Source organism: Magnolia sinica, chromosome 16 (assembly GCF_029962835.1).
Source record: "Magnolia sinica isolate HGM2019 chromosome 16, MsV1, whole genome shotgun sequence".
Lineage (NCBI taxonomy): Eukaryota > Viridiplantae > Streptophyta > Magnoliopsida > Magnoliales > Magnoliaceae > Magnolia > Magnolia sinica.
Genome location: NC_080588.1, coordinates 5,467,826 through 5,612,004, shown reverse-complemented (window position 1 = coordinate 5,612,004; position 144,179 = coordinate 5,467,826). Strand labels below are relative to the sequence as shown.

Genomic DNA, 144,179 nt, shown 5'->3' with positions numbered 1-144,179 from the left:
TGTATCGATTTGGTTGTGTATTCTCTCTGTTTTCTTATAAAAGTTTTTCATCACCATTCATTTAAAAAATGGACTATTTTGAGAAATATTGGAAGAAGTGGCAAACCAACACTTTTTTCTTGTTTTTCATCTCCTTTTGTTGTATTCAAAGTATTTGACTCAAATATTCCAAATCACACTTTTTGTGTTCCATTAGGGCCTATTCAGTTGGCTTGTAGCAGGTAAAGCTGACAAACTAGATTCTTATCAAAGAATAAGAATGATCTAATACACCACTGAAGAAGAAAAAAAGAAAAGAAAAATGAATGATCAACTACACCATTGAATGCATGCTAAGAAAAGGATAGATTCTGTTGTTACAGTTTTTCATATTTCCCAAATACTTTTCAGGATGTTTTGGGCCAAAATTTAAATTTAAAAAAAGAAAGAAAGAAGAAGACCAGTACAGGCCGATATCGTCAGATACAATCTGATGTTCCCCATATTGTATCATTTTTTCGCCAAACCATTATGGCTCCCGATACCATTATTCAAAATCTTGGCTGAGAGATGGTGGCTGAATACACATTTGATACTGTTTGTATGCATTAATGGAAAATGGATTAGTTATAGATTATACCAGTTCCGACCAATAGGGCAGGAGTAAGGATTGGATCCCCCTAAGTATTAGGGGTTCAGCGGGAGGGATCATCATAATATGGTATTCTTTCATTGTGAGCAAAATCTCTGTTAGGTTTTCATATGAGAAACAAGAAGTTCGATCGCCCCTTGAGTACTAGTATGGAAAATTTCTTAGGATAAATTAATAGAAATGAGTGGATTGACCTACTTTTGAATAGTTCTAACACACTTAGATGAATACCCAAGATGATCCTGTTATGAGCCATCTAGATTGTTTGCTCATTAACAAATTTTGGGAACATCATTCTATGAATGTGATTCAAGTGGTGATTCTTAGACCAACTTCTAATAACACGCCAATCCTTCTCAAGTCTAAAGTATTACTCATCGATCCGGGACATTCAAATATGAGAACACTATCCAAATTAGAAAACATGCATCTTGAGATCCCATCATTTGCTGAAAACATGAAAATGATGTTGGATTTTACCTCTTGTTTTTAGTTGCACTAAAATTGTAAGATTACAAAGTTTAGAAGATGTTGGATTTTACCCCATATAATTTTGGAGGATTAGGATTTTTTTTATATTATATTCTAGGGAACACTAGGCCAGTTGCATGGATTGGAAAGAAAAATGTACTTATGGGACTGCCGATCGGATACTTGGATAAAAGTAATTTTCACTTTCTCTTTCGTTATTTTATCTTTTTCAGCCCTAATTTCTTCGATATCTGTTTGTGATGATTTGAGGAGAGGATTTCATTCTGTTTTGGGAAATCTAACGTGTTTTGTTTATTTTAGTTGGAAAGGTATGTTTGAGATGTTCTTCTCATTGAAAAATATTAAATCTTTATGAACATTTGGTGCATAGGGGTCTTGATTCTCATGCAAAGCTGGTGCACTTTCTCTTTGGCAAATAGCTAAATAATTCCATCATGAATAAAGCACAACTGCCAGAATTTTATTGTCTGATTTTATTTGATAATTGCCAATATAATGCTGTAAAATGTATTTTATATATGCAGGCACCAACAATTGCAACAGCGGCATATTTGAAGATGGCTGGAAGGCCGCCAGTTCTTCCTTCGAGCAACCTTTCTTATTCAGAGAACTTTTTGTATATGCTGGACTCATTGTAAGTTTCACTCGGATAATTCTTCCTCTGACGATTATACTATAAAATTCCATGTTTCTTCTATTATGCAACTATAACACCAATTGGCTTTTCTGCGGTCACAATTCCATTTTCTAGACCTTGCTATGTTATATTTTTTCCTTCAAATCAGTAAATGATTTTTTCTCTCCATATTTTGTAACTCTTTTAGCAAAAAATCAGTAAAGTGATTCGGGTGATCTCTTGTTTTGGTTAATATCTGTTAGATTGGCATGTTGTTTGTATGGTAAAAAATAATTTTTTAAACTTAAAAAAAAAAAATTGAAAACAAAAAATAACGAAAGAAAAAACTTTCAAAAGAATTGCCATTGCCAATGGATTTTGGGCTGGTGTGGAGAGTCTAACTCAATTGCGAGATGTGTTGGCGAAGGAAGGTGTAGCTTGCCAAAATTGGTGCATCCAAAACCATTATAAACTGTCGATCATAGTGAAGTTACTCCAAGCAGTTCACAATGGGTGTCAATTCCACTTCTGCATTGTTTAAGATTGTTCTGCACTTTCTTTTAGGAAATCAATATTATGCTTACATTTTAAAACTTGGATTGGATTTTGACCTGTTTCCATTGTTAAATTGGTACCAAATGGTTCAATTGCACATTAAAAAAAAAAAACTTCTGATGTCTAGTTAAATATACAAATAAAATACAACTTATCATGCAACAAAAGTGCATGTAGTAGAGTGATTGGGATACTAACCTATCATTAACAAGTACTTATGTTTGGGAGATTTGCTTTGCGGTTCTCATTTCCATCTGTGGCTTGGTTTTATTTTCACTTCTCATTGGTAATATGCAGGTTAGAAGTAATTCTCATTTCCATCCGTGGCTTGGTTTTATTTTCAATTCTCCTTGGCAATATGCAAGTAATTCCTCAACCATCTCATGGCCAACATCAATTTGAGTCAGCATAAACCTTTGGATCCTCTTTTTGAAAGGTATATTGGCTCTAATCCAACTCCCAAGCCCGCAAATAAATTCAGCCCACAAATGTATTTCTTGCAATATTTCAGAATCTGAATGATATTTGTTACATTGCTGACAGTAACATTGTTTTCTAATATGTGCCACCAAAAAATTGGATATGGGCTGCCTTGCAGTTCTATTTGTCATTGAATTGTTTTTACTCCATGTTTTATATTTACTTGATATGGATTTATTGATAGTTTTCAGCAATGATTATTGTATTTTTCAAAACAACGGTAGTAATTCCCTACTTGAACTATTAGGATTACCTTCACTCCAACCATCCAGCATTATAGCATGGCAACAGGGATCAAGGCATTATATTGATTTAGCTGAGTTAACTTCAATTGTTTCTTATATTTCAGGAAGCATTAAGGCACATACTGATTGTGTTTGCAAAGCTAAATCCTGGTATAAGATACGTAGAAGGAATGAATGAAGTTTTGGCTCCACTGTTCTCTGTCTTCCGGAATGATCCAGATGAGGAAACTGTTGTAAGTATTTCTTTTTCTTTTTTACTTTTGATTCACTTATAACATGCTTCACTTTCTTGCTTTTTATGTGGAAGCACTTTGCATCTGGCACGGAACTTGGCTGCCTCCTGTCAAGAAACTTTTTGCATATAGATTATTTGCCAAGTTTGGTGAAAACATCCAGGAAAGTGCATCTTTCTTGTAGTAATATTGGCATTGGCTATGGTTTCTCTTATCCGTGTTTTTTTATTGCTGTATTTATGAGTGGATAGATACGGAGATGTGGTGCTATAGGTTCTTATACACTTCGAACATCAGGTACCTTAACTCAGAAATTGGTGCATATGTGCAAGCACTTAGAAATTGTACATGGGGCATATGTTAACTCAAATTAAACCAAGTTTTGGAACTCATTGTCTCTTAGTCGCAGTCCGAAATCAGATTGGTTGAGCACTCCTAACTTGCAACTTGTGGACACTTGTTTGTTAGGACTGTTGGATACTCATCATGAATAAGCCTAATTTTTGGTTCATAATACATCTAAACTAGGATGCATTTTGAAAAAAAAAAAAAAAATTTCCCTTCTTGTAGTGTGGATGCATTTTCATCAGGACTACTTGGCAGTAAGAGTGAGGTGGATGTAAGTTCTTGAAACCTTAAATTAATCTTGAATCATTTATCTCTTTATCACTTCATTTATATGCTATCGTCAAGGTCAACTTGTAATTCCTCAAAACCTGCTTTACCGTAAGACATTACGATGCATGATGGTTCCCAATAGGTTAAGCTGCATATTATTATTAAGAGTTGGTTGGATATCTTTTATTTTTTGTATATATTGTTAATAGTTGGATGGATGATGAATGTATTTGTGAATGTAAATGAAAATAAAGAACTTATAACACACACACACACACACACACAAACATATGTTATCAATGGAGGATACGTTGTTTAGGGGGGACATGAAATTTTGTAGCTTATGGTATGGTGCCCCAATATTTGTTGTATGTTACTAGTATGTAGTAGTTGGCACACTTTTTGCTGAGTGGTGGAATATCTGGCGGAAGCGCCGCAAAAATGGAAAAGCGCTGCAAAAGGCTATACAAGCGCCGGTGCTAACAAGATCTATACAAGCGCCGCTAAAAATCTTTATACAATTTTAAGAGGGCCCAATAATTTTTTTATATTATTATATATAATTCTATTGAAACCTGCATTTTTTTTTAATATTTGAAACAAAAAATGTTGCAATATAATTAAAACTGAGTATTACACAAAATTTATATTACTATATAATAAAAAAATTTATAATATTTATTACAATAAATTAAAAATGGTCTTGAATTATTAATAAATAAATAAATAAACAAATCCTCTATATGAGTGGTGTCAAAAGGCTGAAGTGCTTGTAAGCCTAAATTTAGGCACAATTGATTAAAATCCTGCACACATTGCAAAAAAATAAAAATAAAAAGGAAGTCAAAAAGTAGCATTCAACAAATTGATGCATGGAAAACAATCAATCCCTTGATCCTCTGTCCTTAAAATGTCAAAAACTATCAAGGCAACAAATGATGTAAGGATGACCAATAGTTCGTTTGCTAAACAATGGCACATTTCATTCCACAAGCCAAGTCATAGACCCATCTGTCATTCCCCATTGATCCTAGCAATGGCTAGGGCCCTCTGGTGCCTATTGTAAAGACCCATGATCCTCGAATGAACTGTTTAAGGACTCTTATTAGTGGCTAACAAACAAACATGTAGTTTAAAGATGTTTAAACAAGAATACAAAAATCATTTCCATTAATCTTGGGTCCATCATAATCAACCAACATGTTCAGTAGACACCTAAAAATTAGTTCATCTCATTTTAGTCAACAGTAATTATAGATATCTAATATATAATTACTTCTAACATGAACTCTTATGTATCTAATACAGAATATTGTTGACTAAAATGAGATGGAACTCATTTTTAGGCATATTCCAAATAGGGCCTAGGCTTGTTCACAAATCCAGACTCTTTCAATCAAGCAAAAGCATTTGATGGCATATGCACAACATAGTAGGGAGCACCTGATGAAATGGGTTTGAATTTGAAACAGTTGAGAGATGGGAACTCCCTCCATTAAAATCCTCCAAATTGTATGTGGATCCATGGGATAGTGCCAACGCCATGTGCCAAATCTAAGATGATGGAAGAAACAAGCAATGATGTCCTCTTGAAATGCCCTGTGGGAAAAGAAGCCTGGGGGAGAATATCTAACTTTAGGAATTGGTCCTCAACCCCCTGAATTCAAGTGATAGAAGTGTAGTTGAACTTAATTGCAAAATGTCAACCAGATGATACACACAAGCTAAAGTTTGTTGCATACATATGAAGGAATGAGTGTGCACACTATTGGATTAGTGCTCTCATTCCTCTCTATGACAAAGAAAACATCTACAACATACCATGTCAAAAACATAACAGAAACTTCGGGTTTGTGTTCCTGGAGCTTGGACCGTCAAGGATTCACCCCTGCATAAAGTCTGAGCCAAATGATAAATTAAATTAGATGTGTGTGCAAATGAATACCAAATGGCTCCTCCATTCCAAGAGACTACGAATAATGCATTAAAGCAATAACATAATGGAAAGACATGAAAAGACAAATTAGGAATTAAAGGCATGGGTTCTTTGAGAAGGTTTAAGGATTTATTCTAGAAATTTATTGGGGCCAGTAACTGTTGAAGGGGCCTCTACAAATATTGTTTCTTGAGTGACCAATAGCCATTCAGAGCCACCTCTAGAAACAAAGTTATCTTTTTTGTATGATGAAATCTAACAGACAGCCTCTAAGGTAATGATTTCATTTGTCCATGCACAGAGGTAGTAATGGCTTGGTGGATGCATTGAATGATGTATCTCAAGGAAAAAAGAAAGAATTAGGAATACCGAAGTGCTTGAGCTATGAAATTGCTGACAACTCGCCCATCATCAATATTCATGCGTGGCCCATAAGTATTGAAAATCCTAGCAATGCGGATTTCTGTTACAGAACAAACCCAAACATCAAGGGCATACATGAGGATTAAAGTCACGTTCTTCACATAACCAATACATTTGTTTATATATCAACAGAGAAATATCATTTCACAAACAACTTAACAGAAGCATCAGAGCTTTTTTTGCAGAAACACAAGGAACAGTGATATCTTTTACCTATGCCATGTTGCCTGTGATAATCAAACATCAGAGTCTCTGCTACACGCTTCCCTTCATCATAGCAACTCCTAACTCCTGCAATACATGCAACATCATTCAACACGAGAGTGTTACATCCCAAATTCTAATAATTAATCATTAAAGAATCAACAAGGAAAGGCATCCACACGAAAAAAAAAACCAGAAAATTGATTGCTAGAAAGAAGAGTAAACATACCAATTGGGTTAACATTTCCCCAATACTCCTCCTTTTGGGGATGTTCAAGAGGATCGCCATACACCTCTGAAGTAGATGTCAGTAAAATCCTATTGAAATTAAAAGTTTTTTCATAAGAAACAAGCATACTTAAAAATCACAAATGAAATTAAAAGACAAATGCCTCTTTCTCCCAGTTAGTATGCCACGTGATTACTACAAGGATGAGGGTCTGCAGAGCAATCCCAGTAATCATTCCACTCCAAATTCCCTTAATACCAAAGACAAGTAAATAAAATTTCACATACAGAAATATAGATTTGTAACAGAGAATCAAGCCCACCATAAATGACAACTATAATACCACTTACTACAAAATTACAGGAAAGCCCCTAATTATCCAAATCAATTTTCCAATATCTATGTGATTGCTAAGAAAGATAAGTGTGCAAATCAAGAACCTAAACATCATTATAGTAATGCTTATCTCCAACACTGCCAATGACATTAACCTGCAATGCAGAGGGGAAACAGGTAATCATTTTATTCATAAATCCATTCTCACAAATCATCACTACCAAAGTTTCAATAGAAGTGTCTTGCCTTTGTCCCGATATCTATAGTTGCGTGACCCACTCTAACCCCTGGTGAAGATTCACCAAGGTTTTTATATAGCAGCCATCTTCCCTAGCCTTATCTATCAATGTACTAAGAGCTTCTGCAACAACCACAAACAAGAATGAGGATCACAGATTCCTTGCCTCAAGCCACAAGAAGGCTCAAAAAATCCTTTAGGAGAACCATTAATAGGGTATTGAGATCCATGCTAAAGGTACATCGCCTTTATCCAAGGTCATGATTTACACACACACACACACACACACACACACACACCACAAGTAAGAATCATTAAATAATTCAATAAGAAAGCACAAGCACAAAATGGATCAGTATGCTTCAGAGTTCATGTTCTAAATAAAATGCATAATGCAACAAAAGAAATTACAAACCTGTATACATTCATTCAATGAATCCAACATGCTCGCACAAATCTCGGTCTCGGGCTCCTGCATGCCAGTTGCAGTCCATGGAATATATACTTCAGTAAGCATGAAAGATTGGATATCAATATATATTAGACAGTGAACACAAAATACAGAACTAAAGATGTTGAGTAGCTGTAAATGTGAGGATTACCTTGTGTAAAGCTTCAACTAGAGCAAGAATTATGTAATCCGATAGCTGCTTGACATAGGACTCATCACGACCTTGTGCTTGCCCCTTCTCTACAGCTAACTTCACTGAGCGTAATAGCTCCGGCATGGCTGGGTATAAATATATGGACCATATCAGAAACGTAAGGAAATCTAAAACAAACAATAACAACAAATGCTTAAAACTATGATTGGAAGATCCGCATCATAACCACATATGATCAATGTAATTCATGTTAGGAAGTCCACTAAGATATGGTCCAAGCTCCTGGGTCAAAAACTATGATTGGAAGATCCGCATCATAACCAACCTGATCAATCCATGGGTAGAACCCCTCCTTCAGCTCATTAGCATAACAACAGAGCATGTTGCAAGCTGTAGCTTTCTCCTCCAAAACACTAGTTTTGATACCTATCTATTTATCCCCAAGAGCAACAACATAACTGGCAGTTAATAAGTTACTAGCTCTCAGATGTAACTGCCAATTGAGGACTACTTCCTCATTATGAATAGTAAGGAAGGTTGCAGTTGTAATTGCTAATCAAGCCCTTCTCTCTCCTCCTTTACCCGGGCTTGGGACCGACAATGCAAGTAGTTGCAATGGCGGAGTTAAAAAAGGGCTTAAGATCCATTTGGTTTGATAAAAATTTATATTCATCAAGATTGATGTGATGACCAAATGGAGCTTAAGACTTACAATACTATAATTATGTACTAAGAATAACAATAGCAAAACTTGCATAAATGTAGTTGTTCTCCTTCGCTTGGCTTCCATCATCTAACACTGCCTCAAAAAACAAGCTAAAAAAGGTAAATGCCCTCCTATTAATGTAGTAAAGAAACATAGAAAGAACAAGAGTTGCATTGAGTTATAAAGAAAATTGATAAGAATAAGAGTAAATCATTTTGGCTAACTTGTTGATTTAGTACTTCCTCATTATGAATATTTTGGCTGGCTGAAATTTTTCTCTTTTTGGCAGTCGGAGAAGTCACCTCGTCATCTAATTAATGTTCAAATGTTTTCCAACTGGAAGCATCACATATACCACATGATTGTTCATCAACAGTCTCCTTCCAATATAACATACAATCATTGGGACAAGCATCAATTTTATTATATTTTAGGCCCAAGTCCCCAATAATCTTCTTGATTTCATAGAAAGACCTTGGTAAGATTTCACCTTTGGGAAGTGCATCATTTAGCAATTCAAGTAACATTGTGAATGACTTGTCGCTCCATCCACCAAGGCACTTTATGTGATATAGTCGAATAATGAAAGAGAGCTTACTAAACTTCTTGCAGCTTGGGTACAATTCCTTATCGGTGTCTTCTACTAATTTGAAAATTTGTTGTGCTTCGGTATTAAGCCCCTATGTAGGTCTATATGTTGCATCACTCTCTTGATCATCCGAGCCCGAAAAATCAAATGCATCATGCAACAATTCGCTTATATTATCATTTGGATCCAGATTAGGCATAGAAGAAGACGCGGCTTCCCTATGAAAATGCCAATAAGTATAACTCGTATTAAATTCGTCACGCACAATATGATCGTATGCTTTTTGTCGAGATACCCAGAAGTTATTATTACAGTTCTTACATGGACATAGGATCTCCCCTCTATCACTTGTATTTGTAAATGCAAAGTTTAGGAATTTCGTAGCTCCACTTAAGTATGCATTACTTACCCTAAATCATTCAATGCAATTAAAGGACATCAAACTATGCATCTTAACCATTGGGCAACAACAACTGGAGGGAGATGTTACTAAGATACCTTAATAAATGAATCCAACTCTTACCCATCACTATGTTCCTCAGCTACTTCAACAAGTTAGTTGAAATACAACGTGAGCTCGAGAAAGCTTCCTGGGAGAGAAACTAGAATGGGTATAAGAGAAATTTAAGGAAGAGTACTAAAGAGAAATTATAATGAAACAAGCACAATTATTGCTCACCCCATAAGCGATAACGATTTAGGTATCTAATAGAATCCCTAATGGTATCTTTAACTAACTAAATCAGTCACCCATCCAAGACTGGATAGATTGTACTACTTTCATGTTCCTATTTAAATGCCCACACCGAAATTCCGGCAGCATCTCCCCCATGTCTCTCTGGATATGTTGATCTTGCATTTGATTTCCATATCAAGTATCCACATAATGTGAGGATATTTCACTTCGCCATAATCACGGATTTGTGATGGACCAAATCCGTCGTAAAACCAAATAAACGACAGCTTTCGTCCGTCGCTCGGTCCGTCGCTGTTTACTGGGTAGTTTTTTTTCGACGAATAAAATCTGTCATTTAATCTGCGACGGATAATGTCCGTCGCCTCATAGTGATGGATAAGATCCATCGTAAAAAATAAAAAATCCGTTGGTAAAATTCAAAAAATTAGTCGTCACTAAAAACATTAGCGACGGATAAGGTCCGTCGCTAATAGGAGTAGGCGACGGACCTAAAAATTGTCGTTGATTTTCAACGGTCAATAATTAGTGACAGACCTCAAATCCGTCGTTGATTTTCAATGTTCAGAAAGTAGCGACGGATTTGGTTCGTTGCTAAAATATCTGTAAATAAAAATAAATATCGATAAATTATTATTATTATTTTTAATCTTACACCTGATAGTCATTCAAAAAATAATTCACACTATTATTTGATAAGAATCCTATTCACAAAATTGGTAACAACTCAATTCAATAAAAGAGGAAATGACCCAAGTGGCCCACTCCAAAAAAAATTCACTTTAACCCTCCTAACTAAACACTTCCCCCTCCTAAACTAGAAAGCATACAAAAGAAATTACCCGGAACTTCAACTGTTGGCTATGCCTTGCCTTGTATTGGCTACTTAGTATCTACTCTTGTTCAACCTTCTTTTGAGCCCTTCCTACATATATTACAAACAAGATTCAATCCAAGAAAAGACTAGTTTAGTCAACCCTTCATATATTTCAAATAACCAGCTCAAATCCATGGAAAGTGAATAGTTTAATCAATTGAAACCAATTAACAAAATAAAAGATTAGAATTCATCCTACCCATTAGAGGTTCAGGTAAGAGCATTTCTTAACTTCATAGCATTCACTGGGAGAGCACAATACAGTTTGAAAAGATCTTTAAATGTTGAAATCAATACACAATAGCACAATGCAATCTGCATTTAATGCACTAATGTCTAACGACATGACCAAATGAAAGTATAGGAACTGGGAAATTCCTATTTTCCAACAATCCGAACTCTTTTACGAGCAGGGATAATGCATCAAGTTCAGCTAAGTTGGATTGTAGGTTATTGTCTAGCCAGTGGACAACTTCTAACCTATTGTGCATGCAACATCCAACTTGTCCAAAAGGTGGGCCTACCATGAGGAGCACCTTGTGCAAAAATCAGCACCATCCATGCATCAAATGAATCCTATATGTATAGATGTCCTGGCCCATAATTCAGGTTGGTATGCTCATCAGGCTGGTCCCACATGCATGTTGACCATTTGGGACCACATGAAGAAACTTGATTTATATACGAAAACATCATGTGTTTGGTCAAGCATAGATTGTCTATTTGAAAGAAAAAAAAAGGAGAAAATGTACCCATTTAAATAGATATCCATGGTTTAGATTCCATGTATATGAGAGATTCACACCAAAGATCCCAACAACCAATGAATAAATAGAGAGGCAAATAGTTCCAGAGCTAAGGAAGAGCTCTGGGTGCAATGGAATAGAAGAAAAGATAAATAGATCCCCAAACATGCATTGCAACCAAAAAAAATACTGTCAGTAGTAAAATGCAAGAATTTGGAGATCAAATTGAAGAAAAGAATCCAATGCATATGCATTTCATTACCAATGTCCTTGTAAAATCTCACCTAAATTAGTTGATTTCAATGACTGTCAAGTTGTGGTAGAGGGAAAAAAAAAAAACCATGATTGTCAGTTGCATTAACATCTTTAGTTTTGCTATAACCATCACCATTGGAGTCAGCCATGTATGTTATAAAAGATACAAAACTTAAAAATGCCCACAAAAGTGCTTAATGCAAGTGCAAGGGATGGTATTTGACTAAAAAAAAAAACCCCCCAGATAACTTTGGAACTAAAAAATAAGGAAAAAAAATAGCAAATTCAATCACATAAACCAAACACGTGCAACCATCCATCACACAAATCGCATTAAAAGAAAAAAAAAAACATTAAACTATCTATTCATTTCCTACTAAAACATGCCAGGTTGGTATGTGTGCAACAAATTATCTCTTTGGTTTATTATCACCACAATCATATCAAAACTTCATACGTGGCTAGTTACATTTGGCTGGAATTCCCCTAATTGCTGGAATTCTCATCCAGAAAAACTAACATGACCCTATTTGGGCAAAAGTTTGCCTAAACTGTATTCTATTAGTAGTAACCATCTTAATTATTTCACTATTTTACTTTTTACCATGCATTTCATAGCCCATTTGTTAGATGTTTAGGGGTGTTGGTCAGTGTGCTTTTGAAGATATGTTCCTACAATGGGACCCATAATTTAGATGCCCTGGATAGCTGTGAATCAATGCCATAGTTTAAAAGCCAATAAAGTTGGATAATGTGATAAAGTTGGTGGGCTCCTCTCTACTAGTGTCTACTAGCAACTCATGGACTAATAAAATAACTCCACGTTACAATTTGAGGGACTCAAGTTTTCAGGACCGACTGAATCGGCTCCCATATCATATTGTTATATATAACACGACATGGAAGTTAAAATACCTAGGCAATCATTATAATAATAAAGAAATGATACAAAGACACAAGAAAGAACTTTAAAAAAAAAGAAAAAAAGAAAAAAAAAAGTACACAATATACAGCTAGATAAAGACCAGTAGCTATATATATATATATATATATATATATATATATAAGAGTGAGAGACTTGAATGAAGTCATCGAGGTTTCAAACAATGAAATGTTAAATGCTTTTTCAAGTAACTCAAGGATTTTTAATGATTCTTGAATAAAATAAAGTGGCCCACTCCCGTAGGCCACGAACTACTGAAGTAAATTCGTTTATTATGCGTATTGATGATGGAAGCTGTTCACTAGGTACAGGTCCCACCATAATTTCACAACTCCAAGAAAAGCACCACTTACCTCTCCTGAGGCGACTCGACTTTACATGCCTGAGTCAACTTGACTCAATCAGATTTCACAACTGTGATAAAAATTAAGAAAAGTTCTTATTTTTTAAGACTTGATTACAAAAGCCTATCTACTTTTTGGTCTATTTTTTAATACAACTTTATTTAGAAATACTTATGAATACATGTATTCCATTTAAAAATACAATGAAAAAGTAGTTTGTTTTACTTTGACTAATGTTTCATTTTTTTTTGTTTTTGTTTTTGTTTTTCCTTAAACACGCACACACACCCCACACACTCATGCTGTAGTGGGATTTCACCACCTATGGATACTCGAACCCTTGATTGGGTGTTGAAACTCCTGAGAGTCTATTGCCCGAGCAAGAGTAAGAGTAAGATCCAAAACTGACTAATGTTTCCTTACGAAAAGGTGTTGTTAAGGTCTTTGAACAACCATCTTGCCACCGCTACCGATCATATTCACAATTGGATCCTAATTTTTTGTGCTCACTTATGTAAGTGTGTTTGGGGCTCAACTTTAGCATACAAAATGATCTATGCAGTCCATTTGTTTTGTAAGGTTATTTCACAGATACTAATCACCTGTGTCTTAGGAAGGTTTCAACTGGCAAGGTTCCAAAAGGTATCCAGTTTGAAGCTAAAAGGCATAAAAAGTGCCTCTTCCAATCTGTTTTACTCGGTCTTCCACTCAAAACAAAATGTTTACTATTGAACCTAGTACTATCTACTACATACTAGTAACATACAACCAATATTGGGGCACCATACCATAAGCTACAAAATTTCATGTCTCCCTAAACAAGTCACCCTACATTGATAACACACACACACACACACACACACATATATATATTCTATATTTTCATTTACATTCACAAATACATTCATCATCCATCCAACTATTAACAACATTTACAAAAAATAAAATATATCCAACCAACTCTTAATAATTATTTGCAACTTAACCTACTGGGAACTGTCATGCACCGTAATGTCTTACGACAGAGCGGGTTCTAAGGAGTTAAAAGTTGACCCTGACGACAACATATAAATGAAGTGATAAAGATATAAATGATTCAAGATTAATTAAAGGTTTCGAGAACTTACATCCACCTCATTCTTATTGCTAAGTAGTCCTGACGAAAATGCATCCACACTACGAGAAGGGAAAAAAATTTGTGCCTGCACTGATACGATCTAGTATGAACGGCTGCCTACGTACCCAATGTTAGAAGATTGAGATCAAGCCACTATGTAGTTCTTAATATTTAAATTAGAACATTTTATGCATTAGCAAAGAAAAAATCAGAACAAATCATAATAGGAATATGTGTACCTTCTGTCATGCATAAGAAGATGAAAAGCTGAAAGAAATCACCAGATTAGTCAAGTAAAACTACTAAATAATTCAAGATAAAGATTTAGTCAAATAATATCCAAAATAACCTCAAACACAATCCACATGTCCTGACCAAATTATAAAAATATATTCTTGACTTTGGAAAATTTTTAAGTAAACTCCTTTAATATCTATGTTTTCGTCAGCACTCTAGGCCAAACGAGAACATCACCCACGTTGCAATCGGCTAGTGTCTTCTCAATGTCACCAACCACATGCGCACTGGGAACTTCAACAACATCCAATATGACTTTGATGCAATCTGGAGGGATGCCTGCATTATCTCTAATCAGATACCCACATGCAACAACTCGACTACAAATATCTGTCAAATGACAGATTTGTTCCACCCGTAGAAGTGGAGGTGGAGGTGGAGCTGATTGAAAAAATGCCTACAATAAATAATTTTTATTATTTTCATAGATAAAATAGTAACTATACATTATTCTTTAATTATTAAAATACCTGAGAACTAGCAGTGCCAGGAGAGCATTGCATTGGTTGAACTAGAGTATTTATTTGATTCTGAACTTCAACCAAACGTTCTCCAATGTTCAATATCATGTTCTTGCACAAGTCAAATTTCTCGTTGATCTTGTTTTCCAAGTACTCTTTTAATACAATCATCGATGCTTTAACCTCAGCAATTTCACCCTTTCTTTCTGTAATTTCATTAATGTAAGGGGTTGAAGCAATAGTGGTAGTTTTTGAAATATGACCCAACCCCCTTACACGTCCTCTATTATCAAGACCACAAACCTAAATGATAATTAGCCATTATTAGTAATGCATGTATATTAGTAACAAAAAATGTTCAGAAAGATAAGTATGTCAAAGTGAAGAGAATGAATGAAAAACCTGTGTAATCAGGTCGTGATTTAAATCATTATGTATACAAGCCAGGTCATTGGAAATTATTTCTTTTATTTTTTCCGTTGTGATGCTCAGCTCCTGTGAAGGGAGAGACCCATCGGATCTAGTATGAGTTGCCAGAAACAATTCAGTTCTCGTGATTTGAGTATCTGGATTTTTTTGTTGCTGTAATTTACAATGAGAAATCATGTTAATTATTCTGTATTCTTAAATTGGATTAAAAGAAATTAAAGTTATGTTAACAACTTACAATCATCTCTGCCATCCTAGCAGATCCCTGTCGACCAGTCGTGTGAGGGAACTTCATCTTTCTTCTGGATTCCTTTCCCTTTCCACGACGAGACTTCGCCTCTTCTGTAGATTCGTAATCAACGAATTTGACCCAATCTTCTAGCTTTAATCTAGTAGGGCAATTTTTTTCCCTATCTCCATCATTATTATACATATCCAAGACAGTTCCTCGTAATCAGTTCTTCCAGTCCTTCCACAAATCATTAGCACGCTTAATTATAAATGTTTTACACTTGTCATTGTTGTCAACATCATATTTGGCCTATATATTTCATTACATAGGGCATTTAGTCAACAACAATTATATTATAAAAATTAGAAAGTAAAACTCATGTATTTAAATGCTTACCAAAATAGTTGACCAAACATTATCCTTGATGGTATCTGGCACAAGCCGCCAGTCTTTGTATGCAATTGGATAATGAGTCCTGATCACATTTCCTAGAAATGAGGTGAATTGATTTTTGTTATCTCTAGTAATTTCTCCAATTGGATTGATTGAAACTTTTATCTTTGTGGTGCTTCCTAGGGCAGAACTAGAAGGCCCTACATACGACATAATTCCTACGAAAAAAAATTAAGATTATTAGTCATTTAACATGTTGTTATACATTATAAAGAGATGACGCTATACACATGCACATGTTTTTGTTGAATTCGAAAAAAAATAAAAAGGAAAATAATCTAATATAGTAAATGTAATTAAATTTACTTCAACCTGATATGAAACTTGATTAGTTTCTTTTCCTCTTCTGAATATGTGGGTTACTTGATTCAATTTCTATATATGACCCTTCTTGTATATCTTCACTAGTTGGGTCATACAGATCATCTATTAAGGAAGGGCTCGAGGAACCTGTAGTCAACCTGGCCTCAAACACTAGCGGATCCTCCCAGCAACGGCGCCAAAAACTTGTTCACTCCCCAAGTATAGGGTTGTGATGTAGTAATAAACTCGGTAAGACCGAGGTCGAATCCACAGGGACTGATACCTGTACGTTATCTGAAACCAAGTAGAACTAGAACTAGACTAAGATGTGATTTAAACCAAATAGAGTTTAAGGAATAATTGTGGAATAATTATCTAAAACTTTAAGGAATTTAAAGGAAAGAAACTAGGAATTCAGAGGATCCACTTGTAGGGATCAGGGAGATCTTTTGCCTGCATCAAGAATCATGGAAATCAAACTGAACTTACTTGATCTAGTCTTCACAAGATGAAAGGTATATGAATTAGAATGGATTTCATCATCTAACCATGCCCAGGAGACAAAGCAAACAACAGGATTAAACTAATTACCAACCAGTCAATAATGTATGAAAATTAGGAAGGGTATCGCCATCCGACCATGCCCATGAGACGATAGTGAACAACAGGGCTTCCTGACGTCATAAACATTAAAAGGGGAAAAGAAATATTCAAAGCCATCGCAGACCCATTGTAATTTCAGTCACAACAGACCATTAAAGACTAAGAAAAATATTCCTTTAATAATCAACTAAAATCAACATCAGTTCAGTCTAAACAAAAGGCACAAGCAAAAAGGCCCCCCATCACGCTGCAAGCTTCACCTCTTAGCCCTAGTTAAGAGGTTCAGCCCAACATAAATGGGCTAGATCCAAAACAAATACAATAGAAAGAAAAGAATAGAAAAAAGAAAAAAACAAAAATTACTTTCCTAGCTCCCTGTCGAACATCCCACGTTGAAGCCTTCCAAAACGAGCCCTCCTGTTGCCTCTCTCTCTATCTGACGTCCCCTATTCAAGCATGCCCCCTTCTCCACGTTTGGAACTCTTTTGATATCTTTTGGAGTGGTGAAAATCGGATTTGGGAAGTTATCGCACGCGCAGCGAAAGCCTTTTCGCAGCCAAGTTCGGGGCTTCATAACTCTCGCGTTTCTTGCATTATTTCTGTAAAATCAGCGTCTCTTGGAAGTGTTTTGGCTGGCCTACACGATGGACGGTTCAGATCTACCATATGATCAAAGATGGTGGGCCACAACTGCCTGGAAAGTCCGATTTCGCGGACGTGCGTAGCCTTTCGCACGTCCGGCGCTGACGTGATCGGTGGGCCCCACAGAGGTATTTTTTGGAAAATCCACCCCGTCCATTGGATTCAGGACGAAATTTCGGTCAAGAATGGGTGGTTTTGAAAGTCCATTGACGCGGCCCAGAGAAGAAATCACCTCAAAAATCGTTTTAAACGTCGCAGGACCGCCTGTTTGTGGCCTCTGTATCGCGCACGTGTGCTTGCATGGGTCCAAAAGTTCAACAAGGTTTTGTAGTAGTCGAGGCCCTCTACACGATGGACGGTTTGGATTGTCCACTGGGACAATGTGTGGGGCCCACTGGCGTCCGAAAAAACGGACAGCGTCCGTCCGTTACACGGCTTAAAACGGTAACTTCCGTGTTTGGGAAGAAGACGCGTCCTGTGAAAAAGTTGTGAGCTTTTGTTAATTCAGTGCAGCTCGCGTCCGTAAACATGTTGTGCACATACGCTGTACATATGGGGCCCGTTATGATCTTCAATCAAAATCCAATCCATTCATTCAATTAGTCCCCCTATTTAAGGCGTTGAGACCAGATTTTAGGCAGCTCCAGATATCAGGCGGGCCCAGAATCAATGGTTTATGGGCTGACCTGTCAGTTGGGGCACTTCCATAGTGATCCGAGGGCTGAAATTTGATATGTACGGTTTATTTATGGCCCTCAGGCCATGTATGAAGTTTCGAACTGATCAGATGGCGAGAACTATGTGATCTTGCATTTTTCACCAATTTCGGGCCTCTTTAACGTGAATAACTTGATTTCTTCGGATCCCTGGTGTGTAATTCCATCGATCTTGGTCCCCTGGAGTCCGTCCCTTGCCTTGGGTGTCATCAGAGCGTCAAATCCATGGTTTAAGCACCCTTTTTCAGTTCATGCTTGTAAATACACTCTGCATCACAAATACAATTAAATCAAGCTATTAAACGGTATCATGCTTGTAAATCCATGCAATAAATGGGTCTGATATGAAATATTTGACCCTCTAGTCGCTTCGAAACATCTAATACAACATGTCAATCATCTCTTGTCGGATCCTTACAATAGAAGACCAGAGCCGCCTGAGATGCATGGATAAATGGCTCATCCTCTTCCTTGACATTCCTTTTAAACCTTCCTAGGTTAACAAATATCAGATTTGTTTCAGGATCTACATAACATCCATTTGAAGTATCTTCGATATGCACCCAATCACAGTAGAACAATATTATCTTGAAGGTGAAGTAGTTTAATTTAAGAATTTGTCTAATGATGCCATAGTAGGTGGCTTCCTATTTTACCAAGTTCTTATCCCTGGCATTCGCCCTGAACATAGTTAAGGCTTTCATAGAGACCCCGCTGTTTTGTATTGTCAAGTTTTTTTCAGAGTCTGATATGCAAAAAACATATCCATTTACTGAGTATGTACTGTATGATGTGGCATCATAGGTAAGACCAGTAGCGATTCTCTTAAATTGTGACATTTCTTCATTTTCTAATTGTTCCCTTAACCAAGCATTGTAGTCTACTTTTTTTTGTACCGATGGATTGCCCCTCCTATTTTGTCCCTTACGTGTTTGGCCACGAATGTATTCATTGTACTTCCTACAATTCACATATAATATAATATATGAATTAAATTTTTACTTTGCATGGTACAATTTAAAAACATTAAGGATAGAAACATAGACTTTTGTCAACATACCCCAGCCATTGAGCATTTTCAGCGTGATGTTGTAATACCCATTTGCGTGCTTGTTGATATTGCACATTAGTAAGAAGATTACTTTTCCCTTTTTTATCGATTTGGAAATTATCGGCATTATCATCACCCTCATCATAGAATATCATTTTCACTCTCTTATGGCTTCTTAACATCTTATTAGGCATGTAGTCCATGCTACATCATGGATTCTTCCAGTATGTAGCATTCAGCAATACAACCCTTTGGATAAGTTTGATTCGTCACATACTTTTTGTATGTTCTCATCATCCTGTACACATTAAAATCAGATATAGATATAAATTTAAAAAAAATCAAAAAAAGAAAATTGATAAATTTTGATAATTAATGTTACCTCTCAAAAGGATACATCCACCGATATCTGACAGGTCCACAAAGTTGTACTTCCTCTGCTAGGTGCACCACTAGGTGTGTCATAGGAACAAAAAAAGATGGGGGAAAATTTTCGAATACACATAATGCTTCCACTATTTTTTTTATATTTTGAAGCTCTTCACAATTAATAACTTTTTAACATATGACGTTGAAGAATCATGATATTTCACAAATGGCGGTGCGCAATGTCTTTTTCTTTCCTAAAAATGAGTGGATCAACAAAACTAGTAGCAATTGCTGCATCACAATGTGATAATCATGCGACTTGAGGGCCTTTAGCTGACAATCCTCTAAATTACACAATGTGTCCAGTTTGCACAATATCTTCTTGGGACTTTCAAATTGCTAGTGTCAGACAAAATATGTTTTTTTTCAGATGTGGACAATGTGAAAGGAGCTTTGGGTAAGAATAACTTGCTGTTTCTTTCTTCAGGCCACATAAACTTTCTTATCTTCATAGCCTGAAGATCCTGACCGGCTTGTAAATCATCCTTAGTCTTATCTTTTGTGTCCATGATTGTTGCAATGAGGTTATCGGTGACATTTTTCTCAACATGCATCACATCCAGATTGTGACGAATGGGCAAATGCTCCCAGTATGGCACGTCAAAAAGGATTGATCTCTTCGTCCAGGTAGTAATGTTGTTCAGGTCATTCTTAGACATTTTCTTAATCTTTCCCACTTGCTTTCCGAAAACGGTTTCAATATTATTCATTTTACGAAATACATCTGAACCTTTCATACGCTTCGAAGCCTTCCTTTTTTCCTCTTTCCCATTGAATCCGGTTCTGTTAGTCTTAAAGTCATGACCTGGTGGCAGGAATCTTCTATGTCCCATATATGCAAACTTCTTTCCATGTCCAAGCCAAACCGATTCCATCTCCTCACTACAAATAAGGCATGCATACTTTCCTCATGTCCTACATCCAGAAAGATGTCTATATGTTGAAAAATCCTGTATTGCCCATAGTAAAATTGCCCTCATTGTGAACATATTCTTACTGTGTGAGTCATATGTCACAAATCCTTCCCACAATGCAAGCAACTCTGCAATCAACATTTGCAAGTAAACATCAATGCCATGTCCTGGACCTTTTTTTTTCCAGGGATCAAAAGTGTTAACATGGTAAACTCCTTCCGCATGCATAAATGAGGTGAGGTATTATACATAACAATCATAACAGGCCAGCAACTATATGAATTGCTCATATTCCCAAAAGGATTGAATCCATCTGTTGCAAGTCCCAAACGAACGTTACGTGGCTCTACAGCAAAATCAGCATACTTTTTATCTACAATCTTCCACATAGACGAATCCACTAGATGATGCATGCAAATATCATCTTGAGTTGACTTTGAATGCCATATCATATTCTCTACAATCTCTGGTATAGTGTAGAGTCTTTTTAACCTCGGCGTTAATGGGAAGTACCTTAGCACCTTACAAGGTACATGGGGGGCAGTTGACCTTACAACACTATTAAATTTCCATCTGCTTGCTCCATATTTTGGACAACACTGCTTATCAACATGGTCCTTCTAGTACAAAATACAATCATTAAGGCATGCATGTATTGTCTCATAGTTCATACCCAATGAACTGATCAGCCTCTTTACATTATAAGTACTATCTGGCAAAGAGTTCTCATTTGGCAAAATTTTCTTGATCAAGTTTAACAACTCTATAAAGCTATTGTCTGACCAACGAAACCTAGCCTTCATACTTAGCAACTCCACTGTCACAGATAACTTTGTATGCTCCGGTTTACACGATGGATATAGGGGTTGTTTTACATCCTCCATTAACTTCCTATATCGATCCTCATCGCCTAAGTCATCATGAGGTTCAATATCATCTTCATTATTAATCTCATCCATACATGCATCTAACTCAATGGGTTGAAAATGACCGAAAGCATCATTCACCAAATCGACCATTCTGGGCAAGACATCTTCATTACGATTATCGACAGATGTCCTCGCACCTGTTTCAAGACGTTGTTCCCCATGGAGAAACCACGTCATGTACGTTTGATCTATGCCATTAAAAACCAAGTGCTCGGAAATGGTTTCTAATGTCATCTTCCCACGTATATTACAACACTTGGCACAAGGACAGCTATGCCAGTCTTCCCCATTTGAATTTTATTTCACGTACTTTAGAAATGTTGCAACACCTTTCATGTATTCAACAATTAACCTTCCTGCCCTCATCCAATTCTTTCATGGTGTCATGGAAGCCATCTCTGGTAACGTGTACATGATGTGTTTAAGTTAGATTACGAATGAGTATGTCTATCTAACTGACTAAATCAGTCACCCATCCAAGACCGGATAGATTGTAGCACTTTCATTTTCAAATTTAAATGCCTACACCGAAATTCTGGCAGCATCTCCCCATATCTCTCCAGATATATTGATCTTGTATTTGATTCCCACGTCAGGTATCAACACAAAGTGACGATATTTGACAATGGAAATAAATGCAAAAAACATATCCAGAGAGAAAAGGAGAGATGATGCATAGAAAAGGCAAGTGCATTTGAATTGCTAAAATAAAAGCATTACATTCTATCCGGTCTTGAACTGTCCAAACAGGGACAATTTAAGGATTTTTATGCACTAAAGAGCACACCATATCTATGCCTAGCCACATAAAAACCCTTAAATGGGTAATTGATTGTCTTAATATATATACAATCACATCAAAATATGTAATCTAAATGAACATAATTCAAAATACAACTCATTTCTAAATGTAGAATCAAAGCAAAAGAACTGGTAACCTGAGTTGTTTTCCTGCAACCAGTCTCACCAAATACTAGCACCACCTATTCTCCATACATAAATAGATAGTTGGAAAGTCTCATCTCCACAGGTGGTAAAATGAAAATTTCAGAATAGGGTTATTCTCTCATTTTTTTGAAGTGTAAAGAACATCTTATGCACTATTATCTTTTGAGGCATTCCAAATGGGTGATTCTTAAGTATCAGGGATGCAGAAATAGTGGACGATTTATTCATGCTCTTGTGAGGAGGTGATTGGCAAAGAACATGCCAATGTAGCATGGATGTGCTAGATCCAGGCCATTCATCAGGTGGGGCAACCTATGAACATCCCCTGGTGCAAAAAAAATAATGTGAGCCACCATCCATTCATCAGATTGGGCCACATCAGTATGAGAAAAATGGACTCCAAGAAAATGATCAACGGTCTATATTCAAGATACAAACATGATCCACTTGATGAGTGAACTAGCCTGATTTTTGGGCCAGGGCATGTTCTTGGTGGGCCCACCTGAGACATACACATGACATGATGGCACGAATCCCATTAAGATTTCTGTACATCTGATGTATGATGCATGCAACGGTCCATCCATTATTTACCTTTTTCTAATTCATCTTCGTCTACAGCTTTTGAGGAAAATACTTCACAAGAAGTGGGCCCAACTTTGATCTCTAAATAGGAAAAGAACACCAAAAACAGCAAAATAAAATAAAATAAAATAAAATAAAAATAAAAAAATAAAATAAAAAATAATCACCATTAAGCCTTATCCCAATTAATTGGGGATAGCTACATGGAACCTATTCTACCATTCCAATCTATCAAGGGCCAGACCTCTACTTAAGAATCACCCATTTGGAATCACCCATTTGGAATAACCATTGGTGCTGGGGTTCCAATCATGGGGGTTCCGAATCCAAGGGGCTCCGAATCATGGCGTTAGGAGAGAGAGATTGAGAGAAAACCACCACTATCAATCGATTGAGAGAACCACCACTATCAATCGACTGAGAGAGAGAGATTGAGAGAGAGAAAGAAAGCATTACCTGATGTTCATGAAGATATCGACAGGAAGAGAGAGGTGGGAGAGATCTCTAGGAAGGGAGAGAGGAGAGCGTATGAGAGAGGGGTTGAAACAGAGACTTGTTAGGGTGCCCTAACCAGTCCGCAAAGCTCAAACGTGGATTTCATGCTAAAGGAGGCATGCTCACGTGCGCACCTTTACACATGCGCACCTTTGCACACGTGTCATGGGTGTTGAATCCGAACAGTCCATAAGATTTATAATCCCATGAAATCCAAGAGCGTGAATTTTCACCCTGATCTAAGATTCCGGTGGGCCATAGAAAATAGAAATGCAAGTCAAGGGAAGAAACTGTTTGCATTTTTCATGGCCAACTGAAGTCTTGGTTCAAAGTAAAAATTGATACCAGGGGTTTTATGAGGTTCTGCTTCATATGGACCATTCAGATTTTAAAGACTCATCATGTGTCATGAGTTCTCAAAAAAGTTCGTATGTAGTCCGTGCGAACTGGTTCGCAGGTGAGCGTTCCGCGTGCTGAAGCCTTTCGCAGATAAGTTCCTGCGCAAGGATGCTAGGTGGGCCCCAATATGATGTGCGTGTTTCATCCACGCCGTCCATCTATTTTTTCAGATAATTTTATGGTATAAGACCAAAAATGAGGTATATCCGAATCTCAAATGGACCACATTACAGGAAACAATGTTGAATGAGCATGGACCATTAAAAACCTTTTGGGGGCCATAAAAGTTTTGGATCAAGCTAATCTTTGGTTTTTCCCTTCATATGGTCTTGTATGACCTAATCAACAGATTGGATGTCAAATAAACAGTACAGGGGACCTTAAGATGGATTTTAATGGTGGATATCCAATCGCCATTGTTTTTATGTGGTGTGGTCCACCTGAGATTTATGTCTCGCGAATTTTTGGTATAAACTGTAAAATAATTTGAAAAAATGGATGAACAGAATAGATGAAACACGTACATCATAGTGGGGCCCACAGAGCGCCGACCACCAGCCACGTGGCTAGTGGCAGGGGGAGTAGTCATTCTGTTTCCAACCAAATGAAGGAGATGAATAGTTGGCTTACGTCAGCAAGTTCTGTGGGTCCCATCGTGAGGTATGTATTATATCCAAACCGTCCATCCAACTGGCGAGCTCGTCGTAAGGCTTGAGACAAAAAATAAGACAAATTTAACCATCAAGTACACATTCTCACACGCACGTTTCGTACCTTCACTTAATCTTAACCGTCCAAAATATCAGATCCAGTAAGAATTAGGTACATCCCATAAATCGATTCGTAGCCATTTGATTAATGGTCATTTCCTATTGAAATGTGACTGTTGGATATCCAATCAATATTGTTTTCCTATGATGTGGTCCACCTTAGGTTTATATCCCTATTATTTTTTCGATCAAGCCCTAAAATGATCGGTAAAAATGGATAAACATAATGGATGAAATACATGCATCATGGTGGGGCCCACATAGCACCGAATACTAGCCAACGGGTGGGTGGCAGGGGAGTAGCCAATTCGTTCCCATCCATGCCGGTATTTGTGGTGCAGTCCATTTAATCTTTGGATATGATTCATTTTTTGAATAATTCTCTGATATGATCTCAAAAAATGGATGAACAGTGTGGGTTGAACCCAAATTTTCGGTAAATCCAAAACTCAAGTGGACCATGCCACACGAAACAATGTGGAATAATGATTTCCACCATTGATACCTTCTTTGGGCCCATAGTAACGTTTATTTGCCATCCAACCTATTCATAATATCAAATATATATGAATGAAGAGAAAACACAAACATCAGCTTGATCCAAAACTTCTATGGCCTCCAAGAATTTTTCAATGGTAGAGGTTCAATCACACTATTTCCTGCGGTGTGATCCACTTGAGCTTTGGATATGCTTCATTTTTGTTCTTTAGACCTCAAATTATCTGTTAACATGGATAAATGGAGTGGATAAAATAAATAAATAACAGTGGACCCCACAGTTTACCCTGGTAAGGGTAATGACTAACTCACCTAAATGTAGAAGGGTTTCCTTAAAACATTCAAAATCATATATTGGGCTTGCCTTAATGTGATTCATATATCCAACCCACTCATTATGTGTGTCCCACTTAGATGAGGGGTCATACCAAGTTTTAGCCGTATCCAAAACTCATGTGGGCCCCACCAAGTGCTTTTATATTTTTTAAGATGTCTTGACATGGTTTTAGATGGTATGGCCCACCTAAGTTTCGTTTACGGATGATTTTTGAGATATCTCATAACCTAAAGGGGACACATTAAATGCACGGTGTTGATGTTCGACACATAAAGATGGGGCCCACAAAACTTATTAACATCACTTCGTAGGTTCTCACGAGTTCAATAAGTTGGGTCACAATTTTGACAATAATATTTAGCCCATTTTATATGTATAGTCCATTCACTCTATTTTATTGATCAATACCTTTAATTTGACTAGTTACTCGCCCCAATCAGGCTAGCTACATGTGAGAAAGGTATTGGTAATACAAGATTGATTAACAATTTGAATGAAATTTGATTTAAACATATGAAGTTATTTACTCTTCAATCTGGACTAATTCGATTGTCCAAAAATGGTTAACTGTTCAATTAGTGGATGTGCCTAATAATTTATTAAAAAATATTTTTTTCACAAATAAATTTCAATTTCCATTTAAAAATTATATTTTTTTTCAAAACGTATATTTTTTTACTCTTAATTTTTCTTTGAAAACTTTTAACAAAATATCATTTTTATTATAAAATATTTCAAAAAATAATTTAAAATACAAATTCTGAATTTTTATTTTCAAAATATCTTAAATTTTCACAATTTTTAATTTTTTTTCCCAAAAATTCCAAAATGCCTATTTTTTTCTTCAAAAGCATCATGTTGTTTTCTACTTTTCAATTTTTTTTTAAAAAATTATATATATATTTTCAAAATCTTAGTGTTTTTATAAATAACTTTTTCTTTTAATTTCAAATTTTGAACATTTTCAATTATTTTTCAAAATCACAAATTTTTTCAACTTCTTTATTTTTCGTTTCAAAATGTTTGTTTTTTGATAAAGTATCGATTTTTTAATATCGTTTTATTTTAAAATTTTCAATTCTTTTTCACTTCTCCATTTTTTTAAAAGCATTTTATTCGAACTTGTCAATTTTTATTGAACTTCACAATTTTTTTTTTTAATTTTTAAAATTTCAAACTCTCATTTTCTTTTTTAAAATATTTTAATTTTTCAACATTGTGAAAATTTTCACATTTTTTAAAATATTTTTAATTTTCTTTTTCAGGATATTATTTTTTCTCAAAATCAAATGCTTTTTTTTTTTCAAATTTATCAACTTTATTAAATATTCTTTTTTGTTCCCACAAAATAGATTTTTATTAAATCACGATTTTTATTTTTTCAAAATCTAATTTTTTTTCTCAAACATTGTTAAATTTTTTAAACTTCTCAATATTTTTTTTTTCATGTGATATTACAAATCATTTAAATATTAGTTTTAAATTAAAAAATAAAAATAAAAATTCCACTCATTTGATATAAAAACAAAATAAATTTTCTTTTTGCATTCAATCAATTGTTAAAAAATAATCTTAGATACAAATATGTACAATTAAACCACTGAAATTCTATTAAAAAATAATTATTAGACTACAAAAGAAAAAAACTAAATTTTCCACCATATTCTAAAAAAAAATGAAAAAAAAAATAATGTTAAGGCAAAAGTCCTTTTATGATGGACCATGATCCATCGCAAAAGCAACTGAAAAGCGCGCCATTTGGTATTTTGGGCGGGAATTTGCAACTCTTCATTTTCCTTTGCCAAATCAAAATTTACGACGGATTTCGTCCGTCGCCTAGTTACGACGGACAAAAATCCGTCGTAAATCAGATTTTAGCGACAGATTTTGGTCCGTCGCTAAATTCCGCGATGTTCGGACTGGATATTCTAGAAAGACGAGCTTAGCGACGGACTTTTTCTGTTGGCAACGAATTAAATCCATCGTTAAACCATTCGTCCGTCGCAAAAATACGTCGCAAATTGGTCATTTTGGCGTAGTGTTTGACATTAGAAATAAATATAAGAAACGTAACCAGAGAGAAGGACAGATACAACACAGAACTAGCATGTGCATTTAAATTAGGGAATCGAAAGCATTCTAATCTATCCAACCTTGAATTGTCCAAACGTGGGACAATTTAAGAATTTTTATGCCTCCAAAAGCACACTATATCTATGCTTGGCCACATAAAAATTCTCAAATGGGCAACTGATTGTCCTATACTTAATTACATAATCAATCACAATTGGCATTCATCATCTAGCTAAATAATAACAGAATGAATTTAAACTAAAGAAACGAATTTTGTTTTGATAAATTAACTTAGTAATATCTACTACATACTAGTAACATACGAGCAATATTGGGGAACCATACCATAGGCAGCAAGAATATCATATCCCCTTAAAAAATAAATCCTCTAAGGATAACACACACACACACACACACACACACACACACACACACACACACACACATATATATAATAAGTTGTTTATTGTCATTTACAATCACAAGTATCATTCATCATCCAACTAACTATTAACACCATTTACAAAAATAGAAGATATCCAACCAACTCTATATAATAACTTGCAACTTAACCTACTGGGAACCGTCATACACCGTAATATCTTACGGCAGAGCGGGTTCTGAGGAGTTACAAGTTGGGCCTTTAGGAAAGCATATAAATGAAGCGACAAAAATATAAATTAAGCAAGATCAATTATTTATGGAAGAGATTGATGAATAATACCTAGCTATTTTCTTGATCTTCTTTAGGGAACAAACTTTGCACCAATCACTAACACAATTGGAGGGCCGAATATAAAGCCCCTAGCCTCAACTCCTATAAGCATACCAAATTCAATATCAAATCCATTAAATTAAGTGCCTTTACTAATAATTTTGTCAATGTTTCATATTGTTTGCACTTATTGAGAGGTCAATGCACTAGCTCACAACTTGGGCACTAGTCCAAATTCATATGGTGTGTGGGCAATACATGTACCCAAATCTCACGACAATCATCTAAAATCAATAGTTAACAAGAAATTGGGGGAGAGAGAGAGAGAGAGAGAGAAATAGAGAGAGAGAGAGAACCTGCATAAAGCTTTCATTTCATCTCTCCACCCACATTCAATAAGCCTTTCCCTCAAAAGCTCCTTCAACTTCTCTTTTTCACTGCGTTCAATTAGCTGAGGGGGAAAAAGCAGCAGAAAATGTATTCATAAAGCACCCCATTTAATCAATAAAGAAAATTTAAAAATAGGTTAACCATAACATCAATTCACAATCAATTTAACAATCTTGGTCTTCTAAAATTGGAATATCAAACATCAACCCTTAATTCTCGGACAATTCCAAAAAATATATATATACATATAAATTGAAAAAAAAATTTCAGAAAAAGAAGTGGAAAAATACAAACTCAATCGAATTGTTTCAATGCTTGACTGCTTGTATAATACTTGTTCCTTGATATTTAGGTGTCTATGCTCTTTGAATGACTTCTACTGGAATTGTCTTCCATCTATTTCAGGTTGAATGTCGCTTGTGCAGTAAATTTATCTACTCTGAGGAAGGAGTCTTTTGCTATTCTCGTTGTTGTCGAGCAACCTATCACATAAAATGTGCTAAGGAAAGACTTGGATTTTCTAGTTGTCGAAGTTTTAAGTGCCCTCAACATGTAACATGCTTCCGATCTTGGTTCTTGTTACTGCGTACCTTTTTGTATTTCTCAGAGTACTATCTCTTATAAGTATGAATTGGAGACTTGTCACTATATAGAAAGGCAACACTGCAATTAGTTGTAACTTGTAATCAGGGGGCAAAATGGATCTTAGGATTCATGAGTTTTAAAGGCAATATGGATGCTAAGACTGATGCTAAAATTGTTTCAAATTAAATTGATGCTAACACTAATTTTCCGTACACACGGTCAAATCAAATTGTATCACAGTCACTTCAACGTGAACCATCCTTCCATTTGCTTTGAATTGATCCAAGTGAATCTGATTCACTAGTAATTCAATGAATTATGAATTGCAAAACAATCTCAAATGGAATCTGACAATGGATGTGACAACTATGGGCAAAACTGTAGAACGAAGTGAAGGTGTACTTCTGTCAATACACTTAGCATGGAAGGCATGATTCTCTCACCACAAATGGATGTATTCAGCAAATTAATCATGAACCATCCACCACAAATGCTTACTTGCTCTACAGCTTGAGCAGGGTAAACTAACTAAATGCAACATACTAGTATTTATGGTCTTGAATCTCTTGATCGCTTGTCCTTCTTGTTTGTATGGATGTATATCTGATTTTATATTGATTTTCTTGAGTTTATTTGGAGAGTTGAGCCATGAGTTATGTAATACCAAGCATGGGCTAGGCAAAATCAATATTTTGAAATGACCCAGCTCGGGGTAGCACCAGTTCAAAATCCAGGCCCCACCCATCACCAGGACCATCTTTAATAATCTTTTGATCAGAAGGCAATTTAATTACAGAAAATATACTTTGGAATGTTTCTACAAATAACAATAGGGAAATGATTCTTTGGGATTCCAATCATGAGATACCTTCATAGATGTCTATAGTTGTTGGATTCAGCACAGCCCCAACACAATCTTGGCTGTCATCTTTTTAAATGGGTGTGCCTTTTCCTAAATGCGCCAATCAGGGGGCAACTGGAGTTTTATGTAATTGTTGTGTACCACTCAAATTGAAAGGAAATTTTTATAGGATAGTTATAAAACTAGCCATGCTTTATTAGACAGACTGTTGGGCAGTTAAGGAACAATATGTTCATCAGATGTGTAGCTGAAATGGCCAAATGGGGATGTTGAGATGGATGAGTGGCAAGACAAGGAAGTATAGAATAAAAAATAAATGCATTCAAGGGAACTTAGTAGCAGTGCCAATAGGTAATAAGATGAGTGAAAATAGACTTGGATGGTTTGGTCATGTGCAACAGAGACCAAGAACCGTGCTGATTAGGAGTGAGTTGGTACAAGTTGAAGGCTCCATAAGGCCAAGAGGAAGGCCCAAAAGGACATGGATGGAGGTAGTAAGAAAAGACTTGATGACCTATGATCTAACTGGAGGTCTGGCCCTTGATAAAGTGGAATCGTGGAATAGGATTCATGTAGTCAACCCCAATTTGTTGGGATAAGGCTTAGATGATGATGATGATGTGGCATCTAGAAAGGTATCCTGTACTATCATTGCTAGTACTTCTATTTGTTACATAATGTTGTATATAAAGGTTGCTTGGTCATTTGTTGTATACAAGGGTAGTTTAGTTATTGCTAATGTATTTTATATTTGTATAAATCCCATATTATTATTGCTTCTTTCAATGAATTTATAAAAGAATTTTTATTATTATTATTTTTTTGTCTCAACAATTTCTTTCAAGTTTCATTTTTCTTGTATTATGGTATTTGTTCCTTCCCTCTAGTTGTAGAACTTATGTTATATTTCCTAAATAGTTATGAAACTTGTGGTCCTTGGAATGAAATGGGCTTTATCTCCTAGTGAAATGTTCTTATCAGAGTATGTGTTTGCTTGGACTAGGTCTCGAGGGCTCATTTTTGCAACATGATTCTGCAAATAGGCTTACTTCATTTGCAATAAAAGGGGACATTGTCGTTGCATCAGATGTACGATAGCAATGGTCGAGTGAGTGCATGCATCTAAGGTTAGAGTCGTTCCATCAATCTAATTTTAGGAATTTAGTTAATGTATGCCACATGTACAATTTCTATGTTCCTGTGTATCAAGTATCCCACGCTGTCTGAGTATCATGTAACTACAAGAGCCTGCTAACAAACAATACCATGTTTGGCAAGCCACTTTGCAATTCACCAAGATCAGGAAAATAGAAGAGAACAAAATCCAGATCATCATAGTCGCAAACAACATTTGAATTTGAAATACTATGCCAACTCTAACATATAAATTGAAAACTGTTAGAATAGAGACATTTCATCAAGCACTAGTTGTGCACACCTTAAACATGCACAATAATAAACCATAAAAGTGATTTTTTAAGAAAGCCCTAATCCTTTTCCCATTACAGAGTTTATGAAATCCCTAATTCCAATATTATATCCTCTGATAATCTGCGGATTTACAGATCTAAAAATAAAAAACCTAAATATCTATTTGAGAGAAATGAGTACCTGGCCGGGGAAGAGATGAAGGGGAGGGGCTACTGGCGGCACCAGATCTGGAGATGATGCAAGTGAGGAAGAGAGAGAGGGAGAGAGAGAGAGGGAGAGAGATAGGCAGATGGAGAGAGAGGCGCGAGATCTGGAGATGATGCAAGTGAGGGAGAGAGAGAGGGAGGGAGGGAGGGAGGGAGAGAGAGGGAGAGGGATCGGGGGAGAGAGAGAGAGAGAGAGAGAGGTGCGAGATCTAGAGATGATGTAAGAGAGAGAGAGAGGCGCGGGATCTGGGAGCGGAATGAGTATGTAGGTTTATATATATATATATATATATATATATATATATATATATATATATATATATATATTTATACACGATAAAACATCCATGGGCCCTGGGCCCTGTTTTACACAGCGCCGGTGCAAGAGGCACCTAAAGTGCTGCTGTTGATCTTATTTGTTGTAGTGGTAGATGGTCATATGATTGGCTAAAAATAAAGCAATCAAAGGGTTAGAAATTTAATCATGTATATGAATTATTTTATGGTCAGTTTTGTGAAATGATAAGCACAAAGTGGACTTTGGAGTAATCCATAGGTAGAACATGTACACCGATAAATTTTACTGACTTGTCACATATGTAAGTTATTTAGATCATAATTTTGACAGTAGGTTAAGCACATTCATAGGTGACAAACAAGATGAATGGATTAAAATCTTAATTCGACATGTGTACGAGCGGATATGGAAATTTAGTAGTTAGTTTACTATGATCGGGTGGTCCAAAATCAAAGTGGACGGTCATATATCTTTATTTAGTGGTGAATAGTTTGTTGAACGGTTCGTTTTGATGAATATGTGAGAATGCAAGGGTATTTGATGGTCTGTCTTGAAAATCAACAATCGAATGGATTAATCTATGGATGAAGATTATTCCCAAATGCTAAATTTAAATTAGAGTATTCCTAGATACATGTATACTAAATTATATTTTTATGATAACACACAAGGACTTCCAATACCCATTGTTGAAAATTTCAGGGTGTTACATCCACCATCTCTTTACAAGTACCGGACATCCCATCATCATTCAATATCCTTCTTGGTTGACCCTGGATACATAAAGTCGGGGCCATTCCTTTAACCCATCATCAGAGAATCAAGTACATCTTCGGGAATAAAGTGCTCTATATTTTAACAGATCCCAAACAAGTATTTCTGATAGGGTCCGCCTATTCAGGAGAGCCCAATAGCACAGTAATCATTTTTTTAGAAGATGTGACGTGACCCTCTCTACTTAATTTAAGAAAATGCATTAACTTTTATGGAAAAGTAGCCATTACCATAATTAAGGCTTAATTATGATGGTTAAAGCTAGGTTAGGGGCATAATATGGCTCCATTAGGACTTTATTTGGGAGGTAATTAACAAATTCATTTAATTTATTGTGCTTATAATCCGTAAATTTCTATGTTTAGGACTTAAAGATTTCTAGTGCCTGATGGATGTGATTTGGTTGACACCGGTGCACTTCTTGTTGCATTCGGAACTTCACATGTAACACTTGTTCATAGAGCATGTTTGAGCTTTGGTCAAGTATGTTCTGTTTTCCATACTAGATGCTTTAACATTTACATTTATTGATAACTGAATTTAAAGAACATAATACAAAACATTCAAGAAAAAAAATGGAAAAACAAGAGCTTCATAAACTCACGAGCTATAAAGGCATATAAATGTTATTAAATTATAATTTTGTTCAACAAAAATAACATAGAAGCTTATTATGCGCAATGTCACAAGTCAGGCCGTATTGATGTAAGTCTGCAATGTCACTGCCTTCTTCACTTTTTTTTTTTTAAATGCAACTAAGGGTTTTAGCATGTTTCTCATCTCTTATCTCTTGATACGGACATGATCTATCACCTTTAAACTATGACCAAATCAGCTTATCTTCCATCAACTTAAAAACAATCAATGGTTTAAATTCAACAAGAAAGTATTCAATAATTTTTTTATTTGTTATATCCAAATTTTATGATAAAACTTTGGACGTTCTTTATATTATGAAGTAAAAACATTCTGATTCTATTGGTAGTGATTTTAAAAGTGATTTCTCATAACCATTAGGTGTGAATATGTGATTCTCACTATAATTAGTGAGAAAATAGTCAATTGCTCTTATTATTTTTCTATTTGCTACAAATTTTTGGTTCTCTCTTTTCTTTTTTTCACGATCCTAAATTCTTTCTTAAATAGAGTGGGCCTTCAAGTTTCGAATTTGGAAGTGAGATTTGAGGGCTTAACCATCACCACAGTGTTGCGCAGCACGCCAACAACGTAGTGAACCGAGATCCAATCTCCGGTCTCACCCACAAATGATAAACAAGAAGAAATATAAACAAGAAGAAGAATCAAAGCATTTTAAACAAACTACAAGACAAGATATACGTGGAAAAACCCCAAACAAGGGTAAAAAACCACAGGTGCAAACTTCCACTATGAAGAAAATGAGATTACAAGCAATATACTAACCTTTTCCCTTTAGATATATAGAGAAAACCCTTTGCCCATAATTTATAATAACTCCCATAATACTAGAAAAGCCCTAGGGACCCCTATTTATAGTTTACGCAACTTTCCTTTCGCATCCTTGCGAAACTGACTCAAATTTCCACAGTTCGTATCAAATCTGCAAAACGAATCTGCGTAACCTCAACTGGTCGAGCATAGGCCTCGACCGGTCAAGCACCTCGGAACCAAAAAACTGATGCTCACTGGACTTTGAGTCGAGCTAGCCCTCGACTGGTGGAGTGGGCTACTCGACCGGTCGAGTGGCCCTGTCTAGATGTGACTCCACATCCCAACAATCTCCTACTTGAAGACACATCACCATAAACCTACATCTTCTATATCTGAAATGTATCACCTCCCCATCTTCAAACATGAAGACTAATCAAAGCTGAACAGAGCTTCAGCTTCTCTCGTGTGACCACCTTGGTCAACATATCCGCAGGATTCTCACTCATATGAATCTTCTCTAGAGCAATTGATTAATCTTCTAGTAACGAACGTATAAAGTGATATCTGATATCAATATGCTTGGTCCTTGAATGAAAGGCTGAATTCTTAGCCAAGTGTATTGCACTCTGACTGTCACTGTACAGCTTGCAATCTGTTTGCTTCTTACCCAACTCTTCCATGAAACCTTGCATCTACACCATCTCCTTGCACTCTTCTATAGCTACAGCATATTCTGCTTCTATTGTACTGGTAGATACTATCTTCTATAACTGAGAGACCCAACTGACTGCAACATTACCCAAAGTAAAGACATAGCCTATAGTGCTTCTTCTACTGTCGATATCTCCTGCCAAATCTAAATCTATGTAGCCTTGTAGCTTAATTTTCGATCTGTCATAACACATCCCTATATCCACAGTACCTATCAGGTATCTAAGGATCCACTTCACAGCTTCTCAATGTTCCTTCCCGGAGTTGTTCATGAACCTGCTAACAACTCTCACTGCTTGAGCAATGTCTGGCCTCGTGCTCACCATATCATATATGAGAGTCCCAATAGCTGACGCGTATGAGACTTTAGCCATGTAGTCTCATTCCTCCTGGGTATTTGCACCTTGTTCCTTAGAAAGGTTGACGTGGTTGGTTAATGGAGTGTTAACCAGCTTAGCACCTCCCATACTGAATCAATCAAGTACCTTGGCTATATACTCTGCCTGTGACAAAACAAGTTTCCTATTTTCCCTGTCACGCTTTATCCTCATGCCTAGGATTTGTTTTGCAACTTCTAAATCTTTCATAGTAAATTCTCTAGACATTGTCATTTGAGATCTGAGATGTCCTTTATGCTTGATCTAGCCACAACCATACCATCATAGTACAGAAGAAGAATGATGTACGATGTATCAAACTTCTTCAAATAACAACAGTGGTCTGCATGACATCTTCTATAACCGTTTCCACACATGAAATTGTCGAACTTCTTATACTACTGCCTCAGGGCCTGCTTCAGGCCATATAGACTCTTCTTCAGTCTACACAACTTGTTGTCCTTTCCTGGTGCCACGTATCCTGTCGACTGATGCATGTATATCTCTTCTTCAAGGTCCCCATGAAGAAAGGTTATCTTAACATCTAGCTGCTCTAGATATAAGTCCTTTATAGCCATTATACTCAAGACCACACGAATCATAGACATTTTCACCACTGGTGAAAATATTTCAGTGAAGTTGATACCTACCTATCTTTTGTTGGAATCCTTTCACAACTAATCTTGCCTTGTACCGTTTCGAACCATCGTGCTCCTCCTTTAGTCTATAAACCCACTTGTTAGGAAGAGCTTTTTTACCCTTGGGTAGAGTGATTAGTTCCCATGTACGATTAGACTCAAGAGAGTCCATCTTATCATCCATGGCTTGCTTCCACTTAACCCGTGTATCTGACTATAATACCTCTTCAAAACACTGGTTCACCATTATCTGTCAGCAGTAGATAATGTAAGGAGGGTGAGTATCGGACCATGGGTTTCCTCTCCTGAGTAGATCTCCACACAACCGGTGTCTGCGAATCTACCTCATAATGTTCTTGTGCATGATCATCCTATGGCATTATAACACCCATATCTGGTAACTCTTCTAACTCTACGAATTCTTTCTTATCGTCCTTATTTTATTGCACACTGTCCTTATATATCACTTTTTCATTGAAGACTATATCTTTGCTTCTGATGATTTTCTTGTTTTCTGTATTCTTAAACCTATAGCCAAAATCATGATGCCCGTAGCTTATAAACGTACACATCTTAGACTTCGCATCCAACTTGTTTCTGTACTCTGCATCAATGTGAACATATGAAGTGCAACCGAACACTCTAAGATGTGCAAGGTTCACTTCTTTTTTAGTCCACGTTTCTTCTAGTAGCCCACCATCCAATGGTGCTGAGGGACTTCTATTGATGAGATATGCAGCAGTATTCACAGCATCTACCCAAAACATCTTGGGTTAACTTCATGCTCCTAGCGCGCTCAAGGATGGTCCTGTTAATATGCTCAGCCACGCCGTTCTGTTGTGGTATTCCTGGAATTGTTTTCTGATCTTTGATTCCATTTACTGTACAATACTCATCAAACCTCTTATCACAGTACTCTCCCCCATTATCTGATCTGAGACATTTTATTACTTTACCTGTCTTGTTTTCTACTATTACTTTTCACTTCTTAAATACATCAAATACATCAGATTTATGTTTTAAGAAATAGACCCACAGTTTTCTACTAGCATCATCAATTAAGAAAATAAAATAACATAAGCCACCAAGAGATGATACCTGTACCGGTCCCCACACATCAGTGTGTACAAGCTCCAACAGATGCGTCTTTGGAGTGCGTCCTGCTTTCTTAAAACTTACAATCTTCTACTTGCCATACATGCAGTCCTCACAGAATTCTAAGTCAATAAACTTCAGCCCTGGTAGCTTCCCTTTTGAAAATATCATTTTCATCCATTTCTCACTCATATGTCCTAACATCTAATGCCATAACTGCCCATTCACTCCAGTTGATGCAATAATGAGTGAACTATACGATCCTTAAGTCACGTACAAAGTACCTTCCTTCTTGCCTCGAGATATCACCAAGGTACCTTTTGTGGTCTTCTAGGAATCACTAGTGAATGTCGTTACATATCCGGTATCGGATAACTGCCCCATTGAAATCAAGTTCCATTTCAAACTTGGCACATGTCTGACATCCTTCAATTTTAAAATTGTTCTATCTTTCTGATTTATATGAACATCTCCCTTTCCAACAATACTGCATGACTCATCATCACCTAGGTAGACTCTCTCAAAGTCACCTGACACATAATCATGCAGAACTTCTTTACACGAAGTGGCATGAATGAAGCACCCGAGTCTATGACCCAAGACTAATTCCTAAAATCAAGAGACAAGATCAACGCCTTAGTGTCACTCTCCTCAGATAGATTCACTAAATGCTTCCCACCTTGAGTTCTTCCTTCTTGTTTCTTAAGCACCCTGCAATCACGTTTCATGTGCCCCTTCTTCCCCCAATGCCAACATCCATCTTTGTCTTTCGATCCCTTGGAGTTCTTCCTTAGAACGTCTGTGTTTATTGCCTCCTTTATTCAGCGATCTTCCTCTTCCTTCAACGTTTAGGGTATTCCCTGAATCCCCTGAAACTCCTGATGCTTTTCTTATAAATTCTTCACTGAGAATTAGACCAGCCACATCATCAAATTTCAGCTTTGTTGACCCTGAAGCTCACGGCAATTACCAAACCATCCCAACTGTCTGGCAAACTGGACAAGAGCAATAACGCCCTGACCTCATCCTCAAAAACAATGTCAACGGATTCCAACTAGCTCGTGATTGTATTGAACTCGTTTAGATGTTCAGCCACGCTCCCACCATCTGAAATCTTTATGTTGAATAGTTGTTCCATAAGATGAACCTTGTTGGGCGCTGAGGGTTTTTCATACATCGTAACTAGGGCTTCCATTAATTCTTTTGTGGTTTTTACCTTGGATATATTGAAGGCGACACTCTTAGACAAAAAGAGTTGGATTATGCCTAAAGTCTTTCGATCTAATAAGACCATTCATCATCTGTCATCTTTTCTGATTTCTTCTCTTTTCCTCTTAGAGGAATATAGAGGTCCTTCTGATATAGATAATCCTCCATCTGCATCTTCCAGAAGGTAAAGTTTGAACCATCAAACTTCTCAATTCTAGTCTTCCCTTCTTCCGTCATCGCTCCCACTTGAACTAAACCAATAGCTCTGATATCAGTTGTTGCGCAGCATGCCAACAACGCAGTGAACCGAGATCTAATCTCCGGTCTCACTCATAAACGATAAACAATAAGAAATATAAACTAGAAGAAGAATTAAAGCATTCCAAATAAACCACAAGACAAGATATACGTGAAAAAATTCCAAAAAATGGTAAAAAACCATGGGTACAAACTTCCACTATGAAGAAAATAAGATTACAAGCAATATACTAACCTTCTCCTTTTAGATGTATAGAGAAAATCCTTTGCCCACACTTTAGAATAACTCTTATAACACTAGAAAAACCCTAGGGACCCCTATTTATAGTTTAGGCAACTTCCCTTTTGCATCCTTGCGAAACCGACTCAAATTTCCGCAATCCGTATCAAATCCGCAAAACGAATTTACATAACTTCGACTGGTCAAGCAGACCCTCGACTAGTCGAGCACGGGCCTCAACCGGTCGAGTACCTCAGAACCAAAAAACTAATGCTCGCTGGACTTTAAGTCGAGCCAGCCCTCGACTGGTTGAGTGGGCTACTCAACCAGTCGAGCAGCCCTGTCCAGATGTGACTCTACATCCCAACACATAGATGTTTAGATTGGGAAAAGAGCTTTACCTAATATGTTGAATTTTGTCCGCAACTCCATTAAGGTCGATATTCTCTTTACAATACAATCCATTCTCCTAAATCTATTTTATTGACTATCGCCGCAGATGTTTAATCTTGTTTGACTTACTTCTTGACATATTTGTTCTCTTAAACTACGGATTAAAACCGTGGCTAAAACTGTCAAACCGTAGCTAAAAGCTACCTCCTCCACACGTTCATATAACCTTGGATAGCCCTATGAGAGACTCTATGAGGACCATTAAAATGTGTGTACTCCATCTAATACGTCTATCCGTTTTTAAAGAGCATGTTAGGGCAAGTGCCCAAAAAAGGAAGTAGATCAAAAGCTCAAGGGGACCACACTGTAGGAAACAGTGGAGATTAATACATACCATTGATCGATAGTGTGGTTCAAGTAGACATTCGATTTGCCTAGATGTTGGGGTCATTTCCTATAAAAAAATTAGAAAATTAATGGACGGAGTGGATATATCAATTGCATCACGATGGACCCCACAAAGCCCATGACAAGGCCATCCACTAGAACCCGTCAGATGTGCGTACACGAAGGGCCGGTGACGGATAGTAAAATAGCTACGGTCAACTTGACTTTTAGCTACGGTTTAAAGCCGTAGTGGAACCGTAGCAAATGAAAGTGCGGAAAATCGCGGGGCCTTTTTCTTTTCCCCCTCTCACGGGAAGTTTCATTTCCCACCTCTGTCCCTCTCTCACGAAACCTTCATACACCTGAAAAAACCCCATTCTCTCATGTCCGTCCCTCTCTCCCTCTCTCTCTCTCTCTCTCTCTCTCTCTCTCTCTCGATCTCCCGCGTCCCTTTTCTCTCTCTCGATCTCCCCTCTCACGACCTCCCACTACAAGAAATGTGGAAATTCCTGACCCATTTTTACTGGCAATCCGTCATGTGGGAAACCTTGGCCGGCAAAATAAACGCTCACGCCCTCTCTCTCTCTCTTATAATAAAAAGTTATTTTCCCCTTCTTTTTTTTTTGTTTACTTCTTACATCAAAAGCCCTCTTCTTTTACATACCCCTAATCGTTGCTATCTCCAAACCCTAACCCTCCTCTTCTCCAAACTTTCGCAGTCACCTGTCGCGCCTCCATCACAAGCAGAGTAACGTTGTTGTCCTACTTTCTATTCCAAACCCTAACCCATCAACTACTGACAATGTCCATAGTCTTCCCCATCTACGGTAGCAGCAGATCTCGCCCCAATGCATGGCCGCCCAACCTCCATCAACAACAGCTACCATCACAAGAGGTTGCTCGTCCCTCATTGTCAACAATAGCTACCATCAAATCGAAGGTACTCTCTCTCTCTCGATCTCGCTTCCTTCATCTCTGTCTATCTCACTTCCCCTTTCGATTATCAAAATTTGGGCAGCATCCATGGCAGCAGCAACCGTATCCGCTAGCTGTTGTCCATGGCCGCCGACACCTGCATGTTAGTTGTTTGAAGAAATGCTTCAACCAATAACATGTATTACATCTAATCTCTCTGTTTCTTAGTGAGCCCCACCATTTAAGCAAAAGAGACATGATACAATAAATGTCAGGGGTTAAGATCTTCCATCCTTGTTGAGCCCCACCAAATCAACAACACCCAAATCACAGGCTTCACTTTAAGTGCATGGTTCAGAAAATGGTGGATCTTCAGCCCAGGAATATGCAAAGTCTCCTCTAGTTTTCAGCTTGTAGGTTTTGCGCATCCAAACTGTTAATTTGATGGAACCCACCTGATGAACCATGCTCCAAAATTCTCCAAGATTCGAACATCCTTTGCCATTTTCAGTTGAATGTGGACAATTGCTCTGCTTCTTTCCCAAATCATCTGTCTGCAGATGCAAGCAGTGAAAGGGTTCAGATGGTCATATCTAGGAGAGTGTTGAGGCATTGCCCATCTATGGTGAGATTCATCTTATCAACAGTCAGGATCAGTAAGCCATGGCTCAATCTGTGCAAACTGAAAGTAGTCGTTAGTAAATGCAGTAAAGGAAAGATATGGGACAAGAACTTCCACATCTGTTATAGGAAGCCGAACCTACGTGTCAATATCCACTCCATCCATTAGTTATTTTTAGTTATTTTTAGGATGTGATCTTAAGATGAAGCACATTCGAAAATTCAAGTGGGCTACACAATAGGAAACAATGGGGATAGGAACTCCCACCATTGAAACCTTCTTTAGGCTCACTGTGATATTTATATGCCTACCTCCATATTTATATGACATTAAAATTTTCGTTCAATGTTGAGATCAAATCATAAATAGAATAGTGTTTTTCATAATAATGAAATGGTCTTCACTACATGTCAGCTTGAGTGTGTTTTGGGAATTCATGAATAAGACATTTTTTTTCCTTTTTCTTTTTTGTTTTGTAATGTTGAGGAATGGTAACTTTTCCATATCCATGCATTAATGTGCCATAATGGAGGATTACTATGAATACCTAGGTGGAGCTCTTTTATGGAATGTCATGTTCGGCCAATGATGAGATTGTGTACTTTAAAGACCTTATGAGCATTCTAAATGTGGTATATATGAAAGGTACTTCAAATAGTGCTTCTTTTCTAGGACATTCTGCATACCTTCGTTACTATGATATGAATAGCAAGAAACATCATTATTAATTCTTTTTCCATTTCCTTATGATTAGACTGCATGTTGGCTATTTAAATCAAACATTGCTCAAATTTGTTGAAGAAATGAATGGCTATTTAAATCAAATTTATTTTTGTTTAAGAACCATTGTTGCTCCTTATGTTCAAATTTTGTTTTCTCATGACACTTCTTTGCAGGTTTGTCAACATAAATTTTGCCTAAAATGTGTATATATGTTGTTGTAATTTTGAGATGCATGATGGAAGTGTCTTGCATTGATGGGATGTAGTACACGATGAAAGTACCAGATATTTTAAATCTACTAACATTGATGCCTCAATTGGTTGCAGATGTGCATTCTGTATGATGGCTAAGCAGGTAAAAGATAGAACCCAAGAATCTTTTACGTTACTCAAATATATTCAATGTAGGCACAAATGTAAGTAAATCTACTAATATTGATGCCTCAATTGGTTATCAGATCCTTTCAGCCTTAAAATTTCCCTGTGTCTAATTGATCACTTGTAATATTACCGCAAATCACAGGGAGTGTGCTTGGGGACATGATTTTCTCATGATGGACTCCGAATCTTTATATTTTTGTGGGAAATATTGCAATAAGGTAGTTCTTTGTTTGCTTAATGCTTGCTTTTCGAGGTGTAGGTGATCATGGGGGTACCTTTAACTCATCATCTTTAGGTCTAGATGCTTCCCCTCACCAGCATCATTCCAACACTCCCTCTGATGCCAATATGGGTTTTGCTGAATGCACTTTTTCCGCTGCCAGGGCTGCTGTCTTGTCAACAATTGTCGTTAATCTGCTAGACATTTTAAAGGTAGATGTTTCTGTTTTTTTTTTCTTTTTTGTAATTATGGTATTAGTGGAAAGACACATTTGTCATTATATATATATATATATATATATATATATATATATATATATATATATATATATATATATATATATATATATTGAATGTATGACAATAGGCATTCAGAGAAATGGAGGAATCACGCTAATCATGTCTTTAAAAAACATTCAAAATCTTAGTCTAAGATTGGTATCACATCAGTGAAAGCAAACACCCAATGTACATATCTATACCTACTTCAGAGACATCTGTAATCAAATAGAGAATGAAAAAAAAAGAAATGAGACTCCTCTTTGATCCATTGCTTGCTGCATCCCGAGTGATTCACTTTTGTTTGTGTTTGAATTTAGAAATTCATTGGCCAGAAGTAACTGCTGAACTTGTTTTCATCACTGTTGATGTAAATAACTTCAGAGTCCAATATTGTATCCTGACAATATTATTCTCATGTTTTGCTGTTTTTTTTTTTTTTTTTTGGGGGGGGGGGGTGGTGTATTTGTTCCCTTTCTTTAGGGACTTGCATTACCAGGTGAGATACTATTCCAAGTGTACATTTCATTAAGAAATTATATAATGTCTTTTGCCTTTTTGAAATCTAGCACATCATAGTTTTAAAATCATTAATCTTTCTGGAATTTCTTCAAAATGCCATGTGCATCTTTCATATCTGAAGAATTTGAATTGATATTGTACTCTATGATCATCCTACTTTTCCTCAAATTATGGAGGGTTTATACTGTATTGATTGCCCTCTTGATTATATTGGTGCAGTCGTTTCGGTAAATTTATCAAGATCCAATTTGATAAGCATGGAATGATATCAGGTGCAGCCATCAGATAAGGTTAGAGTGCATTTTCTTTTCTTTTCCTTCTGTTCTTTTAATTTTAATTTTAATTTTTTAAAACTTTGGCTCCCCATTCTACTGCCGTTCATATTTTTTCTGGTGATGTTTAACCTCATGGATCGTTGGCCTCCATTTCATGCTCTCTTGCCCCAAATCTTTAATGCATTAACTGATTTCTCTTTTTCAAAGTCTATTGAAGCTCTGTTTTTCTCACAACAATTTAGATATGAAGGTACTTAATTTAATGTTTATGAATTGGCAGTAGAAATATGAATCCAAGAATTATACATTTGACACAATATCTATCGAAGTCCTCTATACTTGACCCAAACCTCCCCGAATACATGTGATCATTCCCAAACCCGGCCCGAATTTCCTCAACCAGTGCCCAACCCGATTTCAAACCAGGTTGGTGTTTTCCACCCCAAACCAACCTGAGGACCGTGACAATCTGACCTGAACTCGAGTTGGGTCAATTGGGTTCAGGTTGACCTGAATCCAAGTTGCGGCTCTACCAACATTTGAGCTGTTTAGATGCCAAGTTCCATTCTGTAGATGACCTAACAAAAATCAGGCGGGTCAAGTCATCGGATGAGCCACATATATTAAAAAACACGCTACTGTTTAGAAAAGTTTCTGCCAGTCCACATTCAGTGTACATGTGTGGACCACTTGATGAGTTGACCAGCCTGATTTTTCGGTCAGGTTACCTACGAGCTGGATCCACTAGACACATGCTCAGCTGTTAACCACATTCCAGTTAACACTTGTGTGGCATATAGGGGTGTGTGCAGGCTTAGTAAAGCTTAGTATACAGTTTATGGGAGCTTCTAGGTATATATTGAATGACGAACTGTGATTTTGATTGCAGTGGTAACCATGAGCGAGATTGGCCTGGAACAGGATCCTTCTATGGGAATATGGATTCGGGAGGAGAATGTGGTGTGTTAGCTGAAACCATTTTCTACGTTCCAGCTGAGAATAGGGCCAAGTTCTGGTATGGAAACATGAGAATCACATCACATGAAATTGTTTCCGTTTTATGATTTGAAGAATAATCTAATCTTCTGTAATTGTCACATGTATCCTTCAAGCTTTCGTCTTTTATAAGGAAACTTAAGTATCTAAACGCACTGCTATGTCAGCACTTACATGATTGAACCCATGCTTGGAGATGTGCATCTGGCACACTTGTTTGATTATGCCCATGATTCCATGTCCTTTTTTTTTTGTTTTTCCCATCATTTTGTGGGGAGGAGCCCAATCTCCCAATGGCTAATTCTTTATTATTCATAACCTTATCCCAGATATTTGGGGTTCTTTACGAATCTTGTTTCACTCATGCCCTACCCACCTTTGCATAGTTTACACCACAACAGTGTTTAGAAATCATGGCATGTTGCTTTGAGGGAATGCTCTATCATATGATTAAGATTCGAAATATGAATTATCATGATTTGTAGCAGGGAGCTTGAATAAAATCCAAAGGTGTAATATAGTGGCTGGGTCCTCTATAATGTTTTTAGAATGAACTTATTCACAAATGTTGCAGGCGGGCCCACCATGGTGTAAGTTCCATAATGAATTAAAAAAGAAGAAGAAAAAGCAACTAATGCTCTGAGGCAATGAGAGTTGCAAGATTGCCTAAAAATCTTAGAACTTCCTCTCACAGTGATGGGATTAGTTCACTCTAACATGAAAAGTCTCATTTTGTTAAAAATTTGCTATTCATAAAAACAGTATAATGGGACAGTCACACTCTAAAATCCAAAAGCATTGTAATTTTCAAGTCGTAATTCTTTGGTAGAGTGAAGCTTTCCCACTGATACATATGGAACATCTTTCCCAGATTCCCCCCTTGGACTGGAATCCAAGTTTCATGTAGCAGTTGATGATTCTTGATGCAATATCCTACACCTCCCATTTGCAGGTGAAGCTTTCTGGATCTATCAGTAGCCAGTACCTGACTGCATTGCTCATGGCCGCTCCTTTGGCTCTGGGAGATGTGGAAATTGAGATAGTAGATAAATTAATTTCTGTTCCTTATGTTGAGATGACATTGAAACTGATGGAATGCTTTGGTGTCACTGTGGAGCACAGTGGTAGCTGGGACCAATTCCTGGTCAAGGGTAGTCAACAATACAAGTAAGTTTGATCTCAAACTTCAGACAGCCTTGCAAGTCTGGTGATGGACCAGGAAAGCTAACCATGGACAAACATACTCACAAGTAATGGCATGGTCAAACAGGTCCCCTGGAAATGCGTATGTTGAAGGCGATGCATCAAGTGCGAGTTATTTCCTAGCAGGCGCAGCAGTCACCGGTGGCACTGTCACAGTTGAAGGTTGCGGCACAAGCAGTTTACAGGTATTACAACTCTCTTCCATGTCTGCATTTGCTGCTTTTTGTACTCATGTACATGTCATCTCACAGATCTTACAATCAGACTATCAGTATTGGACATGACTCCATTTACATTCAGCATCAAACTGGCTGCAGTTGCTTCTCGTAAGGAACACATAAATCTGGAGCAATGGCTGAACGAAAATCTGAGCACATACAAGGATACTTTTTTTGAGGTGATTCACATGCTTTATTTCATTGCCATTGTATGAATGAACTTGTCCTCAATATATGCTGCATTTTTTTTCTCTTAAAGCTTCTTGAACATGAAAATGTTTAGAGTCCACTCATGGACATGTCTTTCTTTCTTTTTTCCAGGATTGCCTCAGGTTCTTAAAAGAAATACCTTTTGTAGCAACAAATGATGCATCTGCCAATCCTTTCCAACATTCCAGCTCTATCATAAATCTTTATCTAGAGACAAGTTCACTCTTTTGAAGGTTTTTGCTTCCAAAATTTCTTTTTCTATTACCTATACCCAGCGTCATAGAGAACTATTATGCATATTGTAGTTTACATGAATATTTCACAGGTCCTTCAAGCCCATTCTGGCCAGCTCATCTCCCACCAACTTTCTGAGGAATTGAGAAGGTTGCAGGCATCATCTGTGCATGCTAATCTAAGACTGCAAAATGGTGGAGCTACAAATTCATCAACACATGATGCATCATATCTGATTATTCATTGGCCTCTTTAGATCAACAGAAAATAATCTTTTTAGCATCTTTGTCCAAACACAGTTCAAAATGTATGATTATTCACTGGCCCTTCACTCACTGCTGAAGTGTATGTTTGTTAAGTCGCACTCTTGTCATGCAACACATTGCGAACCTTGCTGGGAACAAAACTCTAGTTTTGCCTGTGCCTGCATTTAACATCATCAATGGAGGATCACATGGTTTCACTATCAACCTAAATTTTGCGAACCTTGCTGTTAACAGAACTCGTTTTTATTCTTGTCTCTCTCTCTCTCTCTCTCTCTCTCTCTCTCTCTCTCAAAACCCAAAATGGTTTCACTATCAACCTGAATTTTGGTTAAGTTGGGTTGTGTTGCATATAGAGGAAGTGCAAAGACAGGGTTGTGTTCCACACAACAATGGTAGCAGATTTTCTATACATTAAATACCATTGAAAATCCTTTTGCAGATTTTCTAAGGAACAATGGAACAATGGAAGTTGTTGTTCCAAACTGACAGTTGTTGTTTAAATATATCTTAATGCTGTTGTTGTACAGAACAATGGTAGCAGAATTTTGAAGTGTGTGGAACAGTTGTTGGGGTATGAAGGGTTTAGTTGAACAGTTGCTGTTGTATAGAACAGTTGGTGAAGGGTTTTGCAGATTTTCAGAGAGAGATTTGAATTTAGCTTTGTTCTTTTGCTCTTTTTTCTTGAATTTGAGGTTGGGAGTTTAGAATTTCAGGTCCTCGGGGAGAGCGATAGATTTCGATGTGATCTTTAGTCTTTCTTCATGAACTGGAAGTGGGTATTTGGAATTATAGTTTTCTTTTTTTTCTTTTTTTTCTACAGAGATTTGAATTTTAGATGTGTTGCTCTTTCCATGTGAATTTGAAAATGGGTGTTTAGGATTACGTGCTTTTATGGAAATAGAGTCTAGTTTCAATATGCTGAATCTTCAAAACATACACAAACACATTTTTAGCCTCTTATGTATAATGTCTAAAAATTTCTTCCATTTTGTATGATGAAAATTTTCAGCCATGTGCAATAAGCTTCAGATCAAAATGAAGCCGAGAATAGGGTGTTAGTTGATGGCAAATTGATAACCAGTAGAGGCACATCCACGGAGTTTTTGCTTGCGATTGTTGAGAAGCTATTTGGCTGCGAGAAGGCATTGGATCTTGCTGTTAATAAGAACTTTAAATAGACATATAACTATTATGTTGGCATTGTACTTTTGTGAATGGAAATGAATGATTGTATTTGATTGAATGAATGATTGTGTTTGATTGAATGAATGAATGATTTAGCCATGAAGTATTTATTTATATTAGCTTACATGAGTCATCAGGGCATGTACTACAATGGTAAGAGATACCATTATTATTTAATTTGTTTTAAAAAAATAGGCACTAGCTATGGCTATTACCGTAGCTGTTTATCTGAAAACCGTAGCTCTTGCTAATTTCAGCCTATTGCTACGGTTATCTCTCTACTTTTAGCTACAGATATAATCCGTAGCTGTATATAATTTATAGCTACGGAAACTATTGCTACGGATTTAACCCATACCTATGATTTTAACAGCTACGGCTATTAACCATAGCCGTTTGCCTGGAAACCGTAGCTGTTGCTAATTTCAGCCTATTGCTACGGTTCTTGCTCTACTTTTAGCTACACGTAGAATCCGTAGCCGTAAATATCTTAACGCTACAGAAGCTACGGCTACGGATATAATCCATAGCCATTGTACATATGGCGACGGCTTAAAGCCGTAGCCATAGCTTTTAGACCTATGGCTACGGCACCAATGGCTACGGTCGTGCTTGAATTTTGTCCGCAACTCCATTAAGGTCGATATTCTCTTTACAATACAATTCATTCTCCTAAATCTATTTTATTGACTATCGCCGCAGATGTTTAATCTTGTTTGATTTACTTCTTGACATATTTGTTCTCTTAAACTTGCAGATGTAGACTTTGGTAGTGATCGTTGCAGATGGTTACTGATGTTGCTTGGTTGCAATGATGTGTAGACAAAGAGGCTGGAGATATTTAACTATATTGGCCAAGCAAGGAGTGGATGACATGGATGATTTTTTTTTTAATGTCTGTAGATGATTTTCAATTAATTGTTGTAAATATTATATATTTTTTAGTATAAAGGCATATAAATTTGTTTAATATTCATTCTTATTTATACTGCAACATTCTTTGGGTTTCAAATAATTTTTTTTAAAAAAAATACAGGTTTCAATTAGGAAAAAAATTATTAGCCTTTGCCACTAGTTGCATGGCTTTTACCGACGCTTCCCAAATAAGGGTTCAAAACTGTTTTGAAATTGCTATTTTCTAAATTTTATGACAATTTATTTTTTTTGTAAAATTTTCAACAGTTTTCAACCATTCCTATTCTAAAATTTGAGATAGTTTTCAACCGTTCATATTCTAAATTTTGTGACGATTTTCAACCGTTCCTATTTTTTTACGACGCCCCTGTTCCTAAATAAGGATGTTGGTGTAGTGGGACATAATATGGTACCATTAGGATTTTATTAAGGGACTAAGCTATCCCATGAATTTTCTAGAGAAAAGGTGGAAATTGGTACTATTCAAGGGTTTCAAGGCTCCTTGCGCCCATGAACATTAACCGTTCTTCTCGCGATAACTCGAGTTTAGGTTGTACGCCTCGATGTTCGAGGGGTACTGTTGGGTTTGTAGCGACGACGTAGTCGCATTGGCATAAGTTTCAGGTTCTCAGGGTTTCGTTCACTTAGATGCATATTTGCACGCTTGATTCGGATCCCGTCGGAAACGTTGGATGACCCACGGTTGATTTCGAAGGTGTATGGTTCAAGTACTATCAGATTGCGGGTATAGGACTATTATATTATGTGGGAATAAGTTTCTTCAATAACTTTTATTGTATTAAAATATGATATAACCATAGCTCCTCTCGTGCCACTCTTTAACTCCACACCACCATCATTCAGTACATTCCAAGGATTATGACATGAATGGTGCTAATGATTAAATCCTAATTAATAAGAGGAGCATATACATGACATTTCCATCAACTCAGATATTCTTAAGAGGCATCAATGCAGGCCTTTCATTATGTCTTAAGGCCTTTGTTCTTGGATATCTTGTAATGCAATTATGTGATTTATGCATCAAACCTCTCTAAAAATAAATGATGAAATTAAAGGACCATTGGGCTCAATCCCTAACATAAAATTTATCTTAGAGAGAAAGATCTAATAATCACCATCATCATACCATCTAGCATGAATTACTAATAAAATAAGTAGGATATAGAGGCATTGGCATGAAGTCACGTGGAGGAGTGAGGCTTTAATCCATGTCATGGTTAATTCAACTGGTTTAAGGCTGAATGTTGGGTTTTAGACTGTGGAATCACACAGAGATGGATCAAGGATAGCAATCCAAGAGCACTAGGCAAACACAAGAGAACACAAAGATTTAACGTGGAAAACCCTTTCAGGAAAAAACCACGGTATTGCGACAGATATTCACTATGAAAGCAGAAATTACAAAGAGAAAAGACTTACCCAATTCAAACAAGCTTGAATCTCACCCTTTCTACACCTTTTGCAAACCCTAGAACCCTTTTAGAAAGCCTTAGAATCCCTTAAAATAATACCTCTCAATCCTATTTACACCAATATATATAGTTTTAGAAAGAATCCCAAACAAAATCGGAAAGAATAATAAACGAAATTGGAAACAAATCCCGCGCTTTTAGAGTTACGTGAAAAATCTACGCAAAATCTGATTAGATTTAAGACATCAAATACGACAATCTCCATCATATCTTTAATCTTCAAATGTGTAGCCTTGTCCTCTTCTCTTATCTCTGCCTCGCATCATAGCTTCATAATGCTTCTCGTGCACACTCCGTCTTCCTTTTACGCCATCGCCAAGCCCAGAGAAGTTGTATAGAACTTGAACTTCTCTTTAGGAACAACCTTGGTGAGCATGTCTGCTGGATTCACGCTGGTGTGAATCTTCTTCAGAGTTACGCCTCCTTCCTCAAGCACCTATTAGATAAAATGGTGACGAACATCAATGTGCTTAGTACAAGAGTAATAAACAGATTTTTTAGCCAAATTGATAGCGCTCTCACTATCATAATTAACCAGCACGGGCTCCTGCTGAAGTCCCAATTGATTTATCATGCTTCTTAACCAAACACCTTTCTTAAACGCTTTCGTCACTGCCATATGTTCAGCTTTGGTTGTGGAAAGTGCCACCACGGACTGAAGCTTCAACATCCAACTAATTACTCCACTGGCTAGTACAAACGAGTATCCTGAAGTTGACTTTATGAAATCTACACTGCTTGCATAGTCCGAATCCACATACCCTACTAACTTTGCCCCTGTCTTCTCAAAAGTTAAGACACAGTCTCTTGTACCTCGAATGTATCAAAGTAGCAATTTCACCGCTTCCCAATGTTGTTTGTCGGGGTTTGACATATATCTGCTCATAATACCGACTGCCCGAGAAATATTTGGTCTCGTACAGATCATGACATACATTAAACTGTCAACCGCATTCGTATAAGGCACATGAGACATAACCTATTTTTTCTCATTTGACTTAGGACATTATTCTGAAAAAAGCTTGCAGTGAGCCGCATGGGGAACGCTTACTGGCTTTGTCTGGTCCATCCCATATTTGATCAACACCTTTTCAAGGTATTCTGCCTGTGATAACTGAAGCCCGCTACTCTTCCTGTCTCTATGAATATCTATGCCGAGAACCCTCTTTGCAGCCTCCAAATCTTTCATCTCGAATGTCCCTGATAGTCGAGTCTTCACTACGTTGATTTTAAACCTATCATGACTAGCGATCAACATATTATCAACATACAATACTAGGATGATGAATTTTTCATCACTTAGTGTCTTGTAATGGATACAATAATCTCACTCCGAGTAAATTTCTGACTCAACATGAAAGAATCAAATTTCCTATACCACTGCCTAGACGACTGTTTTAGGCCGTACAACAACCTCATTAACCTGCAAACCTTTTTCTCTACCCATCTAACTTCATAACCCTCTGGTTGCTTCATGTAGATCTGCTCTTCTAACTCCCCGTGCAGGAAAGCAGTCTTGACATCCATCTGTTCCAACTCGAGATTGTATTGGGAAACTAACACCAATACGAATCTGATGGATACTTGCTTGACCATTGGCGCGAATATCTCTGTGAAGTCAATTCATTTTTTCTGAGCATACCCCTTCGTTACCAATCTTGCTTTGTATCTATCCTGTTTCTTTTTTATTAACCACTTGCATCCGATCGCTTTTCGGCCCACTAGAAGCTCCACCAGCTCCCGTGTGTGATTTTTGTGCAACGAATCCATCTCATCATCCATAGTCACCTTCCACTTTTTTGCATCAGGCTCATCAAGAGCCTTCTGAATAGTTGACGGGTCTCCCTCATCTATAATGAGGGCATATGCAATATTAGGGTCGTCCCTGTATCTTGCTAGTAACCTACGATTACGCGGTCGATTCCTTCTCACAGGTGGCTGCTCCATCTTCTCATGTACCTCTGTCTCCACATCTGTTTCTGCTTGAGTATCATTTGTGTCAATTTGGACGTCTACGATCAACCTTTCTAGTTCCTCTTACTCCTTTTTACTATTCTTATGGAATATGGAGCTTTCATCAAATCTGACATCACAACTAGTGATAACCTTATGTGCGACCTTGTCGAATAACTTGTAACTTTTCATACCAATACTATAGCCAACAAAAATATACTTTTTGGCTCTATGGTCTAGCTTATCTCTCTCAACTAACTGTACATGAGAATAAGCCTCACAACCAAATATGCACAAATCTGAATTGCCCAGCTTATGATCACTCCATACTTCCTCTGGAATTTTATATTCAATTGTCGTAAAAGGAGACTGGTTCACCAAATAGCAAGTTGTGTTAACGGCCTCAGTCCATAAGTTCTCGCCTAATGCAGCATTACTTAACATACATCGGGCCCTCTCCAAGAGAGTCTGATTCATTCGCTCAGCCACACCGTTTTGTTTGAGCATGTGACGCACTGTGTTGTGTCTAATGATCCCTTCATCCTTGCAATATTCATTAAACTCAGTACAAGTGAATTCTCCACTATTGTCAGTCCTTAAAACCTTTATTTTTCACCTTAACTATTTTTCCACCATTGTCTTCCATTGTTTGAATATGGTGAAAACTTTGGATTTATGTTTCATGAAATAAATCCAAACTTTCCTGGAGTAGTCGTTAATGAATGAAACAAATCATGACGACCCCTCAATGGAAACCTCTAGCGATGGCCCCCATATATTAAAGTGCATATAATCAAGCACTCTCTTACATACATGTTTTCTAGTTTTCAAAGATAATTTAGATTGTTTACCATATATACAATGCTCGCATATATCTAAATCAGAATTCTTAAAAACTGGAATCAAACAACGATCAAATATTACATTCATGCCCCGCTCGCTCATGTGGCCCAAACGAGCTTCCAATAACCTGTAAAGGTTTCCGTACCTTTGCGCTCTCATAACCATGAGTGCCCCTTTTGAAACTTTAAGGACACCATCAATATCAGTGAACTTGCACCCTATAGCCTCGAGTGCATCGAGAGAAATCAAACTTTTCTTCATATCAGGAACATACTTGACATTAGTTAAGGTACACTTCATCCTATCAAATATCTTGATGCTCACATTACCAATAGCCATAACATTGCAGGCATTGTCATTGCCTATAAAAACTTGTCCGTCATCGCGTTCCTTGTAACTGGCGAACCAACGCCGATGATGAGTCATGTGATATGATGCTCCTGTGTCAAGGATCCACTCATCTCTAAGATTATCATGCAAGTGTCCGACCATAGACACAGACAGAACATCACCACCACTTATCTCTTCAACAGATGTGACAACATTGGACTCCTTATAAGAAGCCTTTGAGTTTTCTTTCTTTGCTTTAGGATTGGTACAATACCTTTTCATGTGTTTAGTCATCTCACAATTCCAGCACTTTAATTTTCTTTTGCCCTTGTCTTTGGATTTAGATCTAGGTCTTGAAGATCCTGTACCTCGTTCAGTATTTCTTTCCCTCATAAACAATGCGTCGAAAGATGTCCTCATACCCCCGTTTAGCTTTCTCATAGCCTTATCTTGAAGGACTGAGATAACGGTGTCGACACTCAGGGTTTTATTCGTTGTGCACATTGTATTCTTGAATGACTCATATGATGCTGGAAGAGAATTCGATAACATACATGCTTGTTCCTCATCTTTAATCACTTCCTCCATATCCAGTAGCTTGCAAACCAATTTGTTAAAGTTGCTGATGTGGGTCTTTAGATCTCCCTTCTCTGCCATCTTAAAGTTATACCACTGTAGCTTCAAGTGTAGGCAATTTTCAGAGAATTTTTTCGCATAGATATCCTCTAACTTCGCCCATAATCTAGCCGCAGTTTTCTCCCTCAAAACATTATAGAGAACCTCATCCGTGAGACATAAATGGATGGAGGCTAAAGCATTACTATCAAGAGTATCCCATCTTCATCTTTCATAATCGATCTTCGCTCCTCAAGAGCCTTAGCTCGCCTTGCTTGGTTAATAGACTAATCATCTTAATCTTCCATAACTCAAAATTATTTTTCCCTGAGTACTTCTCAATATCAAACTTGGCGTTTCCCATTGATATTAATCCTACAGATCCATATCTATGCCCCAACGATAGCTATGATACCACTTGTTGGGTTTTGGATTGCGGAATCACACAGAGATGGATCTAGGATAGCAATCCAAGAGTACAAAGCAAACACAAGAGAACACAAAGATTTAACGTAGAAAACCCTTTCGGGAAAAAGCCATGGCACAAAGCAACAACTTCACTATGAAAGTAGAAATTACAAAGAGAAAAGACTTACCTAATTCAAACAAACTTGAATCTCACCCTTGTTGCACCCTTTGCAAACCCTAGAACCCTTTTAGAAAGCCTTAGAATCCCTTAGAATAATACCTCCCAATCCTGTTTACACCCATATATATAGTTTTAAAAAGAATGTTAAACAAAATTGGAAAGAATCATAAACGAAATCGAAAACAAATCCCAGGCTTTCGTAGTTGCGCGAAAAATCTACACAGAATCTGATTAGATTTAAGACATCAAATACAACACTGAACAGTTAAAAAACATTATTCATAATTCAAAACATTCTTTAACAACTTTTGTTGGATAACAGTGACATTCTCAAGCTTAACTTTTCTTCTTATCCTTTTTAACTATATTTATTAACAAATGAACAGCTTAATAAATTATAGAGACCAATCATTCAAATTTTATAGTTAAAATGTTCACAATAAAGGTGGGATGAAGCATAAGCCGTGGCTTCCTTTCTAGCTAATATTTCTTAGTGCAAAACACTTACTCCTAATATGATTAGATTTCCCACTATGCAAATAATGATCTGCCTTTCTTGCCATTTTCGGTTAGTTTTCCTTTTCCTAGCTTTTGGATTTTTTTTTTTTAACCCTTCAAGTTATGTGATCGGTTATCCCTTTGCTCGCTACTTACACTCCTGAAAAATTGGACTTATTATTAGAGGACCTCTCAGTCAAGTGAGCGCTTGATAAGCAAGCAGTTGAAATGGTACCCATAGATTATAGAATGGTACCCATAGAATATATTAACTCAAATTAAAGTGATTAAATTGTGGAAACCATTATCACTAAGTTACAACATGAAAATAATATATTTGGACAATCGTATTCTTTGACTTGTGAACAATTTTTATTTTTATTTAATAAGATCATTGGATATTTTTCATTTTTCACCATTCAATAAATGTAAATCAATTTAATAACTAGATAACCAAATAAAAGTAATTCTTGATTTGCGATGCATCTAAGTTGGCACAAATAGTTTGGATGGTTTCTTTTGAACTATTTGTACGCTGGGTGTCCAATTTCTCAATAATTTCTAATTGTCAACGTTTCATCCATCACACTTAGCTCAAGCATCAATATTTCTCAAGAGAAAAAGTATACATACGAGGCTTGTTGGGGTAAAATGCAACTTGATGGTTAGCTTTTTTATGTTTAGTGCATGGCAAACAACTACCATACTTTTAAGTTCCTAAAATATTTTTAACTTTAGTTAAAAAGACTTTCTTGTCATATGGAATTGTTAGCCGTCGCCTCTAAAAGGTACTTAGGAGCAAAAATGTCCAAACGCTACTTGTGTTACAAATAGTACAAGATTAAAATGGATCAAATTTAGTAAGCAATGGACATGCAAGCGGACGTGTGTCAATTTAGCAGGTGCGCAGAGAATCTAATCCATCCATTGGTGGGCCCAACAATGTAAATGCTCTCATGTGGCTCAAACCCAACTTGAACCCATGTCCAATGAAATAATGGGTACCTGAACCCGAACAGGCAGCAGTCCAGTCCTAAAAAGTGATTGGAACTTGCAAACACTCATCCCGATTGAGGATGGCAATGGCTCAGTAGCTCCCTCGGCTGGACAAGCCCCACCTCGCTAGGCCTGTGGGTTGGGCTTGGGCCTCACATGCCAATGCTGGCAAATGGATTAAGTCCCCGTGAATTTGACACGTGGCAATGATAGACAGGAGTAAGAGTCAGTCTTATTTGAATTTAAGATAAAGGAAAAAATAGGACAATGATGCCATTCAAAAGAAGGTTTCAAGAGAAGAAAACCCTGTTAGGGGTAATCTTTCACTCTGTTTACCACTTGAGTTATGTATCTGGGTGTACTAACAAGCTAACAAAAAAAGAAAAAAAAGTGGCAGAGAGGAAAGATGTCTAGAGATTCCTATCTCATTTCATTCCAGTGGCTTGACTATTAACCAATGGTGAAAACTCAACAATCCATGGTTTTCCTGAGCTCAAGTCATTTTAGCTCGACCCAACTCCACCTGACTTTTGCATGAACACATGTTAATACCAAGCATTCTACCAGTTCTCGGTTAATCAATCCATCTATCTTGAATAAAAACTGTATTTTCACTCCCCACAAGTGCCTATATCTTTGGGTATGTGTGGCCCACTTGATCAATGGATAGATTAGTAGCATTCAAGTGGGAATAGGGGCATAGGTGTAACCATTTTTTTTGGGCTCTGGCTTGGGCCTGTTGTGCTAGCCCATGCTAGGATTGGTCCAGTCTGGGCCTGGGCTTAAGTGTCGGGAGGGCCAGGTCCATTGACACCTTAAATTCCCGATTAAGGCGGTTACGGGTACTTTAGGACCCGACTGCACCCGGCCCATAAATAGCTCTAAAATCTACACCACCGATTATGTGGGCCCCTATATATAAAATGGTCGATGCATCAGGGCATCACTAAAGTCCTAATTCACCAATCGCCATTTCTTCCTCTCTTCTTAAACCCTCGCAAAACCCTGAGAGAGAGAGAGAGTGAGAGGGGAGAGAGAAGGAGAGAAGACAGACAGAGACAGAGATGTCTGGAATCGCCCGATCTCGCATCCTCTCCAACCTCTGGAAAACGAAAACAAACAGATCCTTCTGTTCTACAAATCCCCCAAAGGAAGCCATCATCTCTTCCCAATCACTTCTCAACGACCAACCTCCTCCCCCAACCTCCTCCCAGAAGAAATCATGGAATTTCCTGAAGTTTACGCTTTCTGCCACTCTCGTCGGAGCTGCTGCTACTGCTTGCTACGCTTCATACGGTTCGTCTTACTGTTCGTCTCGCCCTTCGATTGTATCCGATGTTTCTTTTCTTGAATTGGGTTTATATATATCCAACCCCGATTGATTCTCAAACACCTATTTTCCGTTTTGGGAATTGAAATAGTACACATTTTGCACCATTTCAATTCCCAAAATGGAAAATGAGTGTATGCAAATGAAATGGCATGCTTACTAAAGCGTGGCTGTAGGAATCTATCTGCGTTTCACACCAATGTCCATTCAGATGAATTCTGGAAATCTTGCGAATATGAGTTTCCTGGGTTTCTTGGGAAATCTCAAAAGAATGATAGAAGTTTGGATTTTTTTGATATTAATTCAGATAACTGGGAAATATAGTAGAATAGAGCCATGACCCAGTACAGTTTTGTACCTTATTCACCACCACCACCACCACCACCACCCTCATAGTCTTGTACAAACTATCTGGAGTCGGTTGATTCTCAAGATTGCTTGGAAAATGCTACATGTTATTACGTTTTGAATTTGCATATGCGGCCGTAGGGGATCCACCTATATTCGTGGTGGACCATTGGACAAGAAGGTTCCATTTCAGTTTTGCATGGCACCAATATTACCCTGATTGGTATCTCATCCATTCAAATAAGGTTCTGCAAAGTGGACACCGAGACCATGGCGTTTTTCCCATGGCGTTTTTCCAAACCTTCTGGGAAGCTATCTGGCCTGACGTGATGGAATTCATGGCGGAATTTCATGCCAAAGGTAGACTTTTGAAAGGGTTAGGAGCCTCGTTCATTGCCTTAATCCCGAAGGTGTCAGGTGCAAGTTCTTTCTCCGAGTTTAGACCCATTAGCCTGATCGGTGGCCCCTATAAAATTTTAGCTAAAGTCCTATCTTCTCGTCTGACCAAGGTGATGGGGAAGCTTATCTCGATTAACCAGAGTGCTTTCATCAAAGGTAGGCAGATTGTTGACTGTGCCTTAATTGCTAATGAAATGATCCACTCCTACCATGTCTTTGGAGATAAGGCCGTGCTCTGTAAGTTAGATATTCAAAAAGCTTACGACCACGTCGAGTGGAGCTTTCTACAATATCTTCTGGGTCGCATGGGCTTCGGCCACAAATGGAGGAAGTGGATTGATGCATGCATTGGTTTTGCCTATTTTTCTATCCTTTTGAACGGTACCCCCTTCGGCTTCTTTAAGAGCTCAAGAGGCCTCAGGCAAGGTGACCTCCTCTCTCCGCTCTTGTTTCTGGTGACCAGCGAGGCGTTTTCTCAGATGATGATCAGAGGCCAGGAGGTACGCGTCATTAGAGGTCTTCAAATGCCGGGGGTGTTTACGCCCATATTCCACATCTAATTTGCTGATGACACCCTTATTCTGTCTACGGCTTCCGAGGAGTTCATTGAGAATCTTAACACGACCCTCGGATGTTACGAAGCAGTTTCAGGTTTGAGTATCAACATGTCCAAATCCAAGCTCTTCGGAATTAACCTCTCGGTTGAGGAGGTAGACAGATTTTCAGATATCCTGGGTTGCCCTTCTGCCACTTTCCCTTCATCCTTTGTTGGTCTACCCCTTGTCGTTGGCTCCCCCACGAAGGCGGTATGGGACAAGGTTGTGGACATGGTTCAAAAAGCTCCCGCCAGATGGAAATGCGGGTATTTATCGATTGATGGTCGAATGACCCTACCCTCATCAAGGCAGCTTTATCTAACATCCTTACGTATTTTATGTCGCTATTTAAATGCCCCCCAACGGTGCTCTCGGCCATCGACATTTTGAGAGGTGACTTTCTCTGGACTGGCAAGGACAATCAGAAGAAGCTGCATCTCCTTGATTGGGAGGAGGTTTGTAAACATTACTAAGAGGGCGGCGCCAGTACTAAGAATCTGAGACTGATGAATCAGGCCCTTCTCGGGAAATGGATTTGTAGATTGGGAACTGAGGGAGATGCCCTTTGGAACTTCATCATCAAAGGTAAATATGGGTCGTCGCAAGGTGGTTGGTGGACAAAAGAGTCGACGGTTGCTAGAGCCTCGCCCTTATGGAGAGCTATCATGCGAACTAAGAAGGAAGTGGTCAGAAATATAGTGTTTGAGCTAGGCAATGGGAACCGGATTTGCTTCTAGGAAGACAAATCGCTTGGCGACGCGCTGCTTAAAAACCGGTTCCCAACCATTTACTGTTTGGCTCCTGACAGAAGTGTGACGGTGGCAGACTGCTGCTCTGTTTCAGCAGTTAATGTTGTGTGGGATGTCAGGTGCACCAGAAATCTCAATGACTGGGAAATCCCAGAGTTCGTGGACCTATTAAATGCCATATCTAGTGCCGTGCCTCTGCCTTTCATTTGGACCTGCAATAAAACTAGCATCTTCTCGGTCCGGTCTTTCTACTCCCGTCTCTCCTTGTCCTCTAATGCATCTCCCCATCTAGCCCAGTTTATTTGGAAGTGTGCGGCCCCTCCAAAATACATCTACTTTGGGTGGCTCGTTGGCAAGAATAGAATTCTCACGGTAGATAATCTAAAGAAAAGGGGCATGCAGCTGGTAAACATCTGCCTGTGTTGCATGAAAGCAGAGGAGTCCGTCAACCATCTCCTTCTCCATTGTCCTTTTATTAGTCAGATTTGGGCGGAATTCCTACCCAGGTTCAACATATGCTGGTGCAACCCGTTCTCTGTGGCCTCGCATCTGTCTTCGTGGCACAGGGTAAAGACGGGGAAAGTTAGAAAATATGTCTGGAGGATGGCCATTCTGGCTATCTGGTGGTCGGTTTGGGAGGAAAGAAACAACAGGTGCTTCAATGATAAATCGGCTGCAGTCCAAGAAGTCTGGCGAAGGGTGAAATTTTTAATTTTCGAATGGGCAGGAAATGTAAATGGGTTAAAAAAAGACGATCTGTTGTTCCTTGGGTTCTAGGTTCTCTGCTATCTCAGCAGGGTCCTTTTCCTTTTTGTTTCGTTTTTCTTCTTTTAATATAGTTTCAGTTATCCTTAAAAAAAAAAAAAAAAAATGGACATTGAGACCGTTCTTATTCTATGCTGTCCATCTTTTTTATGCGCTTAATTTTTGTGGCTGTGATTATCTATTCATGGTTAGTTTTGGGTCATGTGTAAATCATAATGTATAGTGGATTCCTTCTAGTCTTATCCGTTGATCTTTGTCGATCCTCATTAAGCCCACTTGAGCCCCAAGTTGGTGCTCATGCACACATTTCACTCTAGATCTGACATAGACGATAAAGAAGGAATAAAGCCTTTGAGAATCTTCACAATAGTGCTATAGATACGGAAAAAATGTTCCTTTGCTTACGAACCGGTTCATGTTCATGTTTTAAGCCGGATAAAAACTTGGCCACACAGAACTCCTCTTGTTGCTGATGTTGCTTCTCCAAATTAGTAGTAAGGGGTTAATCCCACATTCCTTTTAAGTTTTAAATAATATTCACCTAGTGATGTATCTGCTTGTTGAAGCTCAAATATTTCCTTTAACAATTGATATGCTCGAGAGACGTTTTTCTTGGACGAAAACATCTCTCATAATGCATCCCATACTTCTTTTGTAGTATTCGAAAACATTACATTCACACTAATGGAAGGTTCCGTACTATTTTATAGCCGCGTCATAATTTGAGGATTCTCCTGGATTCATTGAACATATGTACTAACACTCTTACAAGGCTTTTCAGTGGCCAAGTATTTTAATTTGCCCTTCGCAATTAAAAGCACTTGAATGGATTTGGACCACTAGAGATGGTTCATTTCATTTAATTTAATAGATGTTATTTGGACCCCTAAAAAATCAAATTGATTTATGAATCCAGTTCTCAAATCACTTTTCTCTTCCATCTAAGACAAGGGACTAGTTTATATATTGCAAACTAATACGAAAACGGGCTGACCTTTCATGACCAATGAACATGCAACTCGTATGCTTCACACTATGCACACTACATTTGAAGAGAAGAACTGTCCCACATGTTCCAACCAATCACGAGAGTCGATAATCTTGAACACGGTATCAGCCGATGGCAATCAGCCATACATCCACACGTCTCACGCATGAGAGATGATAATCAGGAAGACTTCATCCCCTTCTCATGCACAAATCATTACAAAGGTTTGACACAATAAAAAGAATAGAAACCCTAGGTTTCTTAAAAGTTTTCAGTACAAGAGGGATGAGAGAGACTAAAAAGTAAAAGAAGGAAAAAGAAATTATAGTATAGAAGGGAGAAAGATTGATTTGATCAATAACAAGGATGCTCTGATACCATGTAGAATGATCGATTAAAGAAAGAAGAAGAGAAGAAAAGAAAAGAGAGTGAAGAGAAAGTTGGAAGAAGAGGAAAAAGATTTAGGGCCAAACATCCCCACTCTTCCCATTTATATTAATAATAAAAATAAAAAGTACAAAAATACCTTCTATAATAATATTCATATTCCAAACAAGTCCTAATCCAATATAAACATTAAATATAAAAGAGAAAGAAGCTAGGTGGGCTGTATAATGGGACAACGCACTTCCACATTCATTAGGTGGGCCATATAGCTGCATGGCTCACATCCTCATGCATTAAAGTAAGGAAAGAGGAGTTCAAAGGATGTTCTTTAGTAGACTTCCAAGTGGGTAATTTTTTTTGCGGGGGGAGGGGGGAGGGTGTGTCTTTAGTCATTTGTTTGTTTGGGTGGGGCTGTTGGGTTCCCTAGTTTTGTTTTGTTTTTTTGTTGTTGTTGCTGTTGTATTGTTTGCTCGTTTTGTTTGATTCGCTCAGTGACGAGAGGGTCACTTGTGAAGGGCTCTTTGTTGTAGTTGTTCCTCACTTTTAATAAAATTGTAAAGATTGTTATCTTTCAATTTTTTTATTTTTATTTTTAAAATAAAACCGTCGATTAGAAAATGGAAAGAGGAAGGAAAAATGTGAAGAAAAATAGGTGGAAGTATAAATTACAAGGCAGACGGAAATAGAAGATTACTCATTTTATAGAAAAATACAATAGGCACCATTGTCCATTACAAAGTAATGCAACACTACGTCGTAAACATAGACAACGTGCGTAGAGGAAAGACTCAAGGAAGTCACACAGGTAGATTTGAGGGACTGTTCGGAGTATGAATATAAATAGATTTCAATTCTAGAATGTAATATGATCTTGAAATCGGATTTTAATCTTTCAAAAAAAAATTGATTTTTTTTCTTTTCTTTTACAGCTCTCATTTTTGGGTTTCAAAATGTTTTATTGTCGTAATTTTCACGTAGTTATGATTGTGAATATTAATTCAAAGTTTTTTTTTTTCTTAACATTTGGAGCCCATAGTTATCTCTAAATTATGTCACTATTCACTCTCCACAGCTTATACCTTAGAAGAAGTTGATCAGAAGACAAGTGCTCTACGAGAATCTGCAAAGTACACCGTAGGGGATGGTGCTTCTACTCTTGATGTACGTATGATGTTAGTAATTTGTCCTAAATTCATGCCACTTATCCATGGATGTTGTAGTGTTCTTTCAATTGTCGGTATCTTAAATATGTGCAATGTTTCCTTTTGCCATACCCTTCCCAACTGCTATTATTCCCAAATTCGGGATTGTTGGCGGTTTCTTTGTGAAAATTGTTTCAATCCAGTGAGATAAAAATTATTTTCTTAGGCCATGGGAATGAAGACTCCTCTAGTTCTCCAAAAAGTTAAAACTAAGAAAATGTGTAGGAGGAAGGAGTTGGGAAGCTTGAACAAATTGAAGAAAAAAAAAAGTGAAAAGTGGGATTGGAAATTCCATTTAACTCTGGTATAAGAGGCTATGTGCCCTGCAAGAGTCAAATTTAGGAGTGTTAATGGGTCAGGTTGGTCCCGCGAGTCAACTGCCCTGTGCTGCTTCTGAGGTGGATTCAGCCCAAGCTAAATGGGTAGTGGGTTGGGCTCGGGCTAGAAAACATGGCCCATTTAAGTAAATGGGTCAGGCTCAGGTTGCACCCTACCTGACCCTAGTTACCCTACCCACCTATCAAGGTCAGCAATGGTTTGGGCGAGATGATCTGACCTGACCCAAAACCCGAATCAAAATAATAGAACATAAGCATGGTTACATTCATATGACATATGTATGCATGCCCAGGCTGGGCATACTTGTAGCTCCATATTCCATTCTTAAGCTTGAGTTGGTGAGTTAGTATTGTCTCTTGGTTTTTATTAGTGGAACCCATGGTCCAATGAACCGCTGGTCTGAGGGGGCCCCACCATGGCGGATCTCAGTTTGTCCGAGTGGAGCCCATGGTTCTGTGATGCATACAGTTGTTGTGATGGCAACTCCAGGGAAGGATCTCAGTTTGTACCAGTGGAGGTCATGTTTCTGTGATGCAGATTGTTGGTTTGATTTGCCTCAGGGAAGGATCTCAGTTTGTACCAGTGGAGGTCATGTTTCTGTGATGCAGATTGTTGGTTTGATTTGCCCTGCCGCAGGGGGATCCAACTTGTTTGAGTGGGTCCCAAGCTTACTAAAACCTAGCTTTAAGCCTGATGGGTGCCCAAATCCAACTGGATTTGGATCCAATGTCTCATATATTGTGCATGTAAGCGAACTCAATTCCCTCAAGTCGGGTATGGATGTGGGTACCATACACCTGTAACCAACCTGAATCTGACCTGTTGATACTTCTATCCAAAGGGGAGGTATATGAGTAAAGCCATAGTGTTAGTGCTTTGGAAATTCTGAAACTGTTTCTATATGCCAATCTTAAGTATCATACTTGGTATCTTTCAAAAAAAAAAGTATCATATGTGGTAGAAAACTATCATTTATCATCGAGATTCTCCTTTCTGAAATTCCCCAAGCCCAGCTGAAAGCCTGAAAATATATCACCTTATAACTTAAAATTTAGCCATTTGCTTTTGGGGTTCGTCCAGGTCCTTTTGCACCTGTTCCATATGACATTTTTTTCTTGTAACTAGCACATGCATTATGAATAGCCTTAGATTGATTTCTTCCTTCTCTAAGCTGGTGTGATCTTCTCAATATCATCTGTTGAACAGAGAAAAATAAATTCTTTACCAACTTGTGTTTCGATTTGGAAGCAAATATTGGTATTTTATTTTTATGGGGTGAATGCTTGTGGAGCTTGCTGCATTCAAGGGGATGCTAACTTTTTCTTGGAATGGGTAAATGACCTGAACGTTATACATGTGAGTCCATCAGGGCCAATACTCAACTTCAAGGGGACTTCAACTATTGTGAATAAGTTAGCTTTAGATGGGTAAATGTTTTTTCTAGACCTTTGATGGTTGTATTTTAATTTTCAATGATGTTAGCTTTGTTTATTATTAGAAGGCGGTTCGTCATGTTTCTGATTGCAATGTTGTTGTGGAGCAAGGCTATTGTGTATAGATCTACAAAAGTTTTTCAATTGGCTGACCACTAGACATAAATCCACTCACCTCTTTTACCAGGCTCTTGGAAACAACCATGGCAGAGGGTGGACATGCTTTTAACAACATTGCTTATTTTGGTAATGTATATACTATGACACTTGAGATAGGCGATCCGGAAAAGTGTAGTATGGATGTATCCATGGTTAAAAGACTCGGCAACTCGGACTGACTCATCCAGTCTTGAGTCCAGTCAAGATTCGCCCAACTTGATGGGTGAATTGACCCGACTTGGCCTATTCAGGGGTGACATGTTTGGGCAATTCATTGTGTCAAACCAGATTGTGTCTGACTGGACCGTGGGCATGAGATCAATGAAATTTCTGAGTTGTGGGAGTTGTCCTAATCTTAAAAGCATGGATAGAGAAGTAGCAATTATTAGTGTTTGTCATCGTATGATCTGGCTTGAGATCAATGAAATTTCTGGCACGATGCATAGCTGTTAAAAAAAATTCACCAGAGAAGATTGAGCAATTACTTTAAATAAAGAGTAAGGAGAGATGAACAGGAGGGGTCAGAGAGTTATTTTGACAGTTGGAAGCCTAAGCAGCTGGCAATCATCCAAACGGTGGTGTAGATTCTTGGTTGAAGAAAACCATGGGAAAGAAAGAGCTGCAGAATCTGATCTCATCAATAAACTATGATAAAGAGAAAGGTCAAGAGATGGTGATAGTGGGATCCTTATCCTCTTAAGGATTGGGAAAGGGAAAAGGGGTTTGTAGGTTGCACCAATGATTATTCTCTCATGGAATGTAAGAGGTTTGGACTGTCCAATAAAGCGAGCTCCGGTTCCCCCCAAGGTCATCTGTTTTGGCTGGTTAGCGGACCGCAACAGAATTTTAACAGTTGATAATCTCAGAAAGAGAGGAATGCCGATTGTCAATATTTGTCTGTGCCGTATGCAAAATGCGGAATCGGTGAATCATCTTTTGGTGCATTGCCCTTTTATCTCTCAAATCTGGGCAGACCTTTGTCAGAGGTTCAACATCTCATGGTGCATTCCTGGCTCGGCTCATAATCTCTTAGCGTCGTGGCATGGGTTCAAGTTAGGAAAAACTAGATCTTCCATTTGGAGAATGGCCATTTTGGCTATTTGGTGGTCAGTTTGGTTAGAAAGGAATGAGAGATGCTTCGATGATGTTTTGTCTCCGGCTATTGTTGTTGGGTCTAGGGCCAAAAGGCTAATAGTAGAATGGGCATCTAATGTTAAGGGCTTGAAAGATATCGATCTTTGTTTCTTAGGGGGTTAGAGTCTTTCTGCCATCTCAGCAGTTAGTCTCTTTCCTCCTCTTCCCTGTTTGTTTTCCTTTTTTCTGCTTTCAATAAATTCTATCGTTGCTTTAAAATAAATAAATAAATAAATAAAGCGAGCTCCGGTGAAAGGACCGTGTAAGAGGCAAAAAGCTCAGGTGATCAAGCTTCAAGAAACAAAAATCCACAGTTGGTTTGACAAGCTAATAAGGTCCATCTGAGGTGGCAGGCAATGCAAATGGTTAGAGTTGGCAGCTCAGGGTGAGATGGGGGCATTATCCTGATTCGGGACACATCCATATTGTTGAAACAGGGAGTTAGAATAGGGAGGCATTCAATATTGGTGTGTTTCAAAGATGTTGAAGGATCTAGATGGGTGTTAACGACGGTTTGCTGGCTAAACGACCCAGCTCTTAGGCAAGGATTTTGTTAAGAGCTTGATTCAGTAACTAGAAGGTGGGGTCTTCCATAGTGCATTGGGGGAGACTTCAATGTGGTGAGAACCCCAATGAACGAAGCAACACAAGCTCTTTTAAGTATTAACCCTTCGATGTACAACGTCTCTGAGCAGTAAGCCATCATTGATCATCCACGGGAAGGAGCAACCTTCACTTGGTCAAATCATCAAGATAACCCGGTGTTATCTAGAATCAATCGATTTCTCATTACAGGGAGTTGGGAGGAAATCCACCCTGAAGTTACTCAGAGGGTTGTTTTGAGATCAGTTTCTGATCATTTCCCTTTAGCGATGGTCTTGAGCATGGAAGTGTGGGGTCCTATTCCATTCAATTTTGAGCTGATGTGGTTACGCAAAGCCAAATTTGTGCAAAAAGTCTGGGAGCGGAGGGATTCCATGCAGGTAATGGGACGTGGGGGTAGGAAGCTTAGTTTGAAATGGGAACCACCTAAGCTTAAGATTAAGGCGTGGAACAAAGAGGAGTATGGCAGAGTGGGAGAGGAAATAGCCTCAATTTTTGTGGAGACACAAGACAAAGGAAAATCGAGCAGGGCATTGTAATGGATGAGGAGGTTGGCAGGAAAAACAAGCTACAGGCGGAATTTAAGAAAAAATCTCCGGAAGAAGAGATTATGTGGGACATAGATCATGGACCCTTTGGCTAAAGGAGGGGGATAAAACACTCAATTCTTTCACCATATGGCAAATGCTTAAAGAAGGGTAAACAAGATATGGTTGTTGGTTAACGATGGCACTACGGTGGAAAAACCCCAAGTTATTAATGCTGAAAGTAGAGTTTTATAATCTTTTCTCTGAACAGCAGAGGCAAAGGCCAGGTTTGGATAATCTGAATTTTATCATATTCGTGAGGAAGACTCTGGCATGTTGGAAGGCCAATTAGTGAAGGGGAAGTTTGGAAGGTAATTAGGCAGCTAGAGCTGGACAAATCTTTGGGTCCAGGCAGATTTCCAATTGCTTTCTTTTGATTCTTTTGGTCAGAAGTGAATGAGGATGTCACCAGTTTTATCAAAGAATTCTATGACACAGGAAAGTTATTGAAGGAAATGGGGGTTTATGTCATGGCCCTTATTCAGTAGGAGGAGGAAGCTAAGGAGCTTTCTAAGTTTAGACCAATTAACTTGCTGAGTTAGCGTACAAAATTCTCCTTAAAGTCCCAACTTCAAGATTGCAAACGGTGTTGGAGTCTATAATATTGTTTTCCTGCATTGCTTTTGCTAAGGGAAGACAAATTCTTGACAGAGCATTCACAACTCACGAATGCATTTATCAAACGAAAAGACAATGTAAACCAGGGGTGATATGCAAAATTGACTTAGAGAAAGCCTGTGATAATGTTGACCAGTATTTTATGGAATATATGCCTTGAAGGATGAGATTCGGCGTCGGGTGGAGCAAATGGATGGGAGTGTGTTGAGTTGGAAAAATACTCAGTTCTGGTGAACAGTTCTCCATAGGGATTCTTTGAGGGGACTAGGGGAATTTGTTAAGGAGATCTCACCAACTTCCACTTTATCATAATTACTGAAGCTCCTAGCAAGATCTTGCAGAATGGTTGGGAGGAGGCTTGTTTGATGGGTTCAATATAGGTGGAAAGGGTATGGTAGTGACACATTTATAGTTTGCCAATGACACCGGTTTTTTTTCTGAAGCTGATGGAGTGCAGGTGTTGCATCTATGGTGTTTTCTAAGATGTTTTGAAGCTGCCTCGGGCCTAAAAATAAATTTACCCAAGAGTGAGTTGTGTGGGGTTCAAGTGCAGAAGTTGACAGTTTCCAATCTTGCCGCAATCATGGGATGCAAAGATGGATCGGACTCTACTTATCTTGGGCTTACTCTGTGTCTGGGATCCCCATCTATGTGCCTGTGGGATCCAGTGATCTTGAAGTTGGAAAGGTATCTAGCATCATGGAAAGGCAGATATCCATCATTGGGACGGTGGATAATGTTAATCAAGTTTGCTCTATCCATTTTGCCAATCTATTTCTTTACCTTGTTTTGATGCCCGGCTCAAGTCATTGCAAGGATGAAAAAACTCCAGTTGGACTTTCCATGGCAAATTGAGGGAGCAAAACATAAATCCCATCTTCTGGAATAGAAAGAGGTTTGCAAACCCACTTGCCAAGGGGGCTTAGGCCTAAGATTGATGAAGCAAGTGAATGAAGCTCTATTGGGTAAATTGATATAGCGATACATTATGGACAAATGGACATGTGGAAAAGAGTGATATCTGGTACTTCTAAAGTTGATTTTGATTGCTGAAAATGAAGGTTATTGCTGGATTTTGTTCCTGTATTTTAGTTGCATAAACCTTCTAACCAGGTGCTGCTACCACTTTGAATCGCACTTCGGAACCTCTCTCCCGCTCACACTTCCTAGCTGTTTATTCTTGCCATCATATTGGAGCAGACGCTTCCCTGCTCCCACACCTGAATTTTTTGCTGCTTCACTTCATGTTTCGTGCCGTTATAATCTGTGTTGCTGGAAATCCAATTAGTGGCCGGAAATTCATTTTACTCGCCGGTATTCCGTTCAAAAGTGTCTGTAAATTCAGTTTAATGCTTAATTGCATTATTACTTAGTTTCCGTGATCTTTGGAATAGGAAAGTTGTTGTGGGCCTGTCCGGTATTCTTGATCTTATGTTGCAATTGATTGGAACATCTAATCCCTTGATCGACTTGTAATGAACATCTACCACCTTTTCTCCCACAATATTTGTATAGGCGTATGCATTGCTGTGCCAATTTTGCAAAGGTGGTGCTTATTTCAAATTTCATCCCTAAAATGGTTAGTTCGTCCCTCAGCAGTAATTTGGTCAATGCAGAAAATTGATGAAAGCGCTTAAAGAGAACAGTTACAGTAATATTGTGAACTAATTACCATTCTAGCACAGGAATTAACAAATTTTATGGGTGGAGATTACCCTTTCTAAAATTATGACATCAGATATTTGACTCTTCCATATTCTAATTCTATCACATATAGTTTGTCTTTTTGGTCATCTTGTTGAATAATATTAGGTGTACCTCTATATTCATGCTATCTGTTCTTTGGATTTATTTTTTGTAGACTCATTCAAACTTATTGTTTATGTTTAGTCTTTTTCTTTCTATTTTTTTGGATTTATTTTTTGTAGACCCATTCAAACTTGTTGTTTATGCTTAGTCTTTTTCTTCACCATGAATAATAAATTTAGTAGTGGAAGAGTAAATTTTCTTCATTATTTTCTTGAACAGAAAATCGAGGCTTTCCTTTATTCAGCTGCTATGACAGGTCACTCTTTGAACTGTGTTCTTATTATTTACTTTTTAATTTTCATGTATGATAGTCTTCATAATTGATTTTTGACATATGAGAATTTCATAACCTTTACAAGAAAAAATCAGTGTACTTTATCAGTCTTATATTCTCCATGGATGGTGTGGTTTTCCTTTGCTAAGTAACAATGGAGGCACATTGTCATCTTATCCTTCTTGTAAGCCACAAGTACTGGCACCATCCCCTTCGCAATGCTCGGGGACGGGGAGGGAGGAGAGTGTGTCTGTCTTAACTTATTCAATTAAGCTCTAGAGCTTAGCTACTATGATTTTACCTCGCTAAAAGGCATCTCCCTCTACTGATAAAGAATCTCTCTCTCTCTCTCTCTCTCTCTCTCTCTCTCATCATCATCATCATCTTGTGACTCTTGTTTGGTCCCAACTAGAGGCTTATGTCTTTGTAATAATATATGTATTGAACATTGTGGAATTTGATTAGACGACCCAATATTGGATTTTACAAAGATTTTATCCGGAGTTAACTTGTGCCACTCAAATAGTCTCAGTCGAATCACATTTTGGGGCTCTCCTTTTATGGATTCCCAAAGTCTGGGAAAAAAAGGGGAGTAGCTCTTCTTTCCTAGTTCTCCTAAAGCTAGATCCTCTGGAACTACAAGAATCCTTAGAATTGGATTCTAGCTCATACCTTTTGAGATTTTGAGAAAACATGATCTTTAGAGAGCATAATATGATGAAAGTTGTTAGCTATCTCTAACTTGTTACCTTACCCAATATGAAGGTGCAGATAGCCCTCAATTTTTCTGATTCGACAATTTGATTTATGATTTATCATTCATGGATGTTGATAAGAATCTTCCATTTAGCAATGCCTTAGGATGGCATAACCTTTACATTAATGGTAAGGTCCAAGCAAGGAAAGGCCTATGCAACATGGGGTGTACTTTCCATTGAGTTGAATTTCAGTGAGGGTCATAGGTGGGGGTTGTGGGGTAAGGAAGGGGTTCACGGTGTGGCTGATATCATTGATTCAAGTCCGCTTATTTCTATCTCGTTACCTTAGTCAATACAAAGGTGCATATAACCCCCAATTTTTCTGATTTGACAAGTCGATCTATGATTTATCATTCATGGACGTTGATAAGAATCTTTCATTTAGCTATGCCTTAGCATGGCATAGCCTTTACATTAATGGCAAGGCCCAAATGAGAAAGGCCTAAACAACATGGGGTGCACCTTCCATTGAATTGAATTTCAGTGAGGGTTATAGGTGGGGGTTGTGGGGTAGGGAGGCTAATTTATATGGATGATTAGCTTGGGATAGCCACCGCTGATCTATGATTTATAGGTGGGGGTTGTGGGGTAGGGAAGCTAATTTCAGTGAGGGTTTTGTTTTTGTTTTTGTTTTGTTTTTTTTTTTTTTTTTTTTTTTTGAATATATAACTTGTGTTTCCATACATGTCTTCTTACATTTATAAATTATATGAATAGAGTTTGAATATACTTGCGTCAGTTTAGTCAGACGAGCATAGATTAGGATCCCATACAAAGAAAACCTATTATGTGCGCTTATTTTTTGTGATGTTCTGATTTCTAAGTGTGTATTGATGTCTTTTTTAACAATCCCTTAAGTTTTATTGAAAAATTCGACCAATTTCCCAATGTTTCCCCATGTTTTCCAACAACAACAATACATTACACAATACAACCGATATATCCCATGCAAGAACCGATATGTATCCATATCCCAAGGGTGCGATACATTACGCAATAACGATACGGAAAACATTAGTTGGGATAAGGCTTAGATGATGATGACGACTACAATGAACGGATTATAGGTGGTCAGCCCCTTTTTTCTACATCGTTGCTTTATGTATCTTCTTGTATAATCACACAGTTTGCTTCCTTCTCTTTTAATAATTCCGAACATCAGTTCAATTAGATGATTAGGACCCCATACAAAGGAAACTTGTTATGTGCACTTGTTTTTTGTGATGTTTTGATTTCTAAGTATATATTGATGTCTTTTTTAACAATCTTTGGAGTTTCATTGAAAAATTCGACCAATTTCCCAATGTTTTGCTATGTTTCCCAACAATAGTGATACAACCAATATATTCCATGAGATAACCAATATGTTTCTGTATCCCAAGGGTGCGATACGCAATAACGATACAGAAAACATTGGTCACAAGTAGGGGTTGTGGGGTAAGGGAGGCTGACTTATACGGACGGCTAGCTCGCAATAGCCGTTGTTCAGAATGTTGCATGTGGGGCCTTACCTGTGAATGGTGTTCAAACCTAGTTATATAGGAGTGTTGGACCTGCAGGGCTCTAGTGACTTAGGTAAGCATGTGTGGTACATATTAAAAATAAAAATAAATAAATAAAATAGTGTGGTGCACTGGTTGATATAAACGGCTAGTTTTGGTTGGGACAAGCGATCACATGCATGGAAGTGAGGAAGTGCCCCAGAACAATGGAGAGGATATACTGACCACAAGTTTAAACAACATTTTGGTACTCTTTCTGTTGATTCCCATTGTGAAACAATGAAGAGGATATACTGACTACAAGTTTAAATCAGGATGCTAATTGCTATTGGATGAGTATTCGACTGGTTTTGCACCCTAACCGGCTTGGTAATCATGGAGGCATGGGTTCTGATGGCACATCGGTTAGGGTCCAGAAACAATTTTGTATCCCAATCCCAATAATTTCTGCTGTTAAAAATAAAAATCTTTGGAAAGGAACTCTCATATGGCCTACTTTCTACTGTACATGTGGCAGAGGGGATAAAGGATTGGAACTGTCCATCAAACGCCATTGCCCTGGATGGCCTACAATACACAAGTGTCCACAGATAGATAATCATAGCTGCCATTTTTTCTCTGCTGATTCTCAACGGTGAACAACTCTTATTTTTTAGCATCCATTTAAGGCACCTTGCAGATGTCTATGATCTTCTGATACATGTGGTGTTTGTATTGTGATCCGTCTGCAGTAGGGCCATCTAGATGGACTGTCAGCTTCTCTCTGCCATTTGTTTGGTGGGAGGTGCAGCACATTGGACTTCCCAGACAACCGTTCTGTTGTATCATCTCCCAAGTAACATGATCACTTAAGGTGCATTGACACTTACATGAAGCGACACCTTTGTATCTGAGATGGCAATGTACCTTTATCCTTGGGCAAGTTTGAAAATCCAAATGTTGTAATATATGATCATCTACATTCACAGACTACTTATATGCCTTGTAAGCAGTGTTTGTGGAACACCATAGGTCCCACTGATTTTCTCTCCGAACATTGCAGTGCCTGCTAAAACTGCTGAGTTGTATACGGATACCAGGAGGTCAATTGAAGAACATGTGCGGGTGTGTACAGTTTCTCGACCATAAACTCAACGGTTTATGAACTTCTCCATTGATTACTTGCAAGCCATTATTTCTTATGCACTTTTTTTGTAGGGATTTACTGAACCATCCTCAGAGAAGCTTCTTCCGGATTTACTTCCACAAGAGCAACATGTTTTTACCCTTGTTCTGGATCTCAATGAGACTTTAATATACTCAGATTGGAAGGTAAGCTGGAGACTTTTGCAATAAGTTGTGCTTATTCTTATCTTTCAAAAAAAACAGAGAAAAAAAATGTGCTTATTTTTTATCTGTGATCTGTGCATCCTCTTATTTTATTCATTTTTGCCTTCAGTTTTCCTTCATTTGGCATCACACCGGAACTAACTTTATGCCCTTTCTTTAGAACGGTTTGTGTATGCAGTTGAACCTGTTGTAAGTTGTAACTAACATTCTAAGAACCAACAAACTCTAAGATGAATTAAAATTTCCAGGAACCAACTGGTCCCATGTGTTATAATGAGTACTCATTGGTATTACTAACTAATAGTATTCTTTGGGGCATTTCAATATGGTATTATAGACAAGGTATTCCGTATCGGTAACGGTGGTCGTAACAGTCACCACCATTACTGATACGGGTATCAGCTATAACGGCTGATACGGCGGCGTAACGACCGTTACGACCCCCGTAACGGTTGAAAATTTTCTTTTGCCCAAAAAATTCTGAAAAAATATCTAAAAAGTCAAGAATAATGTAAATATTTCAAATATGTATTCATTTTTTGTTTTGAACATGTTTATGGTAGTGTAACGGTCCACACTTTGGTGAGAGTGTTGTATCGGGCTGTCTAGTGAATTGTTTAATATGATTGTCTCTAATGTTTACACATCACAATCAAGCATTAGAACTAGAAATTAGAAAAAGGCATAAATACTGCTTTTTCAATTTTTTGTAAAAAAAGGCCCTCCGAGATTCTATTCGCTCAAATCACTTCAATCCATAGTTTTAATCTTAAAATCTATAGTAAGAGTGGTCGAAATCTGTTGTAAAATGATATAGGAGAGTTTTCGGAATGAGAAAAGTGAAAAAGAGGAGAAAAATGAATTTAAATAGAAAAAAAATTGATTGTTTTTAGACCGTTACCTAACTGACCCTTTTCACCCTTAAAAAACTAACTGACACTTTTCACCCCCGTATCGCGTAACGGTCATGGCTGTTACCTATACGTATCAGCCTTTATGGGCGTATCGTAACATATACGGAACACCTTGATTATAGATTAAAATATTTTTTTATATTATTGTGAACATGAAATGAAAGGTGGCCACTATTCAGTCCTCATGCCAACTGTCACAGTTAACACACCGACATAATAAGTAGAAAAAGGTTGCATTTGTTAGTCAGGGTGGGCATTGAAATTAATTTTCATAAAGAAAACAATGAGATTAGACCACAAAACCCAATTAAGAACGTATGTAGTGCTAGTAGTGTATGATTTGTGAATTCATGAGTATTTTGGTCAGAGAAAAGGTTCCCAATGCATCATAACATGAATAATGTCTTGATGTGTTCTAAAATTCGTGTGATTTGTAGAAAAGATGAAGAAAGGTCAATCACCTATAGCAAGGAAGATGTGGACTTTCTCTCTTAATTCTGGGTGAGATGGACTTTCAACACGTCAATTGGGCATGCAGTGGTGGACCTGTTTGGGGGGCCTTTCAAGAAGAGGAAGAAGGCATTATGGAGGATGTGCATTATGCAATTCTGTGGGGATTGTGGAAAGAAAGAAACACGTGGATCTTTGAGGGGGAAAAAAGAAGAAGAAAAACCTCACCCATAGAATCTGTTTGCAGAAGACTTCTCCACCATGTTAAACAGGAGTTGATTAACGACTTCGCTCTAATGAGGCCTTTATGGCGAGCTGGGAATGCTTGTAACCTGGAATTGGGGAAAATCCAGATTAGCTAGCAGTTAGTGCTGGAAATGGTTTTCTTTGAGGAAAGAAAGAAACACAAGGATCTTTGAGGGGGAAAAAAGAAGAAGAAAAACCTCACCCATAGAATCTATTTGTAGAAGACTTCTCCACCATGTTAAACGGGAGTTGATTAACGACTCCGCTTGAATGAGGCCTTTATGGTGAGCTGGTAATGCTTGTAACCTGGAATTGGGGAAAATCCTGATTAGCTAGCAGTTAGTGCTGGAAATGGTTTTATTTTTAGATAGTTTTGCTATCTATGCTTGTATCTAGCCTGATTTGGGCCTTCCATGAGTGACGAGAGGGTCACATCCAAAGCAGGCTGACTTTTTGTATCGAGGCTTGCTTTATAATGAATACAAATTGTCAATTTTCAAAAACAAAAAAAAAAAAAAAGGAAAAACAGTTGATGTGCCCTATCTTACAAATGGCAGTACGGCACATGGTTAGTTGTCCCAAAGCATCGAACTGATGGTAGTTAATGTTGGTGAGGGAAGCCCCAAGTATCAACGAAAAAGACTACTATAGGAGTTTGGACAATTTTAGCTTTTGTCTGATTGCCTATTTATAGAGTACTGATTGAAGGGTCAAGGTCTTTTAGCCTGAGAGATTTTTTGGGCACCTCCTACATGATGTCTCCCATTAGATCAGGAACCATGGGCCCTCACTTGCATGGAGTATGACAACAGGACTGCTCACATCTAAGGCATTAGAGCTTGTAGTTATTCTCCTTTGGTAATCAATCATCAAAATAATTCCACCTAATGACCTAATAGCAATTGCACAAGCCAGTAGCATTTAGGGGTTGCAGTGGGTCTGGTCAGCCCGTGGGTCAACTAGCCTGACCTGCTTTTGTGGTGGGTTCTTGCCACAGGCTAAATCGGTAGAGGGTTGGGATCCGGCTAGAAATGTGGCTTATTTAAGTAAATGAGTTGGGCTTGGGTTGAGCCCTACCCTACCCGACCTACCCATATAAGTTGCCAATGTGTTGGGACAAATAACCTCGTCCGACTTAAAACTCAAAATAAGTGTAGATACACACAAATGATGCATGTATCAGCTAATTGGGCTAGGCTGGGCATACCGTTAGCCCATTATTCTTAAACTAGAGTTCCATTGTGTTGGATCAGGCTGGGTTGGTTGAGCTCGACCCGAGTACAGTTGATTGGATTAGGTCAGGCTTGGGCTTGACGAATTTTTAGCACGTAGGGTCAGCCACGTGGTAATGGTTCATGGGTTGGGTTTGAGCCAGAATTCTTGGCCTGTTTAGTAAACAGGTTGGGGTTGGGCTGACAATGACCTGTTCATAACCAACTGATTGCCACACCTAGTAGGATTTGTACCTGTTGGTCCCAAGCTTGGGTAAGGGAGGAGTGTTGACATTTGGTGGCAGTTCGTCGTCAAACTTTTGCCAAACTAACATGAGAATGGGTATAAAACAATGGTGAAAGGCAAGAAATACATACAAAGGCAATTAACCAAAAGAGGTCCAGTTATAAAGACTGGCTGAGAAGTAGATATGTGGAAAATATTGAAATATAGACAAATGATAGAAAGGACTCGAAAAAAGCACTAGGTTAGGCATAGTACACAACTCATGGTGAATTGTAGGATAGGTGGAGCACTAGAGAGGGATAGCAAAGATATCTGCAAACTAGCAAAGTCAAGGGTGGGGAAAAGTGTAGACATAAACCACATTAGGTGGCAGTTGGTCATCGAACTTTTGCCAAGCTTGCATGAGAATGGGTATAAAACAATGGTGAAAGGCAAGAAATACACACAAAATCAATTAACAAGAAGATGTCCAATTATTCGTTAGGGGATATCCGGAAGGATGGCTCCCCATTAACATATCTAGAGTTTTTGGACGCGCAAGCGCAGTTATGGACGTAGTTATGCCGAGAGATTGGAATAACGGTTCCTATCGGGGTTTCGCTCTGGTAAGGATGAGTTCGGAAATGGAGCTTGCTAGAGCAGTCGAAATGCTTCATGGCGAGAGGTTCAGAGGAGTTCCGATGCTTGTCTAGCGAGCTAGGTTTGGGCCGAATCACAGAGATCAACTAAGGAAGGTATCCATTTCTGAGTCTCATAAAGATCTAATGAACCAGCCTATTGCTCCTCAGTCTATGCGAATGGATGGTCATTCCTTTAGAGGCGCCCTCCCCCAACATGCCCCGACCACTACCGAGCAACCCAACATCCAATCCGAATCCGATATGGAAGCTAGCGTCTCGCCTAGGCCAATCAGATAGGAACACAAGGAGGATCAAAGGGATTTCACCCTCTATTAGCCAGGAAAGCTTCAACCGAGCCAGAGCGGAGCTGCTGGGAACAGTGGTTATCATCACTAAAGATGGAGCTTCGCTTTCTCAAGTCAAAGAATGGATCATAGAGTGTACTGGTTTCCACCCTAGAAACTACATCGGTTTCAATGATTTGTGGGTCAAGGTGTGCTCGGGGCTGAACCCTGAAATGCTGACAATGGCGGGGCATCTACATTCGGAAGGGTTGGTCACTAAAGTATTGTCATGGGAAGATTACTCCATCTTTGGGATGGAAAACGTTTGGGTTCTTATATGGGGCATCCCTGTGGAATGCTGGTATGACGAGCTCTTTATCTCGCCGGCTTCTTGCCTTGGATCCCTTCTAGAGTTCGATTCCAAGACAAAGCTAGGGGAAGAACTGGCCGTTATTAGAGTTCGGGTGAGAAGGAAGAAGGGCTCCCCTTTGCCTCCCCACTTGATAGTTCAAGTTGATAATCGTCAAATCTTTCTCCCGATGCTGCCTACCCTAGTTGGGGTGACCTATGGAGGGCAAAAGAAGCATCTTCTTCGATTCAGGTCCCAGCGCCAGAGAAGACGATCAGTGAAGGAGCATGAATTCCATACTCCAGCGGAGCTCTGGTTGTTGCCTCTGACAGCGCCTTTGGTCCCATCGATGATCGAGCTTGCATCCTACCCTTCGAAGAGGCACATGGCACGATCGCAGGCACGTTGCTGTCACGTCCTAACGACGCCGACTATCGATATGGGGGGTGTCAGTCCTTGTTGCCGGAGAAGCCACCATGTGGCAAGCATGTAGAAATGACGCTTTGAGAAAAGAGCTCTCTCATCGAGTGTCCGGTGGAGAGGAGCACGTGTGCGGCTCTAATTCAGCCATGTCATCTTCCTCATCGCTATCCCCCGAGATGCCCGAGTTCTGATGACCCTCTCTCTTCAAGGAGTCGACGCGTGGCAATCCATTTTGAAGAAGGTTCTATCTCTCGACACGTGGCTTCTTCTTCATCCAACTCGAGAATATCATCTTTTGCGCCCCGCAATAATGGATCCTCCGAATCGGGTCCGAGTTTGAGTCGGGCCCCACCATATCATACTTGTCCTCTTGCCTGCCCCATACCCAAGTCCCAAACTCTCCCTCCCATTCCAAAAACCATATCCTTACCTGACAACCTTTTCGCCCATCCAACTCGTCCACCCTCTGCCTCAGCGAAGTGGCAGGCCCGGCAACAGTTGACTCCCCCTCTGCTCGCTAGGATGCATCCCTCCTTCGTTATGGGTAATGACACTTCCAGAGCCCACGACTCGGGTAGCCGATACTCGGAATCTCAAACCTTCTCCTCCCTTCCCACATCCCCACCCAATTTCGTACCCCATTCTCGTGACTGTGCAAATCTGGGCCCCATCACCCTCTTCCAGGAAGAACTGCCAACTGATGTGATAGTAGCAAAACCATTGTAGATGTGTGTTGATTACCCCCATCATCAACAGGAGGCCATCGATATGATTTCAAGTGAAGACAAAAGTAGAGAAGAAGTGTTTGATTCTATTCAAAACAAGATATGGATTAGAGATGCGGTGGGGCACATTGGAAGGTCCCTCGGGCTGATGTTTGGGGACAGACCAGAAGATTACATCGCCCTCTTCCAATGCATCGAAAACAGAGGAAGACCCCTCCCCACTCCTCGTACCCCTACGAAACACCTTCACAGATCTACTAGCAACTGGGAACTTCAAAGACTACAACCGAGCCTATGCTTACTATCAGCGTCCAAAGTGCAGCAAGGGAGACAGGGATCCCGGGGAAGCTCTGTGCTCCAATGAGAATTCTCTCGTGGAATGTAAGGGGGGTGAGCTCCAAGCAGAAGAGGTGCCTAATCAAAGACTCCATAGGCAGGAGAGATCCGGACGTCTTGTGTCTACAGGAAACTAAGGTTCCCCTATTCAAAGACAGTCTTCTGGCCACCTTGTGGAAAGCGAAGGATGCTAAGTGGGTTTCTCTTAACGCCTCAGGAAGTTCGGGTGGTATTGTGGTAGCCTGGAAATCATCCATTTGGGAGATTCAGTCTTCCTTAGTAGGTGTATTTTCGGTTTCAATTATTTTACAAGATAAGTTATCCAGCTTTTGTTGTCTTATTTCTGCTGTCTATGGTCCTAATATGGACTTCTTCAGACCAGATTTCTGGGATGAACTGACTAGTATCAGATAACCCTTCTCAGGTCCTTGCTGTATCGTTGGAGATTTCAACGTAGTCAGATTTGTAGAGGAACACTCTCGCAAGAGAAGAGTTACATCAGCCATGGAGGATTTCTCTGAGTGGATCCAATCCCACGAGTTGGTTGATCTTCCCCTATCTGGGGCAAGGTTCACCTAGTCCAACGGGCGTAAATCTCCTATCCAATCCAAGCTGGATAGATTTCTGCTGTCTACTGATTGGATGGAGGCCTTTCCGCCATCGAACCAACTGGCTCTTCCCAGAACTACCTTGGTCCACTATCCGATTCTGCTGATGTTGGAAGATGATAGCTGGGGCCCTAAACCATTCAGATTCAATTCCTCTTGGATCAGGCTCAATGGCTTCAGTCAACGGATCGCGGAGTGGTGGCCCACCTTTCAGGTTGAAGGATTCTCGGGTCACAAACTCCTCTGCAAACTCAGACTCCTCAAGGGGAAGCTAAAGGAGTGGAAAGTGGGCGAGCTCGCAAGAGGGAAGCTGAAATGGCATATTTACTCTCGGAACTCCAGCGAATTGATTCGGAAGCAGAGGGTTCCTCGATGTCCTCAGAATCCTTGGGTAGGCGCATTCAAATCATCCAAAACATATCGGCCAAGGCGCTGGAAGATGAAACAACTTGGAAGCTGAAATCCAGAGCGAGATGGATTGCTGAAGGAGACAAGAATACCAAATACTTCCACAGCATCGCTAATATGCGTGCCCGTGCTAAAGCTATCTTCAGTATCACAGTGGATGGTGTTCGAATAGAGGACAGACAGGAGATAGCAGAACACGCCATCCTCCACTTCAGATCTCTCCTTACTTCAGAAGATTGGATCAGACTGCGCCTCGACCGCATCCAATTCAACACACTAGAGGCTTTGGAAGCGAACCTCCTGGAGGTCACATTCACTATGGAAGAGGTGAAATCGACTATGGACTCGCTAGGAGGAGACAAATCACTGGGCCCTGATGGATTTCCGATGGCGTTTTTCCAAACATACTGGGATATCATTCGCTTAGATGTCATGGAATTTATGCATGAATTTTACAACAGAGAAAGGTTATCTAAAGGGTTAGGTGCTTCCTTTATAGCCCTAATCCCTAAGGTGGCAGGAGCAAGTTCCTTCTCTGATTTCAGACCTATCAGCCTGATAGGGGGCCCATACAAGATTCTAGCCAAAGTCCTCTCCTCCCGTCTTTCGAAGGTGATGGGGAAACTCATTTCGATCAACCAGAGTGCATTCATCAGGGGAAGACAGATCGTAGATTGTGCTCTCATCACCAACGAATGTCTCCATTCGTGCCACAAATCCGGAGACAAGGCTGTCCTATGCAAACTGGACATTGAAAAAGCCTATGTTCACGTTGAGTGGGGTTTTCTTCAATACTTGCTGGCCCATATGGGATTTGGCGAAAGATGGAGAAAGTGGATTGGCACGTGTCTAGGTTCGGCTCATTTCTCAGTTCTTCTAAACGGCACCATAGCAGGATTCTTCAACAATTCCAGAGGCCTTCGTCAGGGGGACCCCCTATCCCCTCTCTTATTTCTTGTGATTGGTGAGGGCCTATCCCAAATGCTGCTCAAAGGCCAGGAGGAAGGAGTTCTCAGAGGTATCGTGATGCCTGGGCTGTCACCTCCTATCTCCCATATCCAGTTCGTTGATGATACCCTCATCCTTTCCACGGCTTCTCAAGAATATATCGACAACCTACACACTACGCTTCGCTGTTTTGAGACAGTGTCAGGTCTGAGAATTAATTTGGTAAAGTCTAAACTCGTCGGAGTCAACCTATCGGAAGACGAAATTTCTAGATATGCAGAATCCCTTGGCCGTCCCTCAGCTTCCCTTCCTTCCTTCATGGGGCTCCCCCTCGCTATCAGCTCTCCTCCGAAGTCGATGTGGGACAAGATTGTTGACAAATTTCAGAAGTTTCTCGCAAGGTGGAAATGTAGGTATCTCTCGTTGAGAGGCCGTCTCACCCTCATCAAGGCAGCCCTCTCCAACCTTCGCATTTATTATATGTCCCTCTTTAGATGCCCCTCTTCGGTGCTCCTGGCCATTGATAAGTTAAGGCGTGATTTTCTGTGGTGTGGGAAGGACAATCAGAAGAAGTTGCACCTGCTTGACTGGCATGAGGTCTGCAAACACTTCCAAGAGGGTGGAGCAAGCATAAAAAACCTGAAGATTATGAATCAGGCCCTCCTTGGCAAGTGGATCTGGAGATTGGGAACTGAAGGAGGCACTCTCTGGAACTCCCTCATTAAAGGTAAGTACGGGTGCTCCCCAAGCAGATGGTGGACTAAAGACTCGTCAGCGTATAGGGCTTCTCCCTTACGGAAGGGGATTTTGTGGTAAAAAAAGGCAGTGCTCAACAGTATCAGTTTCGAGTTTGGTAATGGCTTATCAATCCGGTTCTGGGAAGATCAGTGGCTAGGAGAAATGCTGCTGAAATTCCGATTTCCGAATATCTTCCGTCTGGCCCCAGCTAAAAATGCAATTGTCGCTAGCTGCTTCCCTGTTGCCGATGCGAATATAGTTTGGGACGTGAAGTGCTCTAGAAACCTTCACGACCGGGAGATTTCTGAGTACGTGGATCTTCTCGACTTCATCTCCAAATCTCTGCCGGATCTTACCTCTCCAGATAAGCTTATATGGACCCGAGATAAAACTAGTGTGTTTACGGTCCGATCCTTTTATTCTCAACTTGCCCCTACTCTTAATCCAGCGGTCCCCTCTGCTCCTTTTATCTGGAAGTACGCTGCCCCCCCCCCCCCCCCTAAATACATCTGTTTTGGCTGGCTAGTAGGTAAAAATGGAATCCTAACGTTAGACAATCTGAAGAAAAGGGGCATGCAAATTGTAAATATCTGCCTTTGAAGAAAAGGGGCATGCAAATCGTTAATATCTGCCTTTGTTGCATGAAAGAAGAGGAAACGGTGGACCACCTCCTTGTTCACTACTCATTTATATCCCAAGTTTGGGTTGAATTTTGTACGCGATTCAAAATCAGCTGGTGCATCCCGTATTCATCCTGCAACCTATTGTCATCTTGGCATGGGGTCAAGATAGGAAAAATCAGAACGCGTATTTGGAGATTGGCGATTCTCGCAATTTGGTGGTCAGTCTAGGAGGAAAGAAATGATAGATGCTGATAGATGCTTCAATGACAAGTCTGCTTCAGTTCAAGCTGTGTGTTCCAGGGCCAAAAATCTGATTTTTTAGAACAGGTGGGCAATGTAAATGGTTTGAAGGACTATGATCTGCTATTTCTAGGATGCTAAGTTTTCTACTACCTCAGCAGATCTCGTTTTCATCTTTGTTCCTCTTATATATATATATATATATATATATATATATATATCCTAGTTATCCTTAAAAAAAAAAATAGAAACATGGAAAATATTGAAACTTATAGAAATGGTAGAAAGGACTTGAAAAAAGCACTAAGTTAGGCCTAGTAACTCATGGTGAATTTTACAATAGGTTGAGCACTAGAGAGGGATAACAAGATGTCTGCAACTAGCAAAATCAAGGGTGAGGAAAATTATAGACAAACCACGTTAGATGCATCGGTCGTGAGGATTGGAGGGTGTTGGTGAGAGACTGAGAGATTAAGTAGAGATGGAGAGACTACTTTCACAGCTTATCAAAATGAAGATGCGTGAATTGGGATACAACTACTAGGGGCCTCGGACCTTGAGGGGCTGGAGTTTGGGTAGGAAAGTAAATGTCGCTTTAGCACGAATGAGGAAAGGAAAGGCTTTGGCAACAAATGGCACACCTATAGAAGCATGGAAGGCACTGAAAGCAGATTAGCTGGGTTAGATAATGTTTGTAACGTAATTTTGTAGACAAAGAAAATGCTAAATGACTGATCAAACGAAGAAGAAGAAAGTTAAAAGAAAAAGAAAAGAGAAAAAAAGAGCAGAGAAAATGCTAGAAGAATGGAGGAGAAGCATCATCATGCCTATTTACGTGAACAACGGAGATGCACAAACTTGTCGTGGGATTAAACTTATGGTTCATAGTCTAAAGCTTTGGGAGAGGGTGGTGTAACAAAGGCGAAGGAAAAAAACACCAGGATACAAGAAAATCTTTTTGGCTTCATGCCAGAGAGGTCAATGAGAATCTTTTTTTTTTTAAAGCTTGTGTAATGGCTGGAAAAGTATAGAGAAGGTGAAGCATCTACACATAGTTTTTATATATTTGGAGAAAGCCTACCGTAAAGTTCCTAAGGAGGTTTTTGTTGTGTGATTAGGAACAAAGGGAACTGGGAGGTCATATTGACATCATTAAAGACGTGTGAGGGTGTGCTACAAGAGTGGGAATTACATATTGTGAGATTGTTGGGTTTCTTGTTGCAGTGGGTCTACGTCAAGGTTTGACATTTACCCCTTAACCTTTTTGCACTTGATATTGATGAATTAATTGATAGTGTTCAGGATGAGTTTTCTTGGTGTATATTCTTTATGATGGCGTATAACTTAATGGGCCTAGAGAGGATTGGAGGTTTGGAGGAAGGCTATAGGGTCTGTGGGCATGAAAATTGGCAAATTTAAGGAGTATTTGGAATTCAATTTTATTAGGAATGCCTATAAAGCCGAGGCTTTTGTTAAGTTCAATGGTTAAGAGATCCCTCAAAGTGATTTGCTTCAGTTCTTGGGTCATTTCCTTGAAGTTAAGATAGGATACATGTGGGCAGTGTTCGAATTATCTCCGGTATTATCGAAATGTCTCTGATATTATCTTTATCTCTAGATCAGCGATACTGATAACACTGGTAGTGATATCGATAACAATGGTAGTATTAGAAATTCTAGGTATTAGCAATGTATCGCTAAGTATCACCAACGTATCAATATCGATAATGCAATTGTCAATATTTTCAACTATCTAAATTCTAGGTGTCGCTTGTATTGCCAATGCATCAGTATCGCCAATGCATCGCCAATATTTTTTACTATGTAAATTCTAGGTAATGCTTGTATCATAAGTGTATTGACGATATTTCAATAATATTGCCAACATATTGATATCATCAAAATTTTGTTTATTATAAAAATTTTTATTTCAAATTTTTTTTTTTTTAAATTCATGGGCACATGTTTGTATGTAGTGTTCAATTTGTCATTGATAATATTGATTATATCTCGATATTATCGATATCGCAACATGCGAGATATTGAGACCACAATCTTTCGTTTCCTTTCCAATTGTTGATGATTTCTTGGTAAAATATCATATGTTGTTGATATTTTGTAATATCGATGGATGTTTGGATGGTTAAATTGGCCGGAGGGGATGGTTGGATTGATTTCTTATACCAACACATGCTTTTAAGGTCTCATTAAATGGAAACTTGTTATGTATGCATTTTTTTTTGCAATTTTATATTTATTTTTTTATCTTTTTTTTAAAATAATTTCTAAATATGCAAATATGTACATTTTAACATCTCCTGAAGTTTTGCTGAAAATTCCACCTTTTTTCCTATGTTTCCCTGCATTTTCGGTTATCACGATATTATCGGCGATTTCAATATTGTTTCTGTATCCTTGGCCAACGAAACTTGTAGCGATACCGATACTCCGAACACTGCATGTGGGAGAGTGGGTTGAAACTCCTATTTTAACAATGATCATTGGACTTTTCTTTAGATATATGTTCATTAAACTTTTGACATATGAATCACTAGGTGTTCCTTGTACTCAGTTTAATAGTGGGGTTTATATATTGCTGTATTCTGCTTCTTTCGGTTGAATGTTTTCTTTAAAGTGGCCTGCACTAAGCAGTGATATTATTGTTTTGTAAAGCGTGAGAGAGGCTGGAGAACATTCAAAAGGCCTGGAGTTGATGTCTTCTTGGAGCATCTTGCTCAATTTTATGAAATTGTTATTTATTCTGATCAGCTGAGTATGGTAATTTTTTACTTCTTGCTCTCTTTAGAATTGGGACTTAATCTGTAAACTACGACTAGCTAATTTTTCTTTTCTATTTTATTGCTGCTGCTACTATGTAGTATGTTGATCCTATTATTGAAAGGCTGGACCAGAAGGGTTGTATCCGATATAGGCTATCAAGATCTGCTACCAGATATGTCAACGGGAAGCATTACAGGGTATGCCTTAACTTTTCCTAAAATAATCAGAGCTTTATATAGGTTATTGATATCCATATCCATTCTTTTTGATGCATACACCCTTTATTTCTCCTTTTGGTATTAGAATAATAGATGTTGCTGTACTATTCTAATACCAAAACTAGAGGTGTATAAAAGACACAGGTATTACCATTTCCCTAATTCCTTACATAAAAACAAGATGATAATATACAACGAATTATGGTTACTATGAAACATGTCATTGTTGTTTTTCTTTCTTTCTTTCTTTTAAATTCTTTTAGGTCTAGTTATATGCGTCGTTGTTTTAAATTACGACAGAAATATATGGTTTATGTCGACTTTGTCTTTTGCTTGATAACCAAATACTTAAAAATGTTCAATTGTAGGCCATCAAAATTAAATTTTATTAAAAGCATATTTCTGCTGGTTCTGAAAGGTTCAGTTTTTGCTTCCATGAAGAGATCCTTGTCCTCATGTTATTCTCCAAGTATGTATTTTTTTTTTTTTTAAATATCTTTCTATAATTTGAAAATAATCAATGAAAAGATCTTGATGCCAATTAATATTCAGATTTGCACAGTTAGGCCCCGTTTGTTAAATCTGAAGTCTAAAGTCTGAATCTGAAATCTGAAGCCTGAATCTGAAATCTAAAGGCTGAATGTGAAAGCTGAAGTCAAAAAATTTGTTTGGTAATTATGGATGAGGTCTGAAAATTAGGTACTGAATTTGAAATAACCTGTTTGTTAACAAACATCTGAAATGTCTGAAATACATAATTTGACGCATTTGCCCCTATCTCCTATTTGGAAATGTTTTACGTTATAAAGAAATTATTTTTTATTAAATGAGAATAAAATTATTTTATTTAATTCAAATAAACTAAAGTACTTAAGAAAAAAATTAAAATATCATTATTCCTTAAAAAAAAACGGATAAAATATCATCATTCATAAAAAAAAAAATGGATAAATTCCTTATGTTGCCCCACGGATATTTCAACTCAGGATGTTCAATCCTCACGTTTTGGGCCCACTTGATTATCGGTTCCACCTCAGTTTTAGTCCCATGTTCTAAAATAAACTCACAAAACCGATGGGCAAGGTGGATTTCTCACAAACATGAAGGTGGGCCCACCTACGTTTCCAGCGCAGGGAATTCTGCAAGAGGCTTTAGTGGTAAATTTGGCATATGTACATCGCATGAAGTTCCAACGCAAGGATTTTGGGCGGGGCCCACTGTGATGTTTGTGAGAAATCCAACACGTCCATCCATTTTTCGAGCTCATTTTAGGACATTCAACAAGAATGAGGAGTATCCAAAACTCAAGTAGGCCATACGAGATGAAACGGTGGGAAAAGGAATGCCTACCGTTAAAACCTTCCTAGACTCCACCTTGATGTTTAAATTCCATCCAAACTATTTATAAGGTCATTTTGACTGAGATGAAGTGAAAACACCATAAACTTAAACCTATACAAAACTTTTGTGGCCATATAAATGTTTCAACAGTGGTCACAAAATCCCCACTATTTCCTATCATGTGGCCCATTTAAGTTTTGGATACATCTTATTTCCTATCATGTGGCTCATTCAACATTGTAGATTCAGGCTTTAGACTTTAGATTTAACAAACGTGGCCTAAGTCATGGCCCCCAAAAAGTTTTTAATGGTAGACGCTCATTCAACACTGTTTCCTATAACGTGGTCCACTTGAGATCGGGATATACCTCATTTTTGGTCTCATACAATAAAATGATCTAGCAAAATAGATGGACGGCATGGATGAAACAAATACATCATGTTGGGGCCTACATAGCACCGTCCACCAGCCATTGGCTAGTGGTAGGGGGACTAGCCAGTCGGTTTCCCGGATTGGCTGTTGTACCACACACCAGCTATAGTTGGTGTATTGACGTCAGCAAGTTCTGTGGGTCCCATCATGAGGTATTTGTTATATCTAAACCGTCCATAAATTTTTTGAGCTCGTCGTAAGTCTTGAGCCAAAAAAATAAGACAGATCCAAAAATAAAGTAGACCACACTCCAAAAAGCAGTGGGGGATTGAACGTCTACCATTGAAAACCTTTTGGGGGTCACAAAAGTTTCGGATCGAGGGGATATGATTCATTTTTTAGCTAATGCTCTAAAATAATCTCGAAAATTTGATGAACAGTGTGGATATAATAAATACATCATTGTAAGGCCATGTAACTTTGATCTCCTTTGAACCGTTCGTACAACTGGGAGAGCTAGTAGCGTCGGACGCGGATTTCCTGTGAAAGCCTTTCGCATGAAGTTCTTGCACTGGGAACCCAGGTGGGAACCACTGTCATATTTGTGAGAAATCCTCTCTGTCCATCCGTTTTTTGAGTTCATTTTAGGAGATGAGGCCAAAAATGAACCGTATTCAATGCTCAAGTGGGCCGAAAATGTGATAATTGAATGTCCACAGTTGAAATATTCGTGGGGCCAAAGAAGTTTTGAATCATGTTATTATTTGTGTTTTCAGTTCATCTCAACACAAATGACGTTATTAACAGTATGGATGGCATGTAAACATCACTGTCGAACCTAGGGAGGTTTCAACGGTAGAAATTTCCCTAACCACCTTTTCCTTTAGTACGGCCCACTTGAGTATTGTATCCTGCTCAATTTTGATTTCTTCTCCTAAAATGAGCTCACAAAATGGATGGACGGAGTGGATTTCTGAAAAACATCACGGTGGACCCCACCTAAGTTTCAAGCGCAGGAACTTCATGTGAAAGGCTTTGGCAAGAAATCCGCGTCTAGGAGCGTTGGCACTGCGTCTTCGCATGACGTGCATCGGAAACGGATTGCTACTCTCCTGACATTCCAGTGCTCTGTGGGCCCCACCATGATGTATGTGTTTCATCCATTCCGTCCATCTATTTTTACAGATCATTTTACGGTATGAGACAAAAAATGAGGTATATCCCAATCTCAAGTGGACCACATTACAGGAAACATCGTTGAATGAGCATCGACCATTAAAAACATTTGGGGGGCCATAAAAGCTTTGGATCAAGCTGATTTTTGTTTTTTCCCTTCATTTGGGCCTGTATGACCTAATTAACATATTAGATGTCAAATAAACAGTACAGTGGGCCTTAGGAGGATTTTATGGTGGATATCCAATCGCTATTGTTTTCATGTGGTGTGGTCCACTTGAGATTTATATCCCTCTCATTTTTGGAATAAATCCCTAAATTGATCTTTAAAAATGGATGAACGAAATGGATGAAACACATACATCATGGTGGGGGCCCACAGCACCGACCACCAGCCACGGGGCTAGTGGCAGGGGAGTAGCCAATCCGTAGTAACTTAAAAGGGGTAATTTTGGAAGCAAAAATTTTTGTTTAATAAAAAATTCATGGAGCGCATTCCGCGTTCACCATTAAGCCAGACTCCTATCACGGAAAGAATTCGGTGAAAAACCACTTAGCGCTTTCGTTCTTCAGCGTTAACAACACATTAACAAACACCACTAAACACGGAACATTTTCCCAATTCCGCGTTAAGTGTAAAAATTCAGCGTTAACAAACAGGCCCTTACACTTCACTTTCACCACTTAATCCCTGTTCGTACCCCAGCTCTTGTTTTCAGCTCTTCACCTTTATGTCACCCTCCAAGAAGTTCTATTGTGGGCATAAAAGACACTAACTAGGCTTATTAGGTAATATTGTTTTCATTAATTAGGCAGTGATGTTTTCTTTACTAGTTATGTAAAGAGGAACTCATAAAAAATGCCTTTTGGGGAAGTAAGCTAAGACAGTTTTGGCATCACTACCGAAAAATCCATTTTTGAGATCATCTCCAACATTGATGACAAAGATATCCTCACGTTTATCGTTTGAGAGCAATGTGAGATTGTGTGAGAGCCATTGGATTGATTTTATTTATACATTTATTTATGGTGCAAGGGGTTTGGGGTCACTTACTAAACCTCTTTGGCGCTTTATGAGTTTCCCAAGTGAAAGTGGCCATTCTGGTGTTGGACCTCTGATTTTAATACTTTAATCTCTTCCACACTCCTTGGATTGTGCAAATGAAGATGGAGCTGGTTGGTGAACATCTGGTTTTACTCCCTATACCTCTGCAACAATTCGCAGGTACAAGCGAAAGAGGTCAAAGTAGGTGGGTGGGTGAATGCCTTTTGTTTTTATTTTTCTTGGGGATGGTATGATGTGGAAAATGCTTCTTTTCATGATTATATCTGGACAATTTGGCAAGTAATAAATGCTAGGATATATAGGGATGAAGTAGAGTTGGAGGAAAAGCTTGCCAAGAAAAAATTCATATTTTGGAATTACCTTCATCATCCAAAATATTATTCTTTTGTTTCCTCAGTATAGTTAGATGCATTTTTGTTCTTTACCATTTGTACATTTTACAATGAGGTGTAATGAACCCACCATGGCTCTTTAAAGGTAAATTTTGATCCTCATGTAGTTGAAAATAATTTCTTTATAAGTTAGGTTATTAGGTCATCTTTGATTTGTTTTTATTTTGGTTGCAGTTTGGTTTTGAGCTAAATCGTTGTTCACATATTTACTTCAGTTTAAAGCTATTCACATTGTCATTGCTTGCCTTCTATTCCAATTGCCATTTAACCCGCCTTGCTTGGTGCCTACGGTTAAATCAGACTCCACTCGGGGTCAACGAGCATCATCTCCTCTCCCATTGTGGTACTTATCTCTGCTTTCCCTGGCTTGGTCCACCCCTTCTCCCATGCTCCCCCATTGAACCTCTCTTCGTCCCATCCTGGTTTAGATGTTGTTTTGATCATCAGGTTTGTTTAGAAGTTCCCCCCCCCCCCTTCTGAAAATGTCGGTCTTTGGCGATGGTTTCTTATTCTCCAAAGGATGCCTCTTTTAGTCTGTCTAGCTGATTCTTGTTTGGAGGTGGAAATGGCGGTCTCTGTTGAAAGGGATTTATTGGTGGAAGCCACGGTGGTTTCCCCCATTAGGGGCTCTTTTGGGGGTTGGAAGACTACAAGAGCTCTCAGGGTCCTTGTCCTCCTTTAGTTCTGCCTCAAAGGTAGTTGGAATGATTAGTCGAAACTGTCAAGAAAAAAGGAGGGTTAAGGACGCAGTGTGCCTGTCAAACAACCATTTACTCTAAAAGCTTGAGCTGTCAGCGTGTGGTGTATCAATGTATATCAAGGAACTTTATCACTTCATCACCCCCCCACACGTGCGGGGTGGGAACTCCGCACGGGAACATACTGACAAGGGTGGAGGGACACTCACACCATAAATAGGCCGGGCTTGATTTCTCGATCCCTGGGCTGAATCTGATTTTTCTTGACCCCTCGTGGGAGAATAATATATTAGCGAGGCATATTTGCTGCTCTCGAGATTCGAACATAGGACGTTCCGCTCTGATACCATGTCAAACAACCATTTACTCTAAAAGCTTAAGCTGTCAGAGTGTGGTGTATCAATGTATATCAAGGAACTTTATCACTTCAACAGTGCCATGTTGGTAGTCTATTGGGGGTGGTTTTCAGCAATGGGGTCGATGATTATTTCGTTCTTTTCCACCTGGTGGCTGAAAGGGGTCTTCAAAGTTAAGAGGCAATAGGGAGTTGTGTAACTTAGGTGTCAACTTGGTAGGTTTGGTTGAAGCCATCCTTGAGCTAAAAGAAGGGGAAAAGGGGCAAGTGTGGTGTCCCAATGAAGATCCTAACTTGGAACGTCAAAGGTCTAGGCTGTCTTGTGAAACGGTCCATGGTCAAGGATACTTGTTCTAGGTTTAAAGCCCGTTTGATTGTTTTGCAGGAGACCAAGCTCCAAGATGTGAATAGATCCTTGGTGCGATTAATTTGGGGTTGTAAAGGTATTGATTCGTGGTGGTGATGGAGGCTTTTAGAAGAATGGTTGATGAATGGATGGCAATGGATTTAGTGCAAGGTTTCAGAGTGGATAACTCTGATTTTCAAATCTCTCACTTGCATTATGCAAATGATACATTGCTTTTGTGTGCGGCAGATGAAAGGAAAGTTGATAATCTAAGGACAATAATAAATTGCTTTGAGGTGGTGTCGGGTTTAAAAATTAATATTGGTAAGAGTGAATTGCTAGGGGTGGGACTAGCAAAGGAGGAGATTGAGGCATGTGCAGAACATTTCGGATGTAGGACAACTCCTTCTCTTCCTCTTATTTGGGTCTTCCCTTGTGTATTGGGAAGCCAACTAAACATTTATGGGATGAGGTACAAAGATTCGAAAGAAAACTATCATCCTGGAGAGGCAGATTTTTTTCTATGGGGGTAAATTGACTTTGATAAAGTTGGCAATGTCAAATCTTCTAGTTTATTTCAAGTCAATATTCAAATGTCCGAAATTGGTTGCTGCGAAGTTAGAAAAGCTCCAGCGGGATTTTCTTAGGAGAGACTCGACAAACAAACATAAGTTCCACTTGATAAAATGGGAAGAAGTGTGCAAACCAATGAGCCAGGGAGGTGCAGGGGTTCGTGATTTGGAGGTTATGAACAAGGATTTAATAGGAAAATTGGTTTGGAGGTTTGGGGTAGAGGAAGGTAGTATGTGGAGAGAGGTTAGTAGAAAATATGGTGTCGAAGAAGGGGGGAGGTGGATAAAAGCATCGCCTCTCTATAGATCATTCTCATTATGGACATTGGTGAATCTTATGAGAGAAGAGGTTTAGGAAAATGTGAGGTACTCACTTGGGAATGGTAAGAAGATTTGTTTCTAGGAAGACGTTTGGATTGGGAGTCAGAAGTTGAGCTCCTCATTTCCTAGATTAGTAGGTATTGCCTATGACCCTAATATACTAATTGAAAGGTGCTTCTTTATCCGCGATGAAGAAGTTGTGTGGGTTCTTTTGTGTAGAAGAAATCTTTATGATGAAGAGTTGGATGAGCTTTTAAGGCTTCTTGAGCTCCTTGCTAATCAACATCCTATACCTTCGGAGGAAAATTCTTTGGTTTGGCTTTTTGATAAGTTCGACAGGTTCTCGGCGAAATCTTTTTATAAGAAACTAGTGAAGGGGCAAGATGCATAGGTGGAATGTCACACATGTCAACTATGGCACCATAGAGCTCCATCCAAGGTGGTGGCCTTTGCTTTCTTGGTGGGTAGGAAAAAGGTTCTTGCTGTTGATAATCTTCGAAGGTGTGGCATGACAATCCCAAATGTGTCTTCTATGTTATAAAGATGAGGAATCAACTGATCACTTATTTATCCATATTGCTCATTCGCACCCGCGATTTGGAATGGATTCTTCTCCCTATTTGGTTTGTCATGGATCACTCCGAGATTTGTGGATCAGTTTTTTTATTTTTTTTAAATTTTTTGGGCTTGGCTGGAGAGGGTAGAAGTAAAATTGGGAAACGAATGTGGCACTTAAGTTTTTTGGCCTGTCTATGGAGCATATGGATGGAGAGAAATGATCGATGTTTTAAGAATCGTAGGGTTTGCCCATTGGAAGTTTTTAAAAGGGCAAAACAACATGCAATAGAATGGGCAGTTGCAACAAACATTATGCTCGCTGATTAATTTCCAATTTGTTGGTCAGCTAGGCCGATTGTCTCTTCGAAATGAGTTTTGAGTGGAGTTATCCTTAATCCATGAAAGATCCTCCTTGCCTTGGTGTATTAGCCGTGATTTCAACATCGTTCGTTTTGCTTTTGAAAAATCTTCTGGTAATAGGGTTTCAACTACCATGTGTAACTTTTCAAATTGGATTAGGAATCACAATCTTCTGGATCTCCCAATGGGTAATGTGATGGTTGATCAGCCCCAAGTTTTCTGGCCGGTCTATGGAGCATATGGATGGAGAGAAATGATCGATGTTTTAAGAACCGTAGGGGTTGCCCATTGGAAATTTTTAAAAGGGCAAAACAATATGCAATAGAATGGGCGGTTGCAGCAAACATTATGCTCGCTGATTAATTTCCAATTTGTTGGTAAGTCAAGTCGATCGTCTCTTCGAAATGAGTTTTGAGTATAGTTATCCTTAATCCGTGAAAGATCCTCCCTGCCTTGGTGTATCAGCGGTGATTTCAACGTCGTTCGTTTTGCTTTTGAAAAATCATCTGGTAGTAGGGTTTCAACTACCATGCATAACTTTTCAAATTGGATCAAGAATCACAATCTTCTGGATATCCCGATGGGTAATTGATGCAAGGGCATTTTCACACCGGGCTCGAGTGGGGTTGCCTGTGGGATGCAGGGACACACTCGGGGTGGGCGGCCAGTGTGAGGCGGGTGACTCGTTTGACGGGCCCCACCCGTGTGCGGCGAGTGGCTCATATGAGGCGGTACCTATGTGATTTGGGGCCCACCAAGGGGGGTTCGGCCGAGGTCCTAACCCAAGAGATGTGGGGCCTAGGATATGAGATAAAGGGATTAATTCGCCATGCTCTATCAGTTCGAGCTTTTAGCGCAAGTGGTTAATTGTCCTGCATCAGTAATGTGTGCTGATTGATCACCCCCCCTCCCCCCAATCATTGTCCTATTTTCTTAGAAGTAGACAAGATGAACTGGGGCTTGAAACCCTTCAAATTCAAGCTAGTTTGGCTTGAGGTGGAGGGCTTCCACTCCTTGATCTCTTATCGGTGGACCTCTTTCTCGGTCGAAGGTTGCTCATGTTTTATTTTGTTTAGAAAATTGCAGATGGTCAAAGTGAAACTCAAAGCTTGGCATAGAGATGTTTTTGGTCTCAGGGAGTAGGAGATGGATTCTATTCTCAGTAAATTGCAGTCTCTGGATATAAAGGAAGAAGGTGGCCAGCTTTCGGAGGAGGATCTCTCTCTTAGAGCTAAGTTGAATTTTGAGTATTGTACTAAACTTAAGGAATAAGAGATTAAATGGCGCTAGCGATCTCGAGCAGTTTGGCTTAAGGAGGGGGATAAATTTATGAAATTTTCCACGGTATAGCCAGTGCCCAAGCTTGTGCTAATTCAATCTCTTTGATCGTGGTTGATGGGGTTACGATCTCTTATAGAATTGGCATCTCTAATTCGATCGTTAATTTTTATTCCAACCTACTGGCGGATAAAAGGGCTGGACCGTCCTAAACCCAATAATTGGAGTTCATTCCACTTTAAGGAAGATGCAAATTCTCTTAAAAACTCAATTCTTCTGGATGAAATAAAAAACACGGTTTTTTTTTTTTTTTTTACACATGCAAACACACCCCACACACTCACGCTGGTGGAATTTCACCACCTATGGGTACTCGAACCCTTGACCGGGAGTTGAAACTCCTGAGAGTCTACCACTCGAGCAAGAGTAAGGACCCATAGGTGGTGAAATTCCGAGAGCAAGGACCACCTATGGGTACTCCTGGGGTTGTTTCTGTTAAGGACTAACGTTCTATCAGCCTAATTAGTAGTCCTTATAAAATTATTGCAAAACTCCTTAGCCAAAAGTTGAGGCTGATCATCCCTAAAATCATTTCCCGTTATCAAAGCGCTTTCGTGGCTAGTAGGCAAATCCTAGATAGCGTTCTGATAGCTCACGAGTATCTCAACTCTTGCCATAGGACGAAAACACCAGAGATTATCTACAAGCTGGACCTCGAGAAAGACTATGAACATGTCGGTTGATCTTTTTTAGATTATATGCTAGCTCATTTTGGTTTTCCTTCCAAATGGAGATCTTGAATTCGTTCTTGCATCTGTTTGGCCAAATTTTCTGTCTTTATTAATGGTTCACCTTTTGGCTTTTTTAGCTCGTCCAGAGGCCTCCATTAGGGTGATCCCTTATCCCCTTTTCTCTTTATCTTGGATTCTTATTCTCTTAGTAGAATGCCTTTAAGGGTTCAGGATGTGGGGCTTTTTAAAGGTTTTATGGTGGAGAATTTCCTCTTGCGAATATTTCATCTTTAGTTCGCTGATGACACTTTTCTGTTTTGCAAAGTTGACGATTCTATGGTTGAGTTTCTTAGCATGTCTATTAGCTTGTTTGAGGTGATTCCAAGTTTGAAGGTTAACAAATCCAAGTGTGAATTGTTTGGAATTCACCATTCCAAGGATGATACCTGTCGGCTGGTGGATTTTTTTGGGTTGTAAAGTTAGGTTTCTTCCCACTTTTTACCTGGGTCTCCCCCTCTATGTGGGAAAGCCTTCGTTGTTTCTGTGGGATAAAATCATCAAGAGAATAGATAGGAAGCTCTCCGCTTGGAAAAGCAATCTCCTATCTTTAGGAGGTAGATTAACCCTCGTTAAGGCCTCTTCATCTAATCTCCTTTTTTACTATGTCTCTCTCTTTCAATGCTCAAAATCCATTATTGATAGGATAGATGAGCTTTGGAGAGATTTCTTTGGGAGGGGTTCGATTTTGTTAATTCTGCTCTTCTGGGAAAATGGGTGTGGTGGTTCGATAACGAGGAGTCCCCTCTCTGGAAATCCCTTCTTTCCGCAAAACATGGGTTCTCTCAGATGGGTTGGTGGACTAAAAGCTCCTCCCTTTATCGAGCCTCTTTTGTTTGGAAATGTATTAACTGTATTGCCTCTCCAATGTTTGATGGTATGAGATACCTTTTTTTTTTTTAATGGGCAATGGTTCAAGGGTTATATTGTGGGTGGATAACTGGTTGGGTGATCACCTCCTCATCTTTGAATTCCTTGAGCTTGCATCCCTTTGCCTTGATGTCAACATTTTGGTGACTGTGTGTTTCTCGGGCTCTAGTGTGGAAGGGATTTGGTTGGCACCTTTTAGGTGAAACCTCCGGGATGATGAAATTATTAGCTTTGCTAATATGATGTCTCGTTTGTAGGGTATTGTTCTCTCCCAGGAAGAGGAAGACTCGTTGTATTGGGGACTCAGTGAGTCAGGCATCCTCTCTGTGCATTCCTTCTACACCTCTCTAAGGCGTTTGCTCCTATCTCCCACTATCTGGCGAGTGTGGTTTGGTCCTATGGGGTCCCACCCAAAATCACGGCCTTTGCATGGCTGGTGGGAAGGAGGCAAGTGCTTATGGTTGATAATCTGTGCAAGAGGGGCCTCATTTTGCCTAACGTCTTTCTGCTGTGTCTGCATGATGCTGAATCAACAGACCTCTTGTTCTTGCATTGTCCTTTCTCCTCGGGAGTATGGTCTGGAGCCTTTCTTTTAGCGGATATCCCCTGGGTTATGCCTTCCTCTATCGAGGGTCTCCTGGTCTCTTGGCACGCCGTTGATCGAGGGAACTTGGGCAGGAAGAAATGGAGGATGCTGCTGCTTGCAGTTCTTTGGGCCATTTGGGGGAAAGGAACACTAGGTGTTTTTGTAATAGAAGCCTTTCTGTTGCTGTGTCTTCAATAGGGTCCTCCTATTCCAAGACTAGGCCCCTCGATCTCTCGGGTTTAAGGGTTTGGTAAGTTTCTTGGGGGTTTTCAGCTGTAGGGCAGCTGCTGTTGTATTTTAGTTTTTTGGTTCCTTAGGTTTTTTTGGTTTCTTTTCCTTTTTCCTTTTTCTTTTGTTTTGGTTGTTGTGTTTTTGACTTTTTGTTTTTCGGCTTTGGCCTAATAAATATTTCACCTCTAAAAAAAAAACTATGGTTGATTATATAGTATGCCAAGTTGTTCAAAAGAGAATGATAAAAAAATCCATGGCGTGTTTGGCCCTCAATGATTCAATGTTGTCATGGGAACCTTAACGAATTTCAATGGCCTTCATGGTCCTTGGTATGATGGATTTCGTGGTTGTGATTTAATTTCAATTCGTTGAAGAATTCTTTGATTTTGTTTCCTTCTCACTGTGTGACATAAATTTTCTGTGAAATGAAAAACTCCTTTTTTATGAACATAATTGCTATTGGCAGGACCTCTCAAAGCTGAATAGAGATCCTAGACAGATTCTTTATGTAAGCGGACATGCACTAGAAAGTAGTCTTCAGCCGGAAAATTCCGTTCAAATCAAGCCTTGGAAGCTCGATCCAGATGACACGACACTTTTAGATATTATTCCATTTCTTGAATGTAAGTCTTCTTGTGGTTTTAAAAATGTCTAGAACATAGTTCTAAAACTCTGTGGCTCGACTCAAAACTCTACTTGGTCAACTTCATTCAACAGGATCTTGAATCGAGTCACTGTGATACTCACTCTTAAGTCTGACCTGATCGAGATTCCATGAGACTTGTTGAGTCGATTTGTTTGAATCACCACAACTTGCAGAGACTTGAATGGATTCATTTGGTTTAATGTAAACCCAGTCTACTGTGTAGTTGATAATAGAAATGACAATGGTGGTGAGAACCGAACCCATGCCAATTGTCTAAGAAACCATAATTAACCATCATACCCATCATGGATTATTTTCTTGTTCCAAGTATCTTAAATCTCCTACTTATTTGTGACTATTTTAAGTATTTTTGTTAATTATTAGAAACTGACTCAAGTAAAAGCTTCAGTCTAGTCTTTGAGTTGACCTGACCTAGCTGAAGTATGTTCCGGAATTAGTAATAATCCTTGTGAACTTGACGATTCTTGTGTTAAGTTCACATTTAAGTATGAGGTATTATATGATGCTCGATGAAAAGAAACAATTGTTATTGTTTGACACAGCAGTGGCACAGGTGGGGCCTACCTTCGAGTAACCTAATCATTGATCTGGTAGTCTTCACCATGGGACGTGCAATGATGCTCCGATAGCTTCCTTATCAGATGATCCTATCTGTCTGTTGGGATTGTTCCAACCAATTATCCACATTTAACAGGATCCCTGTCAGGTGATTAGAATCATCTGATGGGGGAGATTTTGTCACGCATATCTCATCCACTGTGAGCCATGGGGTCCACCAAATGAAAATTTTGGATCACAGGTGGACTCCACATGTACAGTTTATTGGACCAAGCGAATAAATGTTTGAACATTGTTTACTTATCCTCTCTAATCATCTGTAGAAGGTAAAATTTGAAAATTTTGACCTGCTTTGACAACAGATGTGGCCCGGCATAGACCAGCAGACATAAGACCTGTCTTAGCATCTTACGAAGGCCACGATATTCCAACTGAATTCCTCGAGCGTTCTAAAGAACATCAGAGGTACAAATGTTGTTACTTTTATGCTTGCTTTTATAAAATCAAATATAGTAGGCGGTTTCAATCCCATTCTCAATAGAACATCAGTAAAGCAGGTATGTTTACCTGGAATCTTGCTTACAAATAGCTAAGTTTCTGTCTTCCTTTGTACATTCATTTAGTAAATTTGCTTAAAACTCTAGGAAAATGGTCATTGACATGTTGTCCACATTGAATATGCATAGTTGCATACAGAGTGTTAGTTGTGGTGGCTTTCAAAATTTAAAGCATTCTACACGTCTTACAAATTACCATAATCGTCACCATCATCATAGACTTGTTCTGGCCATCTGTTGGACTTTCAGATCTTGTTTCGTTGATCATTTCAAGGAACAAACAGGCACTGATGAAACAATTATTCTTAGCTAAAGTTCAACAAGCGTTGGGATATTTCAGGTAGGATAAAAGATAAAATGGAGGTGAGAAATGGAGTTTTGAGGAAGTGGGTGACCTCAATTTTCTCCAACAACTGAGTGTTATTACGGTGCTTAAGCTGCATGGCATTTTAAAGGTACAGGAATCATTGGGGATCAAGGATTTGAAGAGAAGTATCAATCGGCGCCCAAAAACTAAATGATACGGGGTATATCACTGTATCAGACGATTCATGCCTGTATTGGCCGGAATTTTCTCAACCCATATTTTCTTTTGAAAAATTCTCAGGAAAATAGAAAAATATAAAAACACAGTAATCATTTAAAAAAAAAAAAAAAAACTGTTTTTAACATGTATTACATGGTGTATCAGGTCATTCTTTGATAAGAACGTTGACTGTTAGCTTGACCTGCTGATAGTCAACCAGATAGGCCCTAAGCGAGTATAGATCAAGCATGCTTTGATAGATAGTGGCCCATTATATTGAAATAAAACAAAAACAAAAAATAAAAAAGATAATTTCGCTGTTTTTAATTTTCCCAAAATGGTTAATTCCACTTTAATTCATTGTATATCACTAAAATTTGATTCCCAAATTTAACCTAATTCTAGTATAGAATGAGCTTTTAAGCTTCTTCCATGGTAGAAATAACGGAAAAAAGTTTAAGAAAATACCGAAAATCTGGGAAAAAATAAAAATAAAAGGCCCCTTTTTGTTGTGTTGGTGTCAATGCCCCACCCTCCCCGACAGGTGACGGGTCTTCTGGTGCTACCAAAGAATTTGCATTTGCGAGGTTCGGACAAAAGAAGCAAGTTACAAGTTTGGCCAAGGGTAGTGTGGATGGCAATGGTGGTTAGCTCAACGAAAGATGGTTCAAATTGTAGGGTTTGAGAGAAACAATTGACTTCATTTGTGCCAACTGAAAGTAGGAGTCAATTGAGGGGTGCGGTGCTAAAGACACAGGGTTATTAGGGATGTTGGGAACTAAGACTTTATGATGGACCCAATTTTTATTTTTTTTTGGGCAAATCGATGGTTGTAGATGAGTGAGGATGGAGAAAAAAGGCAATGAGGGAGATGAGTGGTGTTGACTAGGATCGATAGCTTCTTGGTTTTAGCAAATTGGGTAGAGATTGGTCTGTCAACAAACCAGGCTGGATCGGTCTTCATGTTGCCTAGGCTCAATCCGAAATTTGTTAGGCTAGCCCAAGCCAACCCCAAGTCAAAAAATAAAAAATCAAATTATTTCCCATGCCTTGGCCATACAACAATTTATATGCTCATGACCACTCGCATGGATCGATCTATATATGCTAAATGTGTATAAACAATATGGAAGTATAAGAATATAAAATGAGAGGATTGCAAACATCCAAACACATCTTAGTAAGGAGAATGCATAAAAATACAAAAGGAGAGAAGGGGCCTGCGAAGTAAGGACTAGGTGGGGCTTGTAAAGTACAGGATCCAATATATTGGTAGTGTGATGTGCGTAAGGAGATAGAAGCAAATATCTAATAAGAAAAATGTATTGAACACTAAAAAAGGAACTTAAATAAGCTTGTTACAAATTGAGCTTGTATAAACCTAAGCTCTTGTAATCGCTTCATATCAGAAAAAATAGAAAAAGAAATTAATGAGAGATCTTTTTTCTCACCTTGGTGCTCTTGGATGAAAGTGTTGGTGCCATAGAAGAGGGATAAAAATAGATAAGAAGATGGTTGCAAGGGTCAGGACACATGACGGGGGATGTGTGTGTGAGGGTTGGGGTGCACAACATACTAGAGTGAGAGAAAGGTATTAAAAAAACAATTATGTAATGGTAAGGGTGGGAACTGTTAAGCACTACGAGGCTGTAACAACCATTATGGAAAAAATGGCCTGTAATGGCCATTATTCCCTCATGACTGGTCATGACGGTGGCCGTTACGACCACCATTATTGTTTTTGAATACAGAGAGAGAGAGAGAGAGAGAGAGAGAGAGAGAGAGAGAGGCAAATATCTCTCTCGTGTGGTTAGTAGTAAGGTTAGTGTGGCTAGAATACTACCTTTCATGGGATTGCGAATGTCGTGAGAAGTAACAAATGTTATAGTTAGATTTTGGACCTTAAAAAAGGTAGAAGGGAAAAAAAGAGCTTGTGACGCAATTATAAAATTTGACTTATTATTGGTGGAAGATTTGAAAGGGCTAAGGTTAGATAATCCTCTCTTTGGGAAATTTCAGAAGAGGAAGCAAATTGGCTTGGCCATTCAATTGAGAAAGATGATGTTAAGTTTGTGGTTCGAAAGTTGGACAGAGAAAGTGCTAGGGCCAGATAGTTGCATTCTTCTAGTTCTTTTGGGAGGAGTAATGCAGTGGCATTTTCACACCGGGCTCGAGTGGGGTAGCTTATGGAATGCAGGGACACACTTGGGGTGGGTAGCTCGTGTGAGGCGGTACCCATGTGATTTGGGGCCCACGAGGGGGGTTCAGCCGATGCCCTAACCCATGAGATGTGGGGCCTGGGCTATGAGATAAAGGGATTGATTCGCCACTTGAGCTTTTAGAGCAAGTGGTTAATTGTCCTGCATCAAATTGGTATCAAAGCGGGAGGTCTCGTGTTCGAGACGCCTCACTGGGGGTGATTAATGCAGGGGCATTTTCACATCGGGCTCGAGTGGGGTAGCCTATGGAATGCAGGGACACTCGAGGTGGGCGACTCGTGTGAGGCGGTACCCATGTGATTTGGGTCCCACGAGGGGGTCCTAACCTATGAGATGTGGGGCCTGAGTTATGAGATAAAGGGATTGATTCGCCATGCTCTAACAGTTCGAGCTTTTAGAGCAAGTTGTTAATTATCCTGCATCAAGGAGGTAGAAGGCAACAAAATTCATTGGAAGAGGGGACTTATTAAAGGTATAGAGGCATTTCCTATTGCGCTTGCTCATTAGAGAGGTGTTGAGAGCTTCAAATACTTCTAGCCGATAAGTCGTAGTGGAGGAACTCATAAGATCTTTCGTTGTGCTCTAGCAATGAGGCTAAGAAAGGTGCTAGATGGTGTGAATTCAAAGTTATAATGTGCTTGAGGGCTCTGACTGCCTCAGTATGGGAATCATTCCATGGTAGAGCCTTTTTCGTGAGCAACGATGTCAGGAGATTGTGATAGTTGCTCACATGCGGAATGAGGTCGGACACATAGTTGACGACGTCGACAAACTGCTGTATTTGCTTCGCCGTAGTCAGAACATCTGGGAACTGAAGATGTTCGGCAATGTGTGGCTGTGGAGAGTAATGGCCATCTTTAATCTCAATGCCGAGGAAATCAATATTGACCTCCCATCCTTTGTGCGAAAGAAGGATAAGACCGTGGAAACTCGGTTCGAATCCACCTCTCGAGCCACACCGGTCTTCACCGCACCTCTCCCAAAGATCAACTGCTTCTCGAAGCTCGCCCGATATCCAGCCAGTTCATTGAAGACAAGTATGTCACTGAGCCTGCTCCAACAGGCCCAGATCCAGGTGGTGTTTGGTACACTGCATGACGCCAACGCAACAACTTGCACATCTATTAGGATGTGTGCACATGTGATGATTATTTCTTTCCTTATGAGGATGAACCAAAAAAGCCCAAGTCCTTCCAGGCACAGCTCAAAAGACGATATGAAGAAGGAGATCCTGAGGCAGGACTCCTTGGTGAACCTTCAGGCAAGTTTGACTACTATGTCCTTTACCCAAAAAAGAAACCATTGTCAAACATTCCCTCTCCATGCAAGCCCCAGAAACACCTCCCAAAAGACTGCACACCACCAAAGCCCACCCTCATGCCATACTACCAAAAAGCCTTATCCCATCTCAAATGTTCCCAGTCCATATCTCAAAGGCCTTCTCCCATCCTCCCCAGTCCTATGATTTGTGCATATGAACCCACTGAGGAACCAAAGTTTCCTGATGCAGACGACTTCGACTACCCAGCAGAGAGAACAAGGCATGTCTGGAAAATCAAAGACCCTCCTGGTCTTAATTCAAACGACACTCAAAGACGAGTCTCCGCAGCTGAAGCAGCATCAAATTGGTAGGCTGAGATTGCAACTCAACAAAATCGTGCTCTGCAAAAGATCTTGCACAATCAACAGCAGCTTGCTAAATCCATTCACCAATAGACTCCAGTCAATGATGCAACAATCACTCATGATTGTTGGCTGCGATGCGCGAGTGTTGTAGATAAGACATCGTTAGACTGGGTGGGACATGGTTCGCCACGAACTTCATCACACTTGATAGCTTGTACAAGCACTGTGTTGTTTTCATACATTTGTTCAGATTTGAGAAATACTTAGAGTGGAACTAGAGGAAGACCAATGGTGCAAAGGTATCGTCAACGGTGTTGTTTGATTCCTTCTACAATAGAGTTCATACCGTTGTTTCCATTCTAAATCCAATCTACAGGGTCCTACGAGCCGTAAATAATGAGATGTGGCCTTTGATAGGGTCAATGTGCAAGCTTATGAGAATTATGAGAGAAGGGATACAAACTGCAATTCCCAACTTGCATCGGTGGGTGATCAATCATCGATAACAGATGGACCAAGACCCTCAAGCATCCTACTCCACTAGGCTGGTTAGTTTGTTACGTTTACCTATATTTTTTATCACTTGCACTTGCACTTTTAAACATCACTTCTGTTTGCATGTTAATGCAATTGAGTAAATAATATTTGGATTTCAGCATAATGCCCGAATCTCAAATTCCATTACAAACACCGGCTCTACGAGAAAAATGATTTGAAAATGGCTGTCCATGAGGTGTTTGAAAGGTTGTTTACCTGAATTGCCAACTCAAGGAGAATTCAGTAACTAGGTAATTCATTTTGAGCAGATTTCCTTATGGTCTCTAGAAATATGGGTGGTAAAAAATGGTGACCTGTGAATTCATGTTTACAGTTGTTGCGGTTTAGAGATGCTAGGGATATGTTCTCATCTGCACTAGCAAAAGCATCGAGAAAAAAATTATATGCCGTGTGAGTATAATTTTTAATTTATTTACTTATGTGGTATGATATATGGTTAGGTAACTACATTCTCCATTTAAACTTCAAACTAAAACAAGCTCCTTATGGATATATAGGCGAGTGGTGGGCAATGTACGGATGCGACACATCTGCACTGCAGTTATTGGCAATCCGTGTTCTTGCCCAGACTGTATCCTCTTCACCGTGCGAGAGGAATTGGAGCACGTGATCGCTCATACACACCAACAAGAGGAATAAGCTTGCATATGAGAAGTTGCAGAAGATCGTTTACTACCATTTCAATATGAAGTTAAGAGAGGCAATTGCGAACAGACCGAGACATGGAAGAAAATACGAACTCACTTAACCTGTTGTCGATAGGTACCATGACACAAATAGGTGATGATGCCGATGACCCACTTTATGAGTGGGTTGAAGTCAGCTAATTTAGATGATGCGAAGGGAGGCCCTGCTCCACAGGTAGTTGAGGAAGCAGCATCTCTTGGTATCGATGTCGACTAGGTGGTAAGCCAACAGAGTGTAGATACAGACTCATTTGATCCTTTGATGAGGAGCTTAACACGTACTGATGAGGGTAAGGAAGCATCTTCACGGCCCCCTTGTTGATAGGTACCATGGCACAATAGGTGATGATGCTGATGACTTTATGAGTGGGTTGAAGTCAGTTGATTTAGATGACGCGGAGAGAGGCCCTGCTCCACAGGTAGTCGAGGAAGCAGCATCTCTTGGTATCGATGTCAACCAGGTAGTAAGCCAACAGAGGGCAGATATAGACTCATTTAATCCTTTAGTGAGGAGTTCAACACGTCCTGATGAGGGTAAGGAAGCATCTTCATGGCCCCCTCCCCATCATCAAGTTGCAGTGAGTGATGATGATCAGACTCAACCACCACTCCACACTGGTATAGCTATACATGAACTGAGTTAGTTCGGTTAACTCGCTTGACTCGAAAAAACACGATTCGACTCGGTTCGAAACTGAGTTTGAGTTGAGTCGAGCTGATTTTTGGAGCTCAAAAAAATTTGGAGCCGAGTTCGAGCTTGGTCGAGCTCGAATTGACTCAGATCGAATCTCAACTCGAATTGAACTAGTTTGGTGACTCGGTTATTTTGATATTGATGTTGCTCACCAAGTGTTTGATGAAATGACTCAACGAAGTGTTGTTTCGGGTGGATACATTCTCCGTGGGATCAGCTAGTGGCGATGAAGGTATGGATATGAAACAAATCACTACCAAAAAAAAAAAACATTACATGATAAAACTAACCTTGGATCTTGATTTTGATGCTACATACTGAGTGTTTGATAAAATACCTGTAAACTGCTGTTGTTTTGCAAACTGTGAGAAATTGAAGGTGCACTTCATGTGTTTGAGAAAATGCCGAAAGGCTCAAATTGGCCTGAGTTGCTGACCGAGCCGAATTCAAGCTAGGGTCAACTAGTGGTCAAGCCGAGCTCGACTCGGTTCGACACGTGTACAACTCTATACACTGGTCGTGGGGATGACGACGACAATAGCAGTGGTGAGGCAGGGGGTGGAGGCATCGGCACCGATGTAGGTGGTACTAGTGGGGGTGGAGGTGGTAGTGGTGGGGGGTATACGACGGGTCAGAGCCAGCGATCTATTGGTTAGTTCACTGAGGAGCAATACTTTGATCATGCCACTCAGGATAAGGACCATGGATCTCATCCACCATCTGGAATGAGAGCATCAGAGCCCATATATTTTTTAGTGTCGTTCGAAGAAGAAAGCCGGACGTGTCGTAGCTAACGCTCTCGCATGTAGCTGGTCATCTATGGACATCAATTCAGAGCAAGGGAGCTCTACCTCCATCCCTCCTTATACGCATGGGGGATGTCATGGGTATGGGCATGTCAGTTCGAACATTTAGTCACACTTGTCTACCCATGGATACAGACAACCGACAAATAGTTCTTCGAGTCATGACCCTTTGACATGAAGATATTTGGGATACCCATATGACTGACATTAATACTATCAGAGAGTCGAGGTTGGACTCGATCTGTTCCCTCGTGACCCTACTCAGCCAATGCCATCGATGTATGGCAGTACCCACGTCTAGGCATACTCGTACAGTTCAGGAAGGATGACTATCAGAAGTACATAAGAGAGTTCATCATTTGGTATGAGCAGAGGATGACCTGGGAATAGTACTATCAACATATTGGGCAACGGTGCCATGCCCAACGATAATGGGATCTGGATGACTACTACGAGCCACCTTGTTATTCTTTGTGGGGATGAAATTTGGCTGTAAAGGTGTGCTCTTTTAATTCATTTACTTTTACATGTCTTAATTATAATATGATAATTGCATTTATATTATATCAACTCATTTTAGTTACTATTGGAGTGATTTCTTACAGTAACGCGTGCTTTTTGGGCCCCATTAAATGGAAACTTATTATTTAATGCATTCTTTTTTCTTTTTCTTTTTTTAATTTTTAATTCCTAAATATGTAAATATGTGTATTTAGGCATTTCCTAAAGTTTCACTGAAAAATTCTACCGTTTTCCTCATGTTTCTCTTTTCCCCCGCATTTCTGGTTAATCTTTGGCAAGCAAAACTTGTAGTGATACCGACAACTCGAACACTTGCCATATGAATCCTTCTCCGCCATCCTAGGAAATTAATAAAGTAATTAAAAAAGTAAAATAAACTCACAGAGATCATTATGCTGCTTGGATTTTTATTTTATTTACGATTATTCTGCTTGATATTATTTGAATTTTTAGGCATTGATTCCATACATCATCTATTGATAAAACATATAAGGGTGATCAAATACGACACTGTTTTGTTTACACATGAAATTAATGGTGCAGGCGGATGCAAGAACAGAAGCAGCATGGACGTTTTTGGCGTCGTTGAGCTTTAAAACCACGACATGAATAGACCAAGAATGGAGGCTTTTAGTCGTTGATGGAGACACGGGCAATGACTCTGAAAATTTTGAGCCATTCTCGTATTGTGAAATCATAGGAAATTGCAGAGCGCAAGTTATTCTGTATTTTTGTTTTGTTTCATCATTTTTTGAAGCTTACTTACATCACCCTTGAATTTTTCATGGGAACCAGCACTGGATCATTGAATTGTTTGTATGTTGTTCCATTCCTCTTTCACTGCCAGTTTTTCGAATCCTAGGATCACCCGAATGTTGTGGTCTTTGAGCATATATCCTAACCATGGTGATGGCCCCCATTTGACAGGTCCTGATAACTGTACGTGTTCGGTTGCCCTGAAAATCATGAATAACGAGGGTGTATTAGGTGCTAGTTTGAACATTCAGATTGTGTAGAAATTCTGTTTCATCGCCCCATCAAAGTGGCCCGATTGTTGGGTCAAGATTTTTGCCAGCAGCACATGGTGTTTATACTAGTTTGGAATTTGATTTATCCGTTGAATTCATTCAAGCAGTATTTTGTGGTTTGTTTATATCATTCCTTTTTTTTTAGCATAAGAAAATGTGTTAGTAACATTAAAAGGTAAAAAGTACAGGCGATACAATTGCATCAGGAAGTGTCGTGCTAAAATGTGTTTGCAGAATGATACAAACATGTGTACCGAGATACGGATATGAAATTCATTGTTTATCGTTTGAATTCAGTTTACATCTTGATAGCGATTGACAGCATTGGATACTAATGGAATGTATTGTCTATGCATTGTAATGGGTTTTTATACCAATAAATTCTATTGGGGATTGACCAATCCATCTGACAATATAAAGATCAAATGGCATTTTGACCTTGAGTTTCAAGTAATCAATCATCTGTACCATAGCATCTGGGTCATAGGGTATAATTTGCCATTAATGATCCCAGCGGCTGGATGGACTCTTGTGGAATTGTTATGGGTGGTTTGCAGAAAGTTCAAACTACATCAACATCCAATTGCAAGAGTATTCCGATCAGCTGAAAATGTTTTTTTTTTTTTAAAAAAAAAAATTTTGAGTACATCCCATCTATGTTTAAGGTCTACCTGGATCTCTTACATGTAGTCCCCGTATGAGGATTATAGACTGCTTGATGACTTGGACATCTGCCTCGAGCGACCTTTCTTTAATGCAGTAATGTGAGCTCAATGATATTTGTGCAGTTGATCAGAGTGATTTGCTGTCCACGACGGGATAAGCATAAACAATTCAGCTGCTATGGTTGATGGGCACCACTTCTCCTTGCCAGGCCCAGCTAGTCATGTTTGGTTGATGAAAAAACCTCCTTGTTCTTAGTTGTCTTGAGGAATTATGTGAGTCTTGATCAGGGATTACAATTTGGTTTTGGTGTAGTGCATCGTTCACTACCGATACCAAGTTGCATTGCCCCAATGTCAGGATTGCTTCGGCCAATGCAGCTGTATTGTGTTGGGTGTGATATGATGGCCCCCACATTGGCTGGTAATACCCTGAAATCTCTCAGATTGTGACCCTTAAGCTCCTGTCAACGGCAAAACAATAGACAGGAAATAGGCCAAGAGTGGTGGCTAAGAAATTTGGAACATTGAATCTTCAGAGCATCTCCATCCACAAGATGGGCCCATCAAAAAAATGGTGGATTCTCTTATCATGAATTATATAATACTTGAGCTGTGGATATGTACAATATACCAGAGGATTTAGTTCATGAAGTGGGGCCCCTGGTTGGGTTTGTAGTCAATTGGGGTGTTGGGTCCCACTGAATGGGCCATACCCCAAAAATCTCCCATACTGGGGCTCCTAGCCACCCATCACAGACATGTTGATGAGATATGTTTTGACTGTATTTTGACCTTCATTGCAGACCTATGGTCATCTTTTCCCATATACACATAGTCCAGCTGATGAGCGTATTATGATGCTGAAAAACAATTGCCTTACTAGATAAGGCGATTAGGAATGCTAGCTTTGAAGCAGCACGCTACGGCTTCCACTTCTTTCTTGATTGTTTTTGTTGGAAAGATAAGATAACTAATTAACTACGCCTTACTAGTCCTTAGGCGAGTCAAAAAGTCTTTAGCGCGTGCACCCCAGAATGGCGCCCTCGCGCTCTTGGCAAAACACTTCGAAAGAAGAACGTCTCGCCAAGGCCCCGCCCGCCCCCTTTCTTTGCCTGCCGGCCACCTAGCTTCTTCTTCTTTGAGATTTAACATGAATTTTGTGGGTGAGACGAACTTGAACAAACAATGGTTATGCCATCTGATGGCCCACCTTTCAGAACCCAGTTAGATGTGCCATTGTGGCAGGGTGACCTACCATTTGGGACTATCTATCTAATGGCCCCTAATGTAGATGGCAACATTTCAGAATATACACTTGCTTGATCCTAGTGATATGATCAGCAGCCTTTCAAAGGTTAGTTTAGAAAATAAAATTGGCGAACATTGAAATGGATTGCATGGATGATGGGGCCACCGGATGGACAGTCACAATTGATAGATCATCCCGCCATGTGTACCATAGAGAGATGGCTCTACCATATACCCGTTGTTCGGGCTCGATCATAGCATCTCCCCAAAATTTAGTACACTTGCAGTCTGTTCACTCCATACTCTAGCTTGGGAGTCCACAGCTTCCTTTGTTGGAGGTGCAGTGGTACAGGTAACACCATGCGCGGTGGTAGTACTGGGCAGAAGTGGGGAGAAAGTGATGTATTCACCAAACCAGACCTGGTCCATAGATGCTTGCTTGGACTCATTTTATCCCCATGTACCAAAAAGAAGGCTAAAAGGAAACTCAGGTGGGCCATAAGGTAAGTTGAGAGGGGATGTGCTGTGCACCCTTGATTTGCATGGGTGGACCTCCATGTTGTGTATACAGAATCAAGGCTGTTCTGCAACTAAGGCAGGCACATGTGAGAATCAAGGCTGGTGTAGTGTAACCTTGCTGTGTCCACTGGAGTTTTGGATGGAGCTGATCTTTTAGTCCTGGAGGTAACCTCAGGGGAGGAATCCAATGGGCCCACTATCTGTGCTGTACCGCCTGGAAGCATCCCGTGGGCCCAATATATCTGTGCTGTACCAATGTAAGCTTATGGTGGTACCGGTACCACCAATGTGCACCTGCCAACACAGCTGCATTTACATGGAAATCAAAGAAATACACACATAGGTCCCATCATTTCTATTGACAGGGTCCCACAGACCAAGCAACGTATGACATCACCTGATAGGATCAACTTCGTGTGATCACACACCCAATACCAGCTTACTGACCATTAGAAATAATGAAAGATACTTGCAATGAACCGACATAAAACACCTCTAACTTGGTGTATATGCCATTTATTGCCTTCTGTAATGCATGGAAACAAAGCATCCCAAACAGTGCAACAAAAAAGCTTCATATCTATGAAATGGTGAAATCCTGATAGAAATGCCCAAAAAGATGGATGGGGTGTGGATGGGGGCCGCACCAACACCAGTTCTTCAGCGTGGTTAGTTTTCTACACAAGATATAAGAGGAAGCGAAGAGACTACCTTGGAGTTACTCTACAGTAGCTGCAATTCTTCTCGAAGAATGGCTCAAGTTAGCCTATGGTAGCTGCTACTTTGCCGGAAAGGGCATTGAGCAAATTCAAGATCAGTGCAAATAGAAAATCAAAAGTGTGGAAATACACCAGAAGCTGGTGTATGTACTTCAAATGTCCAAAGGAAGAACCTTTTTGAGGCAAACTGCGACAATGACAGGTCCGGCTATATCTCCAACAGTACATCCTACAGGGAAACAGATAATGTTATTTTTTAGGAGTAAATCGAGTTTATTATGCAAGGATATAGTGAGTGTTGCAGCTAGAGGGATTAAGTCGTGATACATTGTAACATGATTAGTGTCCAGATCACCTGTTTAGATCAACTGGCCCAAATGGTTTGCTGATCCAAACTGTCGATCTTATGGGACCCATGAAGATGGGCATTTTTTTCAGCAACTAATCACAATTATTAGGTTCGCGTATCTGAAAGACAAGAGGAACTCCCATCCATGATAGTGTAAACGGTCTGGATTGCCAAACCATGGGCTCAATTTGAACAAAATGGTATATTGATACACCATTCACATTATGATGCATGGAGACCTTATAATTCCTACAATAACTAATGAATGAAATGTGGAATGATCCAACGTAATCAACTAAATGCATGAATGGGGTTACAAGTGATGGAATCAATGGCATCGTGTTGGATACAAAGATGTCAATACAAGTACTGAACACTTGTTGGATATGTCTTAACTCTATTGTATAAGATTCATTACTTTTGAAATCCCAACATTTTTCTTACATTCTTGTCATAGTAAATATTTTTTCACCAACACCACCACCTTAATTATATATAAAATTAAGGTAGAGGCTCATTATAATGCTACTTTCTTTAAGGTGATTTTGGCCCCCATTAATACATTCAAACAGTTTGCAGGAGGGTTCTTGATCAATCCACTTCCAACTTACAATGGTCAAATCCTCATTGAATTCGAATAAATGCATACTTTGATTTGCAAAATCAAAGACAAGCAAACCAAAAACAAGAAGAATTGAATATGGCCAGACTTGGAAGAGTACTGAATTATGTCAATGTAGTAAAAAATTTTAGAATATAAGAAAAAGAGGTCCGGATCTAGAGACTAGCATGGAGAAGTCCTGCCAATGGTCTGATTCAACATGCATGGGTCCATCTGATAAGTGGATTGGCCTGATTTTATCGTGAGGTAATTTTCACATATAACTCTTACTCATAAATAACGGGTCAACTAAATGGAGCAATGATCACCTGCGAGCAAGAACACAAACAGAGCATTCCGTGTGGTCCAATTCAGGTGGGCCCACAATTGTGTTTTAATGACATCCATCCCATCCATTAGATGCATCACCTCGGAAAACCACCTATGCCCTAAAATCATGCCAATCCAAAACTCAGGTGGGCCACAGCACAGGGAAGAAGCTGAGATAGGATGCCCAGGGTTGATTTTCATGTGGGGCCCTCCATATTGTGTATATAGAATCAAAGCCATACAGACCCTTCATCTGGCTTCGATTAAGGGTCAGCCCAAAATTCAGGAGGTTTTACAACTCTAGCAGGCCCCATTGAAAATCAAGGGTGGGGGTTAACTCCTGTGTTGTGCCCCACCTGAGTTTTGGATTGGCACGATTGCCTCAGGGAGTTTCTGAGTTTCTAAAGTGATGCATTTGATGGATGGAATGGATGTCCTCACAACATCATGGTGAGGCCCACCTGAGTTGGACTGCACGAATGCTCCATGTGGTCCTGCTTGCAGGTGAGCACCACAACATAAATGTAATGCCATATTATCCATACGAAACATTTCCATTTAAATGGGTAGAGTACAAAACTCATAATGAATGCAAATTAATATTATGTAATATTTAAATAAAACATAACAAAAAGAAATCCAAAGTGTCATGTTATCTGTGGAATGCTGAATTTCAAATGTGTTGGACATGGTACTTCATCTATTTAGAAGATAGGTATAAAAAATGGTTATGTAAGAGCAATTACATAACAGTAATGGTGGCCCATTATGGTGTAACGGCTGTTACTGTTATTGAATATCTTGCCTGTTACGAATTTTTGTAGTAGGAAACATTGACAATCTTCAGCACTTGCATAAAATGGTTTTCACATTTCAACATTATCCTTCAAATAAAAAATAAAATAAAAACATTTGGGACCAACCACCAGCTAGTTTGGCTGGCCCCAACCTCATTGGTTCAGGTAGGGGTGTACGTCGAGTCGAGCTGAGTCGAGCTGGCCTCAGCTCGACTTGGCTCGGCCAGTAGCTGACCTCAGCTTGAACTTGGCTCGGCTCAGTCCTCGAGCCTGACTGGCCAGCTCGGCTCGGTTCGGTCAGCAGCTCAGGCCAGTTCGAGCCGAGTTCGCCATTGCAGCATTTTCACAAACATCTGGACTGCACCTTCAAAATCTCACTGTATTTGAGACAGCAGCAATGGTTTTACAGGTATTTTATCAAACACCTTCTAAGCAACATAAAAATCAAGAAAAAAAGGGTGTTGGTTTCATATACATACCTTCCTTGCCACCAACCACACTTCTTTGAGTCATTTCATCAAACACTTGGTGAGCAACAACAATATCAAAGTAACCGAGTCACCGAACTGGTTCAATCCGAGTTCAATTCAAGCTGGGTTCGATCCGAGTCGAGTTGAGCTGGGGTCAGCTCGAACTCATTTTTCAGCTCAAAAAATCAGCTCGACTCAGCTCGAACTCAGCTTCGAATCGAGCTTTTTCGAGTTGAGTCGAGCGAGCTAACCGAGCTAACTCAGTTTCTGTACATCTATAGTTTCAGGTGGAGGTTTATGATCATGACCACATAAGATCTTGACCCAAGAATTATTGGACCTGGTTAGCAGGACATGTAGTGTCCTGGAGAATCCAAGTGAGCCTGTGGTTTGGTGATGTAGAGCTGATTTGATATGCCACCCATCATGAGGTTTCCAAGAAACTCAACCTGAAACTGGAAGATCCCAACTGTCCGATCTTTGTTCTTTTTACCGTTAAATGTAGACAACTGGTGTATCTTTCTCTAACCATCTCTTTGTAGGTTACCCATCAAATGGTTAGGATCTTCCACTTGGAGAGATTTTAAGGGCATCCCCCATCCTTGGCAGGGCCATCAGACCCATGAGCTGGATCACCTAAACACAGCCCCATTTGAATAAAATAGGGTCTTGGAGGATGCTACCATGATTAAAAGACAGTGAATCGGATTGACTCATCCAGCCTTGAGTTGAGTCGTGACTCGCCTGAGTCAGGGCTGACTCATAGTGTCAAATTAGATTGGACCCCACCAAATCCAAGTAGACTCATCTGAGTCGCACCTGACTTGAACAAGTCTTAAAACAATGAATGCTACATGTCCTACACAGCCAGATAAGATAATTTCACTTTCAAAAGTCAGCAAGAGATCCACTCTGAGTAAATTCCACAGATGAATAAAAGAGCGTTTACCAATCCACTGCCCAACGGAAGGACGAAGGAGCATGGTACCAATCCCGGCTCCAATGGACGCAAAAGCTAATGATGAGCCGCACCTAATAGTTGCACCAGAAACCTTCTTCCTTAGAATCTTGACACATTCTACCATATCAACATGTTCTCCATTAGCAACCTTATAAGAGAAGCACCGGTGTATCTCAATTCCAACTTGGACAATCCACGATGCAGCAACCCCCAAGAAATGTCCTGTTAAAATGATTTTTTTTTTTTTTTGCAAAATGGTGAGCAGTGTGACAAATATACCAAGATTATATTTTGAAAATCTCACAATAATATGTGAGAATTGCAAAATCATGGGATTTTCAAAATCTCAACAGATTTTAGAATATAGCAATATTAGCTCGAAAAATAGTATGACCATTAAAGAAATTGTTATATAAATATATCTTTAAATTTTAAATTTATTTAATAAATTCAGAATAAATAATTTTATTTTTCAGCAAGATTTTCCCAGTAATATCCTGAGAAAACATTTAAAATTTGAAACTCTACTGAGAAATTGCCAAGAATGAGATTTTTACTATGGTGGTGATGAGAGGCCCACAGCTTAAGAATAAAGTGAGAGAACACCCTCGGGAAACATCACCATGTAGAGAAGTCCAACCTCTGAGAGTTGTTTTGCTGATGCTATAGAAGAACAGTAAAGTCGGCATCCCTCTTTCGGCCTTGCGCTTGGCTGATTTAGGAACATCTGTGAATGTATTAAGTCAATCTATTAGTTGTTTAAAAAAAAAAAAAAAAAAAGACATACAAAAGGAGGAAGAGGTATAATATGATACTTGATGTAGATAATGGATTTTTATTTTTTTTCGCTCGACCCAGCAATGAGACAGGGCCCAATTTTTGGCAATATAAGCCATTCACCTAGTGGGCATCATCAAGGAATGAACAATCTCCCAAAAATTTCCCATTAGATGTTTTGTAGCCATCCAATTGTGGCTTTTGACTGGACAGTTACAACCTGCAGCTGACATTTTATAGGAGCCCAATCCTAGGTTAGGATCCACCCGATGAGAAAGATTTTAGGGTACCTCCATCCATGATGAGACCCACCATATGAATGAGTTGGATCACCAATAGGTGGGCCCCACATGTACATTTTTTTGGAACAAGCTTATTGCTTATCAAACATGTTAGTTGAAGACATTCCTCTAGTTGTGCTATAAGTGACAACAAATGTTGATATAAGTAGTCTTTGGTAATGAACTCTTTGGTAGTGAACTCTCTCTCTCTCTCTCTCTCTGGGAAAGTTAACTCAAATTTATTATGAGGAGGGGCGAAGTTGATCAATCAACACCCCAAGAAAACAAAGCCAACTACGGAAAAACAAAATAAACAAAAGAGCAACGGGCAAAAGGTTTGAGAGCTAGGTCCAATCAATCACATCCGATTTCGCCTTTCAGAACACCTCATTTGGGTTGCAAGTGTGATAATGAAAGCATGTATTATTACCCTTGGCCCAAATTGACCATACGCTTGCAAGAAGAGTGTCACCACAGGATTCCCATCAAGGCAAGAGCCTCCCTCATGCCATGCCAAGATGAAACTATAGTCCCCCTAGAAAGAGCAGTGACTGGGTGATAATATGTAAGGCAAACAAAATGAAAAGGAATTTACAAGATGTGTAGCGATCAAGGTATACCTTTCACCTAAAAGACAAGAAACCCTGAGGTAGTATGACCTCCTAAAGATGACACCCTGAGGTATTCAATAAAGGTACTGTTACAATATGAGCCGTAATGACCATTATGGCCCCTGTAACCGCCTTTTTTTTTTCTTTTTTTTTTTTACTGTAACAGCCCCGCAACAGACCGTTACACATGACCATCTTTCCCAACAACCAACTAAAAGCTATGACCCTGGATGAACCTTTTTAAGACCAAGTGAATTTCGTCAAATCACAATCCCTTGTAGGACGAGATGACCTAAGGGCCTGTTTGGTTCCATGGACTATACGGTAATGTAGTGTAAAACTCACATCATTACATCTTACCTGTGATTGGATATTCCCATCTGTCAAATCACTATAATCCTTCCAAATCACGCAAGACATGGATTGACAGAACACTATTTATGTGGCATAGTTTTGTGGGCCCTAACATGATGTATCTGTTATATCCACACCATCCATCTTGCGTGATCATTTTATGGTATGAGACAAAAAATGAGGTAGATCCAAAGCAGAAATGGACCGCACCACAACTAGTAGTGGGGATTGAACGCTTGCCATTGAAAACTTTTTGGGGTCCACAGAAGTGTTGGATCAAGCTGATATTTGAGTTTCCCCTTTATTTTGTTTGACCTTATGAACACGTTGGATGGCAAATAAACATCCTAATGGGCCATAGGAAGGTTTTAAAGGGCATCAGACTCCCCAATGTTTTTTGTGTTGTGGTTCACCGTTCACGTGAGCTTTGGACTTTCGTCATTGTTCGGAACATGCCCTTAAATGATATTACAAAATGGATGAACAGGGTGAATATAACACGTATTGATGAAATTACATTCAAATATATCTAATCAGGGAAAGTACTTTACATGTTTGGATGTGGAGCCACGAGAGGCGTATTGTGTATGCCGTGATTCCTGTTTTACTTCTTAATATTGTGGTAATGATAATCATTACTCATGTACCACACATTACACCACTTTACCATGGAACTTGCCAAAATAAACAGGCCCTAAGTGTTGCATAGAAAGACGGAATGGAAGATTTACCTGACCTCCCCAATTTCCACACCAACCACCCTTGTCAAACACGGATGGAACCTATTGTTGCAAAAGGTCCAATAAGCCGACCATATAATCCAATTCCTCATCATTCAAGTTTCTATGGAATTGAGGCACCCACACGATGGGGCCGCTCAAGAAGGACAAGAAATGTGAAATGGTTGTTTCCCTCTCTAAGGCATTACCAACCAGTCTAGGAAGGGCCCATTGTTTGAACTATCCCTGATATTATCAGCAATATTCCCAACATTATCCGTATCTCTAGCTTGTCAATACCGATAACACTAGTAGTATCAGAAATTTTAGGTATTATCGATATACTACCAAGTATTGCCAATGTATTGATCTTGCCAATATTTTTTACTGTGTAAACTCTAGGTGTCGCTTGTCTCGCCAACGTATCACCAAGTATTGATATCGTTTAAAAATAAAAAATAAAAAAATCCATTTCAATTTTTTTATGGGTGCATGGTTGTATGATGAAATAAATGTTTGTATGTGTGTATATGTATGCATGCATGGATGGATGGATGGATCATGGATGTAGTTATGTATGTACACATGGATGGATGGATGGAGGTTGGATGTTTGTGCGTGTGTGCACACATGCATGCATGGATGAATGGATGGATGGATCATGCATGTGTGTTTGTATGTATGTATGTGCATGGATGAATGGACCCACCATTTTCCCTATCTCCCAATGTTTCACTGAGTCAACGATACATGCTTTTAGGCCCGACTAAAGGGAAACTTATTATTAAATTCCTAAATATGCAAATATGATTCTTTTTCACTATTATTTGATTCTTAAATATGTGTATTTTAGCGTCTCCTAAAGTATCATTGAAAAATTCCACCATTTTCGCCATGTTTCTCTAATGTTTCCCTGAGTTAGTGTTACATGATTTTAGACCCCCATTAAAGAGAAAGTTATCATGTATACGTCTTTTTTTTTTTTTTTTTTTTTGCAATCATTTGATTCCTAAATATGCAAATATGTATACTTTAGCATCTCTTAAAGTTTCATTGAGAAATTCCACAATTTCCTCATGTTTCCCTTAGCCAGCCATACATTTTTGAGTATCAGTGATAATATCAATGATATCGATACATTTTTCTATATCCCCACAGCCAGCAATACATGTAACAATACTGATATTACAAACAATGAAAGGGCCAAAATAAGGGACTGGTTAGAGCACCAAACATTCTCCCAATATTTGATACATGATCCATCTCCCACGGAGAAAACAATTTCCTTCCTCATCCTTCCTCAATGAGTCCATAATTTTAAAGATCGCCCTAAAGGCTCCTCATGGACTATATATAGACAAGGCTTGGTAAACCAACCTTCCTCGTACAACGATGTCTGCAAAATATCCGTTCCAAAGGCAATCCTCTGCCACTCCAAATCTCCACAAACACTTCCTTTAGAGGGCCACGTTCATCGTTTTTAGATCTCTAATACAAGCACAACCTTCATTAACTGGTTTGCAAATGTTGTTCTAACTCATTACATGAAACCTATGTTTATCATTTGTGCTTCTCCAATGAAAGTCCCTCATGATATTTTTCAAACTACTAATAACACTAGCTGAGCATTAGAATGAGAACATGATGTGTAACCAAAAGGTATCAAAGTTCCATTTGGGGTTAAAGGAATACATAACTTGATTTATGAATAAAAAGTTTAGAAAAAAAAAAATTACACCTATATTCAATCACATGGTTAGATTGCCCACTTTGGCAGTGGGGAACTTTGTAAATTAAATTAAGGAATATCACACTCCAAGCTGAAACATAACATGATTGACATTGGCAAATGTCATGCTAAGAGGATTAACATCATCCAAAAGCCAAAGACTATTCAGAATGTTTTTCCTCGAGCATATTTGGATCAAGATGCAAAGGAGTGAGTTGGAACAAATTGAAAGCTATAAAAGGGAAAGGGGAAGGCCCAAAAGGACGTGCATGGAGGAAGTAAGAAAAGACTTGACCTATGGTCTAACTGAGGTTGTGGTCCTTGATAGAGTGGAATGGCGGAATAGGATTCATGTAGCTGACCTAGATTAATCAAGGTAAGGTTTTGATGATGATTGGACAAAATGACTCTTTTAAAAGAAAAAATAGTTATAGGAAGGTCTCACACTCAACTACTTGTAGATGTTGGGGGTGTCAGGCCCACCAGGGTGAATGTATGGTATCCAACTAGTCTAACATGGTGGCCCCATAATGAAAACCGGATGCCCTCAAAAACATGTTGACCCAACCATTAAATGGGGCACCATGTGAACGTCAAGGTTTTGGGTGGTTGTCCATCGTTTTCTATAATATGGGGCCTACATGATGATTGGATCACCATGATTTTGATCCGTCCTATTTTCACGATGAGGCAACCCTATTGGATGGATTGGATGTTATACATACGCCACGGTGGAGCCCACATATAGTTAGTTAGTTGCACTTTTTTATCATATGCAACTTAGCATGTGAGACCTTCCTATTATGGAATTTCCTTGCACTAAATTTCTTGCCATTGCAATAAATGCTCCACAAATCCATGGATTTGTCGTTTGATTCCCAGAGAAAGAATTTTGGAATTTACCAAGTCAAAATCCAATGTAGATCCATGACTTTGTCTACTCTCTTTTTTCCTAATGCAGTCTCATTTACTTGATCCCAAACAAGGCCTTATAAAAGATAATGGTATTCCTAGCGGTATTTTGTAGGTACTCTCTTTTTCCTCTTTTTTTTTTTTTTTTTCCATCAGTGGCGATATTAACCTAAGTGTATAAAACTGAAGTTGGGATTCAAACTTCAGGCTCACGTATAAGAGAGACCTCTTTTCTCTTAGTTTCCTTGTTCTCAACAAAAGTTCCCTAAGCACAAAAGACACAATGCAGCTATTGGGGCCATTCTTTACCAATTCTCTCTATAATCATGTATGGAAATAATTAAAAGCCATTCATCATGCTGTTGTAGCAGAAAGATGAAAGAATGGTTCAAACATGTGTTCAAGCCCCATGGTTTTCAACATTATGAAAGGCCACATACCTTTTAGAAGCTTCCATGCCACTCGTTGTGAAACATAATGCAGAGCAAGTCTTTCCAGTACTCGTCTAGTAGTAACAACAGTGGTCTGAAACATTGAAAAGGAAATGTTGTAGTTTAAGAGAATAATAAATTGTCGTTGAATAACTCGCAAGATGTTTCTAAAATGGTTAAGTCAAAATAATTCTTTGAAAGCATTTTCACAGAAATGTCATTTTCAAAATATCCATTTTCATAATATTTCTAAAATATAAATTAGCACAAACCATTACAATGCAACCCGAAACTCCGCCTCATAGCAATGTGCCAACTATTCCCAAAACAATTAAAGGAGTAGGGTCGATGTTAGGTGGGTGGAATGGTCATAGATCTTTGGCAAGAACACCCATTTCAGCAATCATCATATTCATCATCATCATGATAGCCTTGTCCGAGCTATTTGGGGTTGGCTTTACAAACATTGTTTCGTCAATCATATGGAACTAGAATTCTCATCGGGAGTGGCTGGTGCATTGCACCAGATGGAGTTCAATAAAATAGGAATATGAAAAAATAGAATATATATATATATATATATATAGGTGTTTCGCTAACATCCCCAAGCTTTAAATGGCACATGGGGTGACCTATCGTTGACATGAACAATTTATTCATTCATACAACTATGAGCAAGCCATGGTGCAAAATTCATGCCAATTGGATGATCCTAACTCCTAAGCAGTGTTTTAAATATCAACGATATCAGCCGATATATCCCACGATATATCTTGTATCCCACCTGTGCGATACGAAATGCATAGGTAGTGCCGATATATCCCACCTATTCGATCCGGTGAGCATTTTTTATTTTTTTTTTCGATCCATTTTTGCACTATAAATCACATTAAATCAGTGTCAAATGGTTACGAATCTATGATTCTTCATGTTTTCCATGAAAAATCATGGATTTGGAGCTTTGATTTCGAAATTTGGGGGAGATGGGGCACGTAGGGGAAAATTGAGAAAAATCAAAATTTCTCTATTTCTAGCAAATCAGTTGCAATCTTTGTATCCAGACACAAAATCAAACATGTATGTAACCTAATCTAGTGATTCTTCTTTTGCTTTTGAATGTATTACTTGTGTTACCATACATGTCTTCTTACGTTTATAAATTATATGAATAGACTTTAAATATACTTGCATCAATTTAGTTGGACAGTGCATGTATTAAGACCCCATACAAAGGAAAACCCTATTATGTGCACTTTTATTTTGTAATTTTTTTATTTCTAAGTGTGTATTGACATTTTTTTCAACAATCCTTGAGAACAAGGAAACTAAGAGAATCTCTCTCTCTCTTGCAAGGCAATTTATATAGACTTAAGGGATATGAGTGTATTGTTTCCACATACATGTTTTACATGTAGAATGCTGACATGGCACCCTCTTAAGTGGTGTGTGGCACGTCTTTGCACAGGGAAACGTACACCAGAGCTTGTGAGGTTGACCCCTGAACTTGTCACTGCTAGAAGACAGCGCATCCTGTGTAAGGCATGCAGTGGCAATTGTAGCACCGGCAGCCAGCACTGACATGAATATCGGTGCTGCACAAAAGCAACTGTTGCACCAACAGACTAGCAACTGGAATGAAATAGCATGCAGGTTGCGCTCTAGGTTGCACCGGTTGCGCCATTTGTACAGTGTACGACTCTACTTGGTGTAGGACCTAGGCCTTGGGAAAGAACTGGAAAGGGGTTCTCACGGGGCTCAAACTCCTCCGATTTTGCCATAGCAGCAACTCCAGAAAAGCTTGGTGTCCTGCGCTAGGGGTATGGAATCCTTGAAGGGGAAGGCGGTTGTAAACTGTGTCACTTTCACACTCTAAAGTGTGTTATTACTTACCTGAAAACACCATATGAAAATATGCCAATGAACAACCCAATAATACAATTTCACTTGAAGGACTCCTTGCAATATTATGATTCATTCTGCTTTGAAGAATGTTTTACTATTTTTTTAATTACTCTGGAGAATCAACTCTCATTAGGGAACTACTTTTCAGTTCCTGTAGCTCCAAGTTATATCAAGAGGTTATTGCAAGTCCTGACCAGCAAAAAATGCATTTCAACTAATGTAACACGGTATATTTATGAATTATATCTTTAAATCACCAAATAACTCTTCAAAAGTCATGTATTTTTAAAAGAAACATACACACACCTCACGAATTATTTGCTTCACTGACTTCTTCAAGGGAACAATCAAGTCAATGTGCTTCACTTCCAGATCATCTTGTAGGAAATCATCATCATCTTCTATGTTTGTATGAGGTTCCAAGAGAGGCAAATAAAAGAATAAGAAGGACCTCAATGATGTTATCGCAAGAGTCTTCAATCCAAAAGCTGAGAACAAAGGTTTAAGCTCTATAGGGTACTCCTTGGTGCTGTATTTGAGAGAATCGTTTTGAAAGATATTTTTGGAAGCACTATGCAGATTAGCAATGTAATCTTCGGTCCAGGCTGGGCTAACATCACAATCGCAAAAGGCAACTGAGGTTCCACCATCACTGAAATGCAACAGATGAGAGTTAATCAAAAGGAAGGTAGTGTCAGTGAAGAAGCTTTTCTTTGTAAATGATGAATATCGGGAGAAAAATGTGGTATTTTAAAATATGCTGATTTTTTTAAACTTTCATGTATCATGATAACATCATTTAGTGTATTTTTCATGGTATTATCATGAGATTTTCAAAATCTTGGCGATGTTTGTCACACTGCTAACTAGAAGAATCACTCTTCTTACGAACTCTAATCACTGGAGAAGTAGAAATTCTAAAATCTGTGTTGAAAACAACTTACATTTCTATTTCATATATATGGCCCTATGTGTTTACAAGCCTTTTATCGTCTATTTCCCATTTTAACCATAACATGAAGAACCAGAATCATCTATAACACCTGTTCTATGCAGCGCGTAAAAAACCAAAGCTTTGTGAGGCCCAACATGTTGTAGATGTAAAATGAACTCCATCCATCAGGTGGTAACCATTATTTTTACCTTGCATACAGAAGTTAAGCCCAATTAGAAACTCATATGGGCCACACCAATGGGAATAATGTAAAATTGCTCCCAAAACCAAGTTCACACTGTGTGGCCCGCCTGAGTTTTGTTTTAAGCTGATTTTTGTATCTTCTCTTCATCCTGATGATTGAAAAACTGATTAACAGGTTTCATGAAAATTGAACCCCATGGTGGCCCCGCACATAAAAATATGGTTGGCATCCCATCCCAACTGTTCGATGTGGTGTGGCCCATTTGAGTTCTGGATCTAGCTGATTTTTTGCTTAGGTCCTAACATCAAGTAAAGAACCTGATAGACAAAGTGAATTTTACATATACAACATGATGGGCCCCAAAGACTTTCGTTTGTTACGCATTGAGTAAAACCACAGTTTGCAAACGAAGTGGGTTAACCCGGGATCCAGCCGAGTCAACCTGGCCCAGTAAAGGACCTGGTCACTAGGCCAGGAAAATAGGCCTATGCTGACCAGCCTGTGAACCAGACCTAGTGTTCTGGGTCTACCTAGAACTTGGTTGACTCAGCCGTGCTAAAAAGGGTAAGCTAAGTCTACCAACAAGGAATTGGAAGAAGATAATATTGAGGAGCAGAAGCAGAAGAAATATTAGAAGGAGAAGGAGAAGAAGGAGAAGAAGAACAAGAAGAAGAAATATTAAGAGGAGGAAGAGGAGAAGCAGAAGCAGAAGAAGAAGGAGAAGGAGAAGCAGAAGATGACGGAGAAGAAGGAGAAGAAGGCAAAGGAGGGGAGGAGAAGAAGGCAAAGGAGGAGGAGAAGGAAGGAGAAGGAGAAGGAGAAGGAGAATAGGAAGAAGATGTGGCAAATGTTTTTTTTTTTTTTTTTCCTTTTTAGAAGAAGAAGTGTCAAGATATTTATAAAAATAAAAATAAAAAAGCTTTTTGACCGCCTGGTCAACTTGATAAAAAATGCTTTAAACAGATGTTGTAGGGGATTCCAGTCCTAGGATGAGTTGCCTTAGCTTACTAAACAAGTTTCTTAACAAAAGAAAAGAAAGCCGACCACTAACTTGAATGGAAGTATGTAACTTTTTAGTGATGTTAATTATCACTGTCTAGTTGTTAGTCATGTGAACATTGTAGGCATGAGTAGTGCTCGCATGTAGGTCCACAGTCTGATCAAACTGCATGAGTCTCAGCACAACCCAAAATCTGATAGGCATCAAATCAGGCCAACCAGATCTTACTGGATGGTTTTTAGGGGCCTTCTTATAACCCAGATAGGCAGTGGGGACCTTTTGATTGTTGGCAGATTGCTGTGATAAGGAGGCCTTGACGAACCAACTGAAGTTAAAAGTTATCATTCTTTCGGCTGACTGCACATGAATGAAATGTATGCTTGCAAGACGACGATCATACATTAGAATCTCTATGGCAATGCTGTCCAACAAACAACACTGGTGGAATCCATACCTAGGTCCTTTTGAGCAAACCAAAACCTACTCCTAATGATTTCAAAGAGAATAGATCTTGTTCATCCCATGTGAACAACATTCCAAGGAATATTGACCTCGTCTAACCTACCTAAAAGATCTGTCCAACACTCAATTTCCTGATCACCAATTAAATTGGAGAGCATTGGCCGCATCATACTGTCAGAATTCTAAAAACAAAAGAAATCTTCTTCTTCTTCTTCTTCTTCTTCTTTTTCAAACAGTTACTTCATTAAAAGAAAAGCAAAAGAGTCCCTATAAAAGCAAGAGAAAAGAAAATTCTTGATGATGAGCCGTCATCCAAGCACTAAAACACAAAAGCTACCCCCCAAACGTACAATGCCCCACCTGCAAACCCCTTTGGCGGACTTTCAGGTCACTCCACCAAAACAATATATGTTAGATTTGTTTACAGAAACATGCCTTCTTGACGCTAAGCAAATTGATACTCCAATGGGTTCCAATCACAAACTAAGCAAGTGATCAAGATGATGTAGATGAAGGCCCAGGAAGGCACAAAAGACTGGTTGGAGAACTTATTTACTTGACTATTATTAGACCAGATTCATCATATGTGGTGAGTATGGTCAGTCAGTACCCCTAGAATCCCAAAATATGGATGCAATAGTTCAGATTCTACGGTATCTTAAGGGTGCTCCAAAACAAGAAATATTGTATAAGAGATATAATCATCTCCAGATTACAGGGCATTCTGATGTGAATTAGGCAGGTTCCCTATTTGATGAAAGGTCCACAACTAGATACTGTACATTTATGGGAGGAGTAAGAAACAAAGTGTTATAGCTGAACCAATGCGAAAGTAAAATGTAGGGATATGGCTCACGCTCACTGTGAAACTTTAGGAGATGCTAAAATACACATATTTGTGTATTTAAGAATCAAATAATAGTGAGAAAGACACATATTTGCATATTTAGGAATCGAATAATAAGTTTCCCTTTAATCAGCCGTAAAAGGATGTGTTGCCGACACAGGTAAACCTCACACTGCATGTCAACCTTTGTAGTTGAAGATATTACAAACGTGGTATTAAGAAAAAGGGTTACGTTATGGCTTTAACAGACATTATGTAATTGTAACGATGGTGCCCGTTACATGATAAAGGGCCATAATGTTCAATTTGAAAAATAAGGTCCGTAATAGGCTGACACATGGCCATAACAGACTGATATGGGCTTATAATAGCCCAATATAGGGCCCTAACAAACCAATATGGGACCATGATGGGACAACGCAATGTTGATACATTTTTTTTTCCTTTTAAAAAGGTTTTGACCATTACAAGGCCATAACACCCATTACGAAGTCGTAACGACCATAAGGTTGGTTGTTACGGCTACCACTACTATTACTAAATACCTTGGTTATGAGAGATGGGTTTTATAAGGAATCTATCAATGATTATTTATTTATTTATTTTATGATAATCAGATGGCCGTTAATATTGCAAACAACCTGGTCTTTTATGAGAGAAGCAAACATATTGAGGTCAACTATTATTTCATATGTGAGGTCTCTAGTGGTGAAATTTCCACACTATAAGTCAAGTCTCAAGATCAACTTACTGGTGTGTTCACTAAAGCACTTGGTTGCAATCGGTATGAACGTGTATATTCCACGGTAGGCATTAACAATATCTATGCTATAGCTCAGGGGGAGTGTTAACGATGATGGATGTGAGTTGCACGATTGTACAACCCAATTAGATTATTGTACTAGGCCCGTACAGTCTTGTGACTCACATAGTACTTTCTCTTTCTTATGTAGCCCCTTAGTTATATTTAGTACACTAAGAGTGTACAAGTTTGCAATGTAATAAGCGAGGGGTATCCCTATCATCTCTTTTGTTTCTATTAATTAGTGAATAAAAGCAAGGGGGTAGGACATCCAACACTAACTCTCCCTTTCTCTTTCTCATTCTCTCCTCTCTTTTACATATCTTTCTTCTCTTCTATTAGAACCTACACTTTAAATTGACTACCACATGCTTTGTTCTTTCTCACTCTTCTATTCATAATGGTTTCAAGATGGCCATTTAGCTCCTCTCCTCTAGTTTGACCCAACATCTCCCCTCCCCTTGCCTTTTTGGTACCCTCACTGTCGTACTCTACTTTCTCCTTATTTATATTCGGTTTATCCCTCTAGGTGCTTTCAACTGCCTCCTTCCATCTTGGTTCTGTTGGCCTAGAATCCCACTTATTCTTCAGTATTATGGTCATATCACTATTGTTACTCTAATTCTTTTCTCCAAACAACTTGCCATTGTTGATCCTAATATATTCTTTTTCTTACTCTGATTTTCCAAATATAACAAATGCAGAACCTCGGGAAGCTCTTGTTACCTCATCCCTTGCAATATGCCAGTCTTGCCAACTCCTCTGAATATAGAGTGAAGTCCATCATCATCATCATCTAAGCCTTATCCCAACTAATTGGGGTTGGCTACGTGATTCATTTTCTATCATTCCACTCTATCAAGGGTCATAACTTTAGTTAGACCATAGGTCATCAATTCTTTTCTTACTACCTCCACCCGCATCCTTTTGGGCCTTCCCCTTCCCCTTTTAGAGCCTTCAGCTTGTACCAACTCACTCCTAATCGGCATAGTTCTTAGTCTCTATTACACATGACCAAACCATCTAAATCTACTTTCCCTCATCTTATTACTTATTGGCATTGTGTTGAGGGTCAAATATTGCATATTAGACCCCAGTTATTATCTGATTTTACGAACATGATACTGTTTAATGGCCTATTTTAATCGTGCTTGTGTTGCAATGTGAATTTAGGAGCTTTGACTGAAAAAGAGTACTAAAAGCATGAATTTAACGCTAATAAATCACCAAGGTAAGGGACGGATCCCAGGGAGTCGAGATCAAAGAATTTACACACCAGAGATCCGAGAAAATCACGCCACTCACATTAAACGGGCCTAAAAATCATCCAGAATGCAAGATCACAGGGTTCCCACCATCCGTTTGGCTCGAAACTTTATATATGGCCTGAGGACCCTAAATTAACCGTGCATGTTGAATTTCAGCCATTGGATCCTTGTGGAAGTAGCCCAACAGATAAATCAGCCACTAAAACGCTGATTTGGGGCCCACCTGATATTTGGATATACTTTAATTTTGGTCTTAACCCCTTAAATGGGATGACAAAACGGATGGACGGAGCGGATTCATCAGAAACATCACAGTGGACCCCATTGGCAGTTGCCAATGCATAGTGCACAAGTGCACTCTCGGTGCACCAGACCCTACATGCTAGTCAAAGTCGGTTTGACCGACTAAAAGAGAGAGCTTCTCTTCTCTCTAGCCAGCGTCCGCACGGACATCCACTGGAATACGTAGTGGCCCACCGTGATCGTCCCATTGGATGATCTGAGCCGTCCACTCGACCCGAGGGGTGGCCAAGACCCTAGCCATGCTTTCTTTTTGGTCCCTTGCACACGTATACACGTGGATCGCCAGAAAACACAGGATGGACGGCGAATTGATTTTATACAGTGGACCACACCAAAACTCAACCAAAACCACTCCTCTTCAATTGAAATTTCGCCAGGAATCTAATGAATGGGGTGGATTTCACCCAGTGTTTTAAATAGCGGTAGCGTGTTGTGTAGCGTTCAACCCTCCGTAGCGTGTAGCGAAATAGCGTAGCGTGTAGCGTAAGCTACACAATACTTCTATTTTTTTTAATTTATATATATATATATATATATATATATATATATATATATATATATATAGTAAGAAAAAAAGCAAAATATATAAATGTCACATTCTTCAAAATAAAAATCCCAAAGTTAAGAGCATTAAGTACAATACAAGTATAAAGAACATAAAACCGACAGTAACTGGCATTCTAAAAGGGAAAAAATCAAGAAAAAACTGAAAAGACCAAGTTATTTTGTATGCTATCCAAACCGTTCATAAGGTCTTTACTATTTATATGCTATCCAAACCCTTCATAAGGTCTTTACAAATGTGATAAAGTGAAAACACCCAAAAGATAGCCTGATACAAAACTTTTTTGGCCATAAGAATGCTTCAACAGTGCTCACTAAATGCCCACTTTTTCCTCTCGTGTGGCCCACTTGAATGTTGGATACGCCTCATTTTTGGTCACATGTCCTAAAATGAACTTGCAAAACTTATGAATGGGGTGGATTTCTCATAAACATCTCATTGGGCCCCACCCAGCATCCTTGCGCAGGAAGTGCCTGCAAAACGGTTTCGCAGGAAATTCACGTCCGAAAGCGAGCGCTATCACTCCCGAGCTCGAGTTGCATTGACGGTTCAAAGTTATATAGGCCCCACAATAATGTATTTATTATATCCACACCGTTCAACCATTTGGAGAGATCATTTTAGTTGATGATCCCAAAAATGAGTCATATCCAAAGCTCAAGTGGACCACATCACAGATAACAGTGGGACAGTGATTCTCACCATTAAAACATTCGTAGGGCCCACCATAACTTTTATTTTCCATCCAATCTGTTCATTAGGTTACACAGACTTGGATGAAGAGGAAAAACAATTATCATATTGATCCAAAACTTCTGTGACCTCAAAATGGTTTCAATGGTAGATGTTCAATCTCTGACCGCTGTTTGCAGTGTGGTCCACTTGATCTTTGTATCTGTCGTATTTTTCGGGTCAAGCCTTACGACGAGCTCGACAAATGGATGAACGGTTTGGATATAACGCATACCTTATGATGGGACCCACAAAACTTGGTGACGTCAACGCGCCAGTAAGCTCATGGTGTGCGATACACCAGCCAACGCAAATACCTTTAAACAAGGCTCGCACACCCTTTTTTTTCAACGCAGATAGGGTTCCGGCATTCCGGAACCCTAAAATCTCTCCCAAATTGATGATTTCGATATCGGCGATGATTTCTTCAGATTTCAGAGATGATTTCTGTGGATTTCGCCCAAATCCAGTCGAAAGCTACTCTCTTAGGCGGATTGAACAGGTTAGTGATTTCTTTTTTTCGGAATTTCTGGATGGGATGTGGATGAGATGTCGCCGGATGTCGCACGACTACAGTCCTATGCAAAAATCTGCAATATCAGACCTTATCGTGCGATATATCGGCGATATCTCATGATATTTTGTGATATATCGCATGATAAATGGAAGTTTGGCATTTTTTCAGTATTTTCTGGGGGTTTCGTATCGCTGACTGTCGATACCGATATTATCAGCTGATAATATCGATATTACGAACACTGATTACAGGTAGCGCACGCTACCTACGCTACACGCTACGAAGCCGTAGCGTACGCTACGACCCCTATAGCGCACGCTACCGGGATATACGCTACCTGTTACGCTACGTAGCGATTTTGCTACGCTACACTACGTAGCGTACGCTACCGCTATGCTACGCACGTTACTGAAAACACTAATTTCACCAAAAACATCACTGTAGGGTCCACCGAACATGTCGGTGCGGTGACGTGCGTAGGACGTACGTCCGGACGCACCCAGCCACGGTGGGGCGTTGTACGATCACGATCACGGTCGGATCGATGATCCAGACCGTTCAAATGATGGATAAGGGGGTCTTAACCCTACCCATGGAGTCAGAATGGATGGCGTGGATGGGTTCTTTCCCGAAAGTCACTCCAAACGAGGTTGTTTTAGCGGTTTCGCTGCGCACGAAAAATCTCCTCCCACCGACTCCTAGCCTTCATATCTATAAAAGGGAGAGAGAGAGAGAGAGAGAGAGAGAGAGAGAGAGAGAGAGGTATCCAGGGCAGCCGTGGAGGCTTGGACGTGGAGGAAGAGAGAGAGAGAGAGAGAGAGAGAGAGAGAGAGAGCGTGGACGGCTTCACCATATGAAAGAGTTTTCTTCCTTTCTTCCTGGTTTTTTCTTACTTTTTAAGAGTTTTTAGATGATCATGTCCTTGATTAGCTAAACCTCTTAGCTAGGGCTAAGAGGTGAAGCTCATAGTGTGATGGGTTTGGTTCTATGTCTTTAATTCATGCTTTACTGAACTGACTTTGATTATAGTTTGATTATGAGGAATATTCGTAGTTTTTAATGGTTTATTATGACTTAAATTACAATGGATCTGCGATAGCTTCGGGTATGTTCTTTGCATTATAGGGATTGTGAACATGGGAGCCATGTTGTTCGCCATCGTCTCATGGGCATGGTTGGATGACGGAACCCTTCCTAATGTTCATAAATTCCTTAGATTGGATGTGGATTGGTTAAAGTTTTGTTGTTTGCTTTGTCTCATGGGGCATAGTTTTGTGATGGAATCAATTCTAATTCTCATACATCTCATCTCTTGAAAACTAGATCAAAGGAAATTCAAATTAGTTTTAAATATCTTCCAACTGGATGAAGATAGGACTCTGATTCTATTTGTGTTCGTGAATCAAGCATAGATCTCCCTGATCTCTACAAGTGGATCCTTGGCACCCTAGTTTCCCACCTTTGAATTTTACACGTTTTAGTTAAATTTATTCAGCATTATTCCCTTAATTCTCCCTGATTTAGATTACATCTTTGCCTAGTTCTAGTTCAAGTTGTTTTCAGATTACGTACAAGGTTCAGTCCCTGTGGATTCAACCTCGGTCTTAACGAGATTATTACTACATCACAACCCTATACTTGGGGTGTGAACACATTGCTCCTAAATTCCCTCGAATATATTCATTTCTAATTCTATTCTTCCTTGTCTTGCCACTCATCCATCTCAACATCCTCATTTCAGCCACACTCATCCCATGGACATGTTGTTCTTTAACTAACCAACATTCTATCCCATAAAGCATGGCTAGTCTTATAGTTGTCCTATTAAATTTCCCTTTGAATTACGATGATCAGATAAAACTCTAGAGGCAATCTCCATTCTTTCACCTCACTTGAATTCTATGAGAAACATCCTTCTCAATCCCTCCACTCTCATGAATTATCTACCCAAGATAACAAAAGTGGTCATTTTGGGAAACTTCTTGTTCATAAATTTTAACTAATAATTCTTCGTTTCCACTACTATTGTTAGTAAAATTGTACTCCATAAACTCTGTTTTAGTCCAACTAATTTTAAATCCTTTAGATTCTAAAGAATGCCTCCATAAATCTAGCTTTGTATTTATGCCCTCTCTCATCTTGTCAACCAAAACTAAGTCATCTATAAACAACCGACACCACAGGATCTCTTATCGCAAATGCCTCGTTAACTCGTTCATAACCAACGCAGGAAGGTACGACTTAAGTGTCGACTCATGGTGCAAGCCTATAGTAATTAGGAACTCACTTGTCCCACTAGTAGCAAGGTATCCCATAACGGTAACGATGGCCATAATAGCCAGCACCATTACCTTTATGATACAGGTTGTAACAGTTATTACAGCTCCCTAATGGTCGTTATGGTCTCTTTTTTTTTCTTTTTTTTTTTATTGAAAGAAAAAACCCGTAAAACTTATATCTGCCCTGTAACATTGAGAAAAAAAAAATGAAAAAATTGTATTTTCCCCGCAACAAACCATTACGAGGTTGTTACGGTCTTTACAAGGGGCATAGCAGGCTGCTAACTGCGGTTACGGGTCATTTTTTCCATAACGGCTGTTACAGCCATTATGACCCCGTAACGTGTAACGGTTGCCACCGTTACCTTTACGTAAAGGCCTTTACAGCACACCATGACTAATAGTCCTCACATTTGTTATTACTCCTCCATACATATCCTTAATCATGTCAATATATGCTCTTGAAACTCCTTTTCCTCTACTCACCAGATTAACTCTCTAAGGATCCTATCATAAGGCTTTCTCTGAGTCAATAAATACCATATGGAGATCCTTTCTCCTTTTTTATATTTGTCCCTCAATTGTCTAAGTAAGAAAATAGCTTCAGTAGTAGACCTCCATGGTATGAAACCAAATTGATTTTCCAATACATTCATCTAATCCGTCTTTGCCCAATCACTCTTTTCCAAAGATTCATAGCATGCCTCATAAGTTTAATCCCATGATAGTTAGTGCAACTCCATATGCCCCCTCCATTCTTATAAATCTAGGTGCTTTTGACTACCTCTCAAAGAAGAAGAGGAGGATGGGGAGGAGGATTGGGCGATATTTTGAATGCATTATGGTAAATAAAAATAAAAAGGTAAATAAAAATAAAAATCAAGAGTGACCTAGAAAGGGATGCATTTAGCAAGCTTCACCCGATTGTGATAAACATTGTCAAATACCGCGATAATATCACGAGCTTTTCAAAATCTCACAGTTTTTAACTTTTGCTGATTTTATTGCAAAATTATCACAATTTTAAACGAAAAATTATTTAGAAGTTAAACAATTCAATATGTAGTTTATATTCATTTTTTTCTATATTTAGGCCCTGATTGGTAGATGCCTGGTGTAAAGCGGGCCGCAGACCTATTCTTAGCACAACTGAACTGAAAGAAGCCTGAACGAAAGCGGACGTAGTCCGTCAAATCGGGCCCAGTCCTACGTAGGACATGACGCAACTGGCCCTAGGCGTGTCCAGATCGAAGAAATTCATTCCGGATAAGGAGAAATTGTTGTTCAAAGTGTGAACCGTAAATTGGCCATAACTTTTGATTCGGGTATCATTACGGGATGCACGACTTATGAATTTTTACTAAAGGCCATCTCAGGTCTAGCGGGTCGTGTTGGTCCGTTTAGTGAGAAAACACTTCCTTCCAATTCAAAATTACAATTTTAGAAAAAAACTTACTATTTTTAGTAAGTTTTAGTTTGGACTTATCTCCTTCATTTTAGAGTTTCAGTATATGCAGTCTTCTTATGAATTGCTTTTAATCATGCTAGGAATCATCCGGTGTGATTAGATTAGGACTTTCTATTTTTCGTAAAATTTACTATTTCAGGTAAGTTCCAGTTTAGTCTAATGAGGACTCCTAATTAGGGTTTATTTTTTCTTTATAAATGATGTAATCAGGAAGTCTAAGCATTATTGATTAATAAAATTTTGAATTTCCCTTTTTATCTTGTGGATTCAAAGTTTTGCATACTTGTAAACGGTGGTAATCTTCCTCCCTACACCCTTCCCTGCGTCAATGCCTAAAATTGAGTTTATCTTATTTTTGTAAGCAGTAATTATATATTAGAATCTTGATCTCTAATACATAATTATTGTTGGGTTTTTTTTTCAAAATAATTTTGTTTTATAAAAGAGAATTTAAAGAAAGGGTTATAGCTTTTGGTGATTGTTGGTAACCATTCATTTGTGAATGGTGGTGCCTCTTGGTAAAGGGAGCATCATTTGAATTTGAAATAGTGGAGGGATGCCACTGTTGAAAAGACTCCATGAAAGAAGATGTCTTTCCATGAAAAGGATCTTAAAGCATCTCTTGTAACTCTATATAAACCCATTTTTGGGTCAATCCGAAAATAACAATTCTAACAATCTCATCTCCATCTTCTTCTTCTTCTCCATTTTCGGTTTTGGATGGTTTTTGAAAAGTAACAGTTTTTAGGCGCTAAACTACAAACAGTTTTTCAGACAGTAAATTGCAAACAGTTTTCAGGGGATAAGTTGTAACAGCACAGAAGTCAGGGGTGTATGCTGTAAAAGTGTGTTCAGGATGCGGTTTTTCGATTTTGCAAGCCGAAGCCCACATTTCTCTAGTCTTGGAGAAAAGGCTTATTATATCCTGGAGGCATATTTGTTGTAACCCTCTTGCAAATTGGTTTAATCACCAGTAGGGTATGAAAATCGCCTTAAAGATAACGACATCATAACGCGCCTTAAGCCTATCCTTAGGTGTTTAATTTTCTATCTTTCCGCCTCAACCCTACAATTTTAAGACGATATTATGGCCTCTTCTATGGGTTATCCTGACTTTGTTAGAATTATACCGTTCGACGGCTCAAAGTTTCTTCGATGGCAATCGAGAGTGCATCTCTTCCTCACATCACTCAAGTTGGATCATGTGCTTATTCAAGATCCTCCTTCACCACCATCTAATAATGATACAATAGAACAAATTCAAAAGCGACAAGATTAGGAGCATAATGACTACATATGCAAATGTCATATTTTCAACACTCTTTCTGACTCGTTATATGCTATTTACCGTCAAAAGAAGACCGCTAAGGATTTGTGGTAGGTGCTGCTAACCAAATACACATAAGAGGACATAGAACCTAAAAGGACCAAAAGGATCAGAACAGGTACATCTTTCGGACCCGATTTCTACCTTCTGTTATAGAAGGAGATAAAGAACATATAACAGAGGAAACCATGTTGGTATGTAACATAAAAAATGATCTGGTAACAATAGATGATGCCCTTAAATCTCAAGATGCTTCTTTTTGGAAGGAAGCTATAAACGATGAGATGGATTCTATATTACAAAATAGAACATGAAAACTTATTGATCTACCCCCAGGATCAAAACCAATAAGCTATAAATGGATTTTCAAGAGAAAACTAAGACCAAACGAAACCACAGATAGGTTTAAGGCCAAATTAGTGGCTAAAGGATTTACACAAAAAGAATGTATTGACTTTTTCGATACTATGATCCAGTAGCAAGGATATCAACTATCCAATTTCTAGTTGCTCTAGTATCCATTCATAAGTTAAAAATCCATCAGATGGATGTAAAGACAACTTTTCTAAATGGTGACCTCAATGAAGAAGTTTATATAGAGCAACCAAAAGGTTTTATAGTTCCAGGATATGAAAATAAAGTGTGTAAATTGATCAAGTCACTATATGGACTTAATCAAGCACCTAAGCAATGGCATGAAAAGTTCGATAAAGTAGTCACCTCATATGGCTTTAAGATTAATAAATCTAATAAATGTGTATATTCAAATTTCTCTGATAATAAAGGAGTAATTATATGTCTTTACGTAGATGATATGTTAATATTTGGTACATGTTTAGAAGTTATAAATAACACTAAAAGATTCTTATCATCTAGTTTTGACATGAAGGACATGAGTGAAACTAATGTGATTCTAGGTATCAAGCTATTCAGAAACAATGATGGTATAACTCTATCTCAATCACATTATATTAAAAAGATACTTAAAAAGATTAATCACTATGATAAAAACCCAGTTTCTATTCCTTTTGATTATAATATCAAGTTAATTAAAAATAAAGGTCGTAGTGTATCTCAGTTAGAGTATTCCAAGGTGATTGGCAATCTTATGTACGCTATGATTTCTACTCGACCTGATATTGCTTTTGCAATAGGTAAATTGAGTAGGTTTACAAGTAATCCAAGTTTAGATCATTGGAATGCTGTCTCTAGAGCACTCAGATACTTAAGAAAGACAATTAACTATGTTTACACTTTTCTAGTTACCCTAGTGTGCTTGAAAGGTATAGTGATGCAAGTTGGCTCACTGATTCTAATGAATCCAAGTCTACTAGTGGTTGAATTTTTACACTTGGAGGATCTGTCATTTCTTGAGGATCCAAGAAGCAAACTTGCATATCTCACTCTACTATGGAATCTGAATTCATAGCTTTGGCAGCGAGTAGTAAAGAGGCAGAATGGTTAAGAAATCTGTTATTAGAAATATCATTATTGGTAAGGCCTTTACCACCAGCCTCTATCTACTGTGATAGTGAAGCGAGAACAAGACTTATAATGAAAAATCTAGACATATCAGTCTAAAGCATAGTTTTGTGCGGCAACTACTTGGTGACTGTATTATAATAATAAAATATGTACAATCTATCCAGAATCTAGCGGACCCGCTCACCAAGGGACTGGCAAGGGATGTTGTCAGTAGAACATCAAGAGGAATGAGACTTAAGCCAATTTTATAGACACCGGATGAGGAAAAACCAACCTAAGTTAATAGGTTCAATAAGCAAAGTACCTCACAGGAAGTAGCTGAAGCAGCACTATACATTTTCTATCTGTCTCATTCCTAGACATATCTATAGTGCTAGATAGCTGTAATGATAAAAAAGAGGATGAGCTGCTGCTCTTAATGAGTTCTTTCAAGGGTGCTATAGTTATAGGGGCATTCATAAGGACTCACCTATATGAGTATTGGAAGTGGGGCCGCTTCCTAATGTTCGAGAGTTTTTGGCTACTCTCATAGACTCATGAATCCAGGACAGAGCACAAGGCCGTCATTGTGCTATAATTTTAGAACACATGATAATTGAAATATATGTGTGTGTGACATGTCCGGTTATGTCATATAGAATATTTAGTGCAAGACTATAGTCATTAAAGATTCTGATACAACTTTGATTTGTTTATACTAAGTGAAGGTTCAAGTTCATAAGACACCTTCTCCTATGCACATATTTTCCTTACATACCCTAACCTCTTTATTTTGAAAAATGGTGGGGGATTGTTAGGTTTTTTCAAAATAATTTTGTTTTATAAAAGAGAATTTAGAAAAAAGGATTGTTGCTTTTGGTGATTATTGATGACCATTCATTTGTGAATGGTGGTGCCTCTTGGTAAAGGGATCATCATTTGAATTTGAAATGGTAGAAGGATGCCATTGTTGAAAAGACACCGCCATTGTTGAAAAGACACCATGAAAGAATGTGTCTTTCCATGAAAAGGATCTTAAGGCATCTCTTGTAACTCTATATAAATCCATTTTTGGGTCAATCTGAAAATAACAATTCCAACAATCTCATCTCCATCTTCTTCTTTTACATTTTCAGTTTTGGATGGTTTTTGAAAAGTTACATTTTTCAGGCACTAAACTGCAAACAGTTTTTCAGGCAGTAAATTGAAAAAACAATTTTCAGAGGGTAAGTTGTAACAGCACAGAAGTCAGGGCTGTACCCTGTAAAAGTGTGTTCAGCATGCGGTTTTTGGGTTTTGCAAGCCGAAGCCTACATTTCTCCGGTCTTGGAGAAAGGCTTATTGTATGCGGATTTGCTTTAACCCTCCTGCAAATTAGTTTAATCACCAATAGGGTGCAAATATCGCCTTAAAGATAGCGACATCACAACACGCCTTAAAGATAGCGACATCGCAACACGCCTTAAGCCTATCTTTAGGTGATTAATTTTCTATCTTTCCGCCTCAACCCTAACAATTACTATTAAAATGAATTCATTATGTATCTGAACATCTCCGATACAAAATTATTGTTAACTAATATGGGATGGACTCATTTTTAGGCTTCAACACCCTAATCCATAGCTCAAGTGGTAGACTGAGTGAAAGATACCTCATTTTAGCACTGAGGTCTTGGTATCGATCCCTAGTGGGGGTGGCTAACAGTGAAGTGTGATCTGACAGTCAAGCTAACCAAAAAAAAAGGCTTCTATGAAACAGGCCTTAATAATGCATAATAAATATTTTAAAATATTTTATTTTCAGTGAGATTTTTCAGATAATACTGCAAGAAAAATGTCAACATTTGAAAATCTCCTGAGAAATTCCTTGGCCGAGAGACTGCCAGAAATGAGATTTGTCACTATCCTTCACACACGCAGAAAATTTGAGTTCCATATTTCTCTTGAAAATCTTGCTCCTTTACATCTCTTTCTCCCTTTACTTACACTACACATTTTCATCTACATTTGGCTTTCGAAGTCAACACCCATTGAGGAATCCGCACCGGAATTAAGTATAAAGAACTTGTAATAGATCGCATCTCTTGATTTGTGAACACCCATTTTCCAAAAGCGGAAAATGGGTTTATGAAAATCAATCCGGTGGGCATACATTTCAATTCCCCAATTAAAAAAATGCATTTTGAATCAAACGCAAATCTCCAAACTACAGAAAAACACAATCAAACAACACCCGGTTGCAAAAAAAAAAAAAAAAAACAATTAAAAAAAGCGAATCAGGAACTGAAGCATTACCCAAATAAAAATCTGGAAGCAAAAGGCCTTCCAGCAGTGATGGAAGCGGCGGCAGCGGAAGCAGCTGCAGTGGCAGAGAATAGCCCGTAAGAATGGAGGGATTGGATTGAGAAGTTCGGATTCTTCTTAAACAGATCCAACAGTAGAGTTATTCCCGCCATTTCTGGACCTCCGGAAAGCTACAAACCGAAATTTCTCCTTCTACACCGTAAAAAGGACGGACTTGGGGGTATTTTTGTCCAGAAATTATACGTTGACGTGGCCTAGATCTTTGCATGTTATTCACGCGTTTTTTATTCTGACAAGTGGGGCTCGTCATTCGACAATCCAGACCGTTGATACGTTGATTTCTAACGTGGATAGAGAATTCCCAAAACATACCTTTGGTTGGAGGATCTTAGTAACCAAAATCGAACCTCGGTTAATTTTTTATTATAGACGCGACCTTTGACCCACCTTACCTTTGACTACCTATCCAAAACCTAACAAACCATACTAGACCTCATATGTACGGAAAAACCATTTTAAACGAAAATACCCTAACTTTTCTCAATGCTTATCCCTTAAAATGAGAGGTATTTTCATCCAAATGCCTCTATCCGTACCTTGAAAAACTACTTTGGTAATCAAAGTCTGCGGCCGTTGAAAAAAAAAACTTAAAAGGTAAGCGTCTACGGTGCTAAATTTTTTCAATTATCAGGTAGGAAACATGTGTACTGTGCAATACACATAGTATAATTCATCTTGCACTTATTGGGCAAGTAGGGCCTATTGTTCAATAATCCAAACGGTTGATATTATGGGGCCTGGATGGTTCATGTACCAGATATCTCCAAAACTGAAAGAATCTGAACCCTTGAATATGTGGTCAAAGAATAAATGGTTAAGAGAGAAAATACAGCCATGTTTCACCCAAGATCAATTATAAAAAAAAAAGGCCAAATTTCATGCATCTAGGAGCTTCCAACGGTTTTTCTGTATTATCCATCCATGGTGAGGCCTTCATTTCAACGGTTTGGATCGTTAAACCGTGCGACCCACCTATTACAAAATTAAAAAACCCATTCGGCATTTGTACAGCCTCACTTCCGTCCGTGTGAGATTATAAGTAGGGCTCCTTATTTTTCCAATTTTGCCCTTTTCCGAATCGAATGATAAATCCAGATGCCCTGATTTCAAGCGCCTAACACAAACGCAGCACACATGCCATCCTGGTACCTGTGTGAGGGATCCAAGACGTTATTAAGGTGGCCCACTCAAGGAATGTCTCATATCCTATAAATCAGGCCAGGAAACTCGTCAGGTGAGTAAAACCCACGTTGAATGTAGACCGTTGATTATCATTTTCCCATGCATTGTATGTGAATCGTGATAGGCCCATCTTATGTGGGATGCCCAAAAATCCCCAGGTATGAAGATCCGATTAATGGTCTTAAATCTGACTGTCAATAAAATAAATACAATAGGAAAAAAGCCTGAAGATTGGATTGATAGTATCTTCCAATCTCCAGGGTGGGCCCATCACATGAATGTCCAGATCAACGAACCATGGGCCCCATTTCTATTAAGTGAGAACTAAGGACGTTGTTCATATCGTGATGCATAGGACCCTGGAATTTCTCTTGTAACGGTCCATTTCTTCCTACTCGAAAAGCGCACGTGATAAATGGATGGGCCTGACGGGCCTTGTCCACGTAACATGGGCTGTGGGGTCCACCTTTTGAACGTACAACATACCATCAACATGGGCCACGTTTGCTACGATGGCACGAGTTGGCATCTACATCCATCCGGGTTGATGGATACAGAAATTTGGGCTACTGTAAAATGGACAGCCAGGATTTGTCGATTTGAGAGATTTAAGACTGATGGCCATCCACTGTGGAGAAGCCAGATCTGCCATTGAAATAAATTTGAACTGCCTCGATCAGTTCAATCTCTAGATAATGGGCCAACCATTGTTACCCAGTGACTCTAAAACCCCAGCAATCAGGAGATCCTGATCGTCTGATCAAGAGCCGGTGAATGGACAGTAAAGAAAATTTGGCAATTTCCCAAATTCAACTGCAAATTACCCATTGCATTTGGCAAGCTTTTTATATTATTTTTTTTAATGTTGTCTGAGAGAATTTAGGGAGAACGGATTGGCTACTCCCCCTGCCTCACTAGCCAATGGCTAGCGATCGGTGCTCTGTGGGCCCTACCATGGTGTATGTGTTTCATCCATGCCGGGCCCTACCATGGTGTATGTGTTTCATCCATGCCGTCTATATATTTTTTCTAGATCATTTTATCGTGCGTGCCCAAAAATGAGATGTATCCCAATCTCAAGTAGACCACATTACAGGAAACATTGTCGATTGAATGTCAACCATTAATAACTTCTTGGGGCCATAAAAGTTTTGGATCAAGCTGATATTTGTTTTTCCCTTCATCTACATCTAGGTGTGTATGATCTAGTCAACAGATTGGATTTCAAATAAACAGTACAGTGGACCTTAGGAGGATTTTAATGGTGGATATCCAATCACTATTGTTTTCCTGTGGTGTGGTCCACCTGAGATTTATATCCCTCTCATTTTTTGAAATAAAGCCCTAAAATGATCTGTAAAAATGGATGAACGGCATGGATAAAAGACATACTTCATAGTGGGGCCCGCAGAGCACTGACCACTAGCCACCGTGCTAGTGGCAGGGGGAGTAGCCAATCCGTTTCCGAATTTAGGGGGCAAGACCAATACAATGTGGAGATAGGTGATAAAGACCATTGCTGGTGTATGCATAGGCCTGGCCCACTTATAAATGCGTGTGATGAGCCCAAGCCCGGCCTTTGACAACATAAATGGTCCAAAGATCATACATGTTGGGCCAAAGCCTAGTGGGCCTTTGGGATGGCTGACCAACATCATCTTGAACGCAGTCATCTTGACCGAACAGCCGTTAATCAGTTGCAGTGGACCCACACGTACCCACTCATATAGTTGCTTCATTAGTGATTCTTCATCCGCATTTAAGACCAGGCCCATGACAATGTATACATCTTTAGTTATTGAGCTTGAAGATAACGCGGAGCTCAGCCATGGGCCCATACCGGGCCTGGGTTCATGTGGCTCATGTCGAGTGCAAGGACTCAATGGGAGAAAATGCCATGGAGCAATAGGGCTGAACGCCCAGCAGGTTGGTTTGGATTGGTGCTCAACCCTAATCAAACCCAACCCAACCTCAGGTTGGGAATTCTCAACCCAAGCCCAACCCAAGCAGGCTTGATCCGGTTGGTCGGATGGATACGTGCTAATATTTTCATTATAACATTAATCTATTATATTTTCAATATGGATTTTAATTTTTGTACTTATGATTTTATTAATAATATATGTAGTTATTGTAAATAACTTCATTATTTCTAAACAAGTTGAGATATAGGACTACTTTAAAAGTGGTGTGTTGCGTAGCAAGCAATCCATATGGGAGAGAGAAATCCAGAGTATCTTGATAGCTTGAGTCATCAGAAATGATGTGGACCGATGAAACCTGATGGCATTGGAATTTCCCATGCCTTCAACACAGACGATCCACACTCAATTATAATTTATAAGTAACTTATATATCGATTGAGTTCCGGTTGAGCAACTTGGGACATCAACTTGAGCCCAACCCAAGTTTTATCAAGTTAGTGTTTGTATAGCCCAAGCCCGAGACCAAACCCGATACACCCTGCCTGAGCCCAACCCAATGTCGGGTCAGTCACGGGTGGTCAGGTTGAACCGGCCCAACTTTCAGCCCTACGGAGCAATCTATCTTGGCTCAACTAAGTGGGGCAGGCGGCATTGAATGCTAGAGATGTCAATGGGCTGGACTCGATATGGGCTACAGTCATGGGTCTGAAAGTTAAGCTCAAGACCAGCTAATGGCATCAATATGAAGAGCTTGGGCTCAGATCAGGCCTCGATGGAAAATGTTTAGTACTGGCCCCATACATTTTCATGTTGGGCTTTAAATAGCCTGAGCCCAGCCCTAACACATTCAAATCCAAACTTGTTCCTTAGTTTGGTGGGCCATCAAGCCCAACAAAATAGCCAATCAAGCCCATCAATAGCCTATGCAAAGCAGAGGCTGATTGGGGGCTTACCCTATTACAACACAGAGCATTGTGGCCCACAGTTCATGTACATGCCACACATGTGCTAGCATGGAATGATGGATCCGAGATCCAATTCATCCATCAGAACGAAACTACCATATTGATGCCCTAGCCCAAGAATCAAGTTGATCCAATAGTCACCTGGGCCACAGTCAGCAAAAAAAATTGTACGGCTCTCAATAACATGGCTGAAGTTTTCTAACCCGTAATTTCTGTTTGAAATATTGGGGCCCACGTGCTAACTGGACCTGATTAGTTTTCGGAAACATGCACAACATTGGGCCAAACTGATGGATTGATTGGATCTCACACCCATGCTGGCACGTGTGTGGCGTGTACATGAGCTTTATTGCACATGCGTGTGCACTCAGCAAAGCTCTACAATACGGAAGCGGATTGCCTCCTGCCCTGCCTGTACGATAACACGTCCAGTCAGGGATCTGTGGGGCCCACCGTGATGTATGGATTTTATCTACGCCGTCCATACATTTTTTCCAAATCATTTGAAGAAAAAAAAAAAAAAACTAAAAATGAGTTAGATTAAGGATCGAGTGAACCACGCGGTGGGGATTGAATTCCTACCATTAAAAATTTCTTGGGAACGGCATAAGTTTTGGATCAATTTAACATTTTTGTTTTCCATTCATCAAGGTCTATATGACTTCATGAACAGGTTGGATGGAAAATAAACATCACTGTCGCCCCTAGGCAGGTTTCAACGGTGAGTTTCATTATCACTTCTGCTTCCCGTGGTGCGGTCACTTTAGCATGCCTAATTTTTAGACTCATACTCTAAAATAATCTGAAAAAATGGATGGATGGCATGGATGAAATTCATACACCACTATGTGCCCCAAAGAACCCTTGCCTAAACACAATCCGTTTCCCTACAGTACAACATGATGTAGGATCCGACTTGAACCGATAGATCCGACTTGTTCGAACCGGTTGGATTTGATCCAATCCAAACCGAAAGCTAAGATCGGGTCGGATCAAGTAGACCCACTCAAATCTGACTGCACATCTAGTTGAGTTCAAGTCAGTAGCCAATCCAATCTGAAATCTGATCCAATCCGGTTGGATAGTATAAACAAATTATTTTTTTCAACTTTTACTTTTATCCATTTTTTACCCAAATGGTGAACCCTAACTCATCCCTACCCGAGCGACGCCACACGAGGTCCTTATTTCTCTCCTCCTTTCTTTCCCTCTCTCATGATTTCCCTCCCGTTTCCTTCCTAGCACGAGAGTCTCCGGCTCAGCTTGACTCAGCCCAGTCCGAATCAACCAGACAGATTCAACTCGATCTGACTCGGTTTCCCTGACCGAGTCGGATTCGGTTCAGGTTAGGCCAGCAAGGATTCGAATCAAATCAAGTCAGCCTTGCTGGACTCAGTTTCGAAACGGATCGAGTTCATCTTAGATTCTTGGAAAAATTGGATCGAGTCGAGTTGGACCCAATCCGGTCTAACTTGACTCGATGCCCACCTCTAATTGTATTATTTCCTCTCCAAAAAATCTACTTTGATTGGCTTGAGTTAACCAATTAGACTTAGTGAGTCACACCAAGTCAAGACTGAGTCACACTCTACGTCTACTTTCACCATGACTTAGCTTGAAATGCATCTGAGTTTATTTAAGTT

The 144,179-nt window shown here is 39.1% G+C and overlaps 4 protein-coding genes and 2 long non-coding RNA genes across 11 annotated transcripts; 2 read left to right on the top strand and 4 right to left on the bottom strand.

The window, feature by feature from the left end:
- Positions 1 to 4,619: 4,619 nt before the first annotated feature.
- On the bottom strand, positions 4,620 to 6,819 carry LOC131228759 (UDP-glucuronic acid decarboxylase 6-like; the record flags this gene model as incomplete). The annotated part of the gene is made up of 5 exons (XM_058224622.1): positions 6,663 to 6,819; positions 6,443 to 6,520; positions 6,176 to 6,269; positions 5,692 to 5,758; positions 4,620 to 4,676 (listed from the first exon to the last, which is right to left on the bottom strand). Coding segments are annotated over exons 1-5 (423 nt in total), but the record flags the coding sequence as incomplete, so codon positions are not given.
- Positions 6,820 to 7,517: 698 nt separating this feature from the next.
- LOC131229125 (uncharacterized) lies at positions 7,518 to 8,037 on the bottom strand. Its single transcript, XR_009163183.1, has 2 exons — positions 7,839 to 8,037; positions 7,518 to 7,708 (listed from the first exon to the last, which is right to left on the bottom strand). It is a non-coding gene; the product is annotated as an uncharacterized LOC131229125 (long non-coding RNA).
- Positions 8,038 to 15,932: 7,895 nt separating this feature from the next.
- LOC131229408 (uncharacterized) lies at positions 15,933 to 23,629 on the bottom strand. Its single transcript, XR_009163313.1, has 3 exons — positions 23,561 to 23,629; positions 22,510 to 22,554; positions 15,933 to 16,142 (listed from the first exon to the last, which is right to left on the bottom strand). It is a non-coding gene; the product is annotated as an uncharacterized LOC131229408 (long non-coding RNA).
- Positions 23,630 to 40,286: 16,657 nt separating this feature from the next.
- LOC131229839 (uncharacterized) lies at positions 40,287 to 46,622 on the top strand. The gene is made up of 9 exons (XM_058225877.1): positions 40,287 to 40,575; positions 42,535 to 42,719; positions 43,515 to 43,522; positions 44,460 to 44,585; positions 45,141 to 45,156; positions 45,519 to 45,733; positions 45,837 to 45,954; positions 46,070 to 46,166; positions 46,309 to 46,622. Exons 1-8 carry the CDS (start codon positions 40,488 to 40,490, stop codon positions 46,097 to 46,099), a joined length of 786 nt encoding a protein of 261 aa, XP_058081860.1. The 5' UTR covers positions 40,287 to 40,487; the 3' UTR covers positions 46,100 to 46,166; positions 46,309 to 46,622.
- Positions 46,623 to 57,065: 10,443 nt separating this feature from the next.
- On the top strand, positions 57,066 to 122,410 carry LOC131229440 (mitochondrial import inner membrane translocase subunit TIM50). 4 transcript variants are annotated; one of them, XR_009163324.1, is made up of 10 exons: positions 57,066 to 57,413; positions 62,752 to 62,840; positions 69,783 to 69,819; positions 73,140 to 73,201; positions 73,295 to 73,408; positions 85,470 to 85,574; positions 85,676 to 85,774; positions 96,547 to 96,595; positions 96,826 to 97,125; positions 97,573 to 97,704. XR_009163324.1 is itself a non-coding variant. In XM_058225403.1 (10 exons), the coding sequence occupies exons 1-10, from the start codon at positions 57,182 to 57,184 to the stop codon at positions 122,341 to 122,343; spliced, it is 1,041 nt and encodes a 346-aa protein (XP_058081386.1). In that variant the 5' UTR covers positions 57,070 to 57,181; the 3' UTR covers positions 122,344 to 122,410. The 4 variants fall into 4 exon arrangements, 3 of the variants coding, with proteins under 3 accessions (XP_058081384.1, XP_058081386.1, XP_058081385.1); XM_058225403.1 differs by lacking the exons at positions 96,547 to 96,595; positions 96,826 to 97,125 and adding exons at positions 98,694 to 98,796; positions 122,301 to 122,410 and having other exon boundaries at positions 57,070 to 57,413; positions 97,573 to 97,729; XM_058225402.1 differs by lacking the exons at positions 96,547 to 96,595; positions 96,826 to 97,125 and adding exons at positions 98,694 to 98,796; positions 107,069 to 107,678 and having other exon boundaries at positions 57,071 to 57,413; positions 97,573 to 97,729.
- On the bottom strand, positions 110,620 to 138,607 carry LOC131229441 (uncharacterized). Of its 3 annotated transcripts, XM_058225404.1 has the most exons (6): positions 138,396 to 138,606; positions 122,235 to 122,580; positions 120,036 to 120,120; positions 114,853 to 114,939; positions 114,201 to 114,434; positions 110,620 to 110,933 (listed from the first exon to the last, which is right to left on the bottom strand). In XM_058225404.1, the coding sequence occupies exons 1-6, from the start codon at positions 138,554 to 138,556 to the stop codon at positions 110,857 to 110,859; spliced, it is 990 nt and encodes a 329-aa protein (XP_058081387.1). In that variant the 5' UTR covers positions 138,557 to 138,606; the 3' UTR covers positions 110,620 to 110,856. The 3 variants fall into 3 exon arrangements, with proteins under 3 accessions (XP_058081387.1, XP_058081389.1, XP_058081388.1); XM_058225406.1 differs by lacking the exon at positions 114,853 to 114,939 and having other exon boundaries at positions 114,201 to 114,329; positions 138,396 to 138,607; XM_058225405.1 differs by lacking the exon at positions 114,853 to 114,939.
- Positions 138,608 to 144,179: the final 5,572 nt, after the last annotated feature.

Excerpts from the sequence above, each read along its gene's own strand:
- LOC131229839 (XM_058225877.1), top strand. The coding sequence starts at position 40,488 with ATGGCCGCCCAACCTCCATCAACAACAGCTACCATCACAAGAGGTTGC. Across the intron at positions 45,734-45,836 it reads AAGGGTAGTCAACAATACAA|GTCCCCTGGAAATGCGTATG; the intron begins GTAAGTTTGATC and ends ATGGTCAAACAG. Across the intron at positions 45,955-46,069 it reads GCGGCACAAGCAGTTTACAG|CATCAAACTGGCTGCAGTTG; the intron begins GTATTACAACTC and ends ATTTACATTCAG.
- LOC131229440 (XM_058225401.1), top strand. The coding sequence starts at position 57,182 with ATGTCTGGAATCGCCCGATCTCGCATCCTCTCCAACCTCTGGAAAACG. Across the intron at positions 73,409-85,469 it reads TAATATACTCAGATTGGAAG|CGTGAGAGAGGCTGGAGAAC; the intron begins GTAAGCTGGAGA and ends TGTTTTGTAAAG. Across the intron at positions 85,775-96,546 it reads TCAACGGGAAGCATTACAGG|GGTATTGTTCTCTCCCAGGA; the intron begins GTATGCCTTAAC and ends TCTCGTTTGTAG.
- LOC131229441 (XM_058225404.1), bottom strand. The coding sequence starts at position 138,556 with ATGGCGGGAATAACTCTACTGTTGGATCTGTTTAAGAAGAATCCGAAC. Across the intron at positions 120,121-122,234 it reads TGAAGCAAATAATTCGTGAG|ACCACTGTTGTTACTACTAG; the intron begins GTGTGTGTATGT and ends TCAATGTTTCAG. Across the intron at positions 110,934-114,200 it reads TTCCGTTGGGCAGTGGATTG|GATGTACTGTTGGAGATATA; the intron begins GTAAACGCTCTT and ends GTTTCCCTGTAG.